Source organism: Calypte anna, chromosome Z, assembly GCF_003957555.1.
Source record: "Calypte anna isolate BGI_N300 chromosome Z, bCalAnn1_v1.p, whole genome shotgun sequence".
Classification (NCBI taxonomy): Eukaryota; Metazoa; Chordata; class Aves; order Apodiformes; family Trochilidae; genus Calypte; species Calypte anna.
Genome location: NC_044274.1, coordinates 532,416 through 674,190, shown reverse-complemented (window position 1 = coordinate 674,190; position 141,775 = coordinate 532,416). Strand labels below are relative to the sequence as shown.

The 141,775-nt window shown below is 47.5% G+C and overlaps 2 protein-coding genes across 3 annotated transcripts; one reads left to right on the top strand and one right to left on the bottom strand.

The window, feature by feature from the left end:
- Positions 1-22,763: 22,763 nt before the first annotated feature.
- Positions 22,764-36,155, bottom strand: TXNL1 (thioredoxin like 1). Its single transcript, XM_030466685.1, has 8 exons — positions 35,910-36,155; positions 34,555-34,651; positions 33,318-33,491; positions 31,662-31,784; positions 31,216-31,285; positions 30,546-30,718; positions 29,112-29,216; positions 22,764-23,021 (listed from the first exon to the last, which is right to left on the bottom strand). The coding sequence occupies exons 1-8, from the start codon at positions 36,005-36,007 to the stop codon at positions 22,992-22,994; spliced, it is 870 nt and encodes a 289-aa protein (XP_030322545.1). The 5' UTR covers positions 36,008-36,155; the 3' UTR covers positions 22,764-22,991.
- Positions 36,156-37,918: 1,763 nt separating this feature from the next.
- On the top strand, positions 37,919-120,914 carry WDR7 (WD repeat domain 7). Of its 2 annotated transcripts, XM_030466683.1 has the most exons (27): positions 37,919-38,045; positions 46,284-46,455; positions 47,621-47,727; positions 48,332-48,410; positions 48,834-49,008; positions 50,090-50,166; positions 50,875-50,994; positions 51,135-51,280; positions 51,799-51,901; positions 52,896-53,037; positions 53,580-53,828; positions 55,209-55,429; positions 55,997-56,192; positions 57,293-57,507; positions 59,125-59,894; positions 60,034-60,122; positions 65,101-65,219; positions 66,507-66,630; positions 72,089-72,202; positions 87,639-87,860; positions 96,774-96,960; positions 102,521-102,638; positions 103,385-103,534; positions 104,136-104,218; positions 107,839-107,938; positions 116,741-116,845; positions 119,157-120,914. In XM_030466683.1, exons 2-27 carry the CDS (start codon positions 46,297-46,299, stop codon positions 119,358-119,360), a joined length of 4,374 nt encoding a protein of 1,457 aa, XP_030322543.1. In that variant the 5' UTR covers positions 37,919-38,045; positions 46,284-46,296; the 3' UTR covers positions 119,361-120,914. The 2 variants fall into 2 exon arrangements, with proteins under 2 accessions (XP_030322543.1, XP_030322544.1); XM_030466684.1 differs by lacking the exons at positions 37,919-38,045; positions 47,621-47,727 and having other exon boundaries at positions 46,292-46,455.
- The last annotated feature ends 20,861 nt before the right edge of the window (positions 120,915-141,775 follow it).

Here is a 141,775-nt window from a genome sequence, read left to right as displayed (position 1 = left end):
GGAGCAGGGTTCAGATATGAACCTCATCACCCCCAGTGCTAGGGAATCCATCCCATCCCATCCCATCCCATCCCATCCCATCCCATCCCATCCCGGGGAGACTGATCCCATGTCAGACTGTGTGGAAAAGCAGGATAACAAACCTCACAGCTCAACACAGCTACTGGGAGACTCGGAACACACAATCAGAATTTTTTTGTTGGAGTTCTATCTGGGTTGCAGGATTGTATTCTCTAATTCTTCTTTTTTTATTATTTTTTTTTTCCTCCCTTTTGCAGCGTGGAGCCGAGGAGAAAACAAATCCCAAATGTCAAGGGGGTGGATCTGAGCACCACAGGAAATAAATCGGAGTCCAAGCAGATCACAAGCTCACAGATTTTGGGGCTTATTTTGTTTTTTTTTTTTTTTGTTTTTTTTTTACTCAGGTCTGCCTGGGAAGCAGAGCTGCTGGGTGAGAAGGTGCAACATCTCCCCATGTCTGCTCTGGGGGGGCTGTGGTGGCCCTGGGGGCAGCAGTCCCCGGGAACACGGCCCCTCCAGGGGACAGCATCCCCAGAGCCCTAGCACATGCCAGAGGAATCCATCACTCTCCCCGGGATGAGAAAAGCGTTTTTCCTGCCCTGGTCTCTGCCGGGGTCCCCAGCGGGCGGGTCAGGATGCGGGGGAGCCCGCAGGAAGCTCGTCCATCCCTGCCTGGCCCCGGGAAACGTGTGAGAGGGCTGGAGCCAGGGCTTCCAGGGGAAAAGGGAGGAAACCCCGCCCCGGAGAGCCCCGGAGGATTGAGCAATGGCTGAAACGCAGCCACCGGAGCTGCTGGGGCTGAGGGGGGCTTGCTGGGCTCCTGCTCCTAAAGGCAGGACCCTGATAAACAAGTACATGGAGTTGGGAAATAGCAAAACCTTCCCTCCACTCGGTTGCAGTTCCCTGGGAGTCACTGGAAGGGGAGGGAGGAGCAGAGAGCCCAAGGCACTTGCTGTGGTTAAAGACTCACAGAGAAAAGACCTCAGAGATCACCACATCCAACTGTCAACATCCTCCCTCCTCACTAAAAAAACCAAAATAATAAAAAAAAATATTTATATACATGTATCTCCCCACTAGAGCATGTCCTGAAGTGCCCCATCTCCATGCTCTCTGGATACCTCCAGGGATGCTGACCCCATCACCTCCCAGCCAGCCCCTGCCTACTCCCTCAGCAAAGAAACTCTTCCCAATATCTAATCCAAAGGACTCCCTCGATCTTCCCAGCAGGGAAGCCCAGACCACAGCCAACAGACCTGGAGCATCCATCCCAGGGAACCATTCCTGTGCTTGGGATCCAGCATCCTCCTGGGGAGAAACTTCACTTAGGCTCAGGGTACTTCAGGGCTGGAACTTGGTTTTTTTCTTCATGTTGTCAGGACTCTGATGTAGGCAAATCTGTGGTTTCCTAAGCCTGAGGTAAACGAAAATAAACATGATTTAATCAAGGAGACTCAGTCATGAGAGAGGAGTACAAAGGGGGGATGGTGTTGGGGGGCACACTAAATCTTTATAGAGTTTGCTGTGCAGCTACAAGGGTACCAAAGCAGAGGGAGATTTGAATCGTGTCAGGGGCATGAGGTTCTCATTTAAAGTTTTCATCTTTTCCTTCTCATTTTTTAATTTTATTTCTTTTTCTCTCTCTTTTTTTTTTTTTAATTTATTTTTTTCCCTGCAATAAAGACCAGAGCAAGCATCTTCATCTATTTCTATCATGGGTTTTTCTGATTAGACCCCCAAGGAAAATGAAAAATGCATTGGGTATCTAAGTGTGACTCGTGTTGCATTCACCAGGGCGCTGCAGCTGTGTCTGTTCAGCAGATCCTCTCTGAGAAAGCAGCCTTGTCTGGAAAAATGCTCCTGCCAGCTGGCTAGGAGGGTGCCCAGCCTTTACAGCCCTTTCCTGGGAAGTTTTAGGGTGCCTTCTTACCTGGTGTTCCTGATGCTTTTGGGTAGGAAAGGACTGCAGCTGCTGCAGGCACTCCAAAACTCTTTTTTTTAAACAATTATTAGAGATCTCTTCATAACTTACTCTGCAGATTTCTTATTTGCAGATGCCAGGGGGGTTTCTGTTTCTCCTCCAGCCCAGCACCCATCACTTCAGAAGCCCTGAAGTTGCTGTGGGTGGTGCCAGGGCTGTCATTGCTGACACAGGGCAGCACCTCCAGAGCCAGAGGGACCACTGATGGCCCTGCAGGAACCAGCTGCAGGCTGGGATGCTGAATAGAGAATAACAGAGATGTAAAAATAATAAAAAAAAGCAATAATAAAGGTGTAAAAAAAAGGAAACAGAGCAACCTGATGGGTCGTGTCCATCATCTCCACACAGGACAGCACTGGCCAGACCAAGGCAGCCACAACAGAGGCACCAAACCCAGGGGGTTTTGCCCAGAAGAGCCCTTGGGCTGCAGGCTGGAGCAGGCAGGGGCAGAGCTGAGTGGCAGAGCCTGGTGTGGGGGCTGCCTGCCTGCTAAGAGCCCACAAAGAGCCCACAAAGCTGGGAGAGAAAAGAGCCCGGAAGGAAATTCATTGAGCTGAGCCGTATCAGCGAGTCGGGATAAGTGAGTCCGAGGAGATGAAGCATGTTTAATGTAATTACACATCCACTTCTTGTGATGTACGAGCAGGCGAAGCATTACTAATCCCCAAACAGATACCTGCAGGGAGGACGATCAGGAACAGCTGTTTGGACAACAAGAAATGAGGCAGAGGAGCTCCGGGTCCTGCAGGCTTTCCGCAGAGACGCTCGGGAACCGCAGCTTGTCCGGAAAGTGGGAGATTTCCAAGGAATTAAAGAGTGCTGGGTAAGAAAGCACATCAGCTCCTCACAGAAACCACCCTGACCACTCATCTGGTACTGGAACCACCTTCAGTGTGCCCATTGCTGGAGAGGACTTCTCCTGCCATGAGAAATGCCTCACCTGGAGCTCACCTGCCTTGGCTTCCCAGATCTGATGGCACAGGAGAGGGCATGGAGCCTCCTGCCCAGGGACTGCTGCTGACTGCCTCAGCTGGATCTGGGTTTGGGACTTAACAAATATGCAAGGGAAAAAAACCAACAACATCACACCAACCCCACCATGATAACTTCCAGGCTGGCACAGATGCAGAGGTGAAGTCCACTTCTGATCAGCAAATGCAAAATGTTCACACTAACATCCCACCCAACATCCTGCACCAATCCAGAGCTTCAGTAATTCCTCAAATACTTCAGCAAAATCCAGCTCTGCAAACACAAAACCACTTCTATTTCCTCCACATGCAACAGGATGAAAGCAATTGGATAAACTTTAATAGCCCAGTGAGGTATCCTCACCCTTAAACCACTGCTAATTTCTGCAAGCTCCAAGATTCAGAATAAATTTGTCTCGTTTCCCTCCTTCCCAACTGTCAAACACAACCCCAGTGATTGTGTCAAAGTGTCTGTCTGTGTTTATATCAATATATATATATATATACACATAACTATACTGGTGTCCTCAGCCAAGCTGCCAGCTCTGTTGCTTACACACAGCCCATTTCATCACTCCAGTGAACAGTGGGAGTGACTCTGGTGAATACGGGAGGGCTTGCAGACAGCTATGGGGATGAGGATCCTGTCTCACCACCTCCTAGGAAAGAATTTCTTCCTAATGCCCAACCTCAGTCTCCTCTCCTCCAGCTGCTCCTCTCCTGCTGCAGCAAAGCTGGCCCTGGGCTGAGACCCTCCTCAGACCCTTTCTGTGGCTGCACTCACTCCAAAGGCAGGAGCTGACCCCAGATGGCACAAACCCCTCTCTGCTACGAGTGTTCTGGGTTCTTCTGGCAGGGACCTGTCCCCTCTTGGCAGTGAGGTGGCCAGGACCAGTCCTGCCATGCACCAGAGCCTGGAGAAGCCACGGAGGCTCCCAGCATCCCTGCCACCCACCCCCAGCAGGGCTGTGTCCCCTCCCAGCAGCAGAAGCAGAGTGGTGTCTGAGGGCTTTGGTACCCTCGCTGTAAGCAGGAGATGTAGGTCAGGGAACCATTAGCCTGGCTAGAAATCAGAATGGGGATTGGTTTTCAAGAGAGATCTGACGGGTTCAGATAAAACCAGAACCAAGCCAGGTTTGTGTAAATGACTCAGACATCATTATTTTGAAACTGTTGGCCGAGGCACCCGATGCCATGTGTGTCCTGCTTTCAGGAATTAATGTCTTTTACTCATAAGCCACCTACTGCTGTTTACTTTATTAATGACATTCTGGTCATCCCTCCTGAGGGCAGTAAATGAAAGCTAAATTTGGCTCACTGTCTTCATTTCAATGATTTAGTCTATTCAGGCACCGACTTTTTAGAAAGCTGCACTAAACGTGGACAAATATAAAGAGAATTATTGTTTGCTGGTAATGAGCAATCCCCTGGCTCTGCTGAGCTGCAGCAATGAGGAGAATTTTCCATTGTTCTGTCCCCAAGGCTGTGCTGATGTTACACGGGTGACTCAGGGCCTCTGGTGACCAGCCCAGAGAACAGCCCTGTCCCCACCCTGCAGAACACCCAGAGCCACCCACGGAGATGTTCTGGGGAGGCTGGGGAGTTCCAGGGTGAGCAGAAGGGAGCCCTGCCCAAAGCCAGGCTGTTGGCAAGGCACTAACAGGTGGCTGCTACACTGAGGTGGTACCAAAGCTCCACTTTTCTCCTCTCCTTGAGATGTTTGCTAGCACAGGGACCACCCAAGTTACCTTAACGCAAAGGGAACACAGCAGATTCCTTGGGTACCTCTCCCAAACCTCTCCAGCTTCTCCAAGTGCATCCATCTAAAAGGGAACAGGACCTTGGGCCAGCTCAATGCTCTACAGACAGGGTTGAAGCATCCAGTGAAAATAAATCACTCCCCCTGCTGTCCCCAGGCCCTCCTCAGGGATGGGATGGAGCCTTGCAGCCCCCTCCCCACCCTTCCACCAGGGAAGGGAGCAATGGGAGGGAGCAGCCGGGTGTCCCAGCAGGGATGGGCAGCTGGGATGCTGAGGAGGGGCAGCAGGAATCCCTGCTTTACCATGGGCTGCTGAGGAAGGAGAGAAACCAGCCCCTGGTCCAGCTTCATGGCACTCATCTCCCAGCCCAGGACACCTCTCAGCAGGTTTAAACTGAGAGGTTCAGGGCAGGCAAAGTGGGAGGAGAGGGGCAGGATGCCCCCAGGGATGGCAGCTGTGCCCACCCAGGCATGCCCCAGGGATGCAGGAGCATCCTGAGATGTGGATGCTGGAGCATCCCCGGGAGCAGCAGCAGGGAAATGACAGCTACAGTGTAACTTTGCACAAGGGAAACCGTCCTGACTCACCAGACCAAACATTTCAGCTCAAATAATGATTCCCATTAAAGAAATGACAAGCCTGCCTTGTAATGTGTGCTGGAGAAAGAAAGGCATTTATAGTGTGGAAAACTAATTGGTTGAGGAATCAAATTTGAAAAATGCAACATCTTCATCCAGCAGTGGGAGTGCAAACACTCCTGTTTTAATGAGCTTCCTCTAAAGGAGGCTAATGTGTAATATTTCTCTGTATGAGTTTGCATGAGAAATCTGCTGAGCTGGGAATGCTCATTACCTGCTATGATCCGAGCTCTGCACAGGCAGATCAGCTTTCTCCCGAGGAACCCGAGGTGATTATCAAGGGCTTGGGGAAGGCATCCTCTGATCCAGGCCTCCAGCAGCCGCCGTGACACGCAGTGTTGCAGCAAGGCTTTGCAGGGATGCAAGGGCTGCATCCTGAGCAGCTCCCAACTGAATAAGGAAACAGCTCCAGGAAACGCTTGGGATCAGCCCCCATCCTTCCCCCTTGCTTTCTGCTGAGCCCCATTTATACCCTGGCAAACCCCTTTTTTTCCTCATCTCCTCCCTGGCAGCCCCGAGTGGTGCCAGAGCTGGGGCAGGAGGAGGCTGTGGGGTGGTGGTGCCCATGGGCAGGAGGACCCAGCACCCACTGAGATGGGAGAGGAGATTCTACCAGGGAATCCCTCCCCTGGTGTGGAGCACAACCTGGGCAGTGGAACTCTGGCCTGGGAAAAGCAGAACTGATCTGCAGGGAACTCTTCCCTCTCCTGCAAAGGTGATGGCGATCCACAGCTCTGCCAAAAACTCTCAGCATCCCCCTCTGTACAGTTTCCTGGGTCCCCTTCCTGCTGGCATCCCCTCCTCTGGCTCGGGGGAGATGGAGAAGGGGTTCCCTCTGCTCCTGCTGGGCCTGGGGCTGCCAGGCCACTGGGGTGGCTGAGACTGGTGATGCCAGAGCCCTGCTGAGCCAGGACAAGTGATTTCTGTGCCCAGCAGCTCTTCTCACGTTGAGGAATGCCTGAATTGCACTTCTGAAGGTTAACTCCCCAACACCAAAACCTATCCACCCCATGCATGCAAACGAAACAGTTGAAGAGCAAGGACAGGAGCAGAGCCCTGCCTTAACTGAGACTTTGGTTGCATGCAGAAGGCACTGTAGACAAGTTTTACTCTATTCCCATTTTACTGTATTCTGTTTACTCTCTTCCTGTTGCTGGTGTGTCAGAGAAGGCAAAAGGAGCACCGCACCAGCTCCAGGAGGAGGTGACCAGGGCCGTGATGCTCACACCCAGGACCCTGCTGCTCTTCTCTCCTTCTCCAGGCAGGGGAGCTGGGGAAGGTGTGCTGGAGGCTTCAGGCCCAGGCAAGGATGAATCCCTCCTCCTGGGGTGAGCAGGCAGCCTGGCAGCTGCAGAGCTCAGCAAAGGGCTGGAAAAAGGTCAGGAGCATACATTACACCTCAGCATCTGCTGGGGGCTTGCTGGGGCTGGGAACCTCGGCAAAACTGACCTGGAGATTATTGATCATTCCTTAATCCCCGGAGAGGCTGAGGTCAAATCACCAGGTGCTGGGTCAGCAACGGAAGGACTGAAGGGCAGAGATCTGCCCTGGGATGCTGCCGGATCCAGAGGGGGGAGCATCCGGGCAAGACACCCCTCCTGGGGACACCCCGCAGGAGCTGGAGCAAGCCCAGAGAGGTGGGTGCCAGCAGAACAATCCCCCCAGCCAAGGGTGGGCATGGGAGGCAGCTCTGGAAATGACAAATACTCACGTAAGGGGAAAGAAAATCTCCAGGTGCTGCTGGCAAGCTGTGTTTGTGCAGCCTGGCTGGACTCACCCGGGCTGCCGGGTTCTGGGAGAGCTGGAAGTGGCCAGTGCCTGACCAGAGAAGCCAAATGTCTGCACAGCCCTGAGCCTGGAGCAGAAATAACGATGTGATCTCCTCCCTGAATTGATGGGAAACCTACTGTATTATACCAGGAATCACAGGGGTTTGAGGGTAGCTCTGTTTCCAGTAAAAACCACGTGGGCAAGAAAATTGAGGTGGCAACCGAAGCGTTTTTGTTGCAGAAGGACAATGCCAATTCCTTGCCCCCACAAAGCTCCTGGGCTCTGTGGCTGTTGAAGCAGAGGGGTGATGCTCAGGGCTGCCAGTGGGAGCCAGGAGCAGGGGGGACTGTCCCAAAGGTGGTCACGGGGTGGGCTCTGCTGGGTCCCACCCACCCCCTGCACCCATCCCGACACCCAGAGCACCCTCAGACCCCTGTGGCACGGGGGTCCCTTTGTGCAGGGTGAGCCACACGCCAAGCTCTCAGCAGCTACACGTGTTTACATTCCTTCTGCTTAAATATTGCTGTAATCTTCCCTGCAATCACCCACTAGTAATTTTCTCCCTCCTACTTCACACTTTTGATAAGCCTTCTGGACCCACAGCAGATGCATTGTGAATCTTCTCCTTCTAAGGATCTTGCATATGCTTCATTAAAAGTGTTTTGTTTCTTCGATCAGCTTGAAGTTCTGATGGGGCGAAAAAAAAATAGATATAGTTTTAAAAAAATGAACTTCTTTGGACTTTGCTTGGCAGCACCCAGCCAGGAGATGAGGGGTGGGGTCTGGGTGCAGGCTCAGGGTCCTGTGCCAGTCACTCCTTGAGCCCAAGGGGTTGTTTTGGGGTGCAGGGCCTGTCCTGTGCTCTCAGCTCTTGTCACAGCCATGCTACCAGCCAGCACAATCACAAGGACAATATATTTTTTTTCATGCTTGTACCTATCAAGAGTAACAGCCACACCACCATCAGCCTTAACACCCCTGCCTGCTCCTCCCCACTCCACCTGAGTGATTCATTGACTGATTTATTGCTGGTTGTGCTGCCATCCCTCTCCTGTGGTGCCATTCCCAAGACAAACTAGCTGTAAAAATCAGTGCTTAAAAAATAGAGAAGTCTACAAATGCAATTTAAAGGCAGAAAAAGCTGAGCACCTTTTTTCTGCCTGGCTGTCAGAGCCCAATGGAGCTGAGCACACACAGGAATTTAACTTCCAGCACATCAAGGAGGAATGCCCAGGATTATCTAATCCCACATCCTTCTAGTGTCTCATCCCTCCTTCCAGGACAGCCCCCAGCAGGTCCCTGCACCACCCTGCTCCTCTCCCTGCAGGACACAGATGCTTTCCTCCTGCTCCCAGGAGCTTCCCACTCGGTCTCTCAGCCTCACCTTGGCTCCCAGGCAGGGAGAGAGGAGGAAGAGGAGGGAGCTCTGTCCTTGGCAGCCCATCATGGCAGCTCTGCTAGGGAGGAACAGCTGCTGCTCCCTGCTCAGGATGGCCTGGAGGTTGCTGAACAGTTTGGGTGTGATGGATGCACTGCTCTGAGCTGGGCAGTCCCAGGAAGGGACCCCGCACCCTGACACCCAAAGCTCCTGAGCACTGCTCCGGGGTGCTCCCTGCTTGGTCCTCTTGCATCTGCTCCTGGGTGAGAAGAAGGGGAATTGCTTCATCTCCTCCAGCAGCAGCTCCAGGGGGTCTGTTCCTTCCCTTCCCTTCCCTTCCCTTCCCTTCCCTTCCCTTCCCTTCCCTTCCCTTCCCTTCCCTTCCCTTCCCTTCCCAGCTCCAGCACCTCTTAGAAATGCCCATGAGCTCACAAAGATAGATCAGTATTTAAACAAACAAACAAAAAAAAAAATCAAACAAAACCAGTAAAATAAAACCAACCCAACCCACGTGTGCTGACCTCACAATACCAAGACCCAGTTCAACACTGGAGCTCACATTTAATTAAGGCCCATTAACTGCAGAGCTATTTTATTCTGGTCCCCAAAGCCCTTTACAGCTGGAGGCCCTGGGCTGGGTGGGACTTTGCTGCTGCCCTTTTTCCCCTCATCCTGTGCAGGGATGCTGCTTCCATCCCCTCTGCACCCGGGCAGGGCTGTGCCAGCCCAGGACAAGGCAGGAGAGCCCAGTTTGTCACCTGCTCCCTGTCACTGAAAGTCACCGTGCCCCCAGCTGCTCCCAGGTTTCACATCCAATTTCCTCCTGATGCCTCTCATGAAAAATGAGGCTTCCTTACCCAGGGCAGAAGCTCTTTTCCCCGGCAGGTAGGCTGTCGAACATGTTGCATTCACACCATGACACAGAGCCTGGAAAAAAAAGAAAAAAAAATAATAACAATAATCAGAGAGAGATTAATTACGGGAGGAAAATTACACCCAAAGCCCCGTTTCCCAGTGAGGGAGCTGACAGCCTGACCCCCCCCAGCAGCTCACCCACAGATGCTGTCACCCCCTGTGTCACCCCCTCAGCACCCCAGAGCCCCCCACCAGCATCCCCCCCACCCTTCCTGCCCCCTTAGAGCCTCGGGAGCAGGGAGGTGACAAGTGGCAATCCCCAGGATGCCACCAGTGCTGGCATTACCAGACCTCTGGCCACCTAAGCATAATCCTAAAAATACCCCAAAATCAAAGCTGCCAGACCTCCCCCTGCTGCTTAGCAGAAAGAAATATTCATTCTTATGAAGGAGTGCAATGAAAGGAATGCTCCCCCAGGTACCTGTGCAGGCAGAGAACCCTCTGACTGGAAGACTTCCTGGAAAAGCAGAAATGCCACCGAGATAATTTATATGGGAGCTGAGGTATGGCTGAGGAATTAGTTCACATTTACCTAGATTATGTATAATAAATGTAACGTATATCATTTATCTCTACATGGCTCTAATTTAGCTGGAATCGGAAAATAATGCAACAGGAATTCACATAAAAACCAATTTTGTGCAGGAGAATGAGGAGGGAAGAGCATATTGTTTGCTATGAAATATTGAGCTGTGCAATCCTATTTGTTACACACTTTAAGCAGACTTCAGTAGGAAAAACATATTTGTTCCCTTTGGAGCTTTCTTTGTAAGTGTATAAAAGCTTTAATTTCATATGGTCATAAACCAGTGGAATTTCACAAAAATGCCATCAACATTTTGTTCCCTTCTTCCAGCGAGATGAAAATGTGACAAGCAGAGAGCCAGAGAGACACAACACCTCCAACTTGCTTTCTTTTCTCTCCAGTGACTCAGAGAGCTACTGGTGCTTGTTAATAGGAAGGAATTATTAATAACAATTGTTAAGAACCACTTTTTGGGGAAAAAAACAACCAAACAAACAGAATTGGTGCTCAGCCCAAGCTTTGAGCCCCCACCTGCAGAGTTCAGCCTGGGCAACACTGCTGGGACTTCAGAAATGATGCTGTGGAGGTACCTGAGGAGGAAGGGGGTGGTTCCCAGCGTTTCCTGAGGTACAAAATGCTGGAAAGAAGGAGAAAAAGCAAACCAGGGGCCAAAATAACCCCCCTGAACACAAACCCCCAGCAGGACAGGGTCACACAGACAGCCAGGGTGGGAGGTCTGCAGCCAGCACAGGTTCCTTAGGTCTGGAGGTCACTGCATCTGGGGTGATGGTGGCAGGGACACCCCAGGGTCCCCGCAGCCCCCACCCACGGAAGGGACACCAGGAGGGGACTTTCTGCCAGATTTCTGTGTAACGTGGTGCTTAAAAGGGGGGGGGAGGGAGCTGGTGTCATTGTCACAGCTTGTGCTGTGTGCCAAGCTGCCAGGATGCTGCCAAAGCAAAGTGAGGCTGGGAGATGTCTGTCCTGAGGCTGCTGGTGCTGGGAGGTGCAGGGGAAGCAGCAGAAACCAGTCCTGTCCCTCTCCCCTCTCCCCTCATCCTCAGCTGCTTCCCAGGGCAGCAGGCATGGCTTGGGGATGCCATCTCACCTCCTCCCCAGCCATGCTGGAGATCTCTCACTCTTCCAGCTCTCCAAGGCTTTTTCTACCACTGAAAACCAGAGCCAGGAGGAAAAAAAAAAAAAAAGTAAATAAAAATGCATCATTCTTAAACCAAATAAATTTTTAAGCAACCTGCACACCCGTGTGCAGCACACACAGCTGGTCCAACACACGTGCAGGTAGTAAAAAATGAGCTTGGAAAAGAACAGTTCCATGCTGGAAAAAAAAGGGAAGAATTAAGGAGGAGGAAGCACTAGATGCTGAAACAGTGCCCAGGACAGAAGTGCCCCTGGTCCCAGGGAGCTGGGGGGAGAAGCAGGAGGCTGCAAGCCCAGCCCATCAGGGGGAGAGATGCTGCTGTATGGAACATGCAGGAACTGCTGCATGGAACATGCTGTATGGAACATGTATATGGAACCTGCTGTATGGAACATGCTGTATGGAACATGCTGTATGGAACATGCTGTATGGAACATGAAGGAACCTGCTGTATGGAACCTGCTGTATGGAACATGAAGGAACCTGCTGTATGGAACATGCTGTATGGAACATGCTGTATGGAACATGAAGGAACCTGCTGTATGGAACCTGCTGTATGGAACATGAAGGAACCTGCTGTATGGAACCTGCTGTATGGAACATGCTGTATGGAACATGCTGTATGGAACATGAAGGAACCTGCTGTATGGAACCTGCTGTATGGAACCTGCTGTATGGAACATGAAGGAACCTGCTGTATGGAACATGAAGGAACCTGCTGTATGGAACCTGCTGTATGGAACATGCTGTATGGAACATGAAGGAACCTGCTGTATGGAACATGAAGGAACCTGCTGTATGGAACCTGCTGTATGGAACATGCTGTATGGAACATGAAGGAACCTGCTGTATGGAACCTGCTGTATGGAACATGCTGTATGGAACATGCTGTATGGAACATGAAGGAACCTGCTGTATGGAACCTGCTGTATGGAACCTGCTGTATGGAACATGAAGGAACCTGCTGTATGGAACATGAAGGAACCTGCTGTATGGAACCTGCTGTATGGAACATGCTGTATGGAACATGAAGGAACCTGCTGTATGGAACATGCTGCCCTGGGACTTGGCATGCAGGTGACTTACAGGTCTCTAACCCTTCAGAAAAATGGACTAAAAAACCTCACACTTTAGATCTCCAGATCTCAAAATAGTCCACAAATTAATCCCACAATTACCAAAACCCTTCCCCCCTTTTCTTTGATTTAGCACTGTCCCCTTCAGGAAAAACAAACCAAAGCCCAAGGTTACAGCACTTTAGAAAGCAGCTCACAGCTCATCATTCTCTGCTCTCCCCTGTCCCCCCTTCACCTGCTCACTTCAGGGCAAGTAGAGCAAAACCAGGAGTTTTCTACTAAGAAAAACAATCATAAAATTCCCTCACATCAATGTTAAAACCAATCACTTGCTGCTTTCCCATTAGGAGTGAGCTCCTCAGTTAAAGACCCTGCACTGCTGTCCTGCAGCATCTCCTCTTGCTGCCAGTGGCAAGAACTCCTCTTCCTCCTCTCATTGCCACCACTCAGTGTTGCAAGGAGAGAGCAGAACCCTTACCATTCCGTGGTGGGGTGAAGACTGAACATGCCCAGGACTGGTTTCCACAAGCACTGGGATATCCCCCACACAACATTGTTTCTGTTCTGATGGCAGCAGGATGAGAATTCCCATTTCTCAGTCACAAACCTCCCTTCCCCAAACCCACTCTTTGGTTTGTTGGTTTGCTTTCTCCCTCAGACAAACTCCTGGGTGTCTCCAGGTTTCCTTATGGTTGCAGTCCCTTCCCAGCCCCAGGACAAAGACTCTTTGTCCACCAGTGGGTCTGGGTCACTCCCATTTATTCACCTTTTGGGGCTCAGGAAGCTGCCCAGAGCTGTTTGACTTCTGGAAGCAGCAACTTTGCACCTAAGTGCAAACTACTCCTAAGAGCCCAGCATTCCAGGTGAGCTGGGGAGGAGAACCACATGGGACAACCAGTCACAGCTTTGGGTTGATTCTGCACCCCTTTGGCTGTTTAAATTCCCCCTTTTGCAGGACACCAGAGGTGCCAGTGTTGGGGTGAGCAGTGAGCAGATGCTCATCCCATACCTGCACTTACCTGGGTACCCAGCTCCCCACGCAGCACTTGGACCTACAAAGATGGAGAATTAAAGAGCAGAAGATTAAAAATGTGAGAATGAACACATTAGTAATAAAGTTCATGTCAGGGGAAAACAAAAAAAGAAAAAAAGGCATTTTCCCAGCAAATGGCATCCTAATAATCTCACTGCCTGTGACTGCAGGGAGGAGAGGCGGTGGTCTTGGGGAGTAAAATATATGTTGCAAAGGTTAGAAAAAGTCACCGAGCAATTCTTATTGTCTGTTTTTTTTGTCAAGATGCTGAAAAGTTGAACATTTCCCCCGGTGTTAATAACCCAGAATTAGTTCCACATGACTGTGCTGCTGGAGTGCAACCAAGGCAGCTCCAGCTCGCTCAGCCCAGGCCTTGCTCCAGCTCCTGAGGAGAACCCAAACCCTCCTGATGTGCAATATCCATCAGCCCCTGGCCTGGCAGGACCCTGAACACAGTCCCAGGGTTGTCCTGACCTCTGAGCACAGCAGAGGAGCAGCAGCTCCATGGGCACAGCTTCCTGAGGGATCCCTGCATGGACACAACCACCCCATCCCTGGAGCAGCCTCGTGTCCCAGCTCACCCACCTGCAACCCAGCACAGCTCCACGGGGGACACATCACTCCTTGGGATGCTCTGGGGGATCACAAATGGAAATTCCCTGTGGAGACTTCGCTCTGCTGGAACAATGTGGACAAAGGAATAAGCCCAAAGCTCCCCTTTGCCAGGCTGGGAGCTCTGACCTGCAGAAATCATCAAATCATCTGGTTTTGTCCCTTTCCCCGTGCCCCAGTTTCTGCATCCAGTGCAAAAACACATCCCCTCATCATGAGCCCACATGGAATGCCAGGAATTACAGGTGCTGCTGGAGGGGTCAGGGGGAGATCGTTCACAAACCCTGTATCTGTTGCATCTGGAAGTTCTGCAGTATTGATTAAATACCTAATTATGAGATAGCCTTAAAGGCAAAAATTATCAGTGACTTTTGCTGAGGAGTCTCCTGGCAGTGTTAGCAGGCAAAACATAAAATGCTGCCAGCCTAAAAAAGAAATTTATCTTAAAAAAGCTGAAGGACTTGTGCTGAGGATACTTCTTCTTCAGAACATCTCCTCACAAGTGGGATAACAATTAAATACCAGCTAATTACTCCCACAAAGCATGTCAGGACAGAAACTTAATGCAACAACTTAAGTTTTCCCGTATTTAATTTATTTTTTTTAATAAAATTTTAATAAAAACCATATTAGCAGGGCAGGTTCTTTATTGTTTCCCAAGCATCCTGGCAGGGGAGCTGAGGAACCAGCTCAGGGTATCCCACCTCCTGCTGCCTTCCCAGCACCCAGCCCCACCAAAGCTGTGGGTGAAGGGGAGACAACATAGCAGCACAATAAAAAGGGACATTTTTTTGCTTTTAGAGGAATTCCTCCATGACAAAGTTTGGCTTTGTCAGAATGAGGGAAATCCAAGCACTAGAAACATTTGTGTCATGGAAACTCCCAAATATTTCCATTTGAAAACATCAACATGGAAACGAAGCCCTTTGACCATCCCAAGTTACCTTAGGTCATGCAAAACGCAATCCCCGAGTGAAGCTGAAAGGTAGTTTTCCATTTTGTTTGTGAACCCTTCAACTTTAAACTTCATGAAAAGGGCAATGCTCCCAGGAAGCTTCTCAGTTTCATCACAAGCAGCTTCTCCAATGAAAAGTTGTTCAAATGAATTCTTTCCTGACAGCTTCAACTGCTCTGATGAGCTGAAAAAAAAATAAAATAAAATGAGACAAGCTGTGGGAATTTCTGCAGGATAATGGTTGTACCCATTCATCCTCACAGCTCATTACCAGGAGTTCCTTACCTGGGGAAAGTCTCTGCTAACAGGAGGAGTCACCAGGAACTCTCAGGTTCTTCCTGCTTTTGAGAAATCAAGCTGTTTGATTAATTTTTGAATATAGGGTAGCATTATGGGCTTTTTTTTCCCTCCCTCTGCCTCCTGTACTGGAAGCAGAATTATATGAAATTACATAACCTGATAATTTCTTGTTTCTGCCCTGCCTGCTCCCAGCCTCCCCCTTCCCTCATGCCAAAAAATACAAAAATATATGAAAGTCACTTGCAAAGAGCTCATTCATTTAAATGAAAAGATTTGCCAAACAGAAGTCATTTCCTCTCCCTATATTTATTTCTTTCAGGGGTAACTGCTGCTTTCACCTTCTCCAAACCCACAGCTTTTGAATATATAGTTAGTTAGAACTCTTTTTTTTTTTTTTTTTTTTTTTCTCCTAGAAGAAAAAATCAAACCTACAAACCAGCTGGGTTTAATAAGGGCAGACTTTGATAACTTTCAGTGTTTTTCCTGGCAAAGCAGGGTTTTTGCCCCAGTGTGGGTGCAGCAGAGGGGAGCTGGGTGGGCAGAGCCGCCCTCCCGCAGCGCTCGGCTCGCAAGTGGCTGTGAAGAATCCGCTGAAGTGCTAGATTAGGGCTTTTAAAATAATTGTGATAAATGACAGCATCTGCACGCACTAATTTCCCTCAAGATGTGTTAGATTAATTTTATGAAATTACCGTCCAGAATAGCAAACATTAGCCATTTGCATGACCAAGGCTTCGGCTGTGCCTCAGCTCCTGCAGCTCCCCATGTGCTGCCGGCAGCTCTGGATCCAGGGAACTGCTCAGACTCTGCAGGGAAGGGGCCCAGAGATGGTGTCCTGCCTGGGTTAGGTGGGCAGACTGGTGACTTGGCCACTTCAGTATCCCTTGGAGCTGAACTGAGCATCTAACCAGGGCCCTGGGGGTTGGGAGCTTGGCACTAAGATCTGGTGACATTCATGTCACCCCTCTCCAGGCTGCTTGCTCTGCTGCCCACACCAGAGGGGAAGGAACCTCTGGTCACATTTGCTGGGTCCTGTGGGTGACTCCCAGCTGAGGACAGACAGCTCTATAAGCTCAAGGGGACCTGACCTGGGTGCTCTCAGCACCTCCACGTTCCTTGTTCCCACACAAGACACCTCGGGTGGGAATGAAGGGCACCCCGGGGTCACTTGCCTTGTGAGTGACTGGAGGGAGCAGGAGGTGATTGCTGCTGTCCAGAGGTTTGTGAAGCTCTGCACTCCCCTGCTCCTCCTCCGGGGCAAGATCTAGGATGAAATCTCCACTGCCACGGAGCTGCCACGGGTGTTTGAACACACACTGGCTTCTCATCTGGCCCCAGGAGCTCCATCCTAAGGAATGAGATGTCTGCGAGACACGAGCATCTGGAGGAAGAAAGCTGAGCTGAAACTCAGCCCAGAGGAAATGGAAGTTGGAAGAAATCTGGTAACACTTAGCAGAGCAAGCCAAGACCATGACTCCTCTGCTGAGGGAATCCACACTCCTGCTGCCAAAGCCTGGGCTGTCCAGAGCCAAAGAGATGACCCGAGGGTTGGCCCCAGCCCTTCCAGCCCCACCAGGCTGCTCCTTCTACCTGAATCCCACTGGTGAGGAAGGGAGTTTGCTCTGATCCTGCTGGCTTGGGACAGAAAGCCCCTGGCAAAGAGCAGGAGCAGCAGGGATGAGCTCGGGGTGCAGGGGATGCAGGCAGGAGAGCAGGGCAAGCTATGGAGTTCATCCTCAGCTTTTGGGGTGCCTATGGATTTCCCAACTGTGCTTTGCTGAGGCACCTGGGGCTGTGGTGAGGACAGGAGCTGCAGAGGTGGAACCCCGAGCACCTTGCCCTGGGCAGCAGAGCTGCAGCCTCAGGCACCCACAGCTTCGGGGCCTCCTTTTTGGTGGCCTTTCATCCAGTGTCCTTTAACATCTGCTCACAGCTGGAGGAGAAAACACTGAGAAAGTGAAGCTTGTTCTGGTGCAGCAGACGGGGCCAAACACCCGTGTGTGTGGTTTTTAGCCGTGACCTCTTGTTTCCCAACCCATCACATCCTAGGCAGAGCCTCAGACTCCAGTGCTGATGCTGGGAGCAGCAATACTGAAGGTTTCCTGCTTGGCCAGGGGCAGGCAGAAGCCCGGGGGGCAGGAGGGGACCAGGAGCAGGAGCTGCTCTCCGTATGCAAGCACAGCAACAAAAATGAAGTTATTTCCCCCCTGCCCAGCTCTCAGCAGAGGCTCTGCAGCCGCAGCCAGGTTTGGGATAATCCATCTCAATGCAGATTCACTCGGGCAGTCACCGGTCTGAATGAGAGAAAACAATTAGAGGATCTGTCAGAGTGCCTAATAGAGATACCTCAGGAATTTCGGTGAATTAATTTAAAAGGAGGCAGACATGCAAAATCATCCCAGCTAACCTTTTAACCAGGGACAGATCATTTCCTTTCCACATCCCTGAAGAGGGAGGAAATTTCTGGGACAATTGTAGCTGCTATAGCACAGCTGAGAGGAAATCTGATGGCAGCAGAGCCGGGAGGCTCCACCATTCCTTCACCCACCACACTTCCAGCTCTCCCAGTGCTGGGTTTTTGAGGACTTCCATAGACTGACCCTCAAGCCCCATGGTTGCCCCCTGCAGAAAACATCTCTGTCCTCTCCCCCCTCCAGCAGGGTCCTTCTCCTGGGGAAGGGCAATGCCAGCCCCTCCTGCACACCCAGGACATGGGTGACATTCCTGCTGAGAAATGACCTGTCAGAGGTGTGGCTGTGCCACCCACCCCCTCCTGCCAGCAGCCAGAGCCCTGTGTGTGTCCCCCAGCCCCACATTTGGGGTTTGTCTCCATGTTGTTTTCAATTAGAGGCTTTTTGGCTTGGGAGGCACTGAGGGAAAAGCCAGCAGGGAGAGTTAGAGCGAAGGTACTCCTGGAGACAAAGATGATTAATGGGATAATCTTGTCGATTACAATAGTTAGAGGCAGTTCCTGCCATTTCCCACTCCCCAAGGACAGGTTCTGCTCCCATCCAACACAGACAGCTGCAGATTCCTCAGCACCACGAGTATCCTGGGTAGGACTGGGCTGGAGATTTGAGGACTCCTGTAACGTGCATCCTCTCTAATGGAGCATTGTCTGGACCCGGGTCCATAAATTTCATCTCAAACAGCTTCATTTCTTGGCAGAGGGGAGTTTTGGTGGAGCTCGTGATGTCCACCATTACACAAAGAGGTGCACATGCCCACACTGCTCAGACTCCTTACAAACAACAGCCTGAGGATAATCAGGTCCTGATAAACCAGGGACCAAGTCCCAGTGATCTCTGAGGGGTGCCTGATGGGTGATGGCAGCAGGGACCCCCAGCACCCACTCACAGCTCCCTCCAGACACCCCTGAACTCTGGGTGAGGTTCTGCAGCTGCACGAGTGGCCACTGCAGGAAGGATTCTCTGAGCTTCTGTTGGATTAGACCTCAGGTTTCTACAAAATGAAACAGAGCCCAAACCCTCTGCTGCTCAGTTCAGGTTATTTTTGTCTGGCCCTTTACATTCAGCTGTGCTCTGGAAATTAATGACAAAAGACAGAACATGCTATATCAGGTAAAAATCATTCTGGCAAATATCTGGCAGAGCAGCCACTACAGATTTGGCTGTAAGAACACAAGAACAATATTTCCAGCAAGAAAAGTCCCTCTGCAAGCACTGGCACACCAGTAATAGGTGCTGGGTGTCAGTGAGGGGTGAAGCCAAGCACTGCTCTCAGGGCTTTGTTTCTGCTCAGCTCCCAGCTCTGGCAGCTCTGCCCATAGCCAGACACTTCATGGCACAGGCTTGGGCTTTTTTTTTTTTTTTTTTTTCAACTGTTTCCACCCAGCCACAGGAGGTGGTGGGGAAAGGAAACAACAAACTCGAGCAAAACACAACACGAGAGAGAAACCGTCCAGCAGATTTCACACTAGCAAAGTTTCAGAACTCGGGAGAGTCAGAGGAGATGCAAGAAGGGAGCACAAATGGTTCCGTGTGGACGGGTCAGCCAAGCTTTGGCAGCCCTCTGCTTGGAGCACAGCCTGAGCAGGACCCTGAGCAACCTCCTGACCCTTCCCAAGCCCTGCTGGAAGCAGGAGAACTCCACAGGTCCCAGTTTTCAACCTGAGACCTGAGTGCTAATTTGGAGTACTTTGAATATATATTTTTAATTATTATTATTTGATCAGCTTGCATAAAGGACTCCTTACTGCTCCCCTTAATGCATTCTGCTGGTTATCTAATTACAAATGCAGAGAGAGTTGTCCTGGGGGCTGGACACCTTGTCCCGCGGTACCCCCGCTCCGATACCCTCCCTCTCCAACAACCGGAACATTTTGAACATCCCAGGCAGAGGCACCTGGACACCAGGGGTGACACCTTTGGGTCCCTTGTGCCGCTGACCCGCACCCTGTGCCAGTACCGGGGGGTGTGAGATTCCGCCGCCTCCCTCCCCAGCGCCGCTTCTGGGAGGACGAGCATTTGCTCGTCCCTGTTTCGGTGTGTGGGTGGTTTTGGGGGGTGTTTTACAGCGGGGCGGGACCGGGCGGGACCCCCCTGCGCTCCCCGAACCCCCCGGTACCGCCGCGCGTTCCGCCGGGCCGGCAGCGCCCTCTGGTGGACACGGGAGGCAGCGCCCCGGGCCCGCTCTGCCCCCGAGGGGAGAGATTGAGGGGGAGCACCCTGAGACCCCTCCAGGGACTCCTGGAACCCCACAGCAGGGACAGCTTCACACGGATCAGGTCACTCACAGTCCCTCCCAACCTGAGCCGGGATGTTCCCGGGGATGGGGCATCCCTCCAGGCAGCCCAGCCCAGTGCCTCACCACCTCAGCATCAGGGATTTCTTCCTCACTTCTAGGTCGGGATCTCCCCACTCGGCATTTAAAATCACCCACACACCTTGTCCTACCACCCTGCTAAGCAGTTTGTCTCCATCCCGTGCATTTCGCAGGTGGCAACCAACAAGGCTTGAGCAGAGGTGCTGGGAGCAGCACCAGAGGGCAGGCAGGACCTGATGGACCTCTCTGACCCAGCACTATGGAACCAGGCACCTTAGAAGGACCTGAGGACATGGCCACATGGACACATGCACAGACCGACCAGCAAAGCTACCCCTCAACTCTTGCAAAGAACCAAATGGGCTCTTTGCTTTCTCGTGTGGGATGACCCAGTTCCACAAGCAGATTTCCCAAGAAGAAAAAAACCCCCCAACATTCTCATTTGATGCTTAAATAAGGCCAGATGTTAAAAGAAAGCTGTAGCCACTTCAGCTTAAAAACCAGTATCCACCCAGAGTCATCCACTACCAAACAAGGTCTCAGTCAGGTAGCCAGGTCCCAGCCAACATTTCCCCCACACATAAATCAAAGGGGTTTGTTTCAGGAACACCCCACACGTCAGTGAAGAAAAATTAGGGAGTGAGTATCTTCCCAAACCAATATTCAAGGTGAAGTTAAGTAGGAGTTGCTTTGACATCAGTCCTGATGCAAAAAAAAACCTTAACACCCACCCAAACGCCAGAAGTTTGACTCTTATCAGCAGATAATCAAGCAGGAGTAGAGTTAATGCCAGCCAACACAGCTTTACAAAATATGACCTTATCATACCAACTAATTTATACACACATTTTTAGCAGGATTCCAAAGGCAGAAAGATAATTTAGGTATTTATTTCTTCTACCCTGCTCAGCTTTCTGATAAAAAGCTGGCATTCTGACACCAGCACACGTGTTAAGTACCTTCAAAAGCCAGTGCAGAAGTGCTTGGAACAGTCTTGCAGCCTCCTGCCTGGGAGAGGTGGCACAGCTGGCCCAGATCAGCCCTGGTAAAGACAAACAAACACTTGGAACTTCTTTCTTTCTGTTAAATAAAACAAACTGTCACTTTTTCAGAAGGGGAGCTTGCTGCAGGTTAAGCTGTTAACCCCCTGAACATTGGAAGGTTTCTCCTTTCATCACTTGGGACATCCCTTGTACATAACAAGGTATTTTGAGCAGAATACCTAAAAAAAAACCCCACCAGTCCCAGCAGGATGTTTCCATCTCTGCAGGATTCACCCAGCAGCTTCCCAGGACAGCAGAGCCCACCCGAGGAAAAGGAGGAGCCCATCCCAATTCTGGTTCTGCCCCTCCTCTGGATTTTCCTCCCAGAGGAGCTCCTCAGCCTGGCTTTCCCATGGAGAAGAAACCCCCAGAGCACCCTGCAGGGCACTGCCACCACTTACCCAGCACCACGACTTCACTTTTGGGATCTCTAGCTCCTCGTGCAGCATCCTACCCCCTTTTCCAGGAAGAGAAACGTGTGAGAGTTACCTCTGGACGTTTATTTAGAGCTGTGTACACAGGGTGGGTATGGAAGGGACACATCGTGCCACCAAGGGAGTCACAGAAGAATCTCATAAACAATATAAATATAAATGGGACTAATCTTGTACAAAGATGAGGATCACTGGGGTTATCAAATCTCTCAGGTATAAATATATGAGGTCAGCAATACTCAAGATGAGGCACTTAAACAATAACCCAAAAGGTAATTAGTGTACAAGATTACAGAGGAACAGTTACACATATTGCCCTCTTAGACTGCAAAGTGACTTATAACTCTATATACAGTCTGTTACACACCTTACACCCTCCACACCAGTCAGACACTGAGGAAGCCTCAAAGGAACCAAGGCAGTGAGCCAAAGAGGTGCCTCTCACAGAACGTTTTCCCAGACAATGCCCATTTTTTCCATTTGGAGGAAATATCTGTGCTAGCAGAAAGTTAACTTGGTATTAACATACAAATCTGCCAAGCCAGAAGAGAACCACCCCACTGTGTTCAAGGAAGGAATGCCAATTAGGACAGGATTTAAGCCTTAGTGGGATTTATGGTAATTAGAAATGTAACAAATTTAACTTTACAAAGAAATTAATTATGCCAATTAAAACACTTAGCAAGTTTTACTGGGAATTTATACAGTATTATATATACATGGTGCTGATCAATGCCCTATTTATTAAAATTACTTAGGGCACCCTTCCAAGGAAATGCACAAAAGTAGTATAGGAATTCCAATTAAGATGCAAAACCCTTATTGCAATAAACATTTCCTTATCAAGATCCAGAGAGGAAAAACACCCAATAAAAGAAATAAAGAAATCACATTCAAGTGGAGTAACAAACATCTAAATCCCCTTAACTGCACACATCTTGCTGGAGTCTGCCTGGGAAAGAAGGTCAATATTTCCTAATAATAATTTAAAAACCTCACTTTGAAGGCTGCAGGTTCTCAGTGGCACCCAGCTGGCACCAGCACACCAGTCAGGACAGATCTGCACGTTCATGGAATGGTAACCCAAAATATGCTTCCCCTCCTCTGCTTTTTCAGGGGGAGGGAAGAAATGGAAATTTCCAAGACAGGTGGAGTTATTCCTTCCCAAGAAGCACCCCTGTTTTGCAGGAACAAGGATCTGAAGTTCACTTGGTCTTGCAAGAAAGTAGCTTGGGTTTTATTTTCAGATGGCCTCCCAGGGCCACTTCTGTTTCACTTATACTTGACCTTTTTAAACCTCTCCCACAAACACAAGCTACATTCTGTCTGCTGTTACTAAGATAAGCCGGTGGAGTTCTGAAGTTTAAAGGAACAAAGGAAGAGCCAGAGTTACTAGAATAACAAAATTAAATTTGGCAAAAGTAATGAATTTTTATTTACAAATACATGTAGGAGAATTACAACAGAAACACACTAGAGAAATTCTATCTCAACAAAAGCAATGATTTATTGGTAATGGCATTAAATGAAACAGATTGACAGTCTCTGGTTATGGTCAAGCAATTATCCAGGAGTTGTAGATAAAAGTGAAGATCTCTTTGATTGCAGTAAGGCCTTCCAGTGTCCTCTGCGTCCTAGTGGCTCTCTCCTTTTTTGCCAACTACCTGATAAGAGAAAAAACAGAATCCATGTTTAACAAAGAAGTCCTGCCAAGCAGATTTAAGTCTTAAACCAAACAAACTGGGTTTCCAAGTGAGGCAAAGCACTGGAGCATGCAGTGCTGCAGCTCTTGCAGAAGCTGTGCTTCCCTGGGGAAGGGCTGCAAGACACTCCAGAAGCTTTGGCTTTAGTGTCCACACAGACAGCAAAGCAGCAGCCTCAGCTGCAGAGCAGTTAGAGCACAGTCCTACAGAACAACAGAATGGAACACACTTCAAAATACATGTTATATACCAGGCATTCAGCCTTAATACCCTGTGTGAAACACTGCAGTGGGGAGAGAGCCACCGGGTGCTCAGTTCTGAGTCTGTTCATTGCCCTGAGCATCCTTGCTATGTCCCTCACCAAGGACGTTGCCTTCCATTGCAGTTCCAGCCCACCAAGAAATCTGGAAGTGGTCTGATTCTCAGCTACAGCCTTGTCAGAGCATTATTCCTTCCTGTCCCCATCCAGAACCAGCTTACTGCTTCCCTTTCCCAGAAGGATCAGCAGTGCCACCAGCCCCTGGGGAGCTGCTTTGCCAGTCAGCAGCAAGTGCAGGTGTCAGGTCCCTGCAGAGGGGAAATCCAGCCCCATCCCTAAGGTATCAACACAAAATCCTGACATTTTAGTCACCTCTCTGAGAAGACTGAGACATAATCCCAGTGCTCTTGAAAAAAAACCAAAACCATCCATTTATAAGCCAAACCAAAATAAAAAGAAAGTCTGAAAGTCAAAGACTTCAAACTGCAACTTGCAAACTGCAAACTGCAATTCACAAGTCACTTCCATCCAACTGGAGAGCAGCACTTAGGCCTCTGGAAGGTGTAGCCAGAGCTCCCATGAGCAGAGGTTTGAAGATGACACTAATGGAACACACAGACCTTCCACTGCTGCTTGTAATAACAATGAAAACAAAGCAGTAAAACCTCTTCTGTATTCAACCAGTTGAGTGACAAAAAGATCCAGACAGCCAATAGTGACTTATAGAACTAGGGGGAAAAAAGAAACAACCAAAAAAAAAACCAAACCCCAAAGCACCCACCACCCCAACCCAGGGAACTCTCTGGACCCACTCAGTCTTCTTCCTGATCCTTCCCCTTTTTGCATTGTTCTCAGCCTTCAAGGAGGAGAATTTTTCATTATCCAGCTGCTTTTGGTCAGCTAAGTTATCACCACCACACAGTAATTGAGACCTACTGATGAAAAGCACTTTTAAAGACCCATTTTCACCTCCAAGGAACCCCTGGCCAGGAGCATTTACCAAGCTGCAATTTCATGCTTGGTCATGCTTAAGGTCAGGAAAGTTCCAATCAGACAACATGAGTAAAGGAAAAAATAACCAGAAGCCCAATTACTTGCATTAATATCCAATTAAAAGTTAAACTTGGCAAGAGCAATATTTATTCGTTGTGTTTCCAAAGCACCAAACTGTGTTCACACACAGATTAAGCAAGAAGAAAAAAAAGAAAAAGACAGAAACCACAATTAAAAGATTAAAGATTAGATGTTAGCAAGTGTGGAACACCAGTGAGAAATATTGCTATACCAGTCTGAGGCAGAAATGGACAACTCGCCCATGTGTATTATCTGTGAAAATCAATCACACTGATATGGATAATTATCATCACAGGCCAAAGAAACCCAGTTCCTGACCATCCCACTCCACCTTGCCAAAAGCAAACAGGCTATTTAAACTTAAACCAAACAACTGTCATCATTCTTTTCCCAGAAGCAGATGAAGTTTCCTTCCTTTTACAGAAAAACCTGCCATCTAGTGCCTCCTACAGCAGTGGTCACATACAGCCTGTAATTCCCACACAAAAGGGGACAGTTTTGGAGCTGGCTTTTCCTCAAGCCTTTGGCTTTTTCCCAAGCATCAGCCCAGAGCCTGGCAGTGACCAACACACAGCAGCCAACTCCAGGGCTCATTATCCAGAGGAGGACTGGAAAACTTTCTCACTGAACCTTCTGGAGGAGAGTTGGCTTTGTTCTTTTTTTTTTTTAAGATATATTCAGAGGTCACACAAGTAAAACCAGTATGATGCTGCTGGAGAACCTGATGAGGCCACCCATGGGCAGACACTCACCTGAGCTCAGTGCCACAGGAGGGACAGTAAAAAGTCTGCAGTCCCTTCTGGCTTGCCTACTGCTCACTGCCAGGTCACAACAAGGAAGGCCAGAGCTCCACCAGGATTTACAACACTAAGGTCTTAGTAGAACATTCATGGGCAGCATCTCAAACAGCTTCACAACATTCAGCACAGGCTGAAAACTGAGTTGCAGGAAATAACTTGTAGGAGCACAGCATGGTGTGCCTTTAAAACAGTGAGTCCAGGCTAACTGTGGGGCAGAAGTTTGTTAAGACTGAAAAGTAAAGAGTAATGCTTAAGGTAAGATTTGGAGTGGGGACTGGAGGGGAAAGATGAGCTGATGAGTCAGAAGGTAGAGAAGACTGTTCATCATGGGAAGAAGTGACTCTTGCACCAGTGCTGAGATTGTGGAAAGGGTGAAAGAGGTGCTAGGTGAGCAGAGGGAGCAAGGAAGGCAGCAGTGCAAGAGCACTTCAGCCTTAGTGTTATTTTTTTAATTCCCTCTGTCTTTTTAGTTCTTTAGAAATAGGAAGTTAGGCTGAAAACCAAACAAGATGTTACGAGGATAAAAAAGCAGCAGCACTTACTGCACATAAGCAGCTCTGAGGAGAAAGCAAGTCTTCATTCCAGAGGGGACAAAAAAAAAATCCCCAAACCTGCCAGTGCTCATCTGTGCTCCAGCCTCAAAACTGAGCAGAGATGTTTGATTCATTAATACCAGAAATAAGCAAGAACTACACTGGACATCAACAGCTGCTCTTCCCAAAACAAAAAGCATGCTTACAGCTTCACCATAAGACTCACTGGAAACTACTTGACTAATCCAGTCAATAAATACTGTGAAAACCAGAACTCACACCTTTAGCTGCCTGCACACCAAGGTAGCCCAGCTGAGCACCTCCAGCAAACCTCAAATGCAACCTGTTACCAGTGCAGTCTGAAGACCAGTTAGTTACACCTTACATCAGTAAAGACTTGTTTCTTGTGTGGCCAAGAAGCTTCTCTGTCATTCTGAAGACTTCTCCCAAAAGGATAAAAAAAAAAAAAAAAGCAAAACCCAAGTTGTGTAAGAAGGAGGAGACACACAACATACTAACTCAAGTTTGGAAGCAGCTTTCCTAACTTCACTCACCCAACACAGCAAAATACCAACTACAGGTAACAAATAAATCACAGGACCAACCTCCAGAGGGAGGTGGCAGAGCCCCTACAGATGGAGATTTTTCAAGATGGGATTGGCCAGAGTGCTGGATAATCCCCTCCAAGCTTTCTTTCCCATGAAAGCTGGGGCCAGGTGAGCTTCTGAGGTCCCTTCCAAGCTGGGCTGTCCCAGGACTCTATGTATGTCCAAACTAACTTGAGGCCAAAGTCACTAATGAAGGTCTGACTTAACTACACCTGGGTACTTAGGAGGTTTTTTTCAGAGCAGATGTATTTTAGCTTTGTGTCTGACAGTGTAATTAATGGAAACCATGCCTCATTTATATTAAACTCATGAACTGACTCCCTGATCAAGAAGAGGAGACTCTTCCTGCAGCAGAGCTGGCATTAGCAGAGCCCTGCACAAGCAAATAGGAGTCTGAAGGACATGGGAGCTGCAATTATGCACTCGAGTGCTGAGCAGGAAGCTGCTGTAAGCAAGCCTGCATCCAGATCCCACCTCACTTGGGAAGCAAAACGAATCAGCCTGATCCTTAGCAGAAACTGTTCAAACCAGGGGTTTTTTTCCACTTAACGTGCACACAATGAACTGAGCAGCAATGTGATCCATCACAGAAACAGGACTGGAATCACATTCGTGTCCACAGCATCATTCAAGCCCTTCAAATAAGATATTTAATAAGTTTCTTACAAACACTCCTCAAACTCAAGGAGAAAAAGCATCTCTCCATCTTGTTAATCATACTGCAATACTATTTCTACATAATTAGCAGAGAAATAGGAACAGTAGAGACAGGCTGAGATGAGGGAGTGAGAGATGAAAGCAGTGAAGAGCAGTGTGGGTAACTACTCAAGGAGATAAAAGGGAAAATAAGGTTTCCCAGTAAATCTACAAACCTAAAAATAATTAATGCCCAACGCTATATTAAGGTTTCAGAGCTGGCAGGATCACTGGGAGAGAGGAAACCCAAGTTAAAATTCCTGCAGCTCTGCCAGACTGCCAATCCCATTTCTTACCAAGAAATATTTTCACAGCCTAATATGAAACCACCATGTTCAGGAAGCTGAACAGGAATACTGCACCCAGTGCTGAGCAGCTGAGGTGGGACAGGCTTAGCCACTTCCTAGCCCTGCACTGCCTGATCCTCTGTCCCTGTTCCACCCAGCTCCTGGGGGCACACACAGCCCTGCACCCCTCCCACCCCAACACAAAGCTCACTGCAGACCTGAAGGACACCAAAACTTCACTTTCCAGCATCCCCACTGCCTTAGATCTGATCCCTGGGGGTCTGTACCTACCACAGGGGGAGGGCTGAGCCCCCAAAGCCTCCCACTGCTCAGAATGCCTCCAGAGGGCTCTCTGAGGGCACCTGGGAATTAACAGCCAAGCAACTAAAAATGCTGCAGGAAACTCATGTTGTGCAGGCTCAGCACTGGGCTCAAACCTACAGAACATTTTACAGAAAAATCCAGAAACCTGAATTGCTTTACCAAGTGCTTGACCCCAGTTGTGACTATCAATTAAAAAAAAAATAAAATTAAATTAACCTGGTCAGGTTTATAGAGTGTACATGTGGGAAAGAAGAAATCAAAACTACTTCACAGGGAACTGGAAGGGTGACAGAGGTGAAATCCTGAGTCAGAGTCCCTGCCCCCTCAGAACAGTGCCAGAAAGTGTTGCAGGTGAACCATGTTCAAACAGCACTTGCACAACTCAGTGCAGGGGCTGCTCTTACACTGCAAGTACAGGCAAAAAAGCTGGATTAAAAAATGTAAGCAGGCTGTAAATTAATTAGTGTATCTCTAGTTTGGAGATAATTGGAAGGGCTATATTAGGAAGGTCTAAAGTTGATATCAAGTTAATTTTAGCACATTAGAACAACTTTTTCAATTACTTGGTTTCATTGAAAGTTGGCAAAACCAGTTAAGCTTCTGTTTATTTACATAATTATTACCTGCAAAGGTATTAAGTATTATACATAGAAGTTAAGATCAAGTTCTGATGTTAAAACTTCCAAGTATGTGACATGTTGGTTAGTGGTTTTCACCTTCTGAAGTGACAGGTTATTGGTATAAAGAATTCTGTGGTGCTTTCATTACAGGTCACCTATAGAGGTGTCCTTTTTACAAAGGCTACTAAGTTTGAAAGCAGCTTACTTTGAAGAGACTTATTACATTGTGAAGAAGTTGTAAGTAGCTTTGAAATTTTGATCCTCTCAAACCCATTTCACAGTCTCAAAAAAACCCCCCAAAAATTAAGATTTGAGAGTGCCTCACCATTCAGCACTGGGGGTGTCTAAAGGCAAAGTGAAACAAGTTGTTTGCTTCTTTATTTCCTCTTTAAAAAGCAGAGATATTTAATGTAACAGACACCTTGTGACCAAATATTTTTCAGATCTCAAGGCTAACACCCTGCCAATAAAATCCTTCAAAGCAGAAGTCACAAGGAATCTGTTTAATCTGCACGTGCAATTGCTTCTCTACTTCCTGCACACCATCAGAAAGCAAGTTTCAAATCAAGACACAGATCTCACAGCTGTTAAAAATAAATGTTTTCTACAGTGTATATAACTTGACAGTCCCTCAGGTTTCTGTTCTCTTCAGTTATTTTCACAAAGCTGATGAACAAAAACTTGTAAAGCAGGACCAAAGATCTGTAAGATGAAGCTATACATTTTCTTCTGGATGCCAAAACTATAACAAGTTGTAGAGCTGTAGTACCAAGCCAGTGTATTTGTCCTATCAACCCTGTTTTGAGTAGGTTTCAAACATTCTGAAGTGTTTTTAAGCAGGAGGACTCACTCGTTTGAAGTCATTCATATTTGTTGCTTGGACTGGAGTTCCAATAAATGTGAAGTATGTGATTCTTGTTGTCTCCTCATCACCATGATTGGATTGGACAAACAACTGAATAAAAAAAAGCCCAAACACCACAGTTAAGGTAAGCTGTCCATCCCTGAGCTAACAGAAAAATCTTCAGTACTAACCAAACCAACACCTTTTCCCATTACAAAAGCCTCTGGAACCTCCAGAGAAAATGCTCTCCTCTTTTTTTAGATAATGATTATACAGAACACTATTAATTTCCTGAAGCAGGATCTAAGGAGTCACAGTTCACTACTCACTGGAATCTGACTTTGAAATGAAGTAAGATACCAATTCACCTATGCTTGCTGAAGTCCCTAAGACCACTCATGTGCAGTTTACTACTACAGATGACAATTTTGTCTTTCACAGCATGAATACTAATCTATAAACTTGTTTTAAGGTTTCAAACAAACTTGTCAGCACAGCTTTATAGAATATAATCCTGTGCAACCAATCTGGGGCAAGACAAAGGTGGTAACAAGGGTAACTCCACAGAAATTACAAGTGAAAAGGAGTTATTTAGGTTTGCCCTCCATGAAATTTAAATTAAATCTTACTAAAACATCACCAAACATGAATGTAGCTCACTAATGTAGAATGCAGTCTAAAACCAGTCATTTAGAAATTCACCAGAAACCTTTCTACAGAAGAAAAAGTGTGATGAAAAGACTGAGGGTGGATGCAAGGATTTGGAGTTCTGCAGCTCATAACAAACTGGTGTTTTCTGTGGCCAGGCCATCAGAACACAGTTCAATTCAATCAACTCAAGTCCATACATTTGCAAATGAGTAATTCAGGCCATGAAAAGCATTTCCACAGATAAGAATTCAAGGTACTGAAAGGAATCAGGGCTGAGCAGTACCAGGATAAAGCACTTCCAGCATCCATCCAGGCATTGCACACACTGCACTGGAACCCACGATGTTAAATGGAAAAGTAGGAAGTGCACCTGCATTTCACTGTGAAAAACTCTATGTGAACTCTGTGGAAAGTCTCTTACAGCAAGAGTGTTAGAGAGCTCATTAAGAGACAAAGGAGCTTTGATTACAGCATTTAAAAGCCCTCACAGAGAGCAGGTACTGAGTTTAAAGACACTTTAATTTCTGCACTCCTGTTGCTGAGGAACTGGATTCCTTCTCTCCTCAACTCCTCAAATGAAGGAAGTGAAATGAAGAGGTGAAACAAACCTCACATCTGACAGGAGGCCAGCAGAGACACTGCATGCACATGGCCTGGGCTCCCCCTGAATTCCTGACCTGCTTTTTGCTAAGACATACAGTGTGCAATGGGCAGAGAAGAACCACAAACCCTTGCAATGAAACCAACGTGCAGAGTGCTTTAAAGCCCAGGAGAGAAGCTTCTACTTACAGTTACACTGTTAACATTCTGAAACTTGACATAACGAAGCTGGACAATACCATCCTCTTTTATATCATCTGGTGTCAGCTCCAGGGCTTGGGTTGGCTCACTCCTTTCTGCCTCCTCAAAATCCATAGATCGGGGGAGGTTGATGAAGATTTTTATGTACTTTGGACCTTGCCCTGTGTTAAAAACATATCCTGTTGTTTAAACACATTTCCCAAATGCTGCTTGTGAAGGCCTTGCTTATCACAGGCTCCAGACAGCACTAAAGGAAAACAGCAGCTTCTGGAGTTCTGCTCTCTTATCTGCCAGTCCTGCATCACCAGCCTGGACACAGAGGGACATCCAAAGCTGCACTGCTTGCCTACATGTCAGAATTGCACAGAAAAAAAAAAAATCCAATGAAAAGCCTAAAAATAATAGTTTTGCTGTGTCCTATCACACCTCAACACTTTATGTAATTTTTGTATTATAACTGAGCTACCATAAAAACTCAGCTAAACCTTTAAGTGGCTCTCACGAGGTCAGTGAAAAATAAGTGAACTCATTTGTTATGTAATTAATTTGCAACAAATTACTGAAGCTCCCTGGACAACAGTGTCATCTTCAGAAAATCCAGCTAAGCAAGGGCAAAGGTTTGGCTTCAAAGATACAAATAAACAGACACTTCACTCACCATTATCTGGCCCCTGAAGTTTCATAGAATAAAGCTTGACAGGTTGACTAAAAGCTACAGTAATAAGCAGCTGTGGAGGAAAAAAAAAGTTGCTGTTAAACACTGTTTTCTTCATGCTTAAAAACAAACACAGCACAATAATTAACTAGAAATAAGTCTGAGCTTAGGAATAAAATGAAGTGCTTATCTTCTCTATATTCCACACATGCACTAGTCTGTCACTTTACAGGATCAGCAAATGCTGCACCACGTGGATGCTTTTCCATAGACATAAAAGGGATCTGAAACTAGAAATGCTGCTACAACCTTTGTATACTAATGTCACTTACATCCTACTGCCCCCCCCTCACTTAGACTACCAGAACAACATAAAGCAGACATGCTCCTCAAGAACTGCTTGCAGACCAGCACTGAAAACACCTCTGACTTCAGGATATCTGCTGTACCTGCTCATCACAGTCTGATTCCAGGTAGGAAGAGTCTTTCCGTAAACAGTTATCAAAGCCGTGCTCGTCGCTCTCGTTCAGACACTCGCAGCCAGCTTTATTGATAAATGGCATTAAATCCATCTGAAAGGAACAGCAACAGCACTGCTGAGTGCAGGACAAGCGTGCCACAAACTCATCTGGGATTTGTAAGCCTTGGAATGAATGAAATTCCTCGTTCAACAGATTAAAAAGAACAAGACGTGCAGAAAACCTCGGGGGTTTATATCAAAGGAGATGACAAACAAAAGCTGGGAGCACTACAGGACTGGGATGTATCCTCTTCAAAACTGAACGTTTTTCCCCTCCATGCCACATCCTGCAGCCCTGGAACACGTGCTTGCCCTTTAGAGAGTAAGAAACGGGGCACAGGAAGAGTTTTCAAGTAGACTTTTGATAAACAAGACTAGAGCATTGTAAGCCACACCACGACACAGACAAACTGGCAGACTGGAGCCATGATCAGCACCATGGGGAAAAAAACAACCCAAAACCAACCAGAAATGGACCTCCCAAAAAATATACTTGAAATTGCAGAACACATGTATAAAAACTAACCTAACCCAGCAGACCTGAGCTTGCTACTTGAGTGATTTGCAGTGTTCTGAGCTCCAAAGCTAACAAGCTGAATCTTTGTCTTTTGGTATTCCCACAGTTCCACAGAGGATTAATGAAGTAATTATAAATGTAAGCATTCACATTGAAAGGGAAGTGCAACACAGGCTGGGGAACAGTTAGCAAGCAGCTGAATATAAAGAAATTCAAGTGCCCTGTGCCCTGGCAGTTTGCTTAAATGAAAACTACTCCTCTGGATGTGCTGCATGCTTACGTTTGCCTTGTAGGATATAGCTAGCTATGCATTTAAAATATATAGCCTCCACTAAACCCAATCTTGCCTTTAACAGCACAGTCTTGGGTTCTGCAGGTTTATTTAATTTAACATACTAAATTTAACATACTAGATTTGCTAATGCAAAGGAAGGTGCAGACTCCAGCTATGGAGGTGAAATGCAATACAGCCCATAGCTGTGCTCATCCTGCTGGCAGAACAGAACCTCCTTCAAGGAGTACACCAAGGATTGCCTGGAGAATCTCTCCTAAAACAGCAGCTCCAGGAAAATGTTTTGTCAGATTAGAGTTCTCGTTTACATGTGTGTGTGTTAGTGCAGCTGCCAGACAGGCTGCCTGGAGGCAACCTGAAAACACAGTGTTATGTCTTTTCCCAGAGACATTTTTTTACACTTAAAAAAAAAAAAACATTTTTGGAGGACAGATTGGGAAAGGGAAAGCAACAGAATATGCAGCTGCAGCAAGAAGTTCATGACAAAACAAAGTCCATTGTTTTAACAACTATGGGCTATGGATGGAGATTCTGCTTAAAACAGTTACAATTGTATAACCACACTTCATAAATAACTATGTTAATTTTTCAAGTTTGTCTGAAAAAGAAAAGCCAAGCAAGTGATCTTCTCAAAGCCATGGAAAACTTTCACCTTTGCTTTAAGTAGTATTATTCCATGAGTCTCAGCAGGCTTGGGAAGCAACAGATAACTTTTAAACACTCAAGTGACACGAAGCAAGTTACACTCAAGCAAACATTAAAGAAGAGATGCATACATATCCTTTTGGGATATCTGTATCTTCACTGTTCCCAGGATCATTCTCCAGGTGCTGTTTGATTTTTTCTTCTAAACCCACAGCATCTGCTCCTTGATATTGGTCGATTCGCACTTTGTTTCGGAAAAACAGAAACGTTGGTGTTGCTGAGATGTTATTGGTGGCAGCTGTTCCCTGGAACACACACATCAGTTACAAGTGTTACCTAACAGAGTGTTACCAGTAGTAGACAGAAACATTGCCTTGTTTCACCTAGGCAAGAATGCACAGGCTAGATATTAATCAACAGGCATCACCTCAAACATAACAAACAGTATTTGTTGTTTCGTAAACAGCTTTAACCCAGACAACGATTTTAAAGTCATTTATATTTTTCAGATCCTCCTAAACCTTTAACAGATTAGGGCATTCTTTGAATGGGCTTCATATTGTCTAAAGGTTTGTTGGCACACCATAAAAATCATCCAACTCACTTGGCTCTAGGAACTGCCTTAATTTAACACTTGATTTTACAAGTTCCTTCCCCCTCCCAAGCCACATTCCTGCACACCAAGGAACTGAAATCTGCTTCAATAGGAAGTAAATTGCATTTGATTTCTACCTGCATTCAGACGTGTTCTGCATCCACAGCAGTTTTTGCAGAACTTTCCACGATTTAGTGTCACTTAGAAACGTTGTTACCACATTTATGTTCATCTCATGACAATTTGTAGTAATTCGAGGCACTTCATTTCAACATAACATTGTTACAGTTTGTTAACGACCCTTAAGTCAATCAATAGCTCATTTGCAACACTGTTGTCTGTTAAAAAACAGTGGAGTAGCACTTGAGAGGAATCTAGTCCCACTAATTATATCAGCGCATTGCATTTTTCATTTTGCTCAATAATTATGCCAATACTCGTTTGGCAAGACTTATTCCTTTCAGTTCATGGTGGTGCTATCTGCTACATCTAATGGTGTTACCTAACAAGTACAAGCAGCAGGAACTGTTAAGCTGTACCCTGCTTAGATGCAAGACATGACAGTGATAACTGCAAGAATACTTTCTGAAATACAAGTGTTGTTTGTTCACATCTTTGTGCATCACCTAATTCTAGAGAAATTCACAACGCAGACGTTTGTGGCTGAACAAATGTGTCAGTAGCCACAGGATACTCCCCACTCTGCTGTCTGAACAGTTTTTCCATTAGCGAGTTTCTCTCTTAATGCTGAAAATATGTTTTTGAATACCAACCTGGCACTGATGTACATCTACTTCCAAAAAAGTAGCCTGGGGGTATTTATTACTCAGAGCATTGAAAGCTGGGGCTATCCTTAAACAAGGGCCACATCTGTGAACAAAAAACAAATAAAAATACAGTGTTGGTTAACTCAATCTTTTTCTGGGGGAAAAAACAAGCCTGCCCCACATAGAATTGGTACATTCAAGTTCTTACTGATATCCTTGATACGTGTAAAAATAACCTTCCTACCTGGCTGACAGATGGCAAGCAATCCTGGTGATACAATTAAGACTGACATTTAGAAACACCTCATGAAGTGTTAATTCCCACTTCCTCAGACAGTTTCGCTGCCACGTGATTAGTGTCACCTATTAATTCATACTAACTTATTTGCCACCTAATGCGTTTAGCTCTGGGATCTTTCACTGCAAGTCCTGCTAACTAAAGAGACAGCCTAGCAGAAAACTAGTCCTAGCACTCCATCTTACCTCCTGTAAAGCCTCTACACAGGGCTTGAAATATTTAACAGTAACGATGCACCAAGCTCTTAGAGGGAATCACAACATTCCTACTACACCCAGCCCCACTAACTACACCTGTAACCAGTTACCATCATACTTAACCAGAACAGAGCTGACTGCTGCTGATCTAACTGGAACACCTTGGTTGAAAATGTGTATTTATTATTATACCTTTGCTAGCACACACATGAAGGGTGCTGGCAGAGCCATCCCTGCAAAAGGAAGATTCCCCTAACTCAGTTCGCTGTGAAAGAAGCCACTAAGCAGCAAAACCCCATAAAAAGCACCCCCGGGAAGCCCTGCAGCAGGCAGGCAGAGCCCTGGCAGGGTGCAGCCCGGGGCACAGCTCCCACATCAGCACCGCTGGGACCTCCACAGCCGCCTCTCCGCCAACACAACTTCCCCGGCTGGGTTCTTACGAGCCCCGAGCATCCCTGAGTACCGGGGCGTGCAGTTAAATACGGGAGAAAAGATTAAAAAAAGAGCACGGGCAGTAACAGCCAGGACCGGGACAACAACGAGGAGCACTCTGGGCCCAGAACCCCTCAACCCTGTCCCGGTTCTTTAACTCCCCGGACCGAGACTGCCTCTCGGCACCGCTTGTAAAACCTTGTGTCGCTCCCAGAGAAACACCGGGAACCCCTCCCGGACCTTCTCCCGCTCCCGGCAGCTTCCTCAAGCCCCAGAGCGGGACGGGAGCGGCTGTCGGGGCCGGGGCCAGGCCCAGCTCCTCAGCGAAGAGCTCCGGGGCAGGGCTGGTGTGGCGGCTGCCGCCCCGGGGCTGCAGTGACCGGGAGAAGCGCCCCGGGAGCCCCTATCCCCCCCTCACTCGCTCGCTCACTCACCCCCGCATGGTGAACTTCACCACCGCCAGGCGGGAACCGGCAGCGCTGAGCTCGGGCTGGAACTCGGTGTCGTTGGCGATCACCTTCACGCCCACCATCCTCGGCGGGGAAGGGAGGGGAGGGGACGAGAGCGGCGGCGGCGGCTGCTGCCGTGTCCCGCACGGAGGGGCTGCAGGAGCGGTACCGGCCTGGCTATCTGCAGCGTCACGGCGGGAAGAGGCCGCCCGGCATGCACCGCTCGGATCAGGGCGCAGGCGCCGCCGCCACGCCGCTACCGGCCCCGGGGCGGCGGCACCGACATCTTGGGGCGGGGCGTGAGGCCGCCCGCAGCCGCCATCCTGAGACAGGGCAGGGAGCGAGCCCGGCGGCCGTTGTGACAGAGGGAGGCGAGGGGAGATGAGGGGGAGCGGGAGCCATCTTGGGTGAGGGCAGGAGGAAGGCGGCTGTAGCGCGGCCGCGGGTGCTGCCGGTGGGCAACGAGCATGGCTGAGCTGTCACGGGAGCTGGAGGCCGTCCCCGTTACGGGAACGAGGAGTCTCACGGCGTCCGCGGAGCTGCTTTGGCCGGGAGAGCTTCCAGAAATGTAGGAATTTAAAACGCGAAGTGTTTTCTTCTGTAGGCAGGAGGTGAAGCAGAGAGGAGGAGGTGTTGCGGTGCGCTGAGCCAAGCAGCTCGCTGGGCTGCCCAGGTGGAGCTGCGGAATACTCAGTGTTTAAAGTGACGCCATGGGCACCTGTCACATCGTTTATTAGCGCATTGGTTTAAGGAAGCTCAGTGCTTGCCGTAACCCCCCAAACACCCTGGAGCCTTTTGTAAACGTGAGAGAGAGGTTAAAGTGAAACAAAACGCCTTCTCTGGTTATAATGCCAGATAACTTTGATCAGCACTGAGTTCCTTATTGCAGGACAACTGCAGCAACTCCGTTTTCCCATCTGAAAGTCATTAAATCATTGCCATGCTAACTGGGCTGCTGCTGGGGACAGGCACCTGTCACCTGGCTGCGTGTCACCTGCACCTCTGATGGGCTGGGGAAAAACACTGAATTACCGTGAGAATCAACACTTGTGACTCTTGTGTCACTTAACCCAAGTGTCCACAAACACACAAGGGTAACACAGTCGCAAACACCATAAACAAACACAGTCAGTAGCGAGTATGAGACTTCAGCAGACACTACACGCTGGGTTCTTCCAGTTGTCTGACACTGTGGTTTTTTATAAAGCAAAATGATAGCGACTGAAAAAAAGCAGAAGGTATAAAAGCTCAGAAGCATTACGGGGGGAGGGAAATACCGAGGGGTCAGGGAAGGGCTCGTATTAACCACGTTCCAGGATAAGCTAGGGAAAAACAGAAATTAAACCCAGAATGTTCTGCAACCCTTTTTGCAGCGTCATTGCTGACCCACGCACCGCATCCACCCCGCAGACGCCTCATGCACCAATCTCACGCCCCGCAGGCAGCAGGGTCAGCATTTTCGCCCTCAGAAGCAGCCGCATTTCCGCGGTACCGGTTCCGACCCGCAGGAAGCCCCCAGTCACTGCTAAATACGAGTTACTGCTCACACCTCTCCCCCAGCTGTGCCCCGAGGGGCGGGACCGGGGACGACTTTCCCCCCACTGGGCCGGACCCCCCAGCCCTGCCCAGTCCAGCTTTCCGCATCCCGGGCACCCCACACCACTGCCCCCCATCCCTCCCGCATCCCCAGCACCTCCCGCCGGTGTCCCCCTCTCCCTCCCGCACCCCGGGCCCCTCCCGCCAAGTCCCCTGTCCCCCCCATCCCTCCCGCACCTCGGGCACCTCCAGCTAAGTGCCCCCCCCATCCCTCCCGCACCCCGGGCACCTCCCACTGGTGCTCCCCCCCTTCCTTCCCGCACCCCGGGCACCTTCGGCCGGTTCCCCCCCCGTCCCTCCCGGGCACCCCCCGCCTCCCGCAGCCGACGCACCGCCCGGTTTCCATGGCGACGCGGCCGGCTCTGCCTGCCGTCAGTCGCGGCAGCCGGGGGCTTTGCGACAGCGGCGGCGGGAGTCACGGCAGCGGGCGGCGTGTCAGCTGCTGAGCGCACCGGAGACACAGGGAGGGGCGGGCGGAGGGGGCGAGGCGCCCCGGGACCCTCCCCACCGCCCCGCCGGCAGCAGGTGAGACCCCGCCGGTACCCTCCACCCCGCGGCGGCAACCCCGGGGGGCTCGCCGGCAGCCCCCGCGCCGCCCCGGCTTGGTGCCGGCGGCCTCCCCCTCCCTTCCCCGTGTATGGGAGCGGGCGGCACCGTCAGCGGCACCTTCCCGCCGCAGCCTCCCCCGCGGCGGGGCCGGGCGGCAGCAGGTGGCGGGAGCGGAGCGGGGGCGGGCAGAGGCCCCGTCGGGGGGGTTGGTACCGGGCAGGGGCGGCAGCAGCACGGCTGCGTTCCGCGGGGTGCGGGGGCTCGGAGCCGTGCGGGGACCGGCCCTCCCCCGGTGGCTGCAGGCTGGGGGGGGACATTGGGACCGGGGCTGCGGTTGCCCGGGCCTGCTCTGCCGGCGGGGTTCGGGGCAGAGCGGTGCCCGCGGCTCCGGGGTGATGCGGGGGGAGGCAGGAATAGGGGATGGATGGATGGATGGATGGATGGATGGATGGATGGATGGATGGAGACCCCTTCTCCTCTGAACGCAAAGTTACATGGGGATTAACTCTGCATCCTCTGCAGGAGCTTCTGTTTCTTTCAGTGCCTTATTTTCATTATGCTGAGGCCTCTCCATGGTTTATTTCCTTTTTTTTTCAGTGACAGCCATGATAATGTTTGCAGCTAGGGGTATGGTTTAGAGTTTACTCTGCAGCTGGTTTGGGTAACTGTCCTCCATGTGATCATGACGGTTTTGAGCAGGAAAAATATATGTGGATTCAGTGTGTCATCAAACTGAGAGCTGTCTGCAGGTTTTCCTGGCTCTTAAAGGTTAGCCATAACAAAGGATTTAGAGTCCCAAATGATCTCTTCTTGTTTTATATCCCTTGCCTTTTCTGGGGGCATTACCTTCAAAATAAATACCATTAAACCAGGCTTTTGTAGCCATTCCCTCAGCTGGGGCAAGGGGCACACAATCATCTCTCATTGGGATTTGCTGATGTTTTTATCACTTGGAGATGAAGGAAGAGCTGGTTTTCATTACTTTCCAGTTTCTGCTTTGGAACACAAGTTTGTGTTTGTTGAAATTTACATGGCTTTTGGTTATTTATGTTATTGTAGCAAGTAAGGGCCAGCTCAGGACCCAGAGCCAGGAGTGTTGGCTCCGGGTGAGCTGCAGAGATGTTCTTGGGGTAGCACTGCAGTGTGGAGGCAGCTGTTACACATAAACTGACCTGGGCAGACACAGATGCACTGCCTGCTCATTCTGACAGAGAAACTGTCAGATTTAGGGAAAAAGAAAAAAAAAAAGGCCTTGTGGTGATGAATTTGGAACCAATGAAGTACAAAAAAAGAAAGAGAGAAGAGGAGCTGCCAGTAATCTTTTAATCCTTGCTGGGTGTAATGAGGCTGAGGGGGCTCTGATTTGTTACTCAGTGTTACCTGGGCTGAAATCACCTTTTCCCAGAAGCTTCAGTGTAGCCTGACAGTTTTGATGATGTTCAAAACACCAGGTTGGTTCTGTCCTGCAGGTGTGCTTGGCTCTGTTTTCTCAAGTGTTGGAATAATCTTGTTTGTAGGTGCAAATGGGAAGGTGTGCTGTTGGTTGGGTAAGGTATAAAGGTACAGTGATCCTTCTCTAGTTCTGTGTTCAGTACTCATCAGATGCAAGCTGAAATGATAATGATTTGCTGGTTTAATAAAGTTTTTATATATTAAAAAAAAAAGAGAAATAAACCCCAGGGATTAATTTATTTATTGAAATAGTATTGCCTTTTGAAAAGGTCCTCAGGCTTCTTAGTTGGCATGGATTTACAGCTGTGCATAACTAACCCAACGCAAACTCATTCTGTTGGGTTAATGATAGGTTATGAAAACAAAAATATTTTGCATTTGTCTTCTTTGTAGAGAGTGCAAACTAATCCCAAAAGACTCTGAAACTTACTGACAGGCCTTCAGAAACAAGCACAATGTAGCAGACATAGCAAACTTTAGAGAGGATTTGTATTGAACAAGAGAATTGTTTGTTTATTCTGTCTCTCTCTAAAGAAAGCTGTGATTGTCTAAATGTGTGGGCTCTGAGAGCAAAACTTTCTTGTCCTTAACTCCTTAATCCCGTTTCTCCATCCCCTAGCATTAAATAGAAAAGATGATTTGTAATTCTATTTAAAATCATTAGATTTTTATGAAATGCATTGGGCTGCTCAGACAGCAGCCATGATGTAACAGAACTGAGGCTTCACCAGAAGTGTTGGCTGTATGTAAATGGTTTTAGGAGGGTGTTGCAGTGCTTAACTGATGTCTTTTTGAATGAAAGACTGGATGCACGAAAATATTAGGCACAGAAATTGCTGTTCACTTGCAAGCAGGCAATCCACTTAGGGGGTTTGTCCTGATGTCATGGATGGCAGCCATCTCTGTACTTACTGGTGGCACATCTGAATAACAGCATCATTTAAATTCTGCTGAACGTATTGAAAACCATCATTAACGTGTGGTAAACATTGATAGAGGAGGGAATGATTTATTCTTGACCTTTCCGAGTCGCTTTGTTTGAAGGTAGTCACAGTTACATTTATTTAAAAGCAGATGTTGGTTTGGCAGCCTCTAATGGTTCAGTTTGGAGCTGGTTCAGGCCGAGAGCATATATGATAAAGAAGGAGTCACCTCCTAGCTGTGTTTTGTGGCAGATTCACTTAGTGTCCTCACATACCCCCAAATTAATTCTGTATATGCATCATGAAAGAAATGCTTTGGGAAAGAGCTGGTTGCCTTTTGCTGTGCTTTTGTAAAGACCAAGGTAGATGTAGCTGCTTTCCCTCCTCTCTCTTGGCCTGCCTTGCATCCTTCCCCTGTGCCTGCTTTACCTGGACCCATCTCCTCCAAGAGGGAAGGTGGGGCTGGGCACTGCATCCCTGAGGGATCCTTGAGTCTGGCTTTGGAAGTCCTCAGAGAAGGGTGCAGTGTGTGTTGGGTTGTGCTGCAGGAGGAGATGTCTCGGGGCAATGCAATGGGGAAGAGGGGCTCTCACCAGCTCCTGGGCTTCCTTCACAGATTCATTTTCTTGGGCTGCTTTTCCTGGCTGTAAAAATCCTCCTGGATGCACCTCCAGGGTAAAGAACTTCGTATTTCACAAGGCTCGAGTGCTTCTCATTATGGACAGAGGTTGTGAGAACACTTGAGCAAGTTGTGAATAAAATGATGTTTCAGGAACACTGGTACACAGGCAGAGGGAGGAATGTGGATTTTGTTGTTTCTGCCCCTTGGAAAGATACAAAGAATATGCCAAAACCAAACAGTCCCCAATGCTGGTAATTTGTTTTTTTTCCTAAGTACAGGAATTAGTCACCAAGGTTGAGTTGTGGCAGAAGTTAATATTCCATGTGGTAAAGACCTTGAGCCCTGCTGTGGTTTGTGTAGAGGATGGTTTTGTTCAGGTGCTGTTCTGGGTTTATTTTGTATGGCAGACAGGGCAGGGGATCAGCCAAACGAGGTGACAGTGCCACTGCTGCTGTCCCTTGGCCATCCCTCCCTGGTGGCAGGGAAGGAGAAGTTACTGTTCACTTCAACATCTTCTCTTGATCTGCTTTGTACCTTCTGCTTCAGAGCTGCTTTGGGAATGGTTGTGACATCCTCTGCCTGTACTCTGGCTCGGTGGATGAGCTGTGAGTAATTTACTGCAGGTTGGTAGTGCTGGGAGTGCTCGTTCGTGTGTGGAGATAAAGGTGTTTGTGTGAGCCCTGGATTCAGTATTTACCACCTGGTATTCAAGAACTCAGTCTCATAGCTTCAGTCAGATAAGAATTTATCCCAGAGTATGAAACGTGCCTCGGTGCTGGCCTGCAGCAGTGCACTCAGAAGAATCCCTTGACTATTCTATCAGGTGTCCATATTATTTTTAATTCTTTTGGATGGTGTGCTAATCTGAAGGGTCACTCTGGATACAAAGAATGTGGCTGAGATGTGTGTGTACATAACTCTAACTGGATTATATTGTGATAATCTAGTGGACATGGTAACAAATCACAAAGACTGAGATACTCGGTGCCACTTCTGCCTTGGTTTTTCTGGGAAAAACGAAATCCATAGGAGCAAGAGAGTGGGTGCTGTGGTGGAGGGAGTGCTTTGTGGGTGGGAGGTGTGGGGGGAAAGTTCTCAGAAATGGTGCAGGCTGGGCAGCAGCAGTGGGTACCTGGGATGCTGCAGAACCTCTCAGGCCCGGAGAAGAGGGGCTCTGGCTCCAAGGATGGGAGTGGAAATAAGTCCCTAAGGCACCGGAGGTGAGAGGGATGGTGGGGTTTATATTGCTGCTCTCACCTCGGGAAGAAGCACAGGGCAGGGAGGAAAGGAACAACCAGGGAGCCTCTGCTTTGGTGGAGGCTTTTCAAGGCTTTGCCCACATCCCTGCATCTGTGTGTTTGTTGTCTCTTTGAGAGGTCATTTGAAATTGAAGCAAAATAAATACCAGTGTGCTTTTATCCGTGTATCCACACACCCCAGATACCTGCAGTAACACAGACTCGTCCTTTTATTGCTTATCTGGAGGGGTGGAACAGGGATTTTGGCACTTGTGGACATGACAGAGAGAAACTTCCCAGTCCTGGTGAAGATGGGGGATTAAGCAGGAAGACCTCTGCTCGGTGTGACATCTCTGGTTTCCAGTTCAAAGTTCCAGTTCCCTTTTCTGCAAAACTAGCTTGTTCTCGAGAGGGACAACTAACCACAGCCTGGGCTTGCAGGGGTAATGATTCCCTGCATGCTTTCTGACCCTTAGTCAATGGCACAGTGTCTGCTTGCTGCTGGAGTTTGTCATCATTGATGTAAAAAAAATTATCGATCGTTTACAGACAAAAAGTGAGGTTTGATTTTTGCAGGGGATATAGTTGGTGTTGGCCAGTGATAGAGAAGGGTTGTTGTCTCTAGACTGAATTCTTCAGCTGTCAGAATGAGCTTGTGGTCCGTTCTGAAAATGAAGGTTTTAATGAAGGCACTGCGGTTCCACAATAGAAAACTAGAAGGAAAGAGGTAGTTTTCGTTCTGCTTTGGTTTGCTCTTGTTTCTCCTGTCTCTCAGTGGTTGATGTGAAGTATTCTAAGGATTCTGTCTCTCTTGGATAAAAGTTTTGAAGCAGGAATATCTGTAGGTTTTTAGAAAGTATTTTGCTGTTAATGTTTTCAGTGCTTTATGGCTTTGTGCATGGAAATATAAAATCCATTGGGTTACTTCTATGTGCTAATAATTCTGTTTGTTGTCACAGACTCCACGTTTGTTTTGAAAATTTCTTTTCTTAAGTGTTTATTCATAGTGCTGTCAATGTGAAAGTATTTATGAGTAGTTGGGAAGAACGTTCAGCTGAGTGCAAAATGTCAAGGCAATGTTTTGTGTCCTGGTAGAAGAGCTTCTGGAGTAATTCAGAGTTGCAGCCATGGCTGAAGCAAGCAGGTGAATTTTGTGTTGTGTCTGATTAATTTTAGTTCTGTTTTCCCCTGTGTTTTTATGGTAATTTCACTACAAATCAACTATTTTATGTTCCTAGCTCTTTAGCAAGGTTACTCTACTCTTTAAATTTTTAAAATTATTTTACAGTTCTGCATGGGGATCATCCAGACAGAACAATTGATTAGCCATTGCATAATGATTAACACTACCATCTCCAGGCATGCTTTACAACCACTGTTTCCAGGGTACCTTTTAGATGGTTGCAGTAGATTAAATGTTTGCTTGCTGGTCTCTATTTCTACTTGGTTATTAAACAATAACACCTAATGAATCGTTTAAAAAGTAGCTCAGCTGAATGCTAGAAGTGAGTTGGCACAAAGTGGGACTTCATAGGAGTGATGTTCTGTTTGGGGTTATATGGGTTTTGTGAGAACTCAGAATCCAGCCCTCCCTTTTCAGAGGTCTGAGGCTGAGCACATCCAGCCAGCCCCATGAGCTGTGTCAGGGTTGGGAGTACTGAGCTCTGTTCTGCCCTTCCTGCCTTCCCTCCCTCCCCCCTTTTTTCCATCTGCATTATCCCATTCCATGCCTCTGGCTCCAGAGGTGTTTGGCACCAGGAGTATGGGCAGCATGTCTCAAAATTGATTGAAAAGCTGTTTTGTGCTTTTTGCAGAGATGAGAGAAAACATTCATTTGTATTTAACTCCATAGAATCATTGAGGTTGGAAGCATAGTGAAAAGCAGTGGTTTAAAACAGAAGGGAATTTAGATTTTAAGAGGGGGAATGGCCAGGGATCAAAAGGTGGAGGTGGTGGTGGGTGCATGGGTCATGTCTTATCTGAGGCTGTCTCACAGGGGGTGCTAAGTAGGAGTGAATCCAATTCCCACAGCTTCCCTGGAAATCTGAATGCTGGAGCTTCCTTTGGCAGATGGTCAGGCAGGCCTGGGCTGAGTGTCCAGGGATCTGTGGGCAGTCAGGGACTGGACTTCAGGGAGCCTGGCTTATGTTCACCATGACCTTTCTTTATTTATTGTTTATTTTCTGGCATAGTTCGTAATTTTTCCCCTCCTTTGAAATGCTGTGAAATAGGTTCACACATCTGTGAACATCTGCACACACTGCTGGATCCAGCAAGCTGGGAGAATATGTTTGCACCTCCAGAAGGGCAGGAAAAATGTGCATTTAAAAGCTTTTTTTTGAGTGGAGCCTGCCTGTGTTTGGTGCACTCATACTCCTCTAAATCAGAAATTCTGCTCTGCTTTGAGCTGTGACAAGTTCAGAATGTAAAACGCTACAACACAGAAGTTAGGGAGCATTAATTTATTTAGCACAACCATTTTGCTCACTCATTTATCACAAATGCTCCCAGCAATAGCTGTCTATAACACCACAGCACAGCAGTGACTCCTACAGCAGCACTGGAATGCAGAGTAGGAAATGGATAGGAAATGTCAGTCCCAGGTGACATAACTTCTCTGCTTGGTGCTTTCATGTACCATTTCTCAGTTGTTTCTGTGCAGTCCCAAGAGCTGGGATGCACCTCTGGATGGTTTATACAAACTCCTTGGTGCTGTTGAAGTAAAAACTTTTAAATTCCTGCATTTGTATTTATGAGCTGCAGAATGTACCCCAAAAGTACAGCCAGAGCAGTCCTAAGCCCAGTGGGTTACCTGGAAAGCAAAAGGAATTCTGGTATTTCCAGTTCCCTTTTCCTGCTCCTGGACTTCGTGGTGCCCAGCAGTGCCCATGAGCAGCAACCTCCCAGGCAAGGATCCAACTCATAAAACCAGTGAAGTGCCTGGCGAGCTCAGGATGTTGCTAACAAAAACAGAGGATTGTTTTGGCGTTTAACTCTTGTGCTAATCCTCTGAACTGTTTTTTATTATTACAACTTCACTTGCTGATGTTTTTCCTTCTCTCTGAAGTTATGATTCAAACGCCCTTCTCTGCCCCTGGCTCCCAGCCACCAGGAGCAGGTTGGCTTTCTCCTGGGATTTGTGTCAATCCCTTATCCCAGGCACAGTGAAGATGTTGTTGTGTCTCTGCCTTGCTGGGTGCTGGCCAGAATCATGTTCTGATGGCAGGGCCTGGGGATCACACCTCCCTTCAGGCAGGGAATAATCCTGCATTCTGCTGCTTCTCTTTCTGATCTGCTTCTGGATGGTTAGGTGCCCTCTGTAGCTGGGTGTGGGGAGCAGTACAAACCATCAGCATAAGATGAGGAGTTAAGGAATGGTGTTAACCTTGAGAGTTTTCTCTACCTCTAATTCTGATTTTGCCTATGCAGGACACTGCATATTCCAACACAAATGTCCACCTGAAAAAGCTGTGTCAGCACTGTGCTGACAGGAGAGGGGGTTTCCAAAGTCATCTGTAGGAAGCTCCAGAGCCTTTTATTCACTGAAGTTGTTGCATTTGCAGATGGAGCTGTACTACAACTGGGCACACCATAGCTGCTGCACCTCTGGGCCTGAACACATTTATTATTTCAAAATGATCGTAAAATGAGTGATTTTGGCAAAAGTATCCATGTGCATGGGAAATGGTATTTGGTGACTATTTATACATGTAGGAAAGGCTGCTTTACCTCTGCAAAATGGGCAGGGGATAGAAATTATGGGGTGACAGTAGTGCCAGAGGTTGCTCTCCTTCCCAGGTGAGGGGTGCCCTGGGTTTTATCTGGAGAATGCCATCTGCAGTGACTTTTTCCTCTGTTCAGCGTGTCTGGGAAGCCCTTGTTGGGCTGGCAGGGGAGGTTTCTGCCAGGCTGAGGGGATGGGCAGTGCAGAGGTGTGCGAGGTGCTGATCTGTGCTCTGTTTTCTCCCCTGCACCCCAGGTGTGAGAGCAGCATGGCCGGGAACAGCCTGGTGCTGCCCATCGTCCTGTGGGGCCGCAGGGCCCCCACCCACTGCATCTCCACCCTCCTGCTGATGGATGACACCTCCGTGGTGGTCACCGGCTGTCACGACGGGCAGATATGTCTCTGGGACCTCTCCCCAGACCTGGAGGTAAGGCTGGAGGCTGTCTCCTTGGGATTGCCCTCCTGTTAAACCATGGATCCTTGCTGTCTGTGGGATTTCACGCTCCCGCCTTCCCGTTCCCACTCTGGTCTCCGGTTCTGTCTCCTTCCCGCTGCCTTGTCCTCTCCTCCTCCCTCTCCTGAGCCCTGGATTAATACCACCTGCTTCCCACGATGGATTATTTCGGATTAGACAGGGAGGTTTTTAGCTCTTGAATTCTGTCGTGGCTCCTGCAGTCATTTTTATGAAGTGATGATTTCCCCTGCTCTGGAGCTGCCCAGAACTGGGGGTTGCTTTCAAGTTCAGCTGCTCAGTAGTGTTTTGTGAAAACAGATCCCAGAGAGACTGCACACAGAGAACTTTTTAAGGTTATTATTTTATTCATTTTTTCCCCCCCCCATGAAAAGGGAAAGAGAAAAAGGCAGCAGCAAAGCTGAAGGTTGGGGATTCGTTGTTTCATCCCAGTGCTTGCCCTGGAGTTGAAATGGACAAATGTCTGTTTTAAACATCATCTCCTAGTTTGCCTTGGAACAGAGAGTTTTAAATTCCAGAATACAATAGAAAGACAATAATATGTTGCAAAGAACTCTGCATGCTTTATAAACTCTGCAAGTCTATACAGAGTACCTAAATATCTCATTGTCTTTGAGTTACCCCCATAAATCATGTTTATATCTGGCATATTTAAAAAGAAAGAAGGGGGAAAGTGACTACTTCTTTCTCAATAGGACAAATAGAGGGCAGGTTTTTTTATCTTTTATGGGCTTTATATAAACTTATGAACATAGAGAGTTGTGAGTTGTACTGGAATAGGGGAGCTATTGTTTCAATAAAACACAATTTTTTTGTTCAAGTTTGGCCCAATTCAGCCTATAGTTTAAAACCATTGCCAGCATGAGTTTGCAAAATGCATCTTTTCACAGATTTGCATGCGGGGTTAGGTATAAACTCCTTTTTCAGGCACCATAGCAGCAATCTGGGCAAACGTTCTCAAGATTATATACCTGCTGCTGTGCTAATTACATGTGTGTTTATGTATTAATACATTATATGTTTAAGTAATACCCAAGATGGAAAGCTGGGACGTGTATACTCTGGTTAAGCAATAGTACCCATGCTTTTTTCACTTCACACTTTATTTCCCTGACTCTAGGTCAACCCCAGAGCCCTGCTGTTTGGCCACACAGCCTCAGTGACCTGTTTATCCAAGGCCTCTGCTTCCAGTGACAAGCAGTACATAGTCAGTGCTTCAGAGAGTGGGTGAGTGGCCTGAGAAATCAGGTGTGAGCTGTTCCTGTCCCCTGGGCAGGACAGGGGGCAGCCACCCCTCTGCTTGCTGTCACCTTCTCTCTCCTGTGGGTGCCCATCCACTTGGCAGCAGCTCCCTTTGGATCCCTTTGCTCCCCTTCCCCCAGGATCAGCTGGAGCTGCAGCACAGCTTCTTGCCAGCAAAGGGTCCCTAATACAAGTTTTAAAACTTGGAAACCTGTCATACGGTTTCTGTCTTTCTGTTGCAGTGTGTGGGTTTTATCCCTAAGATAAAAATACTGGAAATGCATTTTATTTTTGAAGAGGTTTTATTTATTGATCAGAGCAACTGTTTGGGAAGTGGAAGGGATTTCTCCTGAGCTTTCATTAGACATTAATGGGGATGGCACTCAGGTGACTTAAAGGAAAAAAAAAAAGTCAGCTCTAACCTTTAAATAAAATGTACTTTATATGCTCTCCTTTTAGCCTACCCAGATTCCAGGTTAATTTGTTGCAAGGATAGACAGTTTGATAAATTACAGGTCAAAGCTCTGAGACCAACTGGTTTTGTTATTCACAACTCACAAACGATTTTAATCTGCCTTTTATGTCTTAGGGAGATGTGTCTGTGGGACGTGAATGATGGGAGGTGCATAGAGTTCACTAAGCTAGCCTGCACACACACTGGCATACAGGTCAGTACCTTCTCTGTGTTCCAGAGCTCCTGTTCTGTATGGATAACACCAGAGATGCTACCCAAGCAAGGCTGGTTGGGTTCTTTTCAGACTTCATAATGACATCATGTGCCTACCAAAGTATCTCATGGTTTGTGATGTATCACCCAATGCCCCAGAGCTGGAAATACATTCTGTGCTTCAGCTGTGGGAAAAATGTATCAGAATTCAGGGGAGAGGCTGGAAACAAAGGAGGGAAAGGAGGGCATTTTTGGAGGAGGTGGGAGTGTGAGGATGCTCTTTGCAGGGGAGGCTGAGGTGGCAGAATAGTAATTTTTGATCTTAAATTTTAGTAGGCATTAGAATGTATTCATGAAATCAGAGTTGTGATCAAAATGTCTCATCTAGAGTATAACTGATGTGTTTTTGTTAATGTCCATCCAGTTCTATCAGTTTGCAGTTGGGACTCAGCGTGAAGGGAGGCTCCTGTGCCATGGACATTATCCAGAAATTCTTGTTGTGGATGCTACCAGCCTTGAGGTTCTTTATTCTTTATTATCAAAGATATCTCCTGACTGGATCAGCTCCATGGCCATCATCCGATCCAACAGAACACAAGGTAATTATTGTGGTGGCTTTTGTTATGGCTTTGCCTCCCTGCATAAGAAACACTATTTCAACTTTTTCACTAAATGAATTAGAATGTTACCTCTTGTGATCTCTGGCAACAGCCAGCAGGCTTTCTGGAAAGCAAGTTACACATAGTTGTTCCTGTGCCTGAAGAAGAGCCTAGTTTAATGCAGTATTGTCTCTGGTACTGTTCTATTAAATGATAGTTTGGCTCTGGCTATGATGAGCAAGCTGTGTGGTCATTTTTAACTGGGTACATACATCCCATGAATATTTCTTGTGATTAGTAGCATTATAGAAAGTGCTGTTGGAACATTTTTTTCAAAGCTATAGGTGTAGGAAAAGTGTTTAAGGAATGTGCTGTTAAAAGTAGCCAATAGGACTAAAAACCTGCAGCCTGGAGAGCAGGGGTCCTGTGAAGGTGCTGCCAGGCTGCTCAGAGCAGAGGTGTGTGAGCAGGCTGTGACTTGAAGTCACCCCTGTCCACATGTCTGGGCAGTTCTCTGCTACCTTGTCTGCATTCCCTGGGGGTTAAATTCTGGCAGCTGAGGAGCAGGGCTGTCTGCTTCAGGTGTTCCTCTTGTGTAATTCTGCAGAGGTTTGGGAAAAAGTAAGGAAGAATATCCTGACAAAAGAGGAGGCTTGTACCTTGTGTCAAGGCTGGCAGCAGTAGCAGAATGAGTCCTCCCAAAGTCCTGGGGTGGGAGAGCTCAGTTGCTGTCCCCAAACACCTGAGCTGCAGCTCAATGAAGGGACAGCCCACAGGATCAGACAGAAAGGGCAGAAACAACTGTGCCTTCCCTTCCCCCTGCTGAATTTGAGCCCTGGTGTTAATTAACAGAGATGGGAAGGAGGCTGTAAACACAAACCAGGGACTCTTGTCTGTGCACACGTGCCTCTGGAACACCACTTTGCAAATAAACACTTGATTTTGCAGCAAACACTTCAGGGATGTTTTGATAAACTTTACGTGGAGGCACTCAGGATATTTGTGTACTCGGATATGCACAAGTGTGCAACAAAGTGAAGGCATCCTTGTACTTATCAGCCTGATGTTTGTTTCTCCCCAGAGGACACTGTTGTAGCAGTTTCAGTGACTGGCATCCTGAAAGTATGGATAATAACCTCTGAAGTCAGTCGAATGCAGGTAAACAAAGGCTTCTCAGTAATGACATTTCCTGCTTTGATGGAGGGAGAGCTCCTATTGCTGCTCTTCCCTGGGCTTCCAGCTACCTCCTGACACTGGGAATTTTTTTCCATTTAAAAGTCAACTCATAGAAAATCAACTCACTTCATTTGGCTTTACTGATTCTTCAGGTTACCAGGAGAACTCTTAATCTTTCTCCTGTTTGACTCGGGGAACTTGTTTCAAAAATAAGCATAGGATTATCTCCACTTTTTTTGTTTTTTAATTATTTGTGCCATTTGGTGGCCTTGGCAGTGCTGTGTTACTGAGTGGTGCTGAGCAGCTCAGCTCTCTGGCTCTGCTGCCATCCTGGTCAGTACTTGCTCCTGATGAGGGCTGTGTAAATAAAAGTTATGACCTCCTCTGGACCCCCTTTTTGTCTGCCTCTACAGGCCAACTTCTTACTTACTGCTGCTTCAGTTCTGCTTTTCTGCACAGCGCAGTTTTCTTGTACTTGTGACAGAGGCTGCAGGCTTGACTCTAAAAGTTGGTATTTGAGATATGAGAGACCCACAGGAGTATCAAAATAAAACCTGTTTTTTAAAAAGATCAAGGAGTGCCTTTTGAAGGTACCCTTCTTCCAGAAGAAAATAAGTCTCTCTTTAATTTCAGCTTTATAACTTGAAATCAAATGCACTTAATGGTTTTGTTTGTCTGTTTGTTTTTTAGGACACAGCACCAGTGTTTGAAAAGGAGTCCAAACCCATTTATTGTCAGAACTGTCAGAGCATTTCCTTCTGCACATTCACCCAGCAGTCCCTGCTGGTTGTGTGCTCCAAGTACTGGCGGGTAAGGTCCCCTGAGCACCCTCCCAGCACCACGGTTATCCTGACATGCTCCAAGTCCTTTCTGTCTGGCTGGATGGAACCTGAAACTACCTGCTGTCTGGGCATTTTGATCTGTAACTGGAGTTTTCTGTTTCATTTCAGGTTTTTGATGCTGGAGATTATTCCCTCTTGTGTTCAGTCCCGAGTGAAAATGATCAGACCTGGACTGGTGGCAGCTTTGTGGCAGCTGATAAAGTGGTTTTGTGGACAGAAGATGGACAAAGTTTCATATATAAATTACCAGCCAGGTAGTCAACAGTGAAAAACTCTTTTTTTTTTTTCTGATATCAAAACATGAGCAAGGAAAATGGGTGCCTTTGGCTTTGACTTTGTTACAAAACTGTTTGGCTATTGCAGAAACTGCCATTCCATGGGAATATTTTAGTGTGTGTTCCCTAAATGCACCGTGGTGAAGCAGCACTCAGTAATTCAGGTTGGCTCAGCTGAGATTGCTTCACTGTTTGCTGACATGACACTAAATCTTTTTCACTTCCTGCTGGAGCTGTGTAATGAGAAGAGGTGCATTTTACTGTAAAACTAATGTCATAAATGTAATTTAAATATTTCCTTAAATGGGTCCAAATAAGGAAGAAATAAGAGTTGTGTTATATGGAGTAGAATATAAATGGTGATGCTAACAGCTGAAAAATGCAATGATTAAGGGCCTGGGGGCTGGTTTTGCTTGGTATTTAGTTAGCTAGTGATGTAGTAATCCCTCCCTAGTAATACCAGGAACCTTATTCCTGTCTCCTTGTTGTTGTCCCAGCTGTCTACCAGCCAGTGATTCCTTCCGCAGGGATGTGGGGAAAGCAGTGGAAAACCTAATCCCACCCTTATTGTACAGTGTGTTGGACAGAGCAGATAAACAGGTAAAAACATTTCTTTGGGGCTTCCTATATGGACTCCATTTCTTTTGATAAGAAACCTGCATTTCTGCTTCAGAGGTTGAAACATGACCAGCTCTTCTCTTTCAAAGCAGAGCTTTAGGATTCCTCCCTGTGCTAGGCAGTAGGCTAACAGACAATTTCCCTGCTCTTTGGTTTGGTTCCTGTTGCTTTCAGATGAATGCAGAGGTTAGTCTCTGGTCAAGTGAAGCTTCAGTTCCTCTGTACTAACAGTTTATCATTCATCAGGGTCTGGGGAATTACAGGTTGTGATGTGCATGATGATGAGGCAGTCAGTGAGCAAGAGCTTTTAGACTCACAGCTTTGAATCCTTTCAATGCACTTTCATAGTTTCATATAGTTCAAAGTGCTCTCTGAGCTATATTAAATTTTTCTGGTTTCCTGTGAACTGTATCTACTAATAAACTAATACATCTGGGACTGCTGTATGGCAGAGCCAGTGCTCACACCTGTACTATGTAAGTAGCTGATTTACAAAAGCTGTTACTACGAGATGATTATAAGAATCCTTTTTTTATCTTGGCCATTTAACCTGTTTTCCCCATTTGGACATTGAGCCATGGATGTATCTGGTTTTTTTCCTTTGTCAATCAACACTGAAACTCTGTTCCTGTTGTGAACCATGTTCCTTCCCAAGCAGTAACCTTCAGCTCACAGTTGCAGTTGCCATGTGAACAGTTTTAGAATACAGACAGTTCTAACATATTTGTGTATTTGTAAATACATGTAAAAATACTTTTTCCTCTCTCCTAAAGCTGTGACTTGTTCTGTAGTCAAGCACAGTTCCTTTGGATTTTATTGCTGTATTTATTCTTTCTCCCATAAGAATGATGAAAGCATAAAGTGCCTACTTTTTGTCTTGCTTTTACAAGGCACAGTGGGCTAGGTGGGGAAAGTAAATGCTGAGGTTATTACCTGGTTTGCATGTGTTCTGAACTTGTTGATTTGTCTTTAACAGCTGCTGTTATGTCCTCCAGTTACTCGATTCTTCTGTGGGCAGAGGGAGTTTCCCTATAAACTGTTAATCCAGGGAGACTCTTCAGGGAGGCTGTGTATTTGGAGTGTGCCTGAGACTCTTGAACAAGATGATGGTGCCAAAGGTATAGCTAATTAACAGTCCTGTTGCCAAGGCTTTTCATGGACATCTCTATTTGTTGTGGTGTGTTTTGATTCTGGGAAAGCACTGCTGCTTTTCCTGCAACTCCAGCAGGCTGTGTGGGGTTCTGTTAGCCTCTTGGACAAGTTATGGGAGTTTCATCTTTTTCATATACGATCAGGATCTTAATTTACTTTGAGTCTTCTTTAGGTGTTATGTTTAACTGCTGCTTTGTGTGTGTTTGGGTTTTTTTTCAAATGCTAGCTGTGGTCTTTGCTGTCTGCCAGTGCAGCTTCTTGTGCCTTATATCCTACACATCAGTTCTTGCAGTATCTGTGTTGCTGTAAGCCTCACTCACCTTGGCAGGCAGTTAATTTCCTGCATGTACCTTTCACTTGGTTCAGAGGGTGGTGAGAGCATGTATGAACTTGAGGGTCTCCTCAGAAAAGCATTCCTGTTTTCCATTGTTTTCTGAAAGCCTCCTGCCACCTCACCCTTTTGGTTTGGTTTATTTTTTCTTCTTTTTTTTTTTTTTTTTTTAAACAGGACTGCAGACAACAACTTCATTATCCCTCCAGGAAGCTTTTGATAAGCTTAGCCCTCGTCCTGCTGGGATCATAGACCAGCTGAGCTTGCTCCCAAACCTGGAGGAGCCCCTGCGGGTGACAGCCAGCGTGTACATCCCTGCCCACGGGCGCCTGGTCTGTGGCCGGGAGGATGGCAGCATCGTCATCGTGCCAGCCACCCAGACTGCCATTGTCCAGCTGCTCCAGGGGGAGCACACCCTGAGGAGAGGTAATGCCTGAGGTGGCCTTCCCAGGGAGGTAGCTGCACCCTCAGAGTCATTTAAGCTTCACCCTTAAGTCATTTTACGGTCAGAAATCACAGAACCACCTTCTTAACAGTTCTGAGGTTCTGGCATGGAATGAGGAACCCAAATAACGAGTGACCCGTGGGCATCTTGCATCACTGTGGTGCCTCTTGACTTGGCTGCTGGGACATCCCTGGGCAATTGGACTGTGTGCCCAGGGAGAGCTGCCTGGGGCAGGAACATCTCCAGCACAGTTCCTCCTGGTTTATTGTGTTGTTAGCTGAGTGGCTGGTGGTGTGTATTTTGTTTCCAGGTAATGTTATTTTTGATATTTTTGCTGTGGAGTTGCAGAACAAACATTTGGGGTTTTTGGTATTTACAAATGCTGATAAATGAAAAAGATGTGTAAATATTTTTCTGTGAGTGGAGGTCTGACTTTTTCAGGTCTGTACAAGGCTGTTTGTTGTGCCATTTCCTCTGTATAACTGATTCACTTTATAGAGCTTTATACAAAGTGATTTGTTTTCTTTCTTAATATGAACTTGTGTTGCCTTGAAGCTGATCAATATTAATAAATAAGTGTGTGGAAAGCATCATCACAAAGCAAAAAAAAAAAAGTTCCACTCAGCCTGCAGGTGGTGCACAGAATACTTGATTCTGGTATTTAATTTCCTGGGCCCATTTAGTGACATTACCCATCTAAAAGACAGCATTTCTTAGCATCTTTTTAATAGTTAAATCATCCTTATTCTAGCCAGTTAACTCGGGTAACAGAAGCCTTGCCATTCTTACTCCTGGGTCACAAAGGTTATTTTCCTTTCCCACTTGGCATTTCCTGTTAATAACCTGTTCTGCACAAGCACCAAAGGCCCAATGCTGCAGCCTTGCCAGCCAGCCTCGTGGCCAGGCCAGAGGAAGATCACCCAATTTTCCTGCTGCTGGGCCTTTTGCCTTTATAGTTGGGTGAATTTCTGTTTGGGGACAGGAATAATTTTTTTTCTTTTTTCCCATCTTTTTGGCCTTCTAAATTTTCTGGGTTTTTTTAGGGGGAGAGGAGTCTGGTGTTTAAGACAGCTGAATTATATTAAAGTGAGATTGCACAGCAATAGCTCAGTCCCTGCCCAATAGAAAATGATGAACATTTGAACAAAAATACATGGCTAATTTTATATAAAAACTGCCAAAAATTCCTGTATGTCTGGGGCCTTTTTTGGGTTTGGCTGGTTGGTTTTGGTTTGGTTTTCAGGGAAGGGCAGTGTTTTCTATGTCTAACTGTTCTACTCCGTTTCTTCTCCCTCTCTCTCTCTCTGTTTCCTTTGTTTCCTGTGTTGCCTGTCCCCTCTCCTCCCTTCCCCCTTTCCCAGGCTGGCCACCTCACCGCACCCTGCGAGGCCACCGAAACAAAATCACATCTTTACTGTACCCTCACCAGGTCTCTGCTCGGTATGACCAAAGGTATCTGATCTCAGGTGGTGTGGATTTCTCAGTCATCATATGGGATATATTTTCTGGAGAGATGAAACATATCTTCTCTGTACATAGTGGAGAAATTACACAGCTTCTAGTTCCACCAGAAAACTGTAGTGTAAGTTTTACCTAATACTTCTGATAACCTCTCTCGTGCTTCCCATAAGTGATCCAGCTCCTCTAATCCTTCTGGAGGGTGTGCACATGATTTTTTTGTTCTTTTTTTTTTAGGATTAGAAGTCATAAAGGATTAAAAATAATGGTAAAAATGGATATTAAATCCTAGCTAGCTAAGGAAGGGGTTGGCATCTTACGTTGCACAGGATTAAGAGTGGGACAGGATTTCCCTGTGAGCAATGGGCAGGTGATTCCCCCTGAGCCTGCAGGTTTTAATGGCAACTGTGCCTTTTGTATCCTGGATGAGGAGGTGGAATTTAATGAGCAAAATGCCATTGATTTACTTGAAAACCACTGTTTTTCTTTGCTCAACAAAGCAGGTTCTAGGAGCTGTCTGTTCATTAGGATGTGCAGGAGGTTGGACTCAAGAAAATTTCTGCAAGCTGAATACTCCTTCTAGTGACCTCAGGGAGTTTAGCCATGGACTGATCTGCCTGGGTTTTGAGGAAGAGATTATTAAATTGTCTGCATTATGATTAGGATTTCTTTTCTTTTCTTTTTGTCTCAGGCAAGAGTCCAGCACTGTGTTTGCTCTGTTGCCAGTGACCACTCAGTGGGGCTTCTGAGCCTGCGGGAGAAAAAATGCATCATGCTGGCATCTCGGCACCTCTTCCCTGTCCAGGTGATAAAGTGGAGACCTTCTGATGACTACCTGGTGGTAGGGTGTTCAGATGGCTCTGTCTACGTCTGGCAGACAGACACTGGTAAGGTTAAGTTCAGTGATACTGGTTCAGCAAATGCTTTAAATGTGCACATATATTTGGTTAAAGTTCTGTGAAGGTTTTGTCTCAAAGACAACATTTTTTCCCCACATTTATATTTGGGAGTTTAGCACTAGTCATATTCTCAACATCTGTCTGTTTATATAATATTGTGAAATACATAATTTAGCATTTGGAAATAACTTGTGCAGTTTTGGAGAAGTTTAGCCCCCTGAAATGTTCTCCTGGTTATCTGTAGAGACCCCACACTGGCTGCAGATGTAGTGGCCTCTTGGTTTATCAGTGACCATGCTGCTTCAGCAAATCTCTTGAAAGCTTGGTGTAGGAGTGCAGCACCTTGATCCTGCAACAGTTTCCTTATCTGCAGGGTGAAAAAAAGGTGTGGTTCTTTTTCATATTGGTTGGTGGCTGTTTGTGGGTTGTTTGGGTTTTTTTTTTTTCTTTAAAAGGGTCTAACCTTAGTTTAGGAGAAACTAAAAATGAACTTTAGAATAATGGGCAACAAGGCATGCAATGAAACCTGCTCTGTTGTAGGAAATTTTATGGGAGTAGAAAGTGAGGAAAAAATAGATGAAAATCCAGGCAACATGTAGTTGCCTTCTGACTCCTTTATTTTCTCAAGGAAAGCCCACAAACCTGCCATCATGTCTAAGTATTATTTTCAGCTTATTGTAAAAGCTAGATGAGAATTGTTTTTCCCTGAAGCTGTAGGAAGCAAGGAGGGCCATTGGATCCATAGTGGAAAACTTAAATCTGTGCAGGTAATGGGGGAGGAGAGAGAATCCAAAATAACTGGGAACAGCCTGCCACTAAGAAACGTGAAGCAACTGCAGCCTCTGGGCAGTACAGACTTACCTGGGGGGGTTTTATTGTCTTGATTTTTGTTGGTGTGGTTTCTCCCTACCCACTTCATCTCCATGGAAATGTAGGGGAATTCCATCCAGAATATCAGCTCTGTGAAGAGCTGTTACCCCAGGGGAAGTTTTACAGGGGGATCATTTTCCCTCCTTGTCACTCTTGGGATATCCCGGGCGTTCCGTGCTGTTTCTGCCTAACCTCCTGCTTTTTGGATCTCTGTGCAGGTGTCCTGGACAGGTGTGTGATGGGGATCACAGCAGTGGAGATCCTGAATGCCTGTGACGAGGCTGTCCCTGCTGCCGTGGAGGCACTCAGCCACCCTGCCATCAACCTGAAGCAGGCCATGACCCGCCGCAGCCTGGCTGCCCTCAAGAACGTGGCACACCAGAAACTCCAGACTCTTGCCACCAACCTGCTGGCTTCTGAGGCCTCTGACAAGGTCAGGGAGGGGGCAGTGGCAAAGCTGGAAAGGTTATTTCTGTAAATAATCAGATAAATAAGGGAAGCCTTCGTTGTTGTGGCTTTCAGCTGCAGGGCTCTTATCCAAGGCTCTCTGAAACTGGAACAGAAAGCCCCAAACCTGGCCTTGGGTCAGTCCTAGGAGTTCACTTGCTGTCAGGCTTCTTTCAGCATCACTGTGCAGCTGGCAGTGCAGGTGGTGGTCTGGAGAGTTCCACTTTAAAAACACCTTTACCTTTGTTCTGGTTTGTGCTCTCAGCAGCAGTGGCTTTTTTTGCTGAAGCTTAAGGCTTTTAATAAATGAATAACTAAATAGTGACCCCTCCTCAGTCCCCAGATGCCAGTGTGAGTGCTGCAGTGTGTCTGTCCCTGCTTGCCTTCGGCTGTGGCTCTGTCAGTCTGAGCTGTGGCCAGGAGAGAGCAGCAGAGTCCTGCTCCCTTATCCCATCTCCTTGCAGCCCATGGCTCTTCCCTTCCCTTCCCTCCAGTTCAGGAAGGAGATGTGGCTGTTCCAGGGAGCATTCCTCAGCATCCCAGGGACATGGCTCTGCAGACACCCCCTCTGCCCAGCCCAGGGTGCTGCTGCTCCTCCTGCTCCCAGCCTGGCTGCCCACCTGGCACAGGGACCTGCTCTGCAGATGTCCATGCTCACATTTGCACAGCAAAATGTGTCCTGTGCAAGAGCTCAGTCATTAATAACTAAAATATTTTGGGTTTATTGTTGCTTTTAATTTTACCATTGTATCTGCTACCAGAGACCATTTCATAACATTACCCACCTTACCTTCTGAGCCAATATCTAGGCTTTTCTAATAAATAAGGAAAACGTGAATAAATTGGTGCACGGCAGAACATAATTAGCAGCTATTATTTATTGACATTTAATTATTTTTTATTCTGGTTTCAATTATCCAGTATTTGCTTCTCTCATTTTACATATTAAGCATAATTTATTCATTCCCAGAGCTGAGCACAGCAGAAGGAGCAGACTGTGGCTCTTTGCTGTAGCACTGGGTGCATTGTGCCCTGGCTGTGTGTGAGCTCATCCAGGCTGCAGCTCCTTCCTTCAGAAGCTGGAAGAGCAGGGAGGGAGGAGGATGCTCACTCTGTCATTTTTCTTCCCTCATCCTTGTGGCCAGATGTGGATTTTCCTTCTGACAGTGCCTTAATTGTTACATAAGCAAAGTGAATTTTCATTCGAGGAAAGACAGAAATTAAAAATTAATTTTTGATTCTAGTGGAATAGCAGATGGTATTGAAGATTTTTCCAGGTCTGCATTTCATTGTTGGGGGAGTCTTTTGATAGAGTTTGAATATTGCCCTCTGTGTGTGTGTGCTTTTTGGTGTCTGGTTGGTTGGCTCATTACAAAATCAGTGATTGGAATAACGTGAAATATTGGTGTATTTGTTCAGAGTCATCCTCTGAAGTAGTGAGTGCAGGAAGCAAACCAATAATTGCACTTGAGTTTTTCCAGTTCTGTGCCATACCTGTGGGTGTTCACTGGAAGCAGGCAAAATTCTGCTTCCTTAATTCATGAACTAACTGTGTGGAATGTGTTAAGGAATAGTACAATGAATTTCTTTTTCTTTTCCTCAGGGGAATTTACCTAAATATTCCCACCACTCCCTGGTGGTTCAGGCTATAAAGACTAACCTGGCAGATCCAGATGTACACGTGCTCTTCTTCGACGTAGAAGCCCTGATCATTCAGCTGCTGACAGAGGAGGCCTCCAGACCCAACACAGCTGTCATTTCTCCAGAGAATGTACAGAAAGCTTCTGGTGGGCCTGACAAAGGAGGCTCCTTTCTGGGAGGGAAACGAGCAGCTGTCATTTTCCAGCAGGTCAAGGAAACCATCAAAGAGAACATAAAAGAGCATCTCCTCGATGATGACGACGAGGATGAGGAGCTGATGAGACAGAGGAGAGAAGATGGTGACCCAGAATATCGCTCTAGCAAATCTAAGCCATTAACTTTGTTAGAATACAATCTAACCATGGACACAGCAAAGCTTTTTATGTCCTGTCTGCATGCCTGGGGCCTGAATTCTGGTCTAGATGAGCTTTGCCTTGAACGTCTGGGGATGCTTAAGCCCCACTGTTCGGTGTCCTTTGGCCTCCTGTCCAGAGGAGGCCACATGTCTCTGATGCTTCCTGGCTATAACCAGCCTGTAGGCAAGCCAGAGTGTGAGAGTGAGGAGTTGGGAAGGAAAATGTCCATTACAGAGGGGCTGGGGAAGGGGACATATGGTGTGTCACGTGCTGTCACCACTCAGCACCTCCTGTCAGTCATCTCTCTGGCCAACACACTGATGAGTATGACCAATGCTACCTTTATTGGAGACCACATGAAGAAAGCTCCCACCAGGTATGGCATGTACTCACTTGAGCTTCTCCTGGCTTCCTTACAGCGTTTAATTTGTTTAGCAAATAGTATATTTTCTTTTTTTTTTTCCTTATTTCTCTATCCTTCCCCTTTTCCCTCTTCATGTATGTTTTGTGTTTAGGTCACCTAAGCCAGGCACTCCTGAGATGTCAAGAGTGAAGGCATCCCCTCCACCTGCAAGTCCTACAGTCCAAGGACAAATTAAACAAGGTAAAATCACTTACTTTAGAACAATTTGATATGTCAGCTCTTGACACTGAAGTTACCACCTTCCTATCAAGTGATAAAAATATTGCTAGCATCAGCTTGGGAGGAAGAAGCTGTTATAGTATTCTAGAATAAAACTTTAGGGCCTTTTTAACAATCAGTATGAGATGCTGATGCTGTCATTGAGTCATTCCCTGGCAGTCAGGTTTTCTGTGTTTTAAGTTGTCCCAAACGTTTTGGTGCTGAGGGGGTAGCAGCAGATTTAAGGTCTGTAACACAGGGTTACATGAGGTGATACAAAAGAGCTGATGTGTGTTACAAGCTGCAGCACAAATTTAAACACATCTGAGTAGCATTTCCTCTCCCTTTTGTGAAGAAGAAAGAGAATTTTATTTTACCAGTAGTTCTGCCACTGCTGCTGTTTGCATTACATGCAGCTCCCAAAGATGGCAGTGGCTGAGGGATCATCCTTTAGTCACCTCCTTTCACAGCTGCAGTGGTTAACTGCAAGATGGAGAACAGCCTGGGATGTAAAAGGAGGATTAGAAGTGAATTTTTCCCTGGAGCAAGGCTAGAGCTCCCTCTGGGCAGCTGGAGGAGGTGCCCTGCCCTTTAAATCAGAGCTTGAAGGGCCACTGAGCTGCTCCTCTTGGTGCCAAAACTCCAGTAAATGCAGATTGCCATGGTGTGGCTGGTGCTGGCTGAGCCAAACTGCAGAGCCAGGGAGCAGAGTGTGGGCTGGGGACCTGGGGCCAGGGGAGTCACAGCCTGGGGCAGAATGGGGGGAGCTGGCTTAGTTGAATTTTCCTTTGAAAACTGTAATTAACTATTCTTTGTTAACTATTAAAACTTTGTCTTTTTGAGCTATGTGGGTATGGAGAAACTCTCAGTTGTGAAGTGATTGAATTCTGCAGACCAGAAATAATTTGCCATTGCTGTACTTACTGCAGTCTGTAATCTTGAAAGATGCATATTGAAGGTACATATGAACAATTTAAATAGATCTTTAAAGTGTGGAATTACACTTGTGTTAGAGAGCTAGTAAGGACAACAGGTAACCTAAATATCATCTGTGTGATTCTCTTCCCTCATGCAAGAACAAGGGGATGTTTATATCTGAGGAGGAAACTCGCTCATTGGCAACATCTGTGTGTGTTAATGCTTTTCCTAAATGTAAATATAAATACTAACTTGTGATCTTTGGTTGGAAAGGGAAAATGAGTTCATGCATCAAGCTTTGTTCATGCTACATAAATAGAGCAGCAGCAGTCAGTACCAACAAGCAGAAGAGAAAATAAAAATCAGGGCTCTTGTCTCGATGCATGGGGCTGCTTTGGTTTTGGTTTTTTAAATTCTGTTTTGTTGGTTTCTTACAGCCATTTACTTTTTCTCCTTGAAAGATAATTCTTTGAAAGGTCAGGATTTCTGAGAGATGGTGTCTGCACGGCAAATCCAATGTGAGAGAAAACAGATTTGTCACAGAGAGGCTCTGTGTTTTGTTTTTAGAAGATGTCGTTTCCAGTGTGGTTTTGCCTTCCTGAATGACAACCATGTCATTTTTCTTTGCAATAGCTTTGCTAATTCTGGCGATGGACACCCCTTAGTTACCCAGTGGAAATATTTATAACTTCCTGTGAAACAACTGATAAAAATTAAATCTCTGTGCTGTCAAAAATCTAGATAAATGCTCCTGCTCCTGAGCTGTCCCCTGCTCTGTGGCTGGTGACATGTCCTGCATGCTCTGCTTGGCATTCTCAGGGCACTCCTTTCCTCAGCCTCTTGCCTTCGCATCCCTTGTGCTGCTCTTGCAGGATCTCACTGCTCCTGAGTTTCCTGTGCTTTTGTCCTATGCAGTTAATGCATTTTTAGGCTGTGCTTGATGTCCATGAACTTGCTCAGAGTTTGCCCTGAGATGCCCACAGCTCCGTGCTGCTCAGCTGCTGCCGTGGTGATGCTTTTGACTTTGGAAAGCAGCAAAAAAAAACCCACCTTGGAGTAAGACTTCAGTTTCAGTGTGGGGTGGGTTTGTGTTTTCTTTTTCATCAAGCAAATAGGTGGTTCTGTAGGCCCACTGAAACTGGGTTTTGCTGTCCCAAAGTGATTGGCTCCAGCCCTGTCCCTGCACGCGTGCCATCGGGCTGCATCTGCCTGCCAAGTATGGAAAAAGGAGTTCTGATGCAGATGTCCCAGGGTGACAAAAGAAGTTCACTGCATGAAAAGCAAACAGACCATTCAGAAGACAATGCTTAATCCGTTCAGGAGCTTGAACCCATTGTTGTTCTGCAACGGAATAAAAGAAGGGGATTAATTTGAAGATGCTTGTGCATGACATATGGTAATTTCTCTATAGGAAGGAAGTGTCAGAGAGTGACCTCTAAAGCTCCACGTTGACCTGGGGTGGTAGAATGTGTATGCCATAAGGTCTGCCTGGCTTTTCATGTGATAATATGAAGTCCTGAAGCATTAGTAGAAGTGGAACATGTAGAACTGCTTTTAAATTCCCTGTGCACTGAGGGAGGGTGCCAGGGGTTGCTGTGGGTGCTGGAGCTGTGCTCCCCTGTGCCCTCACCCTGCATGCTGTGGCTGCTTCTGATTCTTGGGCCTTTCTTTGCCAGGGGCTCCCACTGGTTTGAATGGGGCCACATTTCACAGGAGGCTGTGCTGGAGGTTCTGTGGTGGCCCAGGGTGACAGATGGGCAGCCCGGGTCTCAAAGGGCTTTAATGAGAGGTGCTGATTCCACATCTCTCCAGCCAAGGGAAAAGCACAAGAAGCCCCCAGACTCCTGGTTTTAGAGTTCCTCATCGACTGCACCCCAGAGCTGGCTGTGAGCAGAGATGTTTGTAGTGGCTTTTAGGGGTGCTTGTGTCTGACCCCAGGTGCCAGCTCCTGTCACTGTGTCCCTGTTCCTCTGCAGCTGCATGTCCTCCTCTCACTGGCATTGCACTTCTTGGGAAACCTAGAATTTCCTTTCAGTTGGATATTGTCACAGTTTCCTCCAGTTTTGTTTTTCATTCTTCAGTGATACTGATCTGTTTTTCAGAAGCTGCTCTCCTCACTTTCCTTTTTTTTTTTTTTTTCCTTTCTCTTTATTTCTTCTTCTTTCCTCTGCAAGTTGCTCCTGCTGTTTCTTCTAGCACTGAAGCTGGTCACTCTGGCTCTGACACTGCTCCTACTTTACATACCTGTTTCTTAGTCAATGAAGGTATTCTTTCCTCACTTTTCTATCTATTTGTGTTTTTGCTTTCACTGATGTCCTTTATCATTGTTATGACATGACTTTAATTTGACCCACGGAGGAATTTTCCTTTGCAAAACAGAGGCAATGAGGGGTTGTGTCTACTTTGCCATTAATCCAGTTCAATCCACTCCTCTACCAGAGGTGGATTTGGGGACTTATTTTCGTTTGCTGTGGTCTTTTAACAATAAAAAATCTCAGCCCTTTTTAAGCCCTGAAAGAACTGTCCTGGCTGTGGGGGGAGCGTGGGGTGGGCTTTCTGCTCCTCGGGTGGCTGAGCACCCACCCACCCACCCTCTTGTCCTCAGTACACACTGAAGACTAAAAATGTAATGCTGCTTTGAAAATGAAACAAAAACTCAGCTTCATGTTATTGAAATGATTTAGGTTGCTTAAGGAAGCTTGCTGTTTAGCTAAACTGTGTGGGATGTGTGTTTGGGATGAATTTTTCCTAATAAATCCTTGTGCATTTTATGAAGAATGTCTTTCTGCCAAAGAGACTGGCACAAAACCCAACCAGACAAACCAAGCACTGCTTGTATCCCTGTCACCAAGTGGCTTTAAATCAGAATTTTTATGCCCTTATTACTAAGCTATAAATTCCTGCTCTCATGCATTTCAATGAGGAGAAACAATGCTCCCTTAAATTGGAAATTCCTCTTTTTAATCCATTTGTCTTTAAGGAAAATTGACATAATGATTTCTTTTCTTGTAGCACTGTGAAGAGCTTTATTATATTTAGATTTTTATGCTCAGTATTGCTGACAATCTGAAATGATAAATCTATAAGCCCACCTGCAGCATTTCTCCAGTCTCTCGTGTCAATGTAGAGCATAATACCAGAAGAATTCTATTGCATAGAATACTTCACAAGCATTTTTACAAGCTTTTCTTGTTTGAGTTGGATATCTTGACTGCTTTTAACTACTCCCTGTTGCAGGCTGGTAGTATGAACACACCTGAGGTAAGCAGGGGGAAACCAGACTGGGACAGACAGACAGATGCTGTCTGTGTTTGTACCCTGTCTCAAAAGGGACAGAAAAATCTGGGTAGTCTTCCTTGTGGTCATCCCTGTCTTCAGTTTTTCTGGAACTGATCTGTCCCACTTGCCAGGAGGACATGAAATATGGGGATAATAATGCTCATTATGGTTGCAGCAGGGCATGTAAAGCTGGGACTCAGAACTGTGGCTTATACTTTTGTAACAAATTGGCCAGAATACTTTTAGGGACATTTTTTCATTATTTTTTTTTTATGTCTAGTTGCATTTAGTTTGCATCTAGTCTGTCCAGTATATTCTTAAGGCTGCAAGTTCCAAATCTAGGCATGCCACTAGGTACTGAAGTATCTCGGAAGAGGGGATGGGGAGGCAGAGAGATGTTTGTGGTTTGTGGGGACCAGTTTGAGGCAGTCTTCTCCTGATGTCCCATTTCACCTTTGCATGAGTTTAGGAGCCCTGAGCAGCTCCTCTGGGAGGTGGGATTTATGCCTGGCAGAGGGGATTGCTGTGTGCTCCATGCACAGGGGGCTGCTGGCATCAGGAGAGACAGGGACAGCCCTGGTTCCACAGCAGAGCAACCAATTCTGGAGCAGAAAACCAGAATTGGCTCTTTTTTTATTATTTTTTTTTCCCCCACCTTCTGAAGTCCTGGCCAGTGGTCAGTGTCAGTTTACTTGGTGGCATTTTGAACTGCAAGTTGCTTCCCTGTGGGTGATGTTTGTCTGCCTGTGCTGTGTTTTGGCAGGGTGGAGCCAGCTGGCTGCCATGCACTGTGTGATGCTCCCTGACCTGCTGGGACTGGACAAGTTCAGGCCCCCTCTCCTGGAGATGCTGGCTCGCAGGTGGCAGGACCGGTGCTTGGAGGTGATTCCCACAGCAGTTCTCTGCTGCTTTAGGGCTTGGGGGGCTTTGTTGTCTTTTACTGCTCTCATTTTCCATCAGTATAAAAATGAAATGCTCATTATTTTCTGACACGAGCTCCTGCAGTTTGTATTTCAGGTTCAGTAAGGTGATTTCCCAGTTAACCTGGCAAAATGTTGAAAAAGTGATTGTGTCTACATATATGTGGCTTTTTACCTTCTGGAAGCTGTGTGTATATATATATATTTTTTTTTTTTTTTTTTTTTTGAGAAATTATTGGATTAAACCTCTCACAATTCCATTAAGAACCTTTCCCAGCACTAAAACCCTGCCCCTATATGCTTCAAGAGCCTGCTGAGTTGCTGTGTTTTTTGGAGCATGTATACAGTAGCCAGTAAATGGTTTGTCACCCAGCTGCTTGATAAATGACTAGTGGTTCCCAACACTACACCTGTGCTGCTCTGGCAGAAAATGTGTTGAGTTTGCAGCTTTCCAAGGGGGAAAGAGCTGGGCTGGAGGCTGGGGATCCTCTGCACTCCTGGAACTTGATTTGGAATGTGGTTAGTGCCTGATGTGCTGTGAGATGGGTTCCTGAGAAGGGAAACCTCGTTTGAAACTCATTACATTTTGGCAGCTACACAAGTCCAGTTCCCTGAGATCCTCAGCTGTCAGGGTAGGGTGTTCACATCCTGATTTGTCCACAGTTTTTTGGTTTACCTTGATTAAGTCACTTAATTTCTTTGCACATTAAATCTTCTAGACAGAAAATGATGTGTATTTCTGAATGTGTATTTCTGAACTCTTCAGGTGGAGCGAGTGATGTTAATGGGTGACAAAGAGTACAAGAGAGTATTTTTCCATTTGTTAGTTTAAAATCCAGATTATTTTAAACTTTGCAGAAAATAATTTTTATATATTTTCTTTACTTTTGTTGTTCAGTCTTTCATAAAAACATTTCAGTGATTTTTGTTGTTGCTTTGCTTTTATGTTGCAACTTCCCTGGCACTTTGAACAATCTTGTTCACTCCACATCTTGAATTTTGGGCCCAACTTGCTCAGTGCTGTCAGGAAGGGTGCTCACAAATTGCTTCTGGAGAAGCAGAGTTTTGGAGGCTCTGGAAGCATCAGAGCTGCCACAAGTTTATCCTCGTGTCCTGGAGCCAGAAAGGTGGAGAAGGGTGAAAAAGTCGTTTAAAACTTGGTTTATTTTTCTGTAGTTTTTTTATTCTGGATTATACTGAAAGCATGTTGCTAAATCTTTACATTTGTGATGTTCCTGCTGCTCTGCAGGTGAGAGAAGCTGCCCAGGCCCTGCTGCTGGCAGAGCTGAGAAGAATTGAGCAGGCAGGTCGGAAGGAAACCATTGATGCCTGGGCTCCTTACCTGCCCCACTACATGGACAGTGTTATCTCACGTGAGTACAGCAAAAAGGGGCATTTTGTACCAACAGCTGGGAATGGTGTTACCAAGCTAGGGAAAAAGCTGAAGGTTCTATAAAAAACTTCTTGACATTTTCCAAGCAGTTTCACAGCCATGAAGTCACTGGAGGTCCCCAGTGCTGATGAGGTGGTTCAGTCCCTTCAGTCCATCAGCTGGGGATGCAGAATCCTGCAAAGCCTGACTGCTGCTGCGCTCTGGTTTGGAGGAGCTTCCAGGAGCAAACTTGCTGTGGAAAGCATGAAATGGCACTGGCTTTCCTTTTCTAATCTAGTTTGATTATAGAAATTGTTCTAAAGGGATCCATTGGCACCCCAGAGTATATAGGGACTAGGAAAGGGGGTGATGCAGGGGAGTGCTGTATATATCCCCATGTCTGAGGAACATCTGATGCTCCTCCTGCCCATTTGGGTGTGCAGAGCTGCTGGAGGTGCTGCAGGGCAGGAGAGGGGAAGGATGGGAGCAGGGATTTGATCAGCAGTGATGTAGAGTGGCTGATCAGGTGAGTGAGGGATTGCTGTGCTTCCTTGATGTTGAAAAGTAGAATTTTCCCCTCCATCTTCTCCTCCTCTTCTCTTATAAACTTCAGAAAAGTGTAAAATTAAAGCTTAGTGGGCTTTAGGGCATTAGAAGCTTAATCTGGCTTTACAAAGAGCAAGAGGAGTGCAGGAGCAGCAGAGCAGAGGTCTCTGGTGGTGTCACACCATAACCAGCAGGCCATCCAGCAGTGAGAGCTGCTCCCTCCTCATCTCCCAGGGGATGTGTAAAATGCACATCCCAGGAGGTCATCCCAGACATTCCAACCTCTGCCTCTGCAGAATCTCTCTTTGGTCACTGCCTGCTCACCCCTCCTGACCTAATCTGGCTCTGCCTTTTAAAATGCAATGTTCTCTATGCTATTACCAGCTCCTCTCAACCATTCACTCCTCTCTGGGTTACTTTGTCCACTTCTCCTCCTGATGCCATTTGTCTGAACAGTCACCTCAGGATCCATCTCATCTTCTTCCTTGTGCAGAGTGTAACTTAAAATACTGCTACAAATTCACTTCTGTAAGAATATTTCAGTTTTGTCATGTGCTTATGAGAGAAAGAGTTTTCTCTAAATCAAAAAAATCATAGAGCTGTAAGGTGAAACAAATTGCACTTCTGATTATGGGTCTAATCTTAAGTATAAGCTGGTCCCTTTTGATAAGGCTGTCCATTAAAATGTTCCGCTTGCAGAGTACTGTCTGATTTTGTTTCCCATCCTGATCCCTGTTTGGAGCTGTTGGCTCATGTGCAGACAAGGGTCTTAACAGAATTTAATACTGTCTGGAGCACAGAGTCCTCTGTGTAATTGGAACTCCTACACACAGACACGTTTACCAAAATATTGGGCTTCAAACAAACAAAAAAAAAAACCAAACCAAAACCCCACCCTATCACCCTGGTTTTATTTTGTTCATTGTTACCAAAGCAGAGGTTGTAGAGCCTCTAAGAATATATTCTTAGCTCTTGTCAGCATCATCAGACACTCCATGCAATGACCCATCAAGAAACTTCTCTTTACAGCATAACATCCAAACCCATCTGCCAGGTATAACAAACCAATCAAAGCTATAATTTCACGAATGAAAATGTTTGCTTTTAAGTTACAGGTGTTCACCTTTCTTGAAATGAGATTCTTTTTTCTGCTGAAGAATGCAGTTCCTACTCAGAGAAGGATCTCTGTTGAATACCAATTGATTTTTGAGAGACGTGTAATAATCTTATTAAATCTAAATTGAATGCATAAATTACACAGCACCCAGTGCTTTAAAGTGCTGTTGGGAAGTCTGAGGTGCTGTTAATTACAGCCTCTAGCCAGGTAGCCTTATTCCAGGGCTGCTGCTGCAGAGTGGGATGTGCAGGCAGGCAGGGAATGCTCAGGGAATGCCAGGGAGCTGTGCCTGTGGATATCTGAGCTGCTTTGTGTATTAGCATGTATTTCTTTAATTGATCTTCTGCCGAGGTCAGTTTGTAGCACGCAGCTGTATTTGCCCTTTAGTCTCAGGAGTAGCTGCTATAGCAACTGGGGATGGTTACTGATGTCTTCTCTCTGGAGTGGTACTGCATGACCTTGTTGGGTGGAAGGTTATGGATGTAATTGTGCTGGTGAAGTGCATCTAAACCACTCTGGAGTGCCTGCTGGAGCCACCTGACCTTTTACAGAAGGAAAAAAAAAAAAAACCCCAGACCACGAACAAAAAAAGCACAACTTATTTTTTTAATGTACTTAAAACCAACCAGAAATCTGCATCAGTTTCAATTCTCTGCTGCCTCTGGTACTCCTCACCCTCTGAACAATGACCTCTGAAGGTTTTAGAGCAGGGGGTGCAGTTCTGGGATGATGTGCATGGGTTGGAAGCACAATATTTTGTTCTGCCCCTTCTGCTTGGGCTGCTTTTCATAGCAACAGGCAGGGACTGACTGGCCTAGGAAAAAACTCATGTATTTAGTGTGTATGGATACAGCTGTATTTTGGCCTTTAGGTTGGTCATTAGCCAGCCAGAGAGAGCATTTGCTTTGACACCAAGTTAGGAGCTGCTTATTTATCTGGAAAATAAAGTTTTAGAACAGAGGAAGAAAATATAAGAGCAATCAGCTGAGTCTGAGTGAGTGGAATGGGAAGGTTCAGTCCTGGGAAAGCACCCACAGGGACAGCATCTCCAAGAGGTCACAGCCACCGAACTGGGCAAGCAAAAAGGAGCTAAAAAGGTTGTTGTTGTGGGCAACAAGTGTAGATATGTGTATATGTCTTTGTAAAAAGTGCTTAAAAATGTTGCCTTTTTAAAGGAGTGTGTGTCATAGTTCCATAGGAACACCTCCTTTAAAAAAGGGCTTTTTGGCTTATAGTTAGTTACATGTAACACATGCCTGAAAAAGAAAAAAATCCCTTTTTAAAGGTAAAAGCTGCTATACTAACTACATTGTAACGCATGCTTAAAATGGTGCCTTTTAACCGGATATGTGAGTTACTATAGCACAGGCTTTAAAACTATTGCCTTTTTTAGGGAGTTAGGGGATATGTTAGTCACATTTTAACACGTGTTAAAAAACAAAAAAAGCCTGTTTAAAAGGTACAATCGCATAAATTAGTTACATCCTAACCAGTGTTATAAAAATGCTGTCTTTTAAAAAGGCAGAAATGTCTCTATTGGTTGCATGGTGTGACACATGCTGGTGGTGACACTTTTGGAAGGTCCAGGGAGGGAGTGAAGGGGATGGAGTGATTGAGGCTGACCAAAAGGAGAGCAATGGACACGTCCTCCTCCTCACACTCCTGCTTCTCCTCACACTCCTGCTTCTCCTCGCCCTCCTCCTCCCTCACACTCCTCCCTCACACTCCTCCCTCACACTCCTCCCTCACACTCCTCCCTCACACTCCTCCCTCACACTCCTCCCTCACACTCCTCCCTCACACTCCTCCCTCACACTCCTCCCTCACACTCCTCCTCACACTCCTCCTCACACTCCTCCTCACACTCCTCACACACTTCTCCTCACACTTCTCCTCACACTCCTCCTCACACTCCTCCTCACACACACTCCTCACACACACTCCTCACACACACTCCTCACACACACTCCTCACACACACTCCTCACACACTTCTCCTCACACACACTCCTCACACACTTCTCCTCACACACTTCTCCTCACACACTTCTCCTCACACACTTCTCCTCACACACTTCTCCTCACACACACTCCTCACACACTTCTCCTCACACACTTCTCCTCACACACTTCTCCTCACACACTTCTCCTCACACTTCTCCTCACACTTCTCCTCACACTCCTCCTCACACACACTCCTCACACACACTCCTCACACACACTCCTCACACACACTCCTCACACTCCTCCTCACACTCCTCCTCACACTCCTCCTCACACTCCTCCTCACACTCCTCCTCACACACACTCCTCACACACACTCCTCACACACACTCCTCACACACACTCCTCACACACACTCCTCACACACACTCCTCACACTCCTCCTCACACTCCTCCTCACACACACTCCTCACACTCCTCACATCATCACTTGTCCGGGAAAGGTGTGTGGTGTGAGTGCCACAGGGCAAGGTCAGGCAGGGAAAATGCTGCTGCCTCTCCCTGCTTCAGTGTCAAACAGATTCCACGGAGGAAATTCCCTTTTTACAGGAATTCCTTTGGAAATCAAGGTTGCATTTTGTTTCCTTTATTTCTTTTCCCTTGGGCAGGGTCAGGGTTCCCTTAGGGAGCTGCAGGGGTGCTGGGGGCTCCCTGCCACAGGGCCTCTGGGTGGTGGGCAGAGATGTTTTGGGTTCTGTCAGGGTTCTGGAGCTGCAGAACCAGGGTTGTGTGTCCCAGCAGAACCAGGTGTGTCCCAGCAGAACTGGGTGTGTGTGTCCCAGCCTTGGTGTGCAGGAGGCAGGGTGCAGGGTGCTCTGGATCGATGGAGCAGGGTGTGGGGTGATTGATGTGCTCTGCATAAAACTCCTGCACTCCCTCCTGCCCAAAAAGCATGTGCAGACTTTCCTCCTCCTGCCCCTGCTCCTAACAGCCAGTTCATTGGGGTAATTAGTTGGATCAAATTACTTTTTCTTCCTTAAATGAAAATCTTAAATGGGGCAATGTGGAATTAAAGACATTTAAATAGGTACCTGGCATTGTCCAGCTCTGAGCTGCTGCAAATAATAATCCGTGGTAGCACTGGAAAGCAAAATAAATCTGAGGAGCCTATAACAACAAATATGCCCTTGTCAGTCTTTATGAATGTGTTTCTGGTAGGCTTATGTTTCTGTTAGGAAGCTTTATTTAAAGCCAGATTAATTGAGTAAAGCTTAATTAAACGTCCATCGATGTAAATGGGAGTTTCCATTGAGTGAGGATAGTTTGATGGGGCCCCAAAGACTCTGCTGCTTATGTATATGTTGATCATCTGACTCCTGCAGGGTTTAACTTAGAAGAGCACAAAGAAGTAATGCAAATATGAGTGAGGAGCTTAGGATGCTGCAGCAAACAGTAAATTGTACTAAAGGTGTAGGTTTCTGATACAAGTATATCTTAATTTTCCAGTATTTTCTAGTGTGTCCATTGGCTTATTTCTAAGAATTTTATGATCTTTTCACTTGTAAAAGTGATTCTAAGATCACAGTGGTGAATTTTGTACAAAAAAACTTGTGCCCAGGAATATATGTTCATTCTTACTGGATTTTCCTTGAAAAGAAATGCTAATTTATTACCTGTGTGATGACTATTAAGTTTTAAGTTTTACTTGCTCTTTGCTTTACCTGTGTCACAGAGTTACGTTGCATAGTTCACAATACCAAAAGAGAATTACTTTGGGTTTTTTTTCCTGACCTAAGGACATTCTCTACCAAAATCCCTGACATTTCCTGTGGGTGTTGGGTTGTCTGTTTCAGCTGGAGTGACCACAGAAGCCATTCAGACTGGAAGTGCCAGCCCAGATTCACTGGGGACAGAAGCAAAAGTTCAGGAGGAAGAGCATGACCTGGTGGATGATGACATCACAGCTGGTGAGCAGGAATGGGATCAATAAGGTTGTTTTTGTTGGGTTGTTTTCTATCTCACACACTAGGTATGTTCAGGGGGGATGGGACACTGTCTGCTAATAGCATATTTTTTATGGGACAGGGGAATACTAAGGCTGCTTATGAATAAATCTGTGGTGTTAGGAATGAAGCTGATCAATGGTTAGCAAAGAGCTGTGAGCAGAAAGTAAATACCTGCATGAGTGTAACTGCTGTAGTGGTACTGTGCTACTTCTGAACCATCAGCTAGGTTTTTATAGGTGTGTTTGGAGCTTTTATGTCTGCTTGCACCCAACGTGGTTAGCTCATAGGCTTTGAAGAGTAAAGGATTCATCTGGTTGGGTCTGGTTTCCCCTTAACTTATTTACCTTGGTGACAGGTCTGATGCAAGGCTGCTGCCATCACTCTGCCTGATGGAGCTGACTTTTGTACAAGCAGTAGTGCTGCTAATTTGTCACAGAAGAATTCAAGTGTATTGCATTGCTCCAGCACTCGTGGAGCTCTGGTTTGTTGTGGACCAGCAGGGAAAGTCAAGAGGTCTGGTCCAGCAGGGTGTGTTCTGAAAACATCCATTTCATTGTAAGCAGTAACTTTTTTCTTTTTTATTTTTTTTCATGCTTATTTTTATGCAGTGTCATAAGGGAAGGATTTGTGCTCAGTATCAATATCCTTGGAATTTGATAAACACAGAATGCATTTCAGCTGCTGTAGACTATAGAGTGTGAAAGCTTTGTTGTTAGTGGTTTGGTTTGGTTTTTTTTAAGACACAAGTTGGTGTTCTATCTGGGACAGCTTTCTGCCCCTTCAGTGCTGCATGTTCTTTTCACAGGGAGGAGATTGAAGGTGAGAGATGCTTTAGTGGGGTAGGTTCCAAATGATGTGTGTGATGTTGCTACGTGCGAGGCTGTTGAGTTTTGAGGCTTTCAGAAAGCTCTCCAGTGTTGCTGGAGTCTGCTGGTAGCAACAATCTCAGCTACAGAGAGAGGGGGTCTTGTTAAAGCAGCTGAGCTTTAAAGAAGTATCCTGAGGAAAGATGACATTTCAGAGTAAGGATGAAATTTCAGCCTACAATTGAATACAATTGGTTCTGCATTGATGGAATGGAATAAAAAAAATAGTTTTGAGACAATTTCAGCTTAACCTTGTCTTAAAAATCTGCTGCAGCTTCTTTCTGCTGTGGTCCTGTTAAGGCTAATATCTATTGATTGACTGCACAGAGTAATGCTGCTCTGCAGTGGCCAAGAGGATTTTTTTCACTTCAAGTTGAGATTCACCAAATGCTTTCATTTATCCAAATAATTTTTTAAAAGGATCACTTTCACTTCAGTCCTCTCAGAGATTAAAGCATTCTAGCTTAGCTGGCTGAAAAGCACTGAAGCTGCTCCTGGAAAATCCTCCAGCAATACACCACGGTGCCTCTTCAGCACTTCCACACACACAGGACTTACTTAGGAAATTGGGTCTCTCTTCCATTGGGAGTACACTCAAGAGGAGCCTTCCAGCAGAGCAGTTGCCAGGTGCCTGCAATGCCTGACAGGCTGTTCTGGATAACTTGGAACAAGTATTTTACATGTGGACATCAGGGTTTTGTCCTAATTGGCCTTAAGCCCTACTGGCTTCAGTGCTCAACATGTTGCAGTTTGTCATGATGGCAAAGTGGCTTCTCTAAAATACATTTTAACTTTTAAAATGTATTTGTATTTTCAGCATGATTTTAGGCTCCATTATATCTACCTTTTACTCTAGAAATTCAAATCTTTTTCCAGTAAATAAGGAAAACTGTGGTTCCTTAGGTCCCTTCCAACCCAAACCATTCTATGATGCTTTGAAGGAAAACCCCAAACACACACCATGGTACTGTTAAGATACAGATGTGTGGTTTTTATGTTTTATCCCATGTGCAGCAGGATCTCTGGGGCTGCTAAAGCAAGGAGCTGGCTCAGCACAGGGACAGACAGATGCTCATCTGTCACCAACACTGTGACATGGGTGCACTCAGGGCTTTGCTGGCAGGGAAAGGGTGTTGGGATGGGTTGGAACCTTTTTTCCTGCTGTTGTATGAAGCTTTGGTGCCATGTACATGTGTGCAAGGAGGATGCAAGCCCTGAGTTCTGCCAAAGGTTCTGCTCTGATGCTGTGAGATTTGGAGGAATTTTATGTGAGACAGCTGCCAGGGTATGGGGTTTTATTGTCCTGGGGATGTTGTTCTGACCTCAGCAAACAGATCTGGTGCCCCCTAAGTGCTCTGGTTACAAAATCTGCTGTCTGCTAATAAACAGTAAACAGTTCAGGGTGTTTTCTGTGCCTTGTTTTTAGCAGCTATATGAAGGTAAAATGTCTGTGGGTGGGAAATCCAAGGCACAGGCTGCTGTCCCCCCTCTTGTGGCTGCTCCCAGGGGCTGATCCTGCCCTGAGGAACCTGAGCACCTTGCTTATGAAATGGTCACACTCCAGCAGGTGGCTGGAGGGGTGACAAGGTTAAATACCCTTTTACTGGAGTGGGTCTGGTATCTCCATAAATAAAAAATGTAACAGGTGCATTTTTCATTCTGTTCTCCTTGAGCCACCATAAACATTTATCATTTTGGGAAGCCCTGTGATACAGCACAGTCCCTTCCTCTGTCAGGGAAGTGGGGAGTTGAATTGAAATGCAATTTATTCTGAAGGATCAGTCATTCCAGGAGGTTGGGAGATAGGGGACACAGACTGCTTTAGCTACAGAGATAAGTCTTATTATTTCATCCAGGCTGTCTTCTGTGTGCTGCTGCAACACATTAGTGCCCGGAATAGGAAGAAATAATGGTCAGCCTGCTCCTTGTCCCTTGGTGATCCCCTGCTCAGAGAGAGAAATCTGTTTGAAAATGTCTTGGAGGAGGCTGAGGCAATAAATAGATGCTTTAGAAATGCTCTGTTTAGCTGTGGGACAAAAGGAGTCTCAGTCGAGCAGACTCTTAAGTATGATTTGTGCAGACACTTATTTCTGAGCTAAAAGCATCCCAGCAGTCACACTGGTGTGCTAAGAAGCATTTAGACACGGAATAAAATCTGGGAATGCTACTGCCAAGTGTTTGGCACCTTGGTTTTTAATTTTTCCAATATCTTTAGTATTCACAAATCTGGTTTTGTGCATAATGGTAGTTGTTGGGAAGCAATAACCATCTTCTGAGTGACAGAGTCAGAGGGAAATGGTGCTAGGTTAACCCATAGGCTGAAACTAAAAATCTCTCTTCAGTCACTGCCCGTGCTCATCTGTACAGCAGCCTCAGCAGTGCCAGGATCCAGACTGCACCATCCCTGCTGCTGAAGTGCAGCAGGACAGGGAATGGATTCACAGACCTTGTTAAATTCCAGCATTTTCCCATCTTTTGAGTATTTTTCTTATTTTACCTGCACTGTTTAGACTTTCTGACCTTAGTAATATTTAACTCTGTGAGTTTAAAACCGTAATGACCCACAGAGAAAACCAACACATTAGCCAGCAACGAGATTAAAACTGCTTCAAAGACTTACACTGTAACAGAAAGCATTTCAGCAGGCTGTGAACTGAAAGTTTCCAGCAGCCATCTATCATACTCTGCTCCTTTCTTTAGATTTTTATTTGCTATATGGAGGTGGTAGCCTCCTTCTGTGGTTTCTCTTCTCTCCCTGTCCTGCTGCTGGAGCGGTGACAGCTGCCGGTGCCCGTTGTGTCCCTCCTGTCACCACTGAAAATTTGGGGTGGGGTGGAGGTACCACAACAAATGAAACCATCTGCCACCCCCAGCCAACACCCCAGTGACCCACTGTTCCTCACAATGAGGGTGCCAGAAGAGTCAGCCCCTGGACAAAGTTCCTGCTGGGTTTCTTTTCAAGCAGGGTAGCCTGGACCTGAGCACCTTCCACCAGCCCTGTCACGGAGTTGTGTAGCTGCAGAGCTCACCACCCAGAGATCAAAGCAGCTTTTAATTTGTATTTAACCACTCATTGGGAAGCCATCTACCATATCATGCGGTGACAGTTGTGTGGAACACCAGAAAAGTGAGGGTTTATCATCTGAAGCAAACTTCACCCCTTTCAGATGCTAATTAAGAAATGAGAACAGGCACACTGACTCATCCCTCCCTCCCCATCTCTGCTGTTACAGTTTAAAATGGAACATGAATTCTCACACACAGCTTTAACATTTAGAACTTATTTTTTAATGGGTTTTTGTGTATACCAACAGGAATTCTGAGGCACCATGAGAAATGTGTCTAACAGGTAACTCTCTACCAAGCCAACTGAGAATCTGGGGTCCTAGAGTTTGTAACTGGCTGCCCACAAGGAAGCTCTGGATAAAACTCTGTTCCCTTTTCTTTGCTAAGGAAACACAACTTGTGTGAAAACACGGGGCTTTTCAGCAAAGCTGTATTTGCAGAGAGATGGACATCTGCCACTCAAGCAGATGTCACCAAGTAAAGGCCATTAAGGGCTCTGCTCCCCGTGAGGGGGCTCGGGGCTTGACATCTGTCTGAGCAGCATCTGGCAGCCTTGGGAGAGGGCTTCACTCAGGCAGTACTAATTCCAGAAATCGGGGTTGCTGGGGGGGTTTCTAAGGAATGGAGAAGCTCTGAGGGTTGTGGTGTGGCAGAGCTGGGAGCTGAGCTGCCTGCTGGGGGGGTCTGGGCTGGGGTCTGCACAGAGCCAGGCAGAGGTGGGCTGGCTCTGCTTATGTACTGGTTTGGAAGTAGGTGCCACTTCTGAACTGGCTGGAGATTAAAAAAAAAGTATATATACATATAAAAAAAAAAAAATAGAACTTTGGCTGAAATATCTGGCAAACCAACAGACAAACGGGGTACCCAAGCAGTGTCAGTCCTTACACCCCATTGGAAGTGGGATCACTGTGTGCCCTGTGTGTCAGAACTTTGAGCATCAGTCTGGGACTCTTGTCTGAAATGCTTTTGTTGTCCTGGTGGCAGATGTCATCTCCCAGTGCTCTGCAGCCCCCCTTTGTGCCACAGCCACTCTGAAAAACAGTGTTAACTTGGGAAAAGTTGGTTTTCTTTGTCTCAGGAAAACATTTATGCCTTAATTGTGTTGTTCTGGCCACTCATCTCTCAGTGACATGAGGCAGAAATGCTTCAGTCTGGTGTTCTCCTGAACTCCATCAATGATTGGAAGTGGTTTGGCAGTTACAATCAAAAGAAAATGGTTTGGAACAATCTCTTTGGGTGTAGATACAAAGTGGAGTTACAAAAGCAATGTACAGAAACCTGGTGGGGTTTTGAGTCCTGAGTTCTTGTTTTATTTCTTCTTTGGTTTGCATTGCAATCAGAGGCTTTGTGCTTCTCCTACTTCTCAGGTTTTCTCCTTTGGTCCTAATAATAGTGTAATGATATTCAAATGTATTGTAAGAATAGGCTTAAATATCTATCCAGTGTTTTCTTTGATCGAGGCACAAGAGCTTTTAAACTGTTTCTGGTTTCTGTCATAGCTGGGTGATGCAGGCACAGCAAGGCCACCAGCTTTAGGACCATTCCTATTGGAAATAGGGTTTTTTTCAGATTTCAGCTGTAGTTTAGACAGCTGTAGCTATTCACACCCAAAATATAACCTAAATCTAAAGATTATCGTTTCAATAGTACCTTTTATAGGTGAAAACTTGGTTTTTCCCTTGTTAGGCAAGAGAGGAGAGGACTGAATTTCATACACTTCATTCCTTTACAAGTCTTTGCACTTTGATAAATAAATAGATGATCTAAGACTCAATAGGCCAATTGCAGCATATAATAGCTATTCAGAGGCAATTAAACTGCCTTTTTTCATGCCCGCATGTGAGCGTGCCCTTTCACAACCTTCAACTTGATTTGTGGTGATTCAAAATTAACTTAAAAGTCTTGTTTGCTGACAGCTTAAAGCTTAATTGACTGAAAGCCAAATAGAGTGTCTTCTGTATTCAGCTCCGGAGCCCTGGCTGCAGCCGGGGGCCCTGCCCAGGGATCCCGACCCCACAGGGACCCCGACCCCTGGGGGCTGACACCCAGCCCAGGAGGTGCCTGCCTGGGGGCATGGGGGCTGGAAAAGGAGAGGCAGATCTGGTTGGGTTCACTGGGATGATTAAAACCACCCCAGGGAAAGGTGAAATCTACTGCAGTTTGAATTTAACTTGTACGACTATCAAGGAATGAAGAGTCTGAAAACTCTCTATATTGCTAAGCAAGCAATAAATCAATATTGAGGTGTGTTTGACAGCATCCATGGAATTCCCTTCCATCTGTAGGCACAAGGAGGGATCTGAAATGTGTTTGTGTACCTACACCTTCACACCAGGACATGCCTGGAGTCATGGGAAGGCTCTGACTCTGACGTGCTGCTTCTTGGCTAAAGTCAAGAAAAAAGTCTGGAAAAATCCAGATCCTCATCTCAGTCTCAACCCTTTGTTACACTGCTGCAATCTTCCCTTTTCCCCTGAGTATTTCCTTATAGAAAAACTTGTTCTGTTCTGGGGTGCTGCTCAGGGTTACCCATTATTCTCCCCAAAAAAGCCCCCAGGTGCAGATTGGAGCCTCTGCATCCTCCTGGTGAGGGCTGATGTGCAGCATCATAGGGCTGCCTGCAAATACCTATTTGCCTGTGATTTTTGTGTGTTCTTAAGGATGTATTAAATAATTCCAAATTAAATTATGTCTTTTAATCTGTCACAATCAGAAAGGTCTCAAAATCAAAGTACCTTCAATTTGTCAGACACGATATGATAGAAATGTCAGAAAAATATCATGGCACCTCACGTGTATTCTCCTGTTCTTAGAATTCTGCTCACGTGCAAGCTGAATTTCAATATGTAAAAGCTGAAGAGCCCAAGTTCTGATATTGCTCTATTTCTTATTGATTTCTTGGCAAATCATAGCTATCTAATTTCTTCTGCCTTCCCATTGATTTCCAATAGGAACAGCATCTTTTTGTAAGGCATCAAAAAAAGTTGCCATTTGGTTTGAAAATGACTGTAATGTGAAATAATTTTGCTCTTATGTTCCTTTCAATAAAACAATAATCAGGCTTCAGAACGTGAGGTCCAGACTTGTACCATTTTTACTGAGCTCTTACCTATGGCTGGAGAGATTTGGACCTCAATAAGAAATTTCTTTAGATGTCTCTTATTAACAGTTTATTAAATGCTGTTGAAAAAAATCTTTATGCTGATATTTCTCTGGTTTTAGTTCTGTATAAACGAGTTATTTCTAATACAGCTGTTAATAGTGCAGCGTTTCACTGATCTGTAATTCCTGGTTTCCCTGATGGAATCACACAGTATGTATAATTCATTGCTCAGAGGTGTCATACACACATTTCAAGAGCTGTAAGACAGGCATCACTTAACGTGCTGAAGGCTGCTGAACTAGGGTAGAAAATGCACTTTTCTCCCTGGCTGAGGTCCTGTTTGCAGCCACCCTTCCCTTCCAGGTGGTTGCAGCGTGCTGGGATTTTCTCTCTTGCAGTGCTGCTCCTTTTACGAGGGAATATTTCACTGTGCTGCAGCTCCAGGAGCACAAAATGGGTGAGGATGCTGCTTCCTGGCAGAACTGAGAGCAGGGAAATGGTCAAAGACAAAATGGATTCTCTGGTGCTCAGCTGGGGAGTGTCGGGCAGGGTCGCAGTGAGCCTGGCTGCTTCCTCTTCATGCACCAGGACTTCCCTCAGCAGAGGTGACTACCAGCTCATTATAACCAAAATATTAAGAAGTTAGGATGGACACTGAAAAGGCTTTTAGTTCTGACTGGTTTGTGTTGATAGTGATGAAGAGAAATACAGATTTCTGGGAAATTCAGCACACCACTGCATCTAGAAACGGAAGAGCAAGTTTAGGGGTCAGTCACTCCCAAAGTGCTGTCTGCTTTTCAGGTGTGCTACACCAGGCACTTGTCACTGTGCTAAAATTTATCCTGAAGTTATTTAATACTTTGGGCTGTATGGCTTAAAACAGAGTTAAAGTAGTTGAAGGTGGTGGATGCTTAGCTGAGCTTGTTGGTGGGAACACATGCAGACTGAGGAGAGCAGCTGATCTCTTTGCTGCTTTTGGAAAACGAAGAGATGCTTTCAGCACACCTCACAAAGCACTGGTGAGAAAAAGGAGCATTTGCTGCTGTGAAAAAAAACAGGTTAACTTCCATGTCTGGATATTCCAAAATGAAATTGGTTGTTGCTTTGCTTGCTTCAGGTATTCAGTAACTATTAAACTGGAGGGGAAGGGAGGGTGTACTTGGCACCTGACAGACAGATGGTGACTGACAATGGCAGCTCCAGTGTCTGCAGTTAGGGAGGTGAAATCAGTTTGCTGCTGGTTTTGTGTAGCCTCCTTCCAGAGGAATAGCTGGCACTCAGGTCAGTGCTTCCTGCTGCAAAAAAAAGGCAGTGAGGAGAGATAAGGATCTATAAGGGTATGAAAGTAATTAATGCGCATCCGCTATCGCTTCCATCGCAACGCCTGCAGCTGCCCAGGAGCTGGCTTTTGGTAAAGCCAGGGTGTGTGGGGAAGCACAAATACGTGTTTGTCTTTTGTCTTGTTGCAAGATAAAGCTGAGTGATTTGAAAGCTCCTCTGTATGGTTTTGGGGTGTGCTGGGTGGCTGGAAGAGGCTGGGGGGTGCGGGTGCCGAGCCTGCCGGGGAGCGGCGGGACCATCCCAAAAGGCTGATGGGCACGGGGGGGGACGTGGAGCTTTTTAGGAAGGATGACTGATGGCTAATGATTATTTAATGGCAGGTCTCTGGGCTGAAAGGCACTTAGCACTCGGGTTGTACTGCAAAGCCTATTTCTCAGAGCTTCCGACAGGTTTATTTGGTCTCACCTTGAGTAGAGCAGCGCGGTATCGATTCCATTGGGGTGGATTTAAACACACTATTGGCTTAAAATAGCACCACCTATGCAGAAGAAAATCAGGGCCTTAACCCTTCAGGCTGCTCTGTAAGGCTGGGTTGTAGGGCAGCAGGTGCACAGAGGTTCCCTTCTCCCCACAGCTCCCAGGGTTGCTCAGCAGCTGCACTGGGATCTCTTGGGAGCGGGATGCACAGCGTGCCATGGGCATAAAGCAGGGGGGGATTTACCTGGGGGTCTGACCCCATCAGGGGCTCACCCTTTGATTTCAGGTAGGGCCTTCTGTGAAAGGTTGAACAAAGAGGAACTCCTCTGAAGCTGCTGCAGCTGCCTGCCTGCACAGAACCCATCGCTGGCATCACACAGGGAATGTGTTGTCAAAAAGCAAAGCAGAAAATGTCCTGCCTTAATATTAGAAAGCTGGGTAACTTACTGATACTTAGTCACTGGGCTTGTCAGTTGTTACGTGCTCTGTGAAGTATTAGAAAAGAAATTTTAAAGATTTCCCTTTTTCACAGTAGTAGCAGAACTCTGTTTTTTCAAATATTTCACTGCAGACACAAAAAGAAAATAGCAGGACAAGCATCACCAGATAAATCAGCTCAGCTTGCCAGGAGGGAGGAGGAAAACCAAACCAAAACAAAGCCCCCCAAAACAGCTTTTCTTTTTATTCCAGAGCTGTTATTTTGCTGATCCTTACCTAAATTTATTTTCAAGTGGTTTTATCAAGTGAGCCTGCAGGATCTGAAGATGTATCTCTGTTTAAAATGTGTGTATTTTACCAATTACAATAATGGAACATACAGAAAATTTTCATAGAATTCATTGGGGTTTTTTCTTCTTCTTCTGTCTCCCTTCCCTGTCTGATAGTTGTGCTGTTTGTTTGGGTTTGTTTGTTTATTTTTGGCAGATATCTTTCTAAGATGCAGCAAGAGGTTTAATCTAAAAACACCAATTGTTATGCCAGTGAAGTGCCTCGAATTCTTTTCTTGAGTAAATCTTATTCAAACAGGCTGCATTTCAACTGTATCTGGCTAATGCTGCAGTACAGTTTGGTTTTAATCTTTTACAGTTCTCATCTCAATTATAGGAACAGTCACAAGATTGATTACAAATTGTGTTATGTCTTAATGAACAAGATACTGTTGGAGCTTTGATTCTCCCTCTTGTGTGGGCTTCCTGGAACAGCCCAGTGTGGAGGGATAGGAAACCAGCAAAGGTTAAAATGCTGAAGAATGGTTAATAATCACAGAAGAGAAACAGGAGTTAGCAATCCCAGCTGAGCTCTTTGCCCAAGGTATTGCCAAAGTCCTCTGTTATTATTATTGGCTGTCAGGGTGGCAGCCAGGTTGGAAAATACATTCTTTAACATGGAAGGGGAAAAAAGAAAATCAGTGTCACAAAATAGGTGAGCGTTTGGTCTGCACTCGTGTGTATTTCATAAATATACTGAAGACACTGGAATTTCCCTGGTTTATAAGATGGAAGTGCTGTAACTTGAGGAATGTCTGAATTATCCGTATTTGCAGAGGTTTCTTTCACTATCAGTGAGCAAAGGGCTGAAAGTAGAAATCAGTTGCTCCAAAGAAAAAGCTTTATATATTTGCCTTTTTCTTTGTAAGTGGAAGGAGTAGGAGTGTGTCAGTTTAATCTGGACAAAGATGGCTTGGACTTTGTCATGTCTTTGGAGGAGGTTGTGGTGTGGAGGCTTTAGGGGCTGCTTTGTGTTGCTGCTCCTGCCCTGCTGGGAGGGTATTTAATTTTCTTTAAAAACAAGATTATTCCAAAGCAAGCCGAGCTCTTGAGATGAGAAGAGACAGTCTGGAGTCACTGAATATTTTTTTGGTCACTTATGGAGAGTAAGGTGTAAGGAGCAGGCTCAGGTGAGGTGGCTCATGCCCCCCTTCTCCCACCCCGAGCATCCTTCGCCCAGCTCCGCGCTGTGGTCCCTGCGGAGCCTCCTCTGAGGTGCCAGCGGAGGGAGCTGTGGATGCAGGAATGGCTCAGAACCTGCTTTTCCTGATGGCAGCTTCGTAGTCAATAACCACACTTTTCCTAAGGTTAGCTCAAACAGATTGTTTCCTGCCTTTTCCTCGCGGTGGCTTTCTGTTGTTCTTAGTTCTTTCTAGCTATTTTCTGTCCTAATTTATTGTGAACTTTCTGGCTTTGAAAGCTTTCAGGAGGTGCTGAAATTACTGTATTTGTTTGTCAGTGTGTAATCTTAAAAACTAGACGTAGAGGCAGAGCCTTGCATGGCTTTGGCTACCTTAAGGATGCTGAACAATTAGTGGTGAAGAGAAATATTTTGTATTTTGCTTCATAAAGACTTGGAGAAAAGGCTTTTGTTATTTCCTTCTCAGGTCACCAGCAGAGTGTTTTGTACATGTATTTACTGTAAGAAAGTAGTGCAGTTGACACTGAGAAATGCTTTAAATTATTTACAACCAAGATGCACATAAGTGAATCTGCATAACTCTTGTGTCTTCTGTGATACCCAGCAGAGTGCAGAGCAGCTAGGGCAGCTCCAGGGGTGAAGAGCTTCCCTGGCTGGTGCCATCAGTCCTGTCCCTGCCACGTTTTGGTGTGTGTTCCCTTCCTCTCTGGTGTCTGAAAGAAGGACTTTGGAGGCTCTTCTGAACTTAGCTAATCATGATTTTTTTCAGGAAAAGAAAAGGGTAGAAACCTTTTTCCCAGCCTTCCCAGTTACAGCTCCCCCCTCCAGAAATAAAAGGGAAATTTAACAAAAGAAATTCAGGGAGAGACCTGGCAGGCAGGAGGGGGGAAAGTGATGATGCTTTTCATGGAGTTCAGTTGTCAGGTTTTTCTTTTATCAGCAGTGACTTCTGAGCACGTTCATTCAATGCTGGGGATGCGAGTGGTGACAAACATCAAGAGGGTGTTGGTTGTTGGCTTTCTCTCTGCTCCCAAAATACCAGATCTGGTTACAAGGGCTGACTTCTCTACTACATTTATACAAAATACATTTGTGGTCTTGAGCAAGTTATTTAATTCATTTCAAATACTCTCTCTCTTTTCAAAATCTGATGGACAGAAGGACAACCCCCAGGGCGAGGGGCTGGCTGCCCAGGAGGGTGGAACAGGGATGGGCAGGGGGTTGGGGAATGGGGTGCCAGGGGCCACCCTGCCATGCTCAAACCACCAGTCTGAGAGTAAGAAATGGCTCTGACACCTCATCCAACCTGGGGGTGCCATCAGGGGGTGCTACCCGCAGGTATCTGCTGCCTGGGAGCAGTCCAGCTCTCATAAAACCTCTTCAGCCTTAATTCAAATCCATTGATTCCCATTCCAGTTAAACCTGGAGAACTTAATTTGTCTTTTAATCCTTTTATTGTAAGCTAGGATAAAATTAATTTTACCCAAGAACTGTGCAAAGCCAATTAACATGATCTTTAGAGTTATTTAGTAAAGTGCTTCAAACTGTTACATTTATCCTGCCCTCGTGGCTGTACTCTCTGGCTGCTTTTTAAACGAAGTGATCGATATCTCACAGCCTTTTAAACAATTTAAACTTCTGAAATGTTTTACCTGTATTTTAAACACTTCATAAAGGTGCTTGGGTGCTATCTGTAAAGCTGTCTCCTTCAAGCAGCTGTGGATGTTTAGTTCTCAAACTGAGATATTTTGAAATATTTATTATGGTTGTTTGGTCTGGAGCAAACCCCACAGGGTGAGGGTGAGGGTGAGGTTTCCCTCTCCGTGTGTGGATCCAGAAGTGTGATGTTTTTACACCTGAAATGTAGAAGGTTTTTGTCCTTTTACCAGTGCAGCTTCTGTTTTCCACACAGAGCTATTTGGGGTTATTAATTTTCTGACTCTGAAAGGGTGATCAACCGTCCTGTCAAGAAAATGGATCTCTGTGTCACCCTTTAGCATGATTAAATGGAGGGACGTTGTTGTGAGAAAATACCAAATTTTCTTGAGACAAATGAAACTGTAGCAAGGACTACTTCCAGAGACATTATTTTCAGATCTCCCCAAACGGGTGTCAGGTTATTTGTAGGAAATGGTTACAATTAGTTGTGTTTCTGCAGGTCATTAAATGTAACCACAAAAATGTTTCCGTTTCCTTTTCTCCCCTCTTATCAGGAGATTTTGGGCAAGGATGTTGCTGGGAGGAGAGGGGTGGGATTTCATTGATTTGGGGATTATTTTTCAGTTAGTTTGGTTTTCTGGTTTTGGTTTGGTTTGTCTGTTTGTTTGTTTTTTGGATCTGGGGCTTTTTTTGAGGTAGCAAACCCTTGGTGCTGCAGTGATGGGATGAAGACGATGGTGCATTGGGTCACTAATGAAACCAGGGATCTTTTCCATCCTGCTCGGGCTGGAATGTATTGCTTGGTTAACAAAGAGTTATCTCCTCCACAGCTGGATGCTGGAGTGGTGAGGGCATCCCAGGAATGATCCAGGCAGCCCAGGAATGATCCGGGAAGCCCGGGAATGATCCAGGCAGCCCAGGAATGATCCAGGCAGCCCGGGAATGATCCAGGCAGCCCCAGGAGCACTCTGCTGGGCCCGGGGTTCCTTGTGGAAGGAAGGGATGGCCGGGGGGACCCAGGCTGTGGTGTGTGGGTGGGTGTGGGTGGCTGCTGTTTGAACCTGGGCTCTCCATCTGGGCTGAAGCAGGGGGTGACCCGCAAGGTGCTGTGCAGCCCCTCCACCGGGCTGTGCTGAAGGGTTAACTTCATATCGCTGTAATCAAATGAAAGGAGGGCGGGGGGGGAGGCTCAGCGCCGAGTGCCCCCGTGGTTTAATTTCCTACTGGAAGCAGCACATGTGTTGGCTCTTCCTTTCTTGCCGGGCCGGGAGCCGCGGGCGGCTCAGCCGGGGTCAGCCCTCGCCTATTGATCAGCATCCCGCCGGCCCCTGCTCCAGCATCTGCTCCGCCGCCCGCTCCTGCGCCTGCTGCACCCCATTAGAATAGAAATCCATAACCGGGGCTGTGCTCAGCCAAGCAGGAGAAGAAACTAAATTAAATGGTATAAAACAATCTCGAGGCCAGGAGTTGGTGCCGATTCATCTTGATCTGCAGTGTCACGGGCTGGGGCCGAGCACCTGGGCTGGAGGCGGCCGTGGGGACAGGACGGTGCCGGCACCCGGGAGCAGGGGGTCCCCAGGAGCAGGGACACCCCGAGAAGGAAGGGGCTGTGTGGGGGCACCCACCGGTGGCTCTGAGCCCCTGGGTGCCGTGGGGAGGCTGTAAGGAGGGTGAGGTGCAGGGGACGTTGGGCAGGTGTTCCCGAGGAGGGGGGTAAACCAGCGCTCAACAATTGAACTGGGATATTTTTTGCTTTGTCTGTTGCAGCCCACTTTCATCCTTCTTGCTCTGAAGGCAGTTCCTATTGATTTTTTTTTTCCTTTTTTTTTTTTTTTTTTCCCCTACCATTGTTGAGCTTTCCCTTGTTTTTCTCTCCCTTCTGGCTGGCACATCGCTGCCACCGCCACAATGCGGGCACCTGAACGAGGATGGTTTTGTAACATGGGGGCTAAAATTTGGTTAGGTTTCCTGTAAGGAAACACTCCTGTTTCCTGTCGAGTCATGAGAATGTCATTAGCAGAGAGATGTGCCCTGCCAGTCACTAATTCACTCTTTGGTAACCCCTGAGTCCTGCTCAGTGCCAGCGGTGCTGTCCCCTTGGTGGCACAGAGGGAGGAGCAGGGCTGGAGAAAGGGTTAAAGTGTTTGTGGAAATGTCTGGTGGGGCATTTCCTAGCATGCTCTGAATTAGTATTAGAGGTAAAAGTGACCTGTGCTTGTCAGAGTAAATGAATGCAGTGTTCTCATCCCAGTCAATCTCTTTTAAGTTTTTTTATTTTGCTAAAAAAAATTACAATTTATCTGCTTAGTGAAATTCAAGACCCCTGGGCTGTATCACATTAATGATGTATATTTCACTTTTATTTAAAATTCATAAACTGGTGAGGGTTCTTTTTCACTGGTTTTAAGAATATTTGTTAAAATAGCATTTGTGTGAAAGAATAATAGCTTGGTTTAATAGTATATATTAGCAGAAAAAAATCTAGTAAGAATCTGAATGTGCTGGTGGTCCTAAACTAAGATTCTGTTACCTAATATGAATAAGTTCTCAATAAAACCCCTTATTTTTATTAAAAAACAAACAAACAAAAAAAACCCCCAACAACAAGAGAGGTTGTTACACAACTTTAAAATTAACAAGGAAGCAAAAAATCACCTTTCACAAAAACCAGCCAGGCACAGAATCCATCTGATCTTTCATCAGCTGAACAAATGCAAATATGAAATCAGACACTTCTCTGGTGGCTCTTTTTTGCTTGTAGATGCTGACAGTTTCTGAAGGGAGGGTGTCATTGAACACAGACCTTGCAATAGGAGTAGTTGGACTTTTGTGGTGCCTTGTAGGTTTTGAGAAGTTAAATGGGAATCATCTCCAGCAGCTGCAAGTCCCGGCAAGGGCAGTACCAGTCCTGAAGGGGGGATTTAAGTTACTTTGAAACCCTTTTTTTTTTAAATCTGGGAACCACGCTGTGGTTTGGAGTATTAAGGAATAATCCCTGCTTTTGATTTTTATTATATTTCTCCCTTTTTCATTTCAGGCTGTCTGTCTGGTCTGCCACAAATGAAGAAGATCTCCACGTCCTACGAGGAGAGGCGCAAGCAAGCCACAGCCATCGTGCTGCTGGGGGTGATCGGGGCAGAGTTTGGGGCTGAGATTGAGCCCCCAAAACTGCTGACCCGGCCCCGCAGCTCCAGTCAGATTCCTGAGGGCTTTGGGCTGACCAGTGGTGGATCAAATTATTCCTTGGCCAGGCACACATGTGAGTAGCCCAGGGTACTGCTTCCCCTTGCTCCGAGGTCTGGGGGGGCAGGAAGGGGTGGTCAGACTGCAGTACAAGGCATTCCTTTAAAATACCCTTTCCCTGGGAAAGGGAAAGATGAGAAATGCTGAACATCCAGCTAGCCACACCACAAGAAGAGGTTGCCAAGAAGTCCTGGCACAGGTCTTGCTGTTGGTGGGGTCATTGCCCTGTGCCAGTGTTCACCCCCAGGTGTGGTGTTGGGCACAGCTCTGTAGTGAGGAGTTTCCATCAGAGGCAGCCAGGGCACAGCATCCCAGCAGAGCGTTCCTGGTGGTTCCTCTCCTCCCCGTTGCTCTGAGGTGTGATAACTTCTGACTGCTCAGCCTTTGTGAGCAGCTGCCTGCTGGGAGTCACCCAGCCCAAAGCCAGAGTGGTTGCTGTTTCCAAAGGAGTTATCAGAATTAATTACTTCTTCATTCCCGCCCTTAATGCGTGCGGAGCTTTTGCTGTATAAATCCTGCACGCTGTGATTTATTGTATTTAAGAAAATAATAACTGTGACCCTTCCTGAGAGGGTGGAATTCTCTGGAAATCCATGCGGTGACCTTGCCCGACATCCTGCATTAATCTCTGTTGACCTTACAACTAGTTCATGAGATATTTAATTATAAAATGCCACCCATAGAATTTCTCATTACGGATGCACCACATCACACTTAAGCTGCAGCTAATGCTGTGTTTATAAAGTTAATGGGCTGATAAATCTGAATGACTGTTCTGTCCTGAATATGAAAATACTTGTTTCTGTTAATGCAGTATATTTTTCAAAGCATCTGCCATCAATATCGTTATTAACGATAAGTGTTTTGCCCTTTAACTCTGTCAGTGTCATCTGTGACAGCATGTTCACAGGACTGAGTTATTTATGTTGCCTTTGCAGGCTCTGCGTGGTACCTCCTTCCAAAGCCAATTCCAGGGTTTCCACATTACCCAGGCTCTGGCAGCCCCTCCAGCTCTGCTGCTTTTGGGATTTTATCAGCTCAGCAGCCTTTAGGTTCCTGGAACCGTTTGCTATTTTTTAATGATGTCCCAACTCCCTGGCCTGGTGTCCCTGACCTTCTGGCCTGCTGGGCAGGGGGAGCAGCAAGTGATGTTTCTGAACAGAAATAGAAATAAACATGTCTGCATAACTAGGAAGGGTTTTACTGCCTTCCCACTCTGCAGAGCCCTCTTTGTAAACAGTTACACCTTGGAGCAGTCACTTTGGGACTCTCCAGTCTCTGGAAACCCTCAGCCAAAACAGTGAAGTCATTAGTTTAGGATGAAAACACTTATTTTCCAAAGCAAATACAATATCAAGAAAACTGTGAGTGTAACAGATCCATGTCTGAAGCAGGGATTTGCTGCTAAGGAAGGAGCTTTGGTGTTAGGTGTGCATCCACCTCATGCTTTCCCACCCTCTCTGCCCAACCTGAGGGTGAGGGCAGCACTGGCACAACTGGGGGGACTGGGAGGGTAAGTGGGGCCAGTGGGGCTCATGGGCCAGGTCTCTGGTTCTGGGTCAGGGCTGTTGCTGTACAAAGAGGAACAGATACTGCCTGTGTTATTCTTTTCCTCAACCTGGGATTTTTGCTTCTTTTGTGTGATTTACTGCCTAATATTCAGGCTTTACCATGCAGTAGTATCTCCTACCAGTCTCATCGCCCCAGCCTCAGAATGCCTTCTTTGAGCAGTGTATTTATCTTCACAATAATTCTGTGGCTCCTGGAGCTGTGTCTGCGTGTGTGCCAGAGATTTACCTTTCAAGGTGTGCTGGGGCTTTGGGACCCCTTTTTACCCTTCTGCCAGCACACATCAGTAAGTAAGCACCAGATGACTTGGGGTGTGAAGCTTGTTAAATCAGTTCCAGCATTACAGATATTTTTTATTTTTTTTTTAATAGTATCCCAAGCCCTAGAATTTAGCAAGGGATAAACACGGGAGTCTGGGTGAACACAGGAGATTTTGCTTTATAACTGCCCTGTAACCTTTGCTCATGTCCTTTGATCTGATGGTTCTGTGAGGTGAACAGATTGGAGCTGCCACTGGGGCGAGGAGCATGAGCATGAGGATGAGGAGGAGGAGGAGGATGAGGAGGTTGGTCCCCATTAATCGTATGCATCTGCTGGAGATCTGATTGGCTGAGTGGGCAGCAGCAATTAAGAGAGCCCAGGGAGTGCTGGGGCTCAGCCCCTGCAGCAGCAATAAATCAGGCGAGCACCTGAGCAGCAGCCTTTCAGAGCACATTAGGCAAACAGGCTCTGTAACTTAATTTAAGCAAAACCAAAACCACAGCAGAGTGATTAAAGCAAATCAGGGGGTTTATCATCCCCAGCAAGCAGTGCAGGCTGGGCTGGGGCTGTGCTCTCCATCACTCAGGCACAGAGCTGCTGGGGTTTGCATGGATCCTCTGCTTCAGGACATCATTCTGCTGATTCGGCTCTGTGAGCCTCAGCTCAGCTGTGAAATTCAGTGGACTTGTCAGGATAAAGGGTGCTTTTTTTCCTGAGTTCATGTGATTAGATCACTGTCTTGAGCAGAATTTTGTCCCCGAAGGAAAAAGAGAAAAAAAAAAAATATGGAAAAATGGTGGTTTATGAAAATCTATATCTTAGCCTTAGAGATAATATTCAGAAAAAAGTCAATGCTCGTGGCAGAAAAGCAGTCAATCTCTGGGGCGGATATTGTGCCCTAATTTAAATCTGTTTGTGGCTTGAGCAACAAAATCAAATCCTAGAAATGAAATTCACCTTTTCCCCCAAATCCTATAGAAGGAGAGTTAATTAGAACTGTGTATTTTTATCAGAGGTTTTGGTCTTGCATGTTTAACATCCTGCCTGTGGTAAAAGGCTGTATCCTGGTGACCCAAAGCCTCTCTTCTTTGTGTTTGGACTACAAGGAAGGTTCAGCACCAAACAAGCCCCCGTGGGTCATGTTTTCCAGCAGTCTGTGCACCTCCCGAAGTGACAGCTCAGCTCTGAGCCTCTCACCCTGGTGAGGGTAATAAAAATTCAAGACAGTGCATTGGTTCCTCTGACCTCGGCTGCCCAGAGCCCTGCAGGCTGCTTGGAGCATCCCTGGGACATTCCTGGGGGATCAAGTCCAGCTCCAGGGAGAGGGAGCAAAGCTTAGAACAAGCTGGGCTTCTTACCTGTGTGCTGGGCTGGCTCATTCCTACATCCAGCCCTGTATGGAGCTAAGAAAACAGTGCCCAAACATTGCCAGGCAGAGCCTGCATGTGTAAAAAGAACACTTCAGAATAACTTGTTGTGAGTGGCTGCTTGCCTTTGTAATGAGGGAGAGGAACAGAAACTCAGACACTAACAATTCATAGTACCAATTATTCCTTCAGTAGGGTTGCAGATGCCAAAGCAAGCATCCTTAGCAGAAAAGGAGAGGAGTCTGAGTTTTGCCATCTCTACAGATAGGTGTGATAATAATCATAAAGCCAGGAAGCACCTGGGAGATATTTAACTTGCTCATCTCTGGAAGGAGTAGTGTAGGAGGAAATATACAAATAGAATCAGCATAATATTGCTGTTAAGGCAGCTGGCAGGGGTTTGGATTTACAATGGATGAGCTGATTAGTGCTTAGGTTTACAAGTATTGGAAATTATTTCTCTTAACTGTTTTGGGGGTTTTCTTGACCTTTTTTTCTAGTTAACAGTCTTTGCTGATTGGGAAGAAGGTGGGATGTGCTGAGGAAGAGATGTGTGAAAATCCTCATTGTCTCTTGCTTGTGAGCAGCTTTTGCATCCACCTGTGTGAAATGCCATAGCCCAGGAGCACATAACCAGCCCAGAGCTGGGACTGCAGGCTCACACTGGGATCCCCTCCCAGGAGAGGGGCCAGAGCTGGTGGGAGGAAATCCCTACAGAGAGCAGCAGCAGAAGTTACAACAGCCCTTGGAAGCTGCATCTTGAAATCCTCTGGCAGTGGGGACTCCGCTGTGTCCCTGGGGAGGTTGTTCCAGGGAGTGGTTGTTTGCATTGTAAAAAAGCCTCTTTCTTTCTTATGTCCATCTGAAACCTTCCCTGGTGCAACTGCTGTCCCTTGTCCTTTGCTTGTGGCTCCTCGTGAGGAGAGAGCCTCTGCCCTCCAAGGGCTGGCAGGCTGTGAGGAGGGGGAGTTGTGATCCCAGACTCCTACAAGTTTTATTTCATTTATTTCATTGCTTCTTGTGCATCTTCCACTGTCGGGCAGGGCACGGGGTGCCCAGTGTGCTTAAGAAAATTCCTTGCAGTTATGTGTAAGAGGAGAAAACTCCAGTGGTTCATGTGTAGTTTGGTCAGCAGAGGGATGGACAAAGCAGCTCCTTCCTATGAAATGATGGCCATTTGTATGGAGATAGCTTTCTTTAGGAAATGTTATAGAATTTAGATTAAAATAAATAGTGTGGGTTAATGGAATTAGGCAATTAACAGGAACAAAAATACAAGGTTTAATGCACGGTTATGGCTCAAGTCATATTGGCTTTCTCCTTCCTGCTAGATTATAAACAAATTTTGGATTAAAATAATGATAGTTTATCCTTTCTATAGCACGGTAATATAATTTCATAGTTAGAGGAAGAATGCATTTAAGCCAGCATCGTTGGGTTCTCTCCATAAATTGAAACAAGTCTGATCTGAAACTCATTTTCTGTCTTGGAAGAGAATTGATCTTGCTTTCACATTTGATTCCCCCACTGCAGGTTCTGAGAGGAAGAAAAATGGGATTGTTAGGTGGGTTTAACTAGGCCAGAGTTAGCCTGAAAAGCCTGGCAAAGCACCTACTATAAACATTTTCTTCTTTTTCCTTTGTCTCCCTTTCTGTTGAGTTACATCTGAATCTTACAGAGTTTTAAAAGGACGTAGGGCCAGGGTTCATCTGGCCCTGCCAGGAATATTCTGTGCTGTCTGTGCACCTCATGTGAAAAGCAAAAGGTATTACTCAGTTTAATGGAAACCCAGGCAATTTATTGGTGGTTCTGGCAGGTAAACCTCTGTTACTTTTCCAGAATTTACCTGGGTAATTAATGGAGGAAACATTCCCCTTAGGATTAAATCCCATTTCTGATGTTTGGAAGTCTTTGGGGTGGGTGAGGACACCTCCTTTCTGATCAGACACGAGGCAAAGCAAACAGATTTTTTTCTTCTATTGTTAAAAAATGAAATCTTCACTGTCTAGTACAGCCCCAAGTTGTGTATGCACTGCAGAAACGTTCCCTTTCCGAAACCCTGACAGGTTGTTATAAACCTGGGGAGGGCTGGGAGGTGGCAGCATCCTGCTGGGCTGGGCTGCATCCCCACCTCTCCCTGCATCCACCTGCCCTCAGCCCACTTTGCTGCTTTTACCAGCATCCACCTTTTCCACAGAAATGAGCAGAAGGACTTAAGCAAGTCATAAATATCATTTGAAATGTCTGCTTTTGCTAATTCCAACTTCTCCTTTCCAGCCACTTTGCTTTCCTGTTCCACAGGAACAGCTCACACTGAATTCCCAATCAGTTCCTCCTTGGAGTAAAACGCAGCCTCCTCACTGGCATGCACAGTAACTCCTGAGTGCTCTCTGGGCTCTAAGACCACACTTTGGGAAGGAAATACAAACCTTCTTATCCATCTCAGCCCTGAAACCACTTCAGAAGTTGCAGACATTGCACCTGTTGCACAAATGATATTTAAATGGCTTGCAGACATCAGCAGCAAAAAGGCAGTCAGCTAGCACAGGGTCAGGAGACAGAATGTGTGTCAGAACTGTATTGGAGAACAAAAGAAAAAAATATGCCAAAGATTAATTCTGTAAAAATTAGGAAATTTGACTTCGAGTATAACTGAAAAAAAAAAAAATCTTCATTATATCTATATTTAAAGTCCTTTAAATAATACAACTATTTTTTAATTTAGGCCTAAAAATATCCTCTGGTTTTACACCTGTCTGAAAGATGAGGGAAGATGTCTAATAAAACTTCACTGCACTGGACATAGGGAGGGATTAAGGGATATGGATTTCTAACCCAGCTATGCAAATCTCTGCTCCTGTCTTTCTCTTGGCATTTCACACAGGTATTTGTCAAATCAGAAAAAAGAAATCATCAGTTTGGTTTAATTGCTTGTAGAAAACCTCAGCGACAGGGAGAGAGGGCAGGTGAAAATAATACATCTGGGATTCTTGACTTTTTCTGATCTTATGTAAAAGAAGAAGATGCAAAGCAAGTTAAATCATGTTCTTGGAGTCCATCATTTTTATTTAGTTGGAATTTGATCTCGTGGCAAATGATGAGGATGGGAATCCGAGTTCCCAGTGTCTAGTTCATGCCTGTGCTATTGATTTCCCTGAGCAAATTATTTAATTTTTTAAAATCTGTCAGCAAGCTGGGGCTAACAATGCTGACTGATGTCTTGTGCTCCAAGCTCTGGAGACTGTGCCAGGAAAGGCATTGCAGAAATCCAAGGGGCTGTATGCATGGAAAATAAGGGGTAAGCTTTAGTATTCATGGTGAGTTTTCAGTAATAAAAATGGCATAAGGATCAAAACCTCAAGCCTCTCTTTTAGTGCTGAAGCAAACAGATGGGAAGGAGGCAGCTTGTGAGTTCTGGTGGCTGGGAACAGCTTTTTGGGGGTGTCTGTGGATGTCACAGAGGATATCCAGAAATAGTCTCAGAGAACTGGCAGATCCACTGGCTCTGTCCTACATGGGGAGTGCTTGGGGTCAGAACTTTGTTCTTCTCGACTGGTTGAGAAGGAACCACCCTGGGCTTGGTGCTTCAGGTGGCAACTCCCTGGCACTGACCAGGTGGCCAGGGACAAAATCTCATTATCTGCACTGTGGGTGTCCTCCTGGGCCACTCGTTTTATTTTCCTCTGCTTGTGGTGTTCGTGTACCAACACAGCATAAAGCATTTGGAACAAAATGATATTTTAGTACTAATTTATCTGGCAATGGCCTTGCCTGAGCTGTGTTTCTGTGAAGTTACCACTTGCAGTCATTCTGCCTGGTCGATCACACCCAAATTCCCAATAGAATGAGCTTTTGTTGGTTTGTTTCTCAGTGCCTCTTTCTAACAGAAGGCATGTGTAAGCCAGCAAAACTTAGGGCAGATTTTTTTATAGTATTTTATTTAGCTTAATGAGTATGGTGCTATTTGGATTTCTGGGAAGAAAGAGAGTGCTTTTGGTGTGCACAGAGATGGAGGGGCAGGAGGAGCAGGGTGGTCATGAGGAGCTTGGGTGGGATCTTTGCTGTCCTGGGCTGTGTTGCCCAAACTTCCCCTGAAGCCCCTTTCAGTAGCTCTTCTCTTGCCCATGTTTTGGGAGGTTGGGGGTGATGGAGAGGTGCCCAGGGGCTGATCCTGGGCTGTGCCCATCCCAGGGGGGCTCCTGCACTGCCAAGGGTCTCTGCAGCCCCCATCAGCTCAGCTTTTCCAGGGCTAATTACCTCTTTACTGCACTGACTCAAATGTGACATGTTTATTGCCTTAACTAACAACTCATTAGCTTAGTTGATGTTTTTGTCAATATTAATTCGTTCATTTAAGCCAAGTCAAAGCTTAAACAAAGATGTCCAGGCTGAGGAGCGGGCAGCAGACAGACTTTTGTTTAGTTCATCTTTTTCCTTGGCTCAATTGACACAAGGCAGGTGTCAGCAGGAACGGTGCTGGGAGGATTCCTCTGGAAAAGGTGGGTGGAATTCATTGTAGTGATGGTTTTAGTAAGGTTCTTGTCTTTGGGGTGTAAAATTCTTGGAAACTAGAGCTTCGTGGCCTGCTATGTGCTTCAAGAAGAAAGTTCCAGTTCTTTCCTTACCCACGTGGAAGGGGTCAGTGTGAAGGGACTGTAGAAGTGTGGCTGCTGGGGGCTTTTCTGTGAGCTAGAGGTGTCAGGGGGTTATTGAATAAACCAAACAAGCAGCTCATAGAGGATAGCTCTGAAAACTAAAGGAAAACCTCTTTAAGTCAATAGGCTATCTTTTACCACAACAGCAAGCTAACTTGGTATTATTAAGGAGTAACAAATAATTATGTAGAGATAATGATAAATAATCTTTATCTGTGAATGGTACCTGCTTAAACCTTCCTGCACATTTCTATGGAGTCATTCTTCTTATTAGAAACCAGCCTGTTATATGAAATTATTAATTGTGTTGCTGCAGTATGCAGCATGGTGATGAGAACTGAGGGGTTTATTCATTGAGGAATTATTTAAGTGCCCACAGGCTGTCAGTGCTCCCTCAGCAGCAGCCCCAGCTGTGGCTCTGCAGCTGCTGAGATGTGGGAGCAGAGGTGGTCACCAGCACCATCCCACCCTGCATCCCGGGACAGAGTGCTGGGGAGCCCTTCCAAACCCTTCCATCCCTTTCCCAGAGCAGGCAGCAGTGATGCCATGCCTCTGGCACTCAGCACTGGGAGTGTCTTTGGCAAAACCCTTGCTGTAAAATCACGTTCCTGGTTCCCAAATCACCCACAGCCAGGAGCTGAAGACACCCGTGGAAATGAGCAGTTGTCTGGGGGAGAGTTTGGGGGACTCTGGCTTCTTTTTGCTGCTTCTCACTCTGCTGAGCACACCTGGGAGGAACTGCTGCTGCCTGCTGCTAAGATACTGGAGCCAAAAATGAGCAGCCTCACCATGGTTTATTTTAATGGGGATTTTCCCACATTTAATCTTTTAAGCTCGTTTTCCTTAGGCATCCTCTCAAACCTGACGTACCTTTTTCTCCTGAGAAGGTTTTAACACCTGTGTTAATAACACAAGAGATTTCCCAGGGGTTTCCTAGCACGTGTTGGCTGAAGGGAACCATTTGAGTCCTTCTTTCCATTTTCACCCATTCCGAGTCGGGGCGTGGGACGCGCAGGTTGGCGAGCGCGGTGCCCCCGGTGCCCCCAGTGACAGTGTCCCCTCTGGCTGTTCCCCCAGGCAAGGCCCTGACCTTCCTGCTGCTGCAGCCCCCCAGCCCCAAGCTGCCTGCCCACAGCACCATCCGCAGGACTGCCATCGACCTCATCGGCCGGGGCTTCACCGTCTGGGAGCCCTACATGGACGTCTCGGCCGTGCTCATGGGGCTGCTGGAGCTCTGCGCCGACGCCGAGAAGCAGCTGGCCAAGTAGGTCTTGCCCACCCCACACAGACCTGGAGGGTGGGTTGGGTGTTTTGGGAGGTGAGGGAGTGCTTACACACCCGTTCAGTATGTGGCTGGGTTTGGGAAGCGGGCTGGGGGTTGTTTAGCAGCAGGGTCCCTCTGGATAGCATCAAGGTAACCTGTAGATTGAAGGGTTGCTCGGAGATCATAAAGTCACTGGAGCACAGCCTGTCTCTGGGGTCAGAGAACAACTTATTAAAGTGTCCTAAATCAAGATTTATATGGGATGCTGCCTCGCGCTTCCCTTCTAACCTCCTGGAAATAAAATCTTCTTTCAATTAGGTATTTGTAATTGGGGTTGGGGAGGGGGGCAAATTTCATAAGGGAGGCTGACACTTGGACTGGAAATGCACACAAAAAAAAGCTGGCTTGGTTTTTGTTGTGTTTCTCTTTGTAAATGGAAATCTAGTTGCCTATTGCTTCTGTTTCTTAAAAACAGCACTAACTGTACAACTTCTGAGTATCTTTACACACCTGTGTGTGCAAGCTGCTCCACTCACTAGTGCCATCTCCCATCCATCACACCATCAGTTAACTATGGCTAAATCAAATCATTCTTACTGCTGCCTAAGTGAAGTCACTGACATGACTTCTGTAATAAAGGTAACATCTTCTTTGTTAATGCATTTTCTGTTAGGTAAGAGGATTCCTGAATATTAGTGCTTGGGGTGCTTTTAGCATGGGCAGCTTTGCAGGACACGAGTAATATTTTTGATGAATTTCCATGAATTTTATGATCTGAGGTTTAAATGTCATAAATTTCCTCGATTTGCATCTGGGCAGTCTTCACTCACAACATTAATTTGCTTAATGACAACAGGGACTCTTTGCACAGGAAAGGGGTTTGCAGTATAGCCCTTATTTTTATTATTGTCTGTTGTACAATTGATCAGCTCATCTGAAATTCTATCTGAACAGGTTTTCTGTATTCAGTTTGTGTTAAAAAACCAAAATACTTCCAAGTGCAAAAGGAGAGGCCCTGATTTCTGTGTATAAATAAATACAAATAGTCACTATAAGGAGGGCCCACAGCAGGCTGTTCATATCATGCAAGAGTGTGATGCTGGGCTCTGTGTAATTGGCTCTGAGAGCTATTTCAGGCTTCCTTCTTTTAATGGAAAGCCTTGAGACACAGAAGTGAATACACATTATTGCCACTGAGACACAACTTTCCTTGGGTGGCACCTGGCTCTTGCACAGGAACAAACCAGTCCCTGGTTGGGGCATAGAAGCTTCCTGCAGCTGGCACCCCAAGCACCCTCTGATGAGTCCCTGGGTTTTTTAAATATACCTCATGCTTAACCTTGATTTTCTGTGGCTATTTAATTAGTGGTCTTCCTTAACTGATGATTTGTGAAGTAATTGATACCCAGCTTGGTGATGGGGTAGCAGCTTCTCTGCTGAAGGCTGGGAGCTGACTGGGCTGGGAAGGGTTTTGCTGGGGGGAGGAATGAAAAATCCAGGGTCTGAAGTTCCCTCTGGCATCACCAATGGTTATTGAGGTGTTCATCTGTCTGTATTTCTGTTCACCAAGTGTGTTTTACTTCGGATAACAGAAATCCCCCAAGCAACCCTTGCACAATTAGCCAGGTTTCCATCTGATGGTGTGCCTGGGGGTGCTCTGCTTGCTACTGTTGCACCACAGGACATCCCAGACTGTTCTCTTAATTACAATCGTTATTGTCAAACATCGAAACTTTGTATTTATATTTTTATTTACTTTGCCTAGTTACTTTAGTTGACTTTTCTGCTTTTGTGTCTCTAGGTATAGCAGTAACATTGATGCCAGGCTGTTTGATCCTAGAACTTGGTTCCCAGCCAGCCGGTTCTGAAAGCTGCTCTGGGTTTACTGCCCAGGTGTGGTTACAAGTGCTTGTTTGTAAACACACGTTTTAACTCCTGCCTGCAATAAGGAACTGGCCAGGATTGCCATCCAAGCTCCTGACTGGTTTTCACACGATGCTAAGGCACAAATTACCATTTTTATGTGGCAGGTTTCATTTCCTCAGGGTTTAAGGGACGGGTGATGGGGATAGGCACAGAGGGATATGTAGAAATGTGAGAACATGGTTATTTGTCTGGCCTTGAGTTGTTTCTTGTCCTGTGGCTGAGGCAGCCCCAATGCCATCCCTCTCCTGCCCCGGTGTCTGTGGCTGGAGCTGCTCAGATGCACCCAGAGCTGCTCCTCACAAAGTCATTTTCCTCCTGCCCTTACATCCCGAGCTGTCACAAAGATTAGTATGGCTCTGTGTCCACGGAGCACTGAATAAATGAATGTATCAGCATGTAGCCTTGAGGAGCCCGACGCAATTTTCATCATGATAAATTGCATAATAAGCGAGAAAGTGTTTGCTTATTAATCCATAACAAGATTTAGATTGAAAATGGCCTGTTACATTCATGACAGATACAGTACCCAGTACAGAGAGGCAGGGATGGAAGGAAACAGAGCAGCAGTGTGTGCAGGGGGTTAAGTGTGCATCTTCCCCTCGTGCTGCCCTGCTGTGCTGCCCCTTTTTGTGCCTGATTTACCGTGTACACAATAACAGTGCACAGCTGCCCAGCTCCTCTCCCTGATGTTAAGAACGTTTTATGAAAGAGCTTTTATGTCAAGCATCTGCTTAAAAAAAAAAAAAAATGGGAAAAAAAAAACTTCACATTTATTGACACACACACACACATGCACACACAAAAAGAGAGAGGAAAAAGGAAAAGGAAAAGGAAAGGAAAAGAAAAAGAAAAGAAAAGAAAAAGAAAAAGAAAAAGAAAAAGAAAAAGAAAAAGAAAAAGAAAAGAAAAGAAAAAGAAAAGAAAAAGAAAAAGCAGTGTTTGGGGTTTTTTTCCCTTCTGAGCAAAATAAATAACGGAGCTGTTATCCAAAACTCTGGTATTTATAACTCCTCTGCTCTCCCAGCCCATCCAAGTCCCCCAGGGCTGCCCTGTGCTTGCCTGCCATGCCAAATGGTGCAGCTGGCAGGATAAGGAAAGGAGGATTTTCCCAGCAGTTATTAGCCTTTGATTTCTTGGCATGGATGAGGGCAGGGATCATTGCTTACTGCTGCCCTTTGAATTACAAGCTATGGTTTGAGATAGGTTATGATATAATGTACCAAAAGCCACAAACCCCATTCTGGTTGATGTGTATGGCATGGCCCCAGCTCTGCTCCCTGCCACTGAGCCTGCCAAAACATCTCCTGAGAGGGTCAGTGCTCAGCTGCCTTCTTTCAGTCCAGCTAGTAAAGAGGTTTTATTCACTACTTCTATACTCAAATTCTGCACTGCCAGTTCTGTGAGATTTTCATCTGGCATTGTTTTATGCAAGTCAAGGAATGTAGAGATCTGACTGCTGGATTTTCTGGTCATTGGCATCAAAACCTTTAATAATTTGCACTGAACTTATGAACAAGTTATCTAGTAAAATAGCCTTTATTTCATTGGAAGCACTGTTCAAATCATATCTTGCTTCCCCAAAAGTCTTTATGTTCAAAGCACTGACTGGGGGAAGCTGGCTGATGGATTTGAAAATCCTTCCCCCCCTCAGCTCTGAGGATCCCGGGGTGTGTTCCCAAAACTGCAGATTCTAGATGAGATTATTTCCCTGGACTCTGGTGCTCCTGTTACTGAATGAATTTTTATCTCATGTACATCTGTCCAAGTATTAAACCATTTGAAATCACATTGCTGGCAGAGAGAGCAGATTTTATCTTCATTCAGGTTATAAAACTGTTGGGTATTGTTATTGCCCACTTGAATGACGTAGTTGCTCTAACAAAAAAATGCATTTTTATTAGCATTTAGCATATTGATTAACATTAAGCATATTTTAATATTTTTGTGAGATAACCAGACAAGGGGTAGGGACTGCTTTAAGCCTTGATGCTGCCACTTTGGCTGGCTGTGAACAGGAAAGTATGAATTCCAGCAGGAAAGGAGTTGATTTCTGTGTTGTTCACAGGTTGGTGTTTTTGTTGCTGTTGTTACTAAATCCCTAAGTGAAATGGGGAAGGAGAGTCATCCCTGCATTCACTACCACCCTCTCTCATGACTTAGTAAAAGCATTTTTTAACAAAAAAATGCATTTTTATTAGCATTTAGCATATTGATTAACATTAAGCATATTTTAACATTTTTGTGAGATAACCAGACAAGGGGTAGGGACTGCTTTAAGCCTTGATGCTGCCACTTTGGCTGGCTGTGAACAGGAAAGTATGAATTCCAGCAGGAAAGGAGTTAATCTCTGTGTTGTTCACAGGTTGGTGTTTTTGTTGCTGTTGTTACTAAATCCCTAAGTGAAATGGGGAAGGAGAGCCATCCCTGCATTCACTACCACCCTCTCTCATGACTTCGGAAAAGCCATGGGGAATTGCTACATACTCAAATGATGGGCAAAACAAACTCTCTCTTTTGGTTTTTCCTGTTTGTATTTTGCAAAAAAAAGAAAATAACAATAATTTCTAGGGCTACTGCTTCGTTCACCTGTGGTCACAGCAGCAGGACTGATCAGACTGGATGTTATAGGACAAATCCAGCACTGCTGCAGTTTTCCCTTGGTGCAGTGTCCTCTCCCCTGGCTGGGAGTGCAGGAAGGGATCATGCTGGACAATGTACAATTGCTGGATAATGTAGAAGGAGCCTCAGATAATTGGGCTCTGCTGAGACATATGCACCAAAGGTAGTTGAAATGGCTGAGTTTTAAGGAAGGAGGCTTTCAGACAGGAATAAGCTTATGCACCTTCTTTGTCAGGCACTTATTCTCTCAGTTACCTAATACTAGATTTTATTTTCCATAATGCAGCTGTTGGGTCCCTGTTATTACCCTGTTGTTTCTTGCATTTATCTTGCCACAGAAAATAGAAGCATCATAGATGGTAAATTTAGGCTCCAGCTATTCCCTTACCATTATTTAAAGAATTGCAGTAAACCCCTCAGTGGTAGAAATTCTAAAGAGCATCTGAATAATTTCAGCAATTAGAAGGCATAAGGTGTGGGGCTGTCTGCCATCCCCCTCATGCTGCTGGGACTGAGTCATGCAGCAAAGAAAATCAAACCAAATAGATTTGATGGGTTTAGTTCTTCAGGAAGCTTCTTGTTTTCCACTCCCACACCCATCACTTAACTGAATTAAGGGGAATTACGACAAACAGGGTGTTTTTCAGCCCGGGTTTAAATTGTGGTAAGAGAAGAAACCATAAATTCTTGGGAGAAGGTTCTTCGTTTGCCTCGTCCTCGGTGGGGTGATATGTATTCAGCACATACAGATAATTTGTTAACAAGGTCTTTTTAACACTTTGGACAGATGCACATACTGTTTTCAATCTTCATGGTTAATTATTCGATTTTGTATTTGATGATAGAACACCCTGACTCCTAATCACCGCTCATTGTTGGGAGTCCATTATATTCTAACTGTTTGAGTGCTCCCGTTGACCTTGAACTGACATTATAAGCTGTTTCTAATCTTTTCACTCTATATTTCTAATGCTCCTTTTCTCCTCTCTCCCCTCTTTGTCTGGTGCCCATTTAGCATCACAATGGGGCTGCCCCTCAGCCCCGCCGCCGACTCCGCACGCTCGGCCCGGCACGCTCTGTCCCTCATTGCCACTGCCAGACCTCCTGCCTTCATCACCACCATCGCCAAGGAGGTGAGCAGGGACAGGGCCCTGGACAGAGACAGAGAAAGCCATATCTCCCTCCCCTCCTCCCCAAAATACTCCTAACACTCCTGTTCCTGCAGAGACCCAGCCACCCATAATTCACGTCCAAGTCCAACGAGCTGTGCCTGGTTACAGCACCTTCCAAGAGCAAGGTGTAACAAACAGCCCCTTGCCAGAGCAAGGTGTAACAAACAGCCCCCTGCCAAGGCCAAGGTGTAACAAACAGCCCCTTGCCAGAGCAAGGTGTAACAAACAGCCCCTGCCAAGGCCAAGGTGTGCCACCTCCTGCTCCCTCTGGCAGGGCAGACACCACCCCACTGGGCACAAATGGAAATGGAGAAGCCTCAGCCCAGGGTCTGGGGGGTGAGGAGGAGGAAAGGATGCTGCTGGGAGGTGGTGTGGGACCTCAAGCAAGAGGATGGGTGGGCAATGGTCAGGGCTGGGCAAAAGAAGCCTGTTACAAACAGCCAGCTAAGGCCTAAAGACAGCCAAGGATGTGGATGGAATCAAGACCCAAGCATTGCCTTATCTTGACCTTTAGTTAGATGAGATGAAGAGTTACTTCAAGAGTGTAAGCCCCTGGTTAAACCTGTGCCAGGTTAGTGGCTCTGCTGAGCAGGTCCCCAGGCAAAGCCAAGCATTCTGCATGGCTGTCCTGGTGCTACACGTGTGAAGCAGGGATGTGGAGGCTGTGGGGGATCAGGGTGCCCAGCTGTGACCCTGCTCTTTGGTAGGTGCACAGACACACTGCCCTGGCTGCCAACACCCAGTCCCAGCAGAACATCCACACCACCACCCTGGCACGGGCTAAAGGGGAGATCCTGAGGGTCATTGAGATCCTGATTGAGAAGATGCCTACTGACGTCGTGGACCTGCTGGTGGAGGTAAGGATGCTCTCCCTTAGCAGTTTGCTGCAACTGTGGATCATGGGCTGGCTTGGATTTTGCTTCTGTGCAGACCAGAAACCTTACTGTGCATGAGGAGGATTTGTTTCATACCACCTGACTCGTTTTCTTGAACTTTAAAAACTTAAGTTGCATTTCAATTGCATTGTTGGGGAAAAAAACTCAAGCAAGAGAATTTGCTGGCAGTCTGGGTGTGTTTGTCATGCTGTCCTTGGCCATGCTGGGGGGATCCCAGGGGTGGTTTTCTCACAGACAGTGTTGGAGAATGGTACAAATGATGTCATAGATATTTAATGCTGATGCTCAGAGGTATTTTTCACACCAGAGCTTATGTTTGCCAGGAGCTGGCTGGTTTATAACTGCTTACAAGTGCTCTGGATAGTTCCATCTAACAGCACCATTGCTGTTGCAAACCCAATCATATGCAAGACAGTTCTTGTTGGTTTTATCCCAACTGCATTTTAAAGTTGGATATCAAAGATGTGGCCAGGCACAGAAATTCTCTCCTTCTGCCTGTTAGAACTTTTATTATGAAACATAAGTATAGTATGTCAAATGGTTCTTATTTTTTTTTTCCAAGGTTATGGACATCATCATGTATTGCCTTGAAGGATCTTTAGTTAAGAAGAAGGGTCTTCAGGAATGCTTCCCAGCTATCTGCAGGTGAGCTCTCCCTCCAGGAACACTGTGAAATTAATTGCAGGGTGACAAGCAGGGGCTGTTTCTTACTTCAGGGTGAAATGATTTCATTGCTGTACCTGCTGGTAGCTGGCCATGGGGCACAGACATCAGAGGAGATCATCTCCTGAGCAGGCTCCTCCAAGTCCTCCTCAGCTGGTGCCCAGCAGTGCCATCCTGTAGGAAAGCACAGGGAAATGGAGAGAAAAAATAGAAAGTCCCAAATCCCTTCCTGGAACTCCTGGGACAGCCCTGCCAGGGATCCACCAAGGGAGCAGGTTGTACTAAAAAAAAATAAAAATAAAAATGGCAGCAAGCAGCCCTCTGCAAAATGTGTGAACCTTTTGCTGTCCATCCGTGGGGACAGGCAGCTGGGAGAAACCATGAGGGTGAATTTCCAGAAGGTGAGTGGGCAGGAGGGGCAGAGGGCTGTGGTGACAGCAGTTGGGAGGGCAGGGGACAGGCCCTGGGCAGCTCAGCACCATCTCAGTCCTCTTTGTCTTGGGCTTGTTCTGCTCCACTCCTAACATGGCACTTTTGGGTAGTAAAATGTGATTTATACAATGGGAACATTTGCAGTCTCTTCAGACTGTGATAAATATCCCTGTTATAAAACTAAACTGGTACAACCAATAAATTATAATAATCATCTGTCGACCATTATGTTTTAATTTAATAAGCTATTAAAATACTGAGGAGTTTCAAGACAAGAACAATTACCCTGTTGACAGGTAAGGTACTGATAGAGGCAATCTTCCTTCTTCCTGATGCTTTAAAAGGCTTAGCTTAAAACATAAATGTGAGCCTAAGTGGGAATTAGTGCAAAAATCTCCCTATGCCTGTTGTCATTTTAATGCAAGGCTTTCTCTTAAGCTGTTGTGAAATGACTGGTAGTATTTCCTGTTCCACATAGTTATAGCCCTTGTAAAAATGATCTAGCACCCACCCATGCCACCTCTCAGCCCCATGGACCCTTTCAGCCCATTTCAGCAAGTGGGTGAATCTCAGGAGAGCTTCCAAGTGGAGGCACTTGGACAGAATCCCCTGGGGAATTCTTTCAGCCTCGGGTGAGGAGGTAAATCCCCTGCTGTGGATGTTCTGGGCTGTCACACCTCAGCATGTGGTGGCAGGGGCTATTTGGAGAGGATCATACTGCCCTGTGGTACACTCTGCAAACCCATTCACTGAGCTTACTGAGGTAGAATTGGTATAACACTGCCTGCAATGAATATGGAATACTTCACATTTCTTTAAAATTGCGAGGGGGAATGGTGCAGGCAGCAGAACTCTGCTTGACTCCAGCATTTTCCAGATTCAGCAGTTGCATTTCAGCTGAGTGGTCCCTGGTGGACTCTGCTGGGTCAGGTCATGTATTTAGCACAGTCTGCTGAGCTAAAGTGTTCTGTGTAATGGGGAGACAGATTAAATTTAGAATAACGAGTGTTGTATATGGCTTCTTACTAGGGAGTAGTCTTGCAGGAGGAGGGAGAAATTCCAGGTGAGGTTGTGTCCAACAAAACTTCATTCCTTGGTTATTCCTAGGATTTTGGAGATGGTTGAAGCATCCATCACCTGGAGATGTTGTAGTGGTGGTGCTCCGGGGAATCTGGAGCCTCATGCCCTAGAAAGGAAATAAAACAGAATGAAATGTGAAATGGGACTGAAGAATATCAAAATTATAATCCAGAACCCTTTGGGTTATTGCAAGATACTGCAGTTTGAGATTAAGATTTGGTGACCTTAATCAACAAATTCTTTTCCATGAGCATTTAATATAACATTTTTGTGCTGGATATAACTAAGAATGTTAATTTAAAACCAAAAGTACTAACTTTAGCTCACCCCTCAGATACTTCAGCAGTCACTAAGTGAGGTTTTAAAACACTGGTAAGGTGTCAGTGAAGCCCAGTGCTGCTGCTGCTGGATTTTCCAATATCAGCCCAAGGCTGAGCAGCCCTGTTCCCAGATGCAAAGTGCTTGCTGGGATTTGGAGGAAGAAGAAAGATCCTTTTTCCCTAAGGCCTTAGCCCAGCTCAGGTGTTTCCCTGCAGAGCAGCAGGGGGGTCCCTGGGCAGGGTGGGGATGGCTCAGCCCCCTTTGCTGCCCTGCAGCCTTTCCCCCAACCCCTCTGTTGTGCTGCAGGCTGATGGATTCTTCTTCTCCCAGAGAAATACTGACTCAGCTCTCTGTCTAAATGGGCATTTAAATGCTGTAAGGAGAGGAATGCTGTTTGCTCACAGACAGCAGTGTGTGATGTTCTCTTCCTAAAGCTACAGGGGAGGCAGGAGGGCTGTGCCTCTGGGGTGGGGTGATGGAACTAATGGGGGTAGAAAACGTTTTCCATAGAAACAACTTCTCCTTGTGGTCCATTTCACTTGCAATGCTCAAGCTGTGTGTGGTTTTAGATGAGTTTGCCTACAAATCCCAAGCTGCTGGTTGCATGAGGATGGGAAAGGACTGAAGATCAAGTGGGAATATTTCATGGAAGGTATCCTGAGAGTCAGAGGGAAACAGAGAATGGGGAGCCAGGGAGGACAGGGATGCAAAAGTGCACCTGAGCTGCTTTGCCTTGCCCTTTCTCCAGCACAGCAGCCATTTTCTTCTCTTTTGTTTCTGTTTGTTTTGTGGGGTTTTTTTGTTTGGCTTGGTTTTTTTTTTCTGTAACAGCTTGTTTCATCCTGTTTTATTTCCTGGCTGCCATCCTGCACTGTAGGAACAAGTGTGTGGTACCCTGTGTAAGAGCAGTTGCTATGGCACTCTGGGAAGCCTGGAGAACAAGGAGATTGATCATTGTAATATTTTTTGTTTGAAGGCATAAATATGGTCAGCAACATGTTTTTATAGACTGGTTCTCTAGAAGTCTCTGGCAAATATTGTCGTAGTGAAATCCAACTGTAAAATTAAAATTAAATTGGGAATGTGGTCAGTGGTTTTCACAGGTCCCTTTTAGAGGAAAGGTACAATCCTGTTCTCAGATCTTTGAGTCTGAAATAAGGATGTGGATTCTCTTGTATTTCAAAGTGTAGAAATTCCTTGAATTTTGCCATGGTTTGAATACAGGTTGATGCCTGATGTTAAGGACTGTTCATGCTTCTCAATTCCTTTTTTACTTTAAAGATGTTATTAGATGAAAGAGTTTGATAAATCATCCTCTTTTTTTTTTTTTTTCCCTCCAATGCCAAACAACCTTTGAGTTTGCATGGTTTTCCCCATGCTTTCTCTCCTTCTTTCTCCTTTGATTTTCCAGGAGAAGTGCAGTTGCTCAGGGCGTTAGGATTGCCTTGCCTGACCATCTGACACCCCGCATCTCTGAGCCCTGACCCAGGTCCCTGCAGGGACACAGGGACCATCCCAGGGATGATTCCCGAACTCAATGGGAATGTTGAATGCTGTGTAACAGGAATAAATAAACCTGCCCTGGTTCTGCAGCAGGGGATCAAACATCACTTGGCTTTGTTCGTGGAATGCCAAGGGTGGGAACTGGCAGCCGATGGATTTTTAACTCAAATCTCTACTGTTAATTACCCAGTGGCATCACAAATGAGTTTTGCCATGGTGCAGGCAGGTCAGCTCTCACCTGTTGCTTGTTCTGGTGTTCAATTCAGGTTCTACATGGTCAGCTACTACGAGAGGAGCCACAGAATAGCAGTTGGAGCTCGCCACGGTTCAGTGGCCCTCTACGACATCCGGACTGGGAAATGTCAGGTAAATAAATCATTGTGACTTCCCCACATAAAGTGTGTAAGTTATTGAAAGGAGAGAGCAGCGAGCTCTGCATCAGTTGACATGCTGAGCTGCTGGAACATTATGGATAATGCTGAGGGGATCAATAGTTTAATGAAGGACTCAGAGTATATAGAGCCCTCCTGGCTTCATTCATGGGGACTGAGCGGGTGCCACGGATGGGTTAATAATGAGAGCTTGGAGCTGGTGATACCCCTGCTCTGAAATAAATGGAAAATCTCTTTGGAAAAGTTATACAGTTGTACACTTCTGCTGTGGAAGTCAGAGAGAAAATCCACTGAGGATTTTTTTCCTAAAGCTCCTCCTTCAAATACTTACACTGGAGGTATTCATGCTTTTCTGCTGTTAATATGAATTTTCTTACCAGTGCCCTAGAAGAGAATGTACCTCAGGGTGGTGTTGAAATGAGTGCTTGGAACTACAAATGTTTAAATGACAAAGTATTTGCCTTTTCAGAAAAGTTCACTGGTAATGTTCTTGGTTATTCCTTGTTAGTATGTGAGCAGCTCTCTTATTTCCCATGGAATTTCAGTAGTCATTGTGTAAAGCTTGGCTAAAACAGCTGGGTTTTAAGTGTGACTTACTCCTCTATGTGTGTTTGTAAATATCATATTTTTGTTGTTTCTAAAAGCTGTTATCTTGAGTCCTTACCCAATGTGTGTTGCAGAGCAGGTAGCCCAGGTTTCTCCCAGCCAGAGCTCAGTGTCCCTGGGTGCTTTGCCCATGCTGAGCTCTGCAGGGCTGCTCCTGCTCTCTCCTGAATTTCTGGGCTTTGCTTTCCAAGCCCAGTAGCAGGCACCGTGCTGTGTTCCAGTACTTTTTGTTTAGACAGCCATCCTGTGGAAGCTAAAATGGCCAGGTCTGCTTTATAAATAGCTGTGTAATGCAGGCCAGTGGGAAGTGTGGGCTGCTCTGTCTTGGTTTAGCTTCAGTCACTTGGATCATGATTTATTAATTTAACTCTAAAACGGGCCCACAAGAGCTGCTTGTGTTGCTGCTCTATCTGCTGTCACTGAGCATCTTTGCTCTCCTGCCCTCCTCCTCTGCTGCTTTTAACTTTGTCCAGTTCCTGCTGAGCTGGCTCCAAGGGGAGCAGGGGGTGCTGGGTGCCCCTGGGTGTCTGGCTGGGCTGGAGAGTGGATGGGAGCCCAGAGGTGCTGCTGGTGGCCAGGATGGGCTGGTGTGGCCAGGGCTGACCCTCCCCTGACCAGCATGCCTCCACCTGGAGGTATTTACCCTGGGTTTGCCGGGATGAAATACCCCATTTTCCTCTTCTTTCCTTTTTCCTTCAGTTCCTTTGAAGGGACCCAGTGCGATGCTCCCAGCTGCTGGGAGGGGATTGTCCATGCTCTTGTCTGGTGGCCCCTTCTCCATGCCAGCTGGCCAACCCTGGCCTCCTGCCACCAGCTCCCAGTTGCCACTGGTCAGTTGTCCCAGTGAGTCTCTCAGTTAGCTTGAAATGCTGGTGAATATTCACTGCACTTGTTTTCTTACTCTCCCAGTAAGCTGGGAATGGGGGGAAGCAGGGATAGGGCTGGCTGAAGGGGTTTTGAGGATAACTGGGGCAGGGCCCTTGCAGATTGTGTTATTATTCATGAGATGGAATAATTTGGGGAATGCCATCTGTGTGATTATTAGGGGGCAACGCCATCTATTGGATACAGGTTCCTCATCCAAATCTGGTCTTTGAAGTTAGCATCTCACAGCTGGAGGTTTCAGGCAATCCAGAAGATGTGGAATAGTGGCAGGTTTCTGTAGATGGAAAGGTTTTGGCATGGCAAAAAAAAAAGCTCAAATTTTTAAATGTACTTTTATATGATAGTTAAAGCCTTTAAAAAATGTTTATCACACTATTTTAATTGGCTTGGTATGTTTAAATGGGGAGAGGTGTCTAGGGAGTACCTGTGAGGATCCTGGAATGCTGGGACCTTGCCCCAAGGTCTTGGCTCCAAGCCCTGTGGGTGCTGCCACGGGGGGATGCTGTGTGGGCATCACCAGCACCCATGTGTCACCACCCACCCCTCTGTGCCAAAGCCATGGTGCTCTGGGGAAAAGAACAGAGAAAAAGAGAGCAGAAATCCTCATAAGGGGAAAAGATTTCTTTGTTAGCAGTTGATTTTGGGGTGTTTGCACTAAACAATTCCCAAAAATATAATTTATTAATTTAGGACCTTGCATACAGCTGGAGTTATGGTGCTGAAAATGAAGCTTCAGGTGTTGGTTTGCATGTCTGGCAGCCACAGGGGGGGAAAAAAAAAATATTCCTTTTAAATTCAGCTGCTGGCAAGATGAGAGCAGTGCAGGGCTTTGTGCTGCTGAAATTGTGCCACAGATCTGAAGAGCTCAGAGCTGGAGGACGGAGTTGCAGTAATTAGCAGAGGAGCAAAGCCCTGGTGGGAGCTGGGTGGGTGGGTGGGTGGTTACACCAGTGGGGGGGTAAGGTGGGGATGGCAGGAAGGTTGTGATCTGCTCAGAGAGGAGAGGGAGGCATTTTAACTGCAACAGTGGGACACAAAACCATTTGGTGGGTAGTTTGGGGTTTTTTTGTTTCCTCCCAGCACGTTTTGGTTTTTGCTTTCAGGAGAGGTGGTTGTACAGACTGACTGAGGGATTCCATCTCATGATTAATGGAAGGATGGATGTCAAGGATCACCTTTTTTAACAAATAATAAATCAACTGTTTTTTTCCTGTAAAATTTACAGTATCAGTATCAGTTATTTAGCAGGGTGTCAGTTATTAATACTACCAGTAAAATGCTGCCTCAGAGCCAAATTATCTGCATTTTGGTATTTGGCTTTGCCTCCTTGCTCTTGTACAGGTATCTGTTAGCCTGGGGATTCTTCCTAATGGCTTTTAAAGCTAGCTTATTAGGTATACATAAAATATCTCAAGTGTTCTACATTTAGTCTTGCTTTCAAGCAAATGCCTTACTTCAGGGTTTTTGGGTTTTGGTGTATTTTCAAAGTGTTACATCGGAATGAGAATTGCAACCCTTTTGGATTCCATCCTGAGCATTCCAAGTGCGTTGGGTTTTTTTACCTATTTTTTATCATCATTTAACCTAGAGCTGAGGTTCTCTTTTTTTTCTCCTTGCTGTTAAATTATTTATTAAATCTTTTCCAAGCAACCCCCAGCACCCGGCATCAGGCGGGAGGGGAGCTGGAGGACTCCGCTTGGTTCCCGGGGTGCTTCCCGGAGGTGTGGGGGGCTCGGGGCTGTGCTGTGTCCTTCCCTCTCATAGCAGTGGTATTGATTGGGCCTTCAGCTGTGTGTGGAGCTGAGAGAACCTGGGTCTGGGGGCTGATTATCTGCAGGGGGCTGAGGGAGCTGTATTGACCCACGGCCCCTCCCTGCCATCGCTGCCGCGGGGGGTTTCACGCCGTCTCCATGGCACTGGTAATAAACCACACCATCTCCCTCCTGCCCAGCTCTGGCAGCCTCCCAGTGACCACAGAGTGAGTGCTGCTCTTCTGGAGGGAGGTGGTCCTGTGGGGATGAGGTGTCAGAGCCAGGGGGGGGGGTTGTCTTGGTACCCCAGGGCTCACTGGGTTGGGCTCCGTTACTGCAAAGCACAGGGAAAGGTTGGGTGAGGCTCCAGCTGCTCATGAAATGGTTGAATAGTCAGAAGAATTTGAGTGGCTTTCAAGGAAAAAAAACCAAAATGAAACACCAAAAAATTCTGTTTGAAACACCTGGTGATGGTCTGCAGTCCTTACTACCTGTCCTGGTTTTGTGCTATGTCTGATGACCCATTTCTCAGTGAGATGCTGACAGGCATTGCCAGCACCCCCAGAACTTGCTGAAGCTCTGTGAGGGCTTTCCAGCTCTCTGATCAGAATTCTATGCAGTTTCTTCTGTCTGCTCAGCAGTCAACTTCCTCAGTTGTCTGAGGAAGCTGCTCATGGTGGTGGGGTTGGATTGGTTGGTTGTGGTTTGAGTTTTTTTTAAGCTAGTGAATATAACTTTGTGCCTCTGTGGGTTTTATCCAGTGCCCTCTCTGTTTCCATGCTCCACCTAGACCCTGCTCCTGCACAGAAAATCAGAGCTGTGCACACATCCTCCTGAAATTCCCATTTTGGGAACTTTTGACAAATCTCCTCAGATTTCTCTTTCTAGAGGAACTGATGGATAGCTGAAAGGGGAAATGGCTGACCCACCTCTCCCTTCTGCCCGTGGAGGTTGGATTCAGGTTGCAGATTACTCATGGGAGGTTCAGAAATGAAAACCCAGTACAAGATGTTTACAACCTTTTTCTGTGCCTTAGTTCCACTTGGAAAAGAAATTATCATAAGAAAAGGGATGAGTAAGAATAACTTTAGCAGAAAGGCTGCTCTGTGATTAGCCTAATGCATGGATGGTTTTATGCTTTTTTTTTCTCCTTTATCTGTGTGATCTCACTCTGCTTTTATTCGGGGGAACAGAAAGCTGCCTACCTTTAAACAGACAAATATTCCTGGCAATTTTTCCCTTGTCCCTGTTGCTTGGTGTGCCCAGGTTGTGCCTTCCCTAGCACAGCTTTGGGAGTGTACAAAGCCTTCCAGACAAAGGCTGGGGTCCCAGTGGGATGTTTGCTGGCAGGAAGGTGCCACCTCCCTCAGCCCCACCGTGCTGGGGGGATTGGAGCAGGAAAAGCTTGTTTTTTATTTTTTAGTGTATGCAGAGCTGCCTCTAACTGAGTCCCAGCCATCAGGTATTGCAAAGGTTAAGCTTTATCAGCTGCACAAAAAAAAAAAAAAAAAAGGTTGAGGTTTCATCAAAAACTTCCATCCTCACAACCTGTCGCCCACAATTTGATGATGATTATTGATTATTTCCCAGCCTTTCACTCACTCTGGCACTGCGGCCAGCCTTGATATACAGATAGGGCTGCAGTCCAGCTAAAATAAGACTCCATCTTGATAATGGACTGAGATGAGATACTGTTATTTGATAAAGATAATTGATGTTTCACAGTGAATTGGAAAGCAGTTGTGAGTGCAGCAGGTCTGTGGCTGCTCCATCTGCAAATGTGCCCTTTGTTTACAAAACAGAGCAGGAGCCCCCAGTGACCCTCCTGGCCACAGCTCCACTTGGCCACCAAAAGTAAAGCATTTCACCCCAAGAGCACGGCTGGGAGTCCTGCAGTCACCAGGAAGCTTCTGGAATGTGTCTGTAGCTTGGGGTGCTTCTGCTGAGACACCTGGGGGGCTGGTTGGGGTGCACTTGAGCAGTTCTGTCTGGTGAGGGGAAATCCTCACAGCCTTACAATTGACTCTCCTGGGGATTGTGATGGGCCAGGTGAAAGTCCTGAACAAGTGTGAGCAGGGGGAGATGCTGTGAGCACAGTGCTGGACATGCTGGCTGGGAGGGGTTCTGGAGATCCAAGCACAGACTGGTGTCACTGCAATGGGCTGGGGGGAGGGAAACCCAGGTTCCTTCTGTGCAGAACTGTGAAGGTTTGGGGAAGGCTCCATCCCATCCCGTAACACTTGGGTGGCTGCAGCTGTCATCTCATTTTTTCTGGATTAAGTTCAGTCGAGAAAAGGAGCTGCCTCATTTTCTGCTTGTCATTGGCCCGGGAAGGAAAAAGCAAATTGTAATGAGGGGCTCCCAGCAGGAGAAGCTCCTAACAAATGAGAGGCAGATAGTGAGTGACAGCGGCTGCCCCCGGCCAGGGCTGCCCCTCAGATCATGCACAGCACCTCTGAACCCTCAGCAATTGTAGGGACTGATGCAAAACACTCCCAGTGTAAGGTTAAAAACCAAGTTAGATGTTTTATTCCATTACAAAAAGGTAACATATGGGCTGTGGCTGGAGCCTGATGTTATTGAGAAGCTTGGAGGACAGGAAGAAAATGAATTTATAGATGCAAATATACTCTTTTTCTCTGTACAGTCCTGAAATTTTTGCTGCAATTGTTAATATTCCTGGAACTAACATGGAAATTAAATTACTAAAGATACTTGAAGTTAATAGTAGCTCAGATATTTCCACTAAACTGCTTGGAAAGTAGGGGTTTGGTTTTTAAAGTATCCATAAAATCCTCTGAAGGGGCATCTTGAGAGAATTTACTTTTGGTATGAAAAATGATATCATATTTTAGATATCTTTTCAGGTGAAGATGTTTAGTTTTGTACCAGTTTGTTTTAAAAACCAAACCAAACCCCAGAAGCTGGGGCTGGCTGACGCTCCTCTGTGTATGATCTGCAGGGTTTGGCACCCTGCCTTAGCATCAGAATCCAACTTCTGGTTTTCAGTTAACAAACAAACAAACAAAGCCCAAGCAAAACACACGCACATAAACTCCCCAAAGCCAGGTAACCAACCTCTTGTCAGTGTGCTGTGGGGTCAGTCAGTGAGTGGCACTGGGGGGTCAGGCTCTGCTCCCCGGGTCCCACTGGTGTCTCGGGGTGCCCGGTCAGTCAGAGCCACCCCTGGTTGTTAACATCTCTTCTAGCAGTGCAGTGGTTCTGTTTAGCTGGGGTGGGAACCAACACTGCTGATTTTCAGCTTAACATCTGGGCTGCTCACTGCCTGTCCTTGCCCTTTGCCTTTGGGCTGTGGTTCTGCACTGGGATGGAGCAGCCTCTGCCTGCTGGGGAGATCCATCCCCCCAGCTCAGCTGCTGGAATTGCCCGGGATGCCCTTGCCAGTGACTCCTTGCTGCTCTGTGAAGGAGTTCTTTGTTTTCAGAGGTCCATCACCCAGAGGTGACTGGTGTCTGAGCAGAAGCTGGAGCTGGTGTTACCCCGTGCCGGCAGCTGCTGCTTGGCTCTGGCACCTCTGCTGCTGTCCCTCTGCCAGGGATGGGCAGTGCTGCAGGGCACACATCAGGATCAGGGCTTTCTCAGGATGGGTTGGTTTTGTTTCCCTTTAGTTAGGGTACCCCTAGAGAGCAGAGCTGTAAATATCTCATCACAAAGGTGGTAAAATATTCGTGTGTCTCTATAGCAGCCTGCAGGTTATTTGATCAGTTTAAAGTATGCATTTCAGTATATTTATGAAAATAAGATTGCCACAGTGATACAGTGTTTGGGGTTTTTTATGTCACCTTTAACAGAGTGTCGCAGCTCAGTGCAGAGTTTACCAACTCTTGGGCTTAAAATGAGGTTGTCAAAGCTCCAGTATATATCATGTGTTCCATGAGGATGGTGGCAGGTGCAGAAGTCAAATAGTCTCCCAGGAGCATCCTCCCATTAAAAACCAATTGCTTGGGCAGAGGGGAGCTGCACACAGCTGCACTGTGTCCCAACACCCCTGCCCTCCAGCCTCCAGCCTGCTTCCAAGCTCAGAACCCTGTGGGTTTTTGCACAGTGTTGGGAAGTTGGGAAGATGCTGAGGGTGCCTGGGAAGTGATGGCAGGGGAGGTGCTGGGCACTTTCTCTCTGGGACACTGCTCTGGGACGCTGCCAGCACAGCCTGAACATTGGGGTGTGAGCAGAATGCTTTGGTTGAGCAGCCATAATCTGGTTTTGTTGTTTTTCCATTGGCCTGGGAAGCATGAAACGAGCAGGGCAGAGCACACGTTCAGATAGTGCACTGAAAAATAAATCTTGGCTTGGAAGGATTAGCATCAATTAGAGAAGCACTTCCTTTAAATAACAAAGCAGATTAATTCCCTGAAGGATTGTACTTATTGGAACACATTTTCAGTAGTAAAAAGAGCAACAAGTGTGCTAGTACTATTGATTTTCTACCTTTGTATTACCAAAACATATTTTATTGACAAGTATTACTTGCTTGTTAAGTGCTAAAGAGTTTGATGGGTCTGAACATGGGATCATTTAATTAATTGCCCTTTCAAACTTTCATCCTGAGCTGTGGTGATTACATTACAGAGAGAGGTTTGGGGTTCTGCTGGAGTTCACTCACCTTTCCCATGACAAAGAAATGCATTTACAATGGGCTCTCAATACCTAAGGCAGCTTTTAGGTGCAGTGTGTCACTCAGAGGATGTGCTCAGCTTCTCAGGGCCTCAGTGATGGGTCCAGGAGCATTAATTTTACTTTTGCAGCCTAATTGTATTCATCAAATATTACAATTCAAAGCTGCCACAGAGCCTCTCAATGCAAAAGGAGCTGCTTGTGTGTCTTGTCAAAGAAACACTTCCCAGTGCCAGCCCTGGTGCTGTAGATCCTTGGCCCATTGACATTAAACATTGTCAGGGATTGTCAGGAGCTCAGAGTCCCAGATTTGGGTCCATGACAGGATTTAATTGCACTTTTCTGGCTGAATGAAGGCTGGGCAGGAGGGGTGCCAGGGGCAGCTGTGCCTGCTGTGTTGGGTCAGTTCTGCTCCCTGGGTGGGGAGTGTAAGCATGGAAGAGCAATGTTTCTGGTCTCTGGTGGGCTGGAGAGGATTCTCTTGGTGACACAGTTGTGTGTTTACACAGAGGTGAGCTGTAAGTGATGATTTAATTTTGTGGTTTGGTGTTTCAGACTGAGCAGCATGCCTTACGTGCCACCTGGCAAGATTCTGCATTATTTTGAGTTGTCCAGAGGTGTCCAAGTGCCCTGAGGGAAAGGGGTGCTGTGTGCTGAGCACAGGTCCCTGTGTGTGTGTGTGACATGGCAGGGATGTGACATGGGGTGTGTGACAGCAGCACGTGCCACCCTCCAACCTCTGGCAGGGAGTTCCAGCCCAAAACCTCTGCTGGAATAACAGAAACTTCGGGGGAAATGAAGAGGCATTCCCACACTGTATTTACTTTGTGGTAATAACGCAAACATGGCAATGTTTTGGTACTAACCACAGCAATAACCTTCCTCTTGTCTCTCCCCAGACCATCCATGGCCACAAGGGCCCCATCACAGCTGTGGCGTTTGCCCCCGACGGTCGGTACCTCGCCACCTACTCCAACTCTGACAGCCACCTCTGCTTCTGGCAGGTAAGGCTGCTCACCTGGGGCTCCTCACCTCCTTCAGGGAGGGAGCAGTGACACCAGGGGTGTCCCGGGGCTGAGGGCAGAAGCTGGAAACCCAGCACAGAGTTTTGTGGCTTTTTGCTGCTCTTCCCACCCCTTCCTCTTCCAGCAGCAGCGTCACTGGACCACAGGGATTTCCCTGGCATTCTTTCTATAGAGCTGGCTTGCTTGCACCAAGCCCTGGGTGGCCTCACTCCTGGGCGATCAAAGAACATTCTCCATGTTCTGATGTCTGAGTGCCACACTGCTGTACCAGCTCCATGGCACACACCTCAGAAGTGCCCTGGACAAACCCAGAGCCAAGCAGGACACCTCGAGCTCTAATTCTGCAGCATCTCTCTGTGCCTGTCCCCTTCCCACCACTGGGGAGTTTTCTTCTCTAACTCCTGCAGCCCCATTGGTTTCAACAGGGTGAGCTTCAGGAATTGGTCTGCTTTTTATTTTTTGGAAGCCTGGTGAGAATTGGGGGGCCAAATGCTGTCTGCCAGCACCCCCTGTCCCTCTGCCCACGGGTGGCAGCTGGGGGCTCAGGAGCTGTCCTCTGCTTCCATGATCGTGCTGGAAGTGGGAAAGCTGAGACAGAAACAGGATAAAGAGGGTCTGGAACACCAGGAGAAACTGAGAGCCAGGCACCATTTTGTGGAGCAGCTGGAGGTTTATTCTCATAAACATGTGAGCAATCTTTTCTTTGTAACATCATGCTGGTAGGAATATTTTCTGCCTGAGCAGGCTTTTTTTTAATTTCTTGAATATCTTTAGACTTAAAAATGTGTAATTTGGAAGCAACTGCTCTGATCAAGCAATGTGTGGTCTCAGAATCCCTGAGCTTTGCAGCAGCCAGGCTCTAAAGAGGACTGGGGATGCCCATAAGCACCCCTGATGCTCCATGACACCCCTCCCCAGCTTGCTGTGTCACTCAGCACTTCTACAGGTGCCATAAAAATTACTCAATTATTATCTGTCCCTGTACCACGTGCTTTCTGAAACAGTAAATGAGAGCAGCTGGAATCCTCATCCATCAGTTATGCTTAGTCAATTGAAGTACCCAGGGAAAATCTGGAAAGCAATTGGGCCAGATCTGTTAGAACTGGAAGGGGAAAAGAAGTTCTAAATTGTGGTCTGCCAGGCTGCTCCAGGTGTATAAATGTTCCCAGCGAAGTGGCTTTTACATCAAGAGTTAAATATACCTACACGTTTAGTTTTAAAATGTGACCTCGTGCACTAGTGATTTTTCCCTTCTGTGTTCTGTTTGGCACTATTATTAATGCAGGAAAATCAGTAACATTAGTCATCTTAAAAGGGTTATTACTCAAGATGATTTAAATTGTGAAAATGTCAGTGGTGCTTGCATGCTCCCTGCTAGAGATGCCATGATTTACACTCTCTGACACCGCTCTGCTGCCGAGAAGAGCCAGGAAAAAGTAATGGCTCAGGCTCTGGACTGATCAGAATTCAGGACGTGGCATCAGCAATAACACCTTAAATGTCCCCAGGTTTGCCAAGGTTTCCCGGGGCACATCTGAGCTGGGAGGCAGCTGGCCAGGAGCTGGGGGACACCCTGGGGCTGGCAGGGGGAGAGGGGATGGAGAGCTCCCCAAAGGGGGGGTTTTGTGTCTCTGGCTCTGTTAGATCAGGGGATGTCGAAAGGAAAACCGTGGAGCTTGACAAGATGCATCAGCAATCATTGGTCTGCTTTCCAGAGCAGGGCTCAGCAGAGCTGTGCTGAGCAGCCACTGCAGCTCCCAGGCAAGCAGCAAAGCTCAGTCTCTCGTGGGTCCTTCCTCTTCCTAGAGAGTGGCAGCTGCTCCTTATTCAGCAGATCTTCATCTCCTGGGGGGTTGTGACTTTCATAGAATCACTGAATGGTTTGGGTTGGAAGGGGCCTTAAAGACCATGGAGTTCCAACCCCCAGTATTGTCACAGTATTCTCTCTTAAATATAATCTCATTAATATTTTGTGGGGCTTCTTCCTTCAGTTCTGGTGGTGTGTGCTGATGCTTTGCCTGCCTTCCTAAATCCCCCAGGCAGTGCAGGAAATCTGCCCTCCCAGCTCACCACCTCTTCCAGAGGGCATTACCACTGGAAGCAGTACCCCCCAGTACTGGCATTACCCCCCAGCACTACCTTAGTGCATGTATTATTTAGAGATATTTTCCCCCATTCAGACCACGTCCGGGTTAAACCTGGTTCGAGACAGCCCCGGTGCCGGGCTGCCTGCGAGAGTGTCCCGGGTGGGTGCTGGGGGCAGTGTGGTGACCCGTGGGTGTCCCCGCAGATGAACACCTCCCTGCTGGGGAGCATCGGCATGCTCAACTCCGCCCCGCAGCTCCGGTGTGTCAGAACCTACCAGGTACCGCCGGTCCAGCCCGCCTCGCCGGGCTCACACACCGCCCTGCGCCTGGCCCGCCTCATCTGGACCTCCAACCGGAACCTCATCCTCATGGCCCACGACGGCAAGGAGCACCGCTTCGTGGTTTAGGGTACAGCCCCGAGCTGCTCCCGGACCCTTCCCCGGACACGGGGCTGGCGCTGCCCTGCGGGAGGAAGGCGCGGGGACGGGATGCGGGGGGGAACTGGGAGCACTGGGAGCACTGGGATGGCGCTGAGCTCACGCAGCCCTCGTCGCACCCCTTGTTCCTTCGGAGGCTCTCGCGGTGTCCCGGTGTTTTCCCAAAACCTGGTGTTTACATGGACTTTCTCCTGGTGACCACTGAATGCCGGGGGGCAGCGGGCCCCGGGGCCAAGCACGGGGGGTCCTGGGCTCGCTGCCCCCAGGGGAGGGGATGGAGTCTCGGGATGTCCCAAGCCAGAGGGGAGGTTTCCTCCTGGTTTTCAAGAGCCTGGGAAGTGCTGCTGTTGCCCAGTCACTGTTTGCTTTAGTCTGGAAGAAAGAATAGTCCTCGTGTACATAAAGAAAAAAAAAATAATCCTCATTAAGATGGAATAGCAGACTTGATAAAAGGAGTATTTATATATAAAGTGGGTTTTTCTGCTATCATTGCAGGTATTTGTTGAAAAAAAAAAAAAAAAAAACAAAACCTAAACAAAAGACCAAAAGGTTGTTCTTCCTAAAGCTGCTCCCATTTGTGCCAGGCCATGCCCCCACGCCGTGCCAGCCTGTGCTCAGGTCACAGCCCAGGGATGGACACAGTGGCACAAGTGGCATCAGTGGGAGCGAATCTGGCTGGGAAAATGGTGCAGAGCGTGTAGGAGGTAAGCTGTTCAGAGGGGTGTGTTGGAACATTTTCTTCAGTAGGAATATTCCTATGTAACATTAGCTGTGACTGTGTTTCTCTCTTCTTACATATCTAATTTTGTGAAATATTTAATAGTGTGGAAGTATGCTGGTTTATGTTCACAGTAAAGAGAAAAAGAAATCTATAAAATATTATTTTATTTAAACATATTGATGTATATGTTTGTATAGCTTTTTCTTTGCCGGTTTTGCCTGAGAAGCTCACAGAACCAAGGTGGCTGTCTTTACATGATAAAGTAAAAATGGTACTTAGAGAATCCTCCCTTCCCCCAAAAGGAATAAATTAATTTAAAAAATGGCTTCTAAACATAAAAAGCATTGATTTATTTTATTTTTTTTAGGTGGTCTTTGTAGTGCACTGTACATGGAAAGTGAGATTTGCAGTCCAGAAGCTACATATCTGTTTGCTGTTTAAAAATAACCCTAGAACCCAATAAAAAGCAAGGAATTGAGACCATTAGGAATGTTGAGCACCAGCTGCCATGAAGTTTGGTCTTTTCTCTGGCGGGGATGTAGTGTGCATAGTAGAGAACTCTGTGGTAGGACCAGGGTCTCTTCTCAGTGAACTGCTGCATGTCCATCGTGTTTGTGTGGCTACGTCTGTAACCTTGGAGGGGCAAAAAGAGATAAAGAGGAGAGAGAGCTCACAGGGACTGTCCCTGAGCAGCTCAGGGCCTGTGGTTTGTGCTGAGGGACCCTGGGAGCCTCCTCCTCTTCCTCCTCCTCCTCCTCCTCCTCCTCTCACCAGCCCCCGGCCGCCCGCGGTGTGTACGAAGCTTCCCGGTGTAAATATGCTTGTGAAATAAACCCCACCTGGACTGGTGGAGAGGCTCAGCTGGTGTCGTGGTGTCAGCCTGGGGGTGTGTAAATGGTTTCCTGTTCACAGATCGAGGGGCCCTGTCAGCTGAGGCTCCTTCACCACCTGAGGAATTTCTTCTTCTCCATTTCTCCGGGCGTGAGTGAGCGGCCATCCGGGGGCATGGGCAAGGGGCTGCAGCTTCAGGTGGCAGGGGGCTGAGGATAAAGGTCTCTTTGCTCCCCAGACCACCTACCCAGGGAATATTCACCTTCCAGAATACCTGTGCCCGGGGGATGCTCTTTCTTTGCCCCCTGCTTCACAGTGTCCTGAAGTAATTGGAGTAAAAGAAACACTGAGATGGTTCTGTGGTGGCGTGGAGGATGGCCACGTGTGGGTGATGTGGTTTTGGGGTGGAATCTGCCACATGCCCCATGTCCTGTGCTGTGGGTGGGTCAGACAGGACTGTCCCAGCCTTCAGAACTGCAAAGCCAGTGTGAGGCTGTGGTCTGGGGTGCAGGGATGTGCTGGAGGGATGGGTGGGCTGTGGGGCAGCAGGCAGCACCCGGCCAACCCTCACCTCTCCCCTCCTCGGCTGACAGGCAGAGCTGAGCCTTGAAAAATCAATACTTGGGAGCCAGGAGGGAAATATTTCCAACCTCTAACTAGAGAATGTATTTTGACAAGGCCAAGATAATCCAGGCTGCACAGGAGAAAGAGAAAAGAAGACTCATTTTTAAAGCTTGACACTTCAAGGTGTTTTTGTGCAATGGTTTAGAGAGAGCATCAATACCTCCAAATACCAAAGGTCAAAAAGAAAAGCCAGAAGAATTTCAGAAATTAGATGGTTTTGCTGTTTACTTTGCAAAATATACACTGTTTGATTTGTGTAGAGATGGTCAAGTGCAAGTGAGCTCAGTGCTCACCGCTGTCTCCTCATTTCATAGAAATGAAAATATACTAAAGCCTGGATTATACCTTAAGCAATTTACCTATAAAAATATGTGCCCATTTCCTGCTATAAATCTGCATTCCAGGACATTAATTGTTTTTGATTTGGCGTGATTGTGTTTTGATGCAAAAAGATCAATATTTTCTTCATTTATGCAGCATCATTTTTGGTAATTGAATGTCTGGCTGTGGCCCCAGGTACCACGCGCTGTGGTCGGAAGCATCTCTGCCCCTTCTCCCCCTCCCCAGCCCGAGGTTTCTCTGTCCCCAGGTTCCTGGGGGTGAGGTGGGTCTGGGGGAGCTGGGGCATGGAGGGGGCTGCTCATGGGGTGCCAAGGGCAAGGAGGGGCTGGGGAAGGAGGAGGAGATGGATGGAGGGAGGAGGAGGTGGAGGAAGGGGCGGGTGCGATCCATGGGGAACTGTTCCCTGCCCCAGGTGATGGAGCCACCCTGGAGAAGGGGACTGAGAGATGGAGCCTTGGACCTCCTTCACTGTGTGTGTGTGATCATCTGGGAGCTGTCACCCGAGGCTCTGCCTGAACTGGTGCTGTGGAGATTGTCTGCTTGTTAATTACCCTTCTTTGGAGCAAGGTAAGGGAAAGGAGAGCCCACTGCAGGTATGTACAGAAACAGCTCTAAAAAACTGTACCAGGCACCTCCAATTTGCTGCTTTCAGGGACAGAGCACACAAAGGGACATCTCCCTTGCTGTCCCACCCCACGTCTCCTCACATGGGGTGGGGTGGGACAGGACCTGCCAGGTTCTGCTGTGTTCCTGGTCCTGTGGAGCAGGAGCTGGTGTGGAGCAGCTCATCCCCCCAGCCCCAGCCAGGTCACACGGGGAGCATGGGGTGGGTAGTGGGTGTCCTAAGTGTCCTGAGCTGCCAGCTGTGCCTGAAGCCAGAGCTCTGTGGGAAGGCAGAGCACTGGGGGCAGAGCAGACTCCATCAGACATATTGACTGAAGAGCAGGATGCTGCTGCTGGGCACAGCCTCTTGCCAACCAACCATCAGCATTCCTCCCAGCTGGCTCAGAACTCCATCCACAGGCAGCCTCCAGCCTGATGTGCAGGGCTGGGTATCACCAGGGAAGGAGTTCTGCCTCCTTCTCCTTCCCTCCTAGGTAGAGGAGGCAGAAGTGATGGCCAGGGTTGGTGTCTGGGCTGTGTGTGTGTGCAAACTGCACTTCAGAGGTTTGCAGAACTGAGGAACCTGTGGGACATCACCCATGAGGAATTCCAGAGCATCTCCAGACATCTCTATTTGTACAGGGAACCTTTCAGCTCTTCCTTCCTGGCTCACAGGGCTTCCAGCACTTGCAGGAAGAGCACAGACCCAGTAAAGTCCATGGTGCTGTGGTTCCAACCATCCCTGGCATCACCTGCCATGGGGAGCCCAGGAGGCCCCAGGTAGGCAGCACCCATCAGGGATGGGGCTCAGCAGGGCTGCCAGGGAGCTGAGGAGAAAGGAGAATGAGCTCAGAGCTGGTTTCCAGCTGGCACCAAAACTTTCCCAGCAATCACACTTCAGCCTGAACAAAACCTATCAGTAAAAAAATCTGCATCAGAGCCTCCACTGTGAGAAATTGACACTTGATGGCAATAGTTGCCTGGAGTGCTCTTTGAACAGGAGGGCTCCTGGGGAACTTCCTTCTCTCTCTGATGTCTGAAAATTAAAAATTAATCCCGTATGAAAAATTAAAAGGTGAAACTTTCTGCTGCAGCAGCATAGCTTTTGGAATGTTGATTCTGTTTTTAAAGTGAAGGCTGAGTGGCATCTCCAGGAAGATCATTGCTGGTTGTTACATTTAGAATATGTGATTTTAATTGATTTTTGTAAATTGGAAAGCTATTTGCAACGGACTGGAGTAGCTAAAAATGGAGGGCAGGGGAGTTAGATGTTTATTTACTGAAGTAGCTGACTTTAAACAGGCATTTACTCAGTCTTGCAAAGCTACTCCCATTATGCAATACAGAAAACTGGTGTTTTCACCACAAAAGCTGCAGTGGAATCTGCACATTGTGCGAGTTTAAACTTGCTTTTTTCTTGAAAAAAGCAAGACCCAAACCAAAACCCCCACTTCTCTGACCCAAAGGGGAGAACTTCCCATCTCAGCTGCTGGGAGTCTCTTTGAAATGACCCGGGGTCATTCACCTGGCTGGGACAAGTCTGGGGACAGGGCTGACAGGGTGAGCCCACAGGGACCTGGCCCAGTGTCAGGGCATTTACATCCCCAGCATCTCAGATGCTGGCTTGGTGTGGTCTGTCCCTGCCCCTGGTGCCAGGACTGTCACCCGTGCCTACCAGCTGTCCCCCTGCCAGGCAGGAGCCACTCAGCAAGGCAAAACCCCACTGATTTCTGATTGAAGGCCAGAGAAGTTATTAGAGATGGTTGCAGATTTTCACCTTGTTTGCTGTTTAGCCAGAAAGTGGATTAAAATCCCTTTTGGAGCAGTCCCAGGTTATTTTGCAGGAACAAATGCAGCTCTGGCTCCCCTGGCTGCCGCCTGCCCAGCACCAGGAGCAGGAGGATGGGAACAGGGGGATGGGAGCAGGAGGATGGGAACAGGGGGATGGGAACAGGAGGATGAGAGCTGGAGAATGGGAACAGAAGGATAGGAGCAGGAGGATGGGAACAGAAGGATGGGAACAGGGGGATGGGAACAGGAGGATGAGAGCTGGAGAATGGGAACAGAAGGATAGGAGCAGGAGGATGGGAACAGAAGGATGGGAACAGGGGGATGGGAGCAGGAGGATGGGAACAGGGGGATGGGAACAGGAGAAGGGGGTCAGGAGCAGGAGGATGGGCTCAGGAGCAGCCCTGGGAGGCAGTGCCTGTTGGAGAGGAAGCAGAAGGACAGGAGAAGCTTGGGGCTGAGCAGGAGCCCTCGGAGCCAGCCCAGAGGCTGCCAAGCCCGAATCCCAGTGCATCCCCCCAGACACACTGAGCCATCTCCCCAGGCTTTTAAAGCAGAGTAATGGGTTTTTTATGGGAGTGGAGGGTGAGGGTTCCTGTCAGCCCTGCCAAAATCCTCAGGGCAGGCAAATCCCTCCCAGCCAAGGGTTGTTTTTCCTGGAGAAGGCTGCTCTGGGTGGTTGGGACACTCAGGGTCACCCTGGCAGAGCCCTCACCCTCGGTGTGATGCTCGGGGATGGGACATGGGACCCCTGGGCATCCTGCTGTGGGGAGGACACTGCCCCAGCAGCCTTTAATCATGGTTATTTTAAAGAGTGAAGCAGACCAGAGCAGAGATTAGAACCAACCTGACACAAAACCAATCAGAGTTATCAGCAAACCATTAAATTGGTTCCAGAAATAAAACTGGGCAGAGAAAGAGGGAGGGGAGATGCAGGAGCCTCCCTGCTGCTACCTTTCCCATCCCCAGAGATGCCTCCATCCTCCTGCTGGAGCCTGGGGAGCCCCCAGCCCCTTCCCACCTTTCCCCAGTGCAGGAGCAACATCCCTGTGCCACCTCCAAGCTCTGGGCTGGCAGCAGGATGGGCCCTGGGGACCAGGGGGGTGTCACGGGGAGCAGGGAGATGAGTTCCCATCAAGTGCATTGGCTTGGAAAATGGGGAAAGTTTAGGGTCAGGCACGGAGCTTCCCAGGGGAATGCCCAACGGGGCTGCAGCCAAGGCCACCATGATTGCTCGTTTCAGTGTCAATTTTCTGTACTTTTCAGGGGGCTGCAGACATCCACCTGCTCACCAAGTCCTGCCTGGGAGGGAGGATTTCCCCTTCCCTGGCTGAGGGGTAACCAGCAAAGCCTGCAGGACCCTCCCCAGGGAGAAGGGCTGTGTCCCAGCTGGGCTCAGCAGCAGCACATCCCACCAGCTGCAGGCACATGGACCAGAACCCTGGTGTGCTGGTTCTGTTTCCCTCCTGGGGGTGCTTTTCCCACAGAGCAGATGCTTTCTGCCCAGCAATTCCTCTTCACAGGTCAGGCTTGTGCTGCTGCCTTCCTAAGGATAGAGGGGATTTGGGAGGAGTGTAGATGGGATGCAGGAGCCACAAGCTTCTCTATCCCGTCAGAGTCGTGGGTGATGATTCTGTCTGGGAGGCAGCGAGGGCTCTGGCTCCATCCCTGCCCATCACCCTGGGGTCAGACCTCCAGCACCCCAGGAGCCCCTTTACTGAGATTTCAGGTGGATGCTCTGCTACCAGGAGGATGCAGGGGAAAAGGTAAGGGAGACAAACCAGATCCTCTCCATCTCTGGTTATTTTAAAGGAGGTCAGCCTCAAACGTGCATGGTTTCCCAGCTTTCTTCCTGGGGTTTTCTTACTAGGGGTTTAGAGGCATTCATCAAGGGCTGTTTTAGTACAACTAGACACCCCAAACCCCCCAGGCAGGGGCTCTGGGGCTGCAGGACTCAGCAGTGCCCACCAGGCTCCCACTCACCTCCTTCCAGCTTTTATTTTTAGGAGCTCCTCTCGTCAGGCAGCTGCCAGCAGAGCTTCCCTGGCTGCTGCTTCCCAGGATTTCTGGCAGGATTGTTTACCAGACCAGGGCCCTGCCTTCAGCCCATCCCACGGGGTGCTGAAGGTCACAGGTTTCAGGTCAGAGGTCCCGGGCACAAGGGATTAAAAGAGATTAAATATCTTCTTCTCCAAAACTGGGGGTCTGGATAATTAATTGCTCCCTAAACGTGGAAGGCTTTCTGGGATTGCCCTCCATGTGTGCCAGACTTGTTCTCCTGCCCTGTCTGTCTCTGCAGGATGTTAGCATTTAGTCTCTTCTTGTAAAACACAGCCAGCAGTACTCAGAGCAGGGGCTGGCTCTAAAAAAGTAAAAATTTTGCTAGTTATGTCTGTGTGACTTTCCAGGTAAATTGATCCTATGCTGAAAATTAAGAATTCCTCCAGATTCTGTCCAAAGCAGCAGCAGAGCAGCTCCCTGTGAAGTGGGGTAGGAGGGCAGCAGGGGATAAGGGGGATGCTCCCAGGGGAGGGCAGGGACAGGATCCAGTTGGGGATGCTGGGCACTGCAGGGAAGGTGAGCTGCCAAACAAAAGGTGGCTGCAGAAGAGCTCAAGGTAAATAAGATGCAGCACGGCTCAAATTCCCTGGTATCCTTTCTCCACCTCCCAGAGGAAGGCAACATTTGGATAAGAGATGGTTTTATCTCCCCAGCTCATTTTAGGGGCTTCCCCTTTCTGTGCTGCCCTCCAAAGCTGGGGAGGGAGATGGAGGAGGGCAGGGGGAGGGAGCAGGCAGGGAGATGAGATGGATGCAGGCAGAGCAAGTTCCACCCCTGGGAGCCCCCCTGGCTTCGCCTCCGAGCATCTTGTCCAACTCTGCTAAGGATTTAAACACGCCTTGGAATTAATCTGCTGGATAAAAACCTTTTCTTCACAGTCTTTCATTACTCACCCACCCTTCCCATATTTCCTGGTAGGAAAATGGATTTTTAAACCTGTCAGATGCGGTTTTGTGGGATTCATTTTGTGCCTTTTCTGGCTGTTCTGATGCAGTGCCAGGGAGGAGGGAGACAATTAACTGGTGTTTTAAAAGGGCTGAGCTCTCCTTGTTGTGCTGAGCAGGGAGATGGGGATTATGGAACTCTTGGAGGTGTTTTGGGTAGCAAACAGAGACTTTTATTTGGAGATATCAAGTTTCCCTGCCAGGCAGGGGATTGATGGGGCTGGTAACACAGGTCCTGGTCTCATGTCAAACAGGTAGCTGCGAAACCTGGGCCCAAATTAGGGGAAACAAACAAAAAACCCATCAGAGCATCCCACAGTGAAACTGGTGTCCCAAAGCTGGGCTGGCTTTTCCATCCAGAAGGATTCCCCAGCTCTGTACACACATCCACAGGTGTGAGAGGAGCAGGCTGGATGCAGTCTGGGAACAGGATGCAGTCCAGTTGTGGGGTCACTAAGACACAGCAAAGCCCAGCCCAGGTCCAGGCTGAAGGAGCATCTCCAGGCATGAAGTGGCTCCTGGTGTCCCTTAGAGGCAGAGGTGGGGATGAATTCAGGGGTTAGGAGAGGAAAAACTTCCAGGAAAAGCAGCACCAGAGCCCCCAGGGAGGGATGGGATGGGGTGGGGTAGGAGGGAAGGGAATCTGTCACTCCCTAACGAACTGGGAGCAATTAGTGGCTGTCACTGATGGGAAGATGGTGGCACTGACACCATGCCAAGCTGGCACTGTGCCAAGCAGCTGTAATTTGTCAGGAGTAGGAAAACATCCCCTGAGCATGCTGCTGGTGGACCCAGTGGGTCCCAGGGAGAGCAGAGGGACCGAGTGGATCCCAGGGAGTGGGGAGAGGGATGAATGGGTCCCAGGGGGTGGGGAGAGGGATGAATGGGTCCCAGGGGGTGGGGAGGGATGAACGGGGGTCTGGGACCAGGCTGGGTGTCACCCCCTTGCTCCAGGCTGGGTTCTGCTGCAGGTCACCCCTGGCTGAGCTGCTTTCCCTCACTTTCCAGTCCAGAGCAGGAGGTGGAATCCAGGATTATTTTTAACAGCCCCTGGAGGAAGGGTGGGTGGTGTGGCTTGACTACTGCATGGTGAAGGCATCAAAAATGAGAGTTTTAACCTAATTATGGTCCTTCTGGCACAGCTTGATTAACTAGCACATGTTCCTGCCTGCTTCCTGCTGCAGGTGGCAGAGGGATCTGAATCCCAGCAGGAGCTGTGGGGCTTTGCTCACCTCGCTGGTGCAGCCTGGGAGGATGTTCTGCCAGGACCCTGAGGAATCAGAACCAAAAGGGTCAAAGCCTCAGGAGCCCTGGTCAGATCTGACCTTGCCTGATGATGGAAAGCTCAGAAGTTTTCTGACACAACCCAAGGTTTAAAAACAATTAAGGAAGATTTCTTTTTAAATCTATATTCACCTTGAATTGTAAATTGGCACCTGAGCATCCTCTCCCTCTGCTGGGATGTCACTGTCCCTCCATGGACATCTCCAGGGCTGAGAGGGCTCTGGAGCTGCTCTGGGAGGGAAGCAGGAGGTGGCTGTGCTCGTTTTCCATGGAGAGAAATCTCTACAGGCACGGTGACATATTTAGGGCACACTATTTTTGCCTTATGAGTGGGCTGGAGAAATCAGAGTGGCTTTCAAGAAATGAAAGCACCTTATTTATTCTGGGAAAATAGCTCCTGCTGGTTAACCTGGAGCTTTTCCACAATGTCTCCCCTGACAGGAGAGTTGATCCCACAAGATGGAAGGTTAAAAGGATGGGGTTAGGGGGGAAGGTTGGGCTTGCTGCTGTGTAGGGCCGGGATGCTGAAGGTGGCAACGTTTGGGAGTGCTGGAACATGGTTACCCTGAGGAAAAACCAGCCCAGTGCTGGAGCTCAGGGGCAAACGTGGCACCACAGCAAGAGAAGCTGTAAAAATACGTCCTGCAACTCCCTGGGGATTTAGATGGACAACTGAATACTGACAGAAGGGCAGAAGGCAGGAAATAAATTACCCCAAACTTCTCCTCCTTGTACTTCTTTTGCTCCAGGGTTTGCAAAATGTCTCCTGTGCACTGTTTTTTTATTATTATTTTATTTTTTGGTGCATGAAATTCCAGGAAATTGATGACAAATCCAGGCAGTGAAAAGCAGCTGGGATGGGACCTCTCTGGGGGCATCTGTAGGGTGAGGAGAACTGAGCTCTGCCAGCCTCCTCACCACGCAAAACAACTGCAGCGTGGAGAGGCTCCCAGACTTTCTTGTTCTTTTTTCTTTTCTCTATTTTTTTTTTTTTTCAGTGGGGATAATAATAACAGTGTCAAGGACACCATTCAAGTTGATGCCTGGAGAGCTATTCAGTATAGACCTATTTACAGCCATTATAAAATGCCTGTGGATAGTTCAACGACCGATTTTCAAGAGTCTTTTTCTACCTTTTGAAGGATCAGGAAAATCTATCAAACCGGAGAAATTAAGCTATTTTTCTTCGGGGGAAGAGAAGCAGAGTAGGGAGCATCTCACATTAAAATGCTGCCGTAGATTCCCCATGAATGAAAAATTGGCCTGCATAGTAATGAGCCTGGAGACGGATTTTTGAGCAGCTTAAACCCAAACCCACTCCTCACAGCTGCTGTGGCAGCAGCACAGGGGATCTGAGGTGCTCTGCCTCCCCTCTTTGCTGGGGGGGGTGGCAGTGGGATGCACGGATCCTGCTGCCTGTCCCTGCAGGCAGGGAGCAGGGGATGGATGCAGGAAGCAGGGGATGCAGGCAGGGAGCAGGGGATGGATGCAGGAAGCAGGGGATGCAGGCAAGGAGCAGGGATGCAGGCAGGGATCAGGCAGTGCTCAAGGGATGCAGGCAGGGATCAGGTAGTGTTGAAGGGATGCATGCAGGGAGCAGGCAGGGAGCAGGGGATGGATGCAGGCAGGGATCAAGCAGTGCTCAGGGGATGCAGGCAGGCATGTGCTGGCCTTCAAAGGGGCATCAAACACAGAGCCCCTGGCTCTAACAGGGGTTGTCTGCAATGCTGCTAGGAAGCATTTTGCTGCAGGAACCCGTGGGGTGTGAGCAGTGCCTGGTAGTGACTCCCAGGGTCTCCACTGGTGGATGTGCTGAACAAACAGTGCTCAGAGGGGCTCCCGTCACCATATTCCTATCAACCACTTGCCCTCCTGCCATCCCCAAGCCATAAACACAAGTCTGGTTTCTTTTCCAGTGCCTCAAGACACATTTCATTGAGCAGGAGAGACCTTTCTGTTTCCCCCTAGAAGCTGGCAGCTGCCCCTCTGCAGGCAGAGCATCACCCTGGGCAGGGGCTGTGCCCACCCCGGGGTCCTGGGGACTTTGGGCAGTCACCAGAGGACACGTTGTTCTTTTTAATTTTTACAGCACACCTGTGTGGACAGCACACACACCCAGGAACACACCATGCTCATTTCTTCTGCTGAAAATCTGATTAATTTTTTTGTTTCCCTTTTCAGGCCCTGGCCCTGCTGTCCCCCCCCTGTGTCTCCTTCCCTCCCCAGCCCCACCTTCGTGGCAGGTTTCCCCTTTTTTGTGCTTCCTGAGAGGTAGCAATCGATTGTGTCTCTCACAAATCACCAGCCCCTACGATGTGGGTATGAATAAATAATGACGTTTGGATGAGGGGGATTTGGATCTGCCACATGCTCCATGGGTAAAATTCTTTACTTTAAACATTAGCCCCTGCATGTGCCTCTTCTGCAGTTTATTTTCTGCTGTGGAGGATATTGCTTCCCGTTAGACTCTGTCTAGCAAACCTTTCCAAGGCATTCCTGTGGGACGAGAACTTGGATGGTGAATTTCCACCACTGACATCAGGCTGTAAGTGCTCCAGGAGCTGCCGAGGGGGTGGGTTTGTTGTCCTGCTGCAGCAGGGGGGTCCAAGGGGATGGATTTCACACCATGGCCCCAAGGGGTGGGCAGCAGGAAGGATGAGCTGAGCCTGGTGTTGGTCCCAGTGGAAAAACCTTCGGGGTGAGGGTGCTGAGCCCCTGTGCCAGGATTCCCAGAGAAGCTGTGGCTGCCCTGTCCCTGGCAGGGTCTCAGCCCAGGTGGGATGGGGCTGCTGGGAGGTGTCCCATGGACAGGGGTTGGGAATGGATGAGCTTTGAGGTCCCTCCCAACCCATTCCATGACTCTACCAATGATCCCTGCCCAACAGCTGGAGAAACTGAGGCACGGGGCAGGGTCCCCACTTTCCTGGGGGCCAGAACCCCTCACCCTGCCCCGGGTTGCTGAGAGGATGCTGGGGTGGGCAGGGGGTGCTCTGGGGGCCCTGGGTTTGGGTCCCTGGGGGCAGCATCTGTCGGGTCCTGTGGGAACCTGGCGTGAGGCCACCCCTGCACTGCCTCCTCCCCTCTCCTGACTTTGTTCTTTGTTAAAAGACACCCAGTTGAGGAGATGCAGCCGCTCTTTGTGCCAGCGATTTGAATTTGACCCTTTCCAACACCAAAAATCAATACTCCCGTGGAGAAGCAGTGGGTGCTATTTTTCTAAACCCTGTTTACAGCAGCAGAGTCCTTTAAGGCAGATGTTATCTGCTCCACAGCCCGCTGCATACTTTACCAAATTTTACAAAGCATTTTCTGAGCACATAATGACAGTATTATCTTTGTCCCCCTGCTGAGAGTAGCAGCGGGCTCACAATAAATATCTGCTTCCAAGACGTACAAGTAAGAGTCCATCTTATCTGTCCAGATGGGGGGGGGGGGAAAGCCCCTAATTTACATCCCAGAAAGCACTGGGGTGTGACAAAGGTCATCGGCTGACACTGTACCCTCAACTGGGATGAAAAATATATGAGCCAGGACTGCAGTGTTGGAGGGGAGATAACCCACTGCTGCTCCCCCTGCCTCCCGGGCCCCCCATGGCATCCCTGACCTTGCTCAGGATGTGTCCCCAAGGCTGCCCCAGGCAGGGGACCTCCCCAGTCCTCTGTGGCCCTGCTCACACCCTCCTGCACCTGAGGGTCAGCAGCATCCTGGGTCCTCATCCTGTGGCTGCTGGGTGCTCCCCTGGGAGCCTGGGGCTTCAGGGGGGCCCTGCCAGCAAGAGGGAGGGTGCTGGGAACATCAGGATGGAAGGGGAAATATACAAATGGCAGCAAACCCCAAGGGCTGACCCACCCAGAGCTCCTCCAGGCACAGCATGGCTGGGAGTGCTCCCTCCATCCCTCCCCTTGGTTCCTCACCCCGGGCTGTGTTTGCAGAGCTCCCCCCACCCAGGAGGTCTCTGCACATCAGCTGTGCTGGAGCAAGGAGGGAGCAGCTCCATGTTCCTGGGGTTGCTGTCAGCATCTGCCCCTGCTTTGCTGGCCAAAGGCTCACCCATCCCCAGACCCATCCCTCCTCCCAGCAGTGCTGGGGTACATTTCAGATGGTGCATTTCCCCTTTTTCTTTTTTTTCTTTTGAGGGTAAGACCTCTCCAGATCTTCCTTGCAGAGGTGCCACCACTTCCAGGAAATGCTCAGGGCTTTACCCAGCACCCTGCAATCAGCCCATGAAGGAGGTAATGAGGCTCTGGAGGCAGAGCCACTGCTCTGCAGCTGCAGCAGAGTTCCTGGAATTAGTCCTTAGCCTCGGAAAGGTGTCTCAGGAATTGAGGCACTGGAGCTGCTAAGGTGGGACCATGGAGCAGCAATGGCTCCCCCAGAGCTGAGGATGCTGGAGTGGGTGGTGGGTGCTGGGGATGTGTCCCCCCACCCCATTGGAAGTGACAAAAGGACAAAGAAAAATGAGTCGGGACCTGGGGGAAGTATAAAACAATTAACAAAACTGCTCAGACAGTGGGAGAAACGTCAATAGGAACGCTGAACTAATGGACCAGTCTCCTCCAAAATTTTATTATCTCTGCAGGTTTAAATAATGCATGGCATTCAGATGGCTGAGCTCCCTCCCAGCATCAATCTCTCATCTTCCAGTTTGGCACAGGGAGAGTGGTAAATCAGAGACACTGACCCTTGTCTACACATTTTGCAGGTAGTAATTGATCAAAGATTTATTTATTAGCTGAGCCATGATTGATTTATGGGTGTTTTGCTTGATGGAGTTAATTACCACCAGTAAGTCCCTGCCTGCTGCTGCCATTCAGGGGGCAATGAGAGATAAGATTCCAGCCTGGGCCTGGGGCACCCCGTGGTTTGGGGTTACCTGTGGCAGATAACATCGTTATCCCCATCAGTAATCAGCCTGGTGTGGAGCAGGAGGATGCAGCAGAGTTAAGTGTGACTTCTCTGAGGTGGGCTGGGTCTGGGCTCTGTTTGCAGAGAGGATGGGGTGGTTAAATGGTGACTTATTTGTGGTGCTACAAAAGGGAAAGCACCTCGGTGAGGTTGTTCTGCTCTACAGGAAAAATTGGTCCCCAGTTCCCTGGAGTGTTGTTTTCAGCCCAGAAGGCAGCAGAGGGGGGTCCATCCTCCAGGGAGGGGCAGGGGCTCTGCACATCCCCATTCCCAGGGCAGACAGGGACTTCCCAGGGTGCGCACAGGACCCCTTGGTGGCATCATGTCCGCTCAGCTCCCACCAAACCCCTCTGTGCCTGTGCCAGCAAGGGCAGGGGCTGACCTGGGGCAGCTCTGGGTCTCCCTTCCTACCCTCAGGGCCACCCAGTGTCCTGGGGAATCTTCTGAGTCTGCTGGGTGGGGGACAAAGGACCCCACTGGGACTGGGGCATCCTGCTGCCACCCAGCCTGGGCAGGCTGCCGTCCCAGGGAAGGGAGGCAGAAGGTGAAAGCAAAGGAATCACCTTGTTCCTGAGCCAATGCATAACTGAAAAATTAATTTGGGGCTGGGATTTTCACGGTCTTCTGGGAGACAGGCACTTAACCCAAGTGAAACACTGGCAGCTTTAACATCTAAAAGCTCTTCCAAAGATCCCAGTCTTAATTGTTCCTTTTGGTTTTCTTGTTTTGTTGTCTTTTTTTTTTTTTCTCCCCAACCTCCCAGCTCTAGTTCAGGCTTCCAGCCTTTTCCAAACAAGTTTTTCCATCCTTAATTACCACTAAGAAAGTGACCCCGTGTGAGCCCTGCCGCCGCTGCTCTCCTCTTGGCTGACAGACAACTGCCAGCCCGGCAAGAGCTACTAATTAGTAATTGATAAATCTAAGTGTGCTGCCCTCCCCCGGCAGCACCCTGCTTGATGACAGTAATTAATTGTCCATTGATCCCCCCAGGTTGATGGGCGCTCTGCCGAGGTGCTCGCCAGCTCCACGCTCCAGGTGGGCACTGCCGGGGGGGCACGGCCCCAAACCAGCACACGGGAGCAGATTCGGAACAATTTCTCCCTGGAAAAGGTTGTCAGGGCCTGGCCCAGGCTGCCCAGGGCAGGGCTGGAGTCCCCATCATTCCTGGAAGGACTTCAAAGCCCTGGAGATGTGGTGCTGAGGGCAGTGGGGCAGTGCTGGGGAAATGGTTGGATTTGATGAGCTTCAATGTCTTTTCCATCAGGAACAATTCCATGTTCTATGATCCCCCTCAGAACCAGTGATGCTCCAGGGGACCCCCACAGCTCGGTCACCAATCTCACTGCAAAATCCAGGTGTCATCTGCAAGCTTAACCCAAGCACTTGTTTTATTGCCTCACCTTTCTCCTAAGTCCTTCCTGGCTGCACCTGTGGCAAACTCAAACCATGGAACAGGGATAGTGGGAAGGATGGGAAAGGTCCTGTGCCTGGTGCTGCTGCTGCAGGGGCTTTGCTCTGAAGGTCTGAGCAGTGCCAGCACCTCCTGGGGTGCTTATGGGCTCTGGACCTGTGGTGGGGAGAGGCAGGGAGGGGGGCAGTGGGTGGGAGAGGAGTTTTTTCTGTGCCTCCTGCAGCCTGGGAGCCTCTGCCTGCAGCAGAAATCAGGACTAAAATGCTGACCCAAAAATAGATTTGTGTTTTGCCATGAGCCAAACACAGTTTTTTCTGGAAGGAAAAACAATCAAACCATTTTTTTAAAAAGGGAGGGAAAAAAATCTTAACTAGGTCTTTAAGTTCCATCTCCCAAGGCAAATACTTGGATGACAAGTGTTGATCCCAAAATTTTTTGGATGCTCATTATCACCCCATTAAAGTCCAGGGTTTGCTTCCTGGCCAGGCAGTGGGTTTGTCATGGAAAAGCTGACCCAGGAGCTGGGACCCGTCTGGGCTTGTGGCTTCTGGGCACTCTGCCACGCCTGGGGACAGCTCAGCTGGGTGATGGCACCAGAGCCTTCGTGCTCCTTTCCAGGAGGAATTTCTCCTTCCAGCCTGGTCCCAGCTGCACCACCGAGGGGCTTTGGCTGGGCTTGGGACCCCCAAAACCTGCCCCAGGCCTGGGTCTGTCCTCTCCTATGGAGATGAGAGGATTTCAGTCTCTCTGGGTGTATTTAATTGTCTTCCTGGTTATTTCAGCATTTGGGTCAGGCTCCCAAGCACTGATCTGTTTGAGGGCACCCCAGGGAGCCTTTTGTTCTGCATAGGTGAAAAATTGTACCCACAAAAAGAGTTCCCCCTCGGATCAATTCCCTCTAACAACTTTATTGATTAGCTGCAGCAACATTTTTCATTTATTAATTATGAAGAAGATGTTCCAGTGATTACTGAAAGTTACCTGTCGTGCTCTACCCTACAGGAGAACTGGAGATTCTCCATGTCCTTTGCTCTGGGCCTTGCTCAAGAATCCCAGAAAAGAAAGGTTTGGGTCGGAGCAAGTGGGACCAAGCACTGTGCAGGGAGCTGCTCCAGGCTGGGGAACGTGCAGCCCCCCAGAGCCCCAACAAACCCAATGCCAGAAACCCAGGAAGGGTCAGTGGAGGAGCCCTGGAGAAAGCTGGAAGGAGGAGTGAGAAGGAAAAGAAAGGTCAGAAAGAGGTAACTAAGGAAATTCAGCAAAGAGAAATGATACAGGAGAGGATTGGAAATGTGCAAGGGGTGTGGATACCTGGGAACATACATCATGTGGAGTCAGCAGGAGATGGCACAGTGCTGGAGAGAACCAAAGGGTGACAGTGGACTGGTTGTGAGTCTGAAATAGGGCATGCTGGCAAAATATCTGCCATGATTTATCTCCCACCACCAGTTATCCCAGGGAAGTGTCAGGCCTTTCCCAGGCAGCGCTTCTGAGGCTGAAACTCCAGCACTGAATTGATTTCTGACTCTGCCAGCCTGGGCTCAGCTGAGGATGGTAACAAATAACACAGAGAAGAGAAGGAAAAGCTGGGAAATCAAACAGAAGATCGCAGTCATGGGAAAACAAATGCACTGAGCACTCCCCACGCACAGAGGATGGGGAACAGGCAGTGATTTGGGGACCTGTTTGCCATTGACTCCAAGCAAACAGAACCCAGGTGATTACCCAAAATTAGCCTCTCCCCTGGGTACAGAAAGGTTGAATAATTCCACTTTGCAGCCACCAGTGACTACCAATACAGGGGAAAATCCAAGGTAAAAAATCTATATTTTTGCAAATATTGATATCTTAAAAATAAACCCAGAGTTTAATAAGAAGGCTGCATGAACACGTGCTGTGCAGCGATGGCCCAGACAGGCAGCACAAACTGCTCTGAGGATGGGACCTGGAGAGGCCCCTCAGGTGCTGCAGAGACAGGCAGAGGCCAGGCAGGAGCCTGGGAAAAGCTTTGCTGGCAAGAAGCAGAAACCAAAAATACTCAGTGGCAGAAATAAAGCTGAGAGTGGGGAAAATGGAGCCGATGATCAATACCTGGAGAACCTGGAACAAAAAGAGAACCATGAACAATTTTTATTTCTGACCTATGCTACCAGGGGGCTGAACTGAAGACCTGATTCATCTTAAAGTGTAGGCACAGCCAAAAAATGAAGGGGATTTAAATGAGGGCATTGACTGCAGCATCTCTCGGGTGTGTTGCACACTCCTGCTGCCTGCACAACCAGCCTCCCCCACTCAACCCATCACATGGGATACAAGCAAAGGCAACAAGGTATTTATTTTCATGAAAATATGTCTAGATATAGCTCAAGTGCCTAGATATAGTGGTCATGGCTTATGTGTGGGTGATCACCACCAGCCAGTGGGTCCATGAGCACCACCATGGAGGGCAGGGAATGATGCTTTCCCACCTCTTCTCACAGTAAGAACTGGGAGCCTCCAACAAACACAGAGCTCAGCCCAGGAGGAGATAGATCCTCACACAACTTGGAATCACAGTGCAGGGCTTGTTCCAGTTGCTGGGGAAGCTCCTTCCATCAGACCTCCAAGCTGGTGGCCAGCTCCAGACCTCTAGCTGTGCAGTCCCTCAGCCTCTCCAGGAGACCTGCAGTGGTGCTCGGCCATCCTCACCATGATGAAAACTCCCATTTCCCAGAAAATTAACCTAAATCTCCACAACCACCAATGCAGAACCTCGATTTCCATGCTGTCCTACTTCCCCACTGGCTCCATCTGGGTGACAAAGAGGTCAAGGGACTGGCTCACCCAGCATCACTGGGGAACTTGTTGGCACATCCAGGATTAGAGGCAGGGGTCCTGGGGTCTGTGGTCTCCTCCTGACCCAGCCTAAGCACAGGGCTCCTGCTGGAAAACAGATGGGAAGGAAAAATGATGGGAGGAGATTAATAATAATAATACTGATAGAAAACTAGATGGAAGGGATCAGGGCAGAACAGAGGGGCTGGAACAATGATTTGGTGCCTCTGTGGTAAATGAGGAGGACAGATGCTTGCTTAAGTTTGGGGATTAGATTTTGTAGGCTAAAGAAGATAAGAAATGAAATTATTACAGTATTATAGCATCAGTCTCTCGTGCACAAGCAGTTTAGAAAGACCCTGGTCAGGAGGAGCAGGGATGAGGAGACAGGGCCTTGGGCAAGGCAGGCTGAGAAGGTTCTGAAGGTGCTAAATGCCATCATGGACAAGAAGCTGTGCCTCATGCTGCAGGGATGCTCCATGCTGGGAATGCAGAGGGGCAACAGAAGCCTCTGTGGAGCAACCCTTGGGCCACCCTCTCACTGCCTTCTGCCTGGGGTCTGGACAGAGAGCTGCCAGAAAGGCTCCTGAAGCTGTGACCTGGCTCCCCAAATTCACCCAACAACCTGCACTGTGTCTGCCAGCCCAAACCCAGGTGTTTAGTTGTTATTTATCAGGGGTGTTTGGTTGTTTATTTGTAGGGTTGTTTATTTACTGACTGATGTGCACACTTGTGCAAACAGGGCAGTCAGGAACAAGTGATGTGAAAGAGGTGCCTGGGCCAGCTGCTCTCCAAGCATTCCCCAGGGGACCAGGGAGAGACTTTTTGCCCCAGTTTTTGGGGCAAGTTTAGCACAGCTTTCCTCTCCTGTTTCTCCTGGTCTCGTGCTGTTTGGGCTTTGGCCCCTGGTTCCAGCCATGTCCCCTGAGCAGGGTACCCAGGGATGTGCTTGTGTGGCAGATGCAGGAGTGGAGTAACTGACTGGGGGGGATTCTGAAGCCCCCAAGCCCGGGCAGGAGTTGGTGCTGTCCCAGAAACCTGACGGGAGGAGTGTTTAATCCCTCCCTTGTTCCTGGCTCTGGCTCCCTGCTCGTTGTTCCTCTAATTGGTACATGGGGGTTTATGATAAAGATCAAGCCCACTGGGTAATGGCAAGCACTGGAGCTGCCTGGGGTTCATTCGCTGCCGTTCCTGCACTTATTATTGCTGGAATTAAATAGTTTCCCGTGGAGAAATGGCTAATGATGTCACTGGGATACGAGGAGGGAGGAGGCAATCCCAGCCCCTTCTGACCTGGCTGGGGGGCTCAGGCTGTGTTGGGAGTGATGCCACGGTGGGATGCAGGGCTGGGAGGGGGAGAGGGATGTGCTTTACGAGGGGAGACTCTCCTCTTCACACACAAATATCTAAAAACTATTAATTTCAGGCAGCAGCTAGGAAGAAATACATGAGAGGGAAATTGATTTCTATTTAAATGCTATGTTTTCATCACCTTTTTTCAGAGCACGAACATTCATCTCTGAGTACCTGTGCTAATTGATTTCAAATGCAATTCAACACAATCACTGTGGAATAATAAATCCAGGGGCGAAGAAGTCAAAGGAGGCTGGGGAGGGAGAAGGGCGAGCTGCTGAAGGGGGCAGCCCCCAGGCCTCTGCAGAGCCCCTCCCCAGGCTGGCAGCCCCCAGCAGGTACCCCAGCCTGTCCCACAGGTAGCAGGGAGGCAGCCAGCCTGCAAAAGGTGGGGTCAATCCCATTAGAGGAGTCATTTGGGAATTTACAGCTAATACAAGGGTTCTACTAATCCACGTAAGATTTCAGAGATTACCAGGGCAATGGGGCACAGGGAGTGGAGCCCCAGCAGTGGCACCATGCTTTTTATCTCAGGTTCTGTGTGTTCCTGTGGGCTCTCCAGCCACGCTGCTCAGTGTCACACCGGGTGCCCACTTGCTGTGTTGCCAGACCCCAAGGTGTGAACTGAACAGAACCCTCTGAGCCCCCGCAGCCTGAGCAGCCTCTCAGGAGCACTCTTAGTCCTCCCCAGCACCTGAATTAAATTTATTGCTGGGGATATTGGCTCCAGCATCTACTCGCAGAGGAGAAAAAAGTAAATAAAATTTCCTTGAGACACATTGATCTTCACCAAGAGCCGGGGGGTGGTTCCTGGCGAGGCAAGAAATGGAAAGAGGAGCCACAGGAAAAACCCAGCCAGGCAGGAGAGGGTGGGAAGGACTCGCTGCCCACCCTGAGGCAGGGATGGAGCTGGTTTTGGCCAGGCTCTGGGTTTTGCCCAGTGTGAGGAAGGTGACAGCCTGGATCTCCTGCCAGCCAGGGTCACCCGGGCCACCTCCTTTCAACAGAACCTCGAGCGAAGGATCTGAGCAGGAGGGGAGTGCAGAGGAGACCGCTCTGGGGAAGCAACAGCTCTGAAAAACACAGCCAGCTTTTAGGTGTTTATCCTCAAATAAATAATGGAACATGATACCCAAAAAGCTGCTGTGGAAAAAGGGGCTAATGGAAGCCCTGGCTGAATGCGGTCACGGCGGGTGAGCGGCTCCTGCCGCAGCGTGTGGCACTTCCAGGCAGGCACTGCAGCCCTGGCTGGTCCTCACCTCTCCACGGGATGTGGAGGCACCTGGGAGGGAACAGCAAATAGCCATAAAAATCACTCCTGAGCCGAAAATACACCGCAGAGAAACCCAGCTGAAAAAGCCTGACGCCTGGAGCCTGCGGGGGGAAGGAGGGGAAGAGGCTCTGCTCACAGAATATGGAACTGCTGAGGGAAAGAGAGATGGGATGAGGAGACATCTTCACCCCTGGGAATGAGGGCCCTGAGTTAAAGGCGTGGGGACAAAGTCCCCAGGGGGTGGTCACTTTGGTGTGCATCAGCCAGGATGTGTTTGGGGCTGCTCTCAGTGGGCAGCTGTCTAACAGGGCTCTGCATTAACTGCTGGGAGCCTAAGCCTTGAGAAAAGGAATAAAAGCAACAGATCAGCCTCAAAACCAAATCAGACCCAGAGTGCTCCATGGCCCAGCAAAGGAAGGGGTTTGATGGAGGGGTGGGGATGTCAGGGTCATGCCACCAACCTCCGCTAGATCTGTAACCAAACTCTGCCCCCTAAAACCTTCCTCCAACCATAAGTGAAACAAAATTTTCAGATTTTCAGGAATGAAGCCCCAGAGGTGCTAAGAAGGGCTGCAGGGAGGGACTGGACATGCAGCCACTGCCATGGGACAGCCAGGAGCAGCAGTTCCCAATGGCAAACCTCCCTGGGATCCACAGCCCAGGAGGATGACAAGAGATGTATTTATTTATAACATCCACTGGAGCTGCCTGCACACCCTGCCACGGGATTCAGGAGTCGGGATCCACCCATCCCCGTGGGAAGGGCTGTGTGGGACGTGGCTGACCCCCGGCACCCCCGCTGCCTTCGGCCTCACGGTAACAAAGAGATTCCACTGCCAGTTCAGAGGTTGTGAATTTGATAAACCGCCTCATATTTTTAAATGAAAAAATGATACTTCATCTTCCTCCTGGCAGAGAGCTGGGGGATGCTGTACAGTAATATATGCCTTTTTTAATACAGGGCTCGGGAGCTCGGGCCAGCGGCCGTATGAAGAATGGAGTCGCAGGCAAAAGGTTAATAGAGCATTGGTCCTTTTTTAATTGAAAAAATGACTGAGGGACCATGTAGCAGACCAAGCAGTAATATTATTACAGGCTGTAAGTACTGTTCCAGAGACTTACTGTTCATCTGGGAGCAGAGTAACGAGCACGGGGCTGTGCCTCCCACCGCGCCAGGGACACGGGCTGGCTGGCAAACAGGTTGGTAACCAGTCAGCCCCAAAACCAGGGATTAATTCATAAATGTCTGCCTGCCTTTGCACACTCTGTGTGATGCACAGTCCTGCCAGCTGAATCTCTGGCAAAAGCTGATTGTCCCACACGCCACCTCAGGGAGCATCTCACCCGCACCCATCCCAGTGCTGCCCATCCTCTGGGGCCAGCACCAGCAGGATCCCTGCAAGCCCCCCCACACCCTCCTGCTTGAAACCT

What these genes read in the sequence shown, in the direction of transcription:
- WDR7 (XM_030466683.1), top strand. Translation starts at nt 46,297, where the DNA reads ATGGCCGGGAACAGCCTGGTGCTGCCCATCGTCCTGTGGGGCCGCAGG. An exon ending in CATGGACAGTGTTATCTCAC is followed by an intron (nt 66,631 to 72,088) that starts GTGAGTACAGCA and finishes TGTCTGTTTCAG; the next exon opens with CTGGAGTGACCACAGAAGCC. An exon ending in GGATGATGACATCACAGCTG is followed by an intron (nt 72,203 to 87,638) that starts GTGAGCAGGAAT and finishes TTTTCATTTCAG; the next exon opens with GCTGTCTGTCTGGTCTGCCA.
- TXNL1 (XM_030466685.1), bottom strand. Translation starts at nt 36,007, where the DNA reads ATGGTGGGCGTGAAGGTGATCGCCAACGACACCGAGTTCCAGCCCGAG. An exon ending in GTGAAGTTCACCATGCGGGG is followed by an intron (nt 34,652 to 35,909) that starts GTGAGTGAGCGA and finishes TTTTGTTCACAG; the next exon opens with ATGTGGCCCTTGTTTAAGGA. An exon ending in AATCAGACTGTGATGAGCAG is followed by an intron (nt 31,286 to 31,661) that starts GTACAGCAGATA and finishes TTTCCTCCACAG; the next exon opens with CTGCTTATTACTGTAGCTTT.